Source organism: Nilaparvata lugens, chromosome 11, assembly GCF_014356525.2.
Source record: "Nilaparvata lugens isolate BPH chromosome 11, ASM1435652v1, whole genome shotgun sequence".
In the NCBI taxonomy this organism is placed as follows: Eukaryota; Metazoa; Arthropoda; class Insecta; order Hemiptera; family Delphacidae; genus Nilaparvata; species Nilaparvata lugens.
Window position 1 is genome coordinate 10,831,613 of NC_052514.1, and position 144,179 is coordinate 10,975,791.

General features: G+C 34.2%; 1 protein-coding gene across 2 annotated transcripts; it reads left to right on the forward strand.

Moving 5' to 3' along the window:
* Nucleotides 1-1,604: 1,604 nt before the first annotated feature.
* LOC111044987 lies at nucleotides 1,605-99,270 on the forward strand. Of its 2 annotated transcripts, none has more exons than XM_039437582.1 (8): nucleotides 1,605-1,836; nucleotides 5,287-5,562; nucleotides 43,622-43,678; nucleotides 67,694-67,768; nucleotides 74,737-75,180; nucleotides 86,288-86,491; nucleotides 95,712-95,952; nucleotides 97,736-99,270. In XM_039437582.1, exons 2-8 carry the CDS (start codon nucleotides 5,407-5,409, stop codon nucleotides 97,831-97,833), a joined length of 1,275 nt encoding a protein of 424 aa, XP_039293516.1. In that variant the 5' UTR covers nucleotides 1,605-1,836; nucleotides 5,287-5,406; the 3' UTR covers nucleotides 97,834-99,270. The 2 variants fall into 2 exon arrangements, with proteins under 2 accessions (XP_039293516.1, XP_039293517.1); XM_039437583.1 differs by lacking the exon at nucleotides 86,288-86,491 and adding an exon at nucleotides 82,379-82,582 and having other exon boundaries at nucleotides 97,736-99,258.
* The last annotated feature ends 44,909 nt before the right edge of the window (nucleotides 99,271-144,179 follow it).

A 144,179-nucleotide genomic window follows, 5' to 3' on the forward strand; every position in this document is an offset into this window, starting at 1 on the left:
TATATTGAAAATTCAGTTTTAAGTGGATTTTGCCGCTTTGTTCTCTCATTGTTCATTTATTCGTAGATATGATCACAAATCATATAAATATCATCAGGAAGGAGCAACAGGCTTGGCCCAAAACTATTATAGATGTGGTATATCTTGATAATATTGTTATCTATCGAAGGATAAATTTCCAATGTGATACACATACAATGAATTTCTTACATTGAAGAACAAGTTCAAATTTGAAAATCTTTGATCAATTCTGAGAAAAATTATCGAAGTTTTAGTAGCAACCCACATGAATAATCTTGATTTCAGAATATCCTAAAATTTATCAAAATAATAGGTTGGTTCAATAAAAGCTAGCGATTGCTAATTCTAGGTAATTTTCAAGACTTGGTTCAGCTAGGCTGACTAGGCCTTGTTGGAACTACAGTAACTATATAACTTGGTATTGTTTATAGTAGTATGATAACAATACCTGGTATCAATAACCTGGTTATATAAGTTACTGTAGGTGGAACTACGAATATTCCGGTCACCTCAGCTAGATTCGTCTAGATTAAAATTATTAACGTATCAACAGTAGCCAAACCATTAGCTTACGAATTTCCCACGTGATTACCCTCAGTATATCTAGAATACATTCTAGAATGTATTCTAGGTACATTAATTAACCCTAGTTGCATCTACCTCGAACTAGAACATTCTTATTCGAAGAATATATACTTTTAATATATAAAATATATATTATGATGATGGTAACATATATGAACATTCAGTGTTAATAACCATAGATTGAATAAATAATAAAAAATATATACTTACTTCATGGAATAACCAAAATCCTTCTCATATAGCATGTACCCATATAGCATATAGTAATGGTGTAATGCACCTCTTCCTCACTCTCATCCTTTTGTTTTCTTTTCTTGCTTCAATACTTTCCATAGTTTTGATACTTCCATTTATACTTCTATATTCAGTCTCAAAATTAATTAATTTAGTGAAATTTTTAGAAATTTAAGTTCAACTTTAAAAGAAAACTGTAAAGAGATATAGTAAGATATATTCTTTTCCTCTCTCATAATTAATTCCATGGTAGAAGTATTTAATATTAATTTCCTCATTTTTCTCATCTTGCTTATAAGGTTTGTAGCCATATTGTTCTTTTTTCTTTGCTTCTTTGATAGGACAGATCTTTGTCATTTTATATATTATTAAGAATGCTCTACTTTCAAGTTTATTCAACTAATCCACTTATTATTATTATTATTATTTTTTCATAAAAAATATTGTTTTGTTTCATTTTTATTTTACTGAGTATCGTTGTTAAATTATAATTCAGTATTGAACTGGAGGGTTAAGTGTAAGAGAGGGCCGACTGCGCCCTAACTTCGCCCTCCTAGGTCAAAATAAAGGCAGTCATTCAATTCAATCCTTGTAAATAACATCTCAACAAAAGCAGACCCTTTTGTCGAGAGAATTACTTAGCACCCCAATTGCGCACACTCGTCCCTACTCATCCCATCACCTGGTGCACTCTGGTGGCAGAACGTGGAACTACCCTTCCCGCTCAACACTTTTCTCCTGATGGACGCCGGTAGATTTGGCTCAGTCTTCATCTGACTCACCTTCGGGTAAGTCGCGCCGAGCTCCAGCAATCTCTGCCGCGTGTGTTTCGTCTACTGATAACGCTTATCAGTCGTGCGTGTTTCTTATCTGGCGTATGGAGTGATCGCGTTTGAATTTGTGTTTACTTGTAGCTATGACAACTTGCAGACATTGAAACACTGTGAGCAATCAGTGAGTGAAGGAATATTGTTGGAAAGTTTGTGAGCACAACAGGTGGGTTCCATATCACGCCTAATTCTCTTATCAATAGACGCATTACTGGAATATAATTTCTGACAGAATCTAATCAATGTTATGAATTGGTTTTTAATCCTGTAATAAGCACTGTGAGTGTTGGAAAATGACTTACAGCTACTCATACAATCGGTTGTCTAAGATAAGAATGATTTCGGTGAAACTTGAATCCACGTGTCTTCTCTAGCTCTGGTTCTATAGATTCAATTTGCGAGAAGTTTGATTTGACGCGTAATCATTATAATTCTATAACATTATTGTGAACTTCAATATTCTGGAACTTCAAGTCCATCTGAATATCCGACAACTTGAAAAACTTTGTGAATTCTGTTGCCGGTGATTAATCACAACATAATCTGCTAAGTAGAGACATATCATTCATTTCTGTGGTGAATTATTGATTTCATTGCTCAAATTATTGATTTTTTTATAATTAAGACTCTTATTGGAGACTGCTATATGAAAAATCATGACAAAGCATATTATATTTATGGATGTCTTATTCTAATCAATATAAGTCTTGTTCGACTAATAAAGAAGTGTAGCTACATGTCACAAGCATGTTGATTTGATAGATGTTCTCAAGATTCTCTGATTGTAATGGATGGAAATCATATTCACAGTATAAGCATTTTCCATTTAATGTGAGGTATACATTCATTGGAAATCCGATTGCATCAAACTTCTTGAATTTATAAGTTAGTCGTCAGTCAATCTTCAGTATTTGGAATTGATTTTTATGAGCATCAGAGCCGGCTACGCTGATCAACAAATGGATGAATAATTTGGGAAAATCTTTGTGTATTCTCTTTGTCGAGGTTGTAATGATTCTTGTGTAGTCGAAAAGATTTCATGAACTGAATTTCGAAATAAAATGAATTACTCAAATAGTAGACAAGTTATCAAAAATCGGAAAGGATGATAATTGTGTGGATAATTGTTGATAGGATAAGAAAATCATGAAACAAAATGATTCCATAAATGATTTTCAGAAATGATTTCATTACTGTATTCAATGAGTGTTCTCAGAGTAAATACAATTCATTCGATCTCACAAAGCATGATTCCATGTAGGGTTTCATTTGCAATATTATTGAAAACTCCCTCTGAATTCATTTCGTATCATTTGGCAAGTTTGCGCGTCTAGACATTTTTGATTAACGGTGTAATGGCTAGTGCTGTAATCTCCAACTTGCTAAAAATATGTATATAATTCAATAGCAGTTAGATAGTTGGTAATTGGTAACAAGAACGAACTCAAAATCTTAAGAAATATCATCCTGTTTGCGAAAAAAAATGTTTTGCTCTATCAGTGGATTAATTCAAGCATTTGAAATTGAATCCTGGGAAATTATATGTTCAATGTTTACATGTTTTATATGTTTCAATGTTTTATATGTTTAATTATATGTTTATATGTAAATTAAATTATATATGGGAATCCATCGAATGTAATGTAGAGAATAACTATCAGCTATCAATAATTCTAATGATGACCTTATGAATATTAGATTATCAGTACACTTTTTCTTGAATTCCTGTTTAATGTCCAATGTTTAATTTTCCAGTTCAATTTTTTTGAATTAATGTCCAAGATTGTCAGGTCAGTAATTCAGTTTTTCAGCCAGTGAGAATAAGAACTAGAAATGGCCTGAATTGAATATAATACAATTGAAAATATAGTAGAAGGAATAGCCACACTTTTTAGGATATTCCAACTTCTTACATAGTTCTCCCCATAAAAAATAAGCAAATGTGATGAAATTCTTGAAAATGAACTCCAATATACAAATTAAATATTGTTAAGTCAACAATTGTACAACAAACTTCTCCCATATTATTAACATTTTCAAGGTACTTGCTGAGCTGAAAGTCTGTGAACTTGTATGAGTTGAATACTGAGTAAGTCTTATAAGATTGCGGAGCTTGAGATCTCGTAAACAAAACTTAGCAAGCATCAACTCTGTTAGAGGATTGATAAGCTTACATTACTTCAATAATGCTTAGACACTCAAGCTGCATTAGAATCTAGTTCACCACCATATTATTACATTATTACCTTGTAGTCTCCAGTCCTAGAAGACATTAAGTACGGTATAAAACTTTTCACAAACGGCTAAGCTCACCTTATAATAATGCACTTACCGGTTAACAGTTACCTACTAACTATATTGAGAATCATTAAATTGCAAATTATTAGTCCAATGAAAATAATCAATTTCCTTCTTTCAAGATTCCCCAACGTTTACGATGATTCTCTCTTCTCGTGGTTAAGTGATAAAGTTAGCGATACTGTCCGAATTTCGTCACGTCAACACACAAAAGTCATTCTTCTCTCATTTGGATTGGTCTTTTGGCAATACGTTTCTCTTTTTTCATCATGACTCCGAACTTTGAACCGTAATAAACTTATTGAGAAGATTTGAAATTATTTGAATATCAATAGAGACTTCAATATTTGATTCATGAGTACCAGAGTTTATCTCTGAGGCTCGGAACAGCATAATCATTACTCTCGTAATCTTTTGTTACTGGTTAATTTCCCTCTATTAGCCGACTATTGAGACTTCAATAGATCAACCAATTTCGAAAATACTGTATCACCCAATAAAGCATCTCTTGATTCAAATCTGAACTAACCAGAGATAATATTTGAAAATTTATTAACATCCTGAAATAACTACTGCAAAATATCGAGTTACATTCATAGAGCAGTCAACTGACTAGTATTCTGCATAATGATGAAAATATCTAACAGCATTGAAATCCATAGTGATAATGATTTATTGAATAATTGATTGAAAATACACAATTATCGATTGACATGATAGGAGGAGGATCAACAGACGCAGCCCAAAACTGTTCCTACCCGAATTTTTGTTCTTCATATTGTATTTTATTATTCATTATTCATTTATTTATTTAATCATTCAGAATTACACAACTTACAGAAAAGTACCACAGGCTTATAAGCCCAAAACGGTTCCAATTCTAATTTATACAACAGTCCAAATGTAGCTAGGTTATGTGTCACTTAAAATTCTTCAACTATACACTCAATTTACAATTCAAAACGCACAAAAATCATTTTTAAATTAAAAAAAAATACTTCCAAATTAAATTTAAATTATTCACAATTAATAAGAAAATTCCAAACTTTGAAAAAGTTTTGCAGGATATACTAAAATATGAATTATGATTAATATAAGTCCAGAAAGAAGGTTATGAAATTCTTGTCCAATCTTCTGACCAAATACTTAGCCTACATTGAAGAAGTTTTTGATTTAGAAAGATCGAAAATCAAATTGAAAATATTTCACCAAAGGACTGTTTCAAGGACCGTGAACTATTGACTAATTTCAAAATATCATTTCATCCTATAAAACTAGAATAAAAATCCAATTACTAACTGATACAGTTTCATTTCAGATATTCCTTCCTGCTTCCTGACAAAATGAACCGGTACCAAAATCATGGCAACCTTATCAGCGACTGGAAGTTGCGCAACTGTTTGATCGCTGGCTGACTGGTTGCCTGTCAGTCGCCGCGATGTTGCCAAACTTCTCTGGCAACTTTTTCCTGAGACTGGTCGTAGTGGCATTGGCACTGGCCATCGAGTCGCTTGTCCAGGCAACGCGATCATTGGCTGACGAGCTGGCAACACCGTTGAAGGTAGCCCAATGCAGGTCGCATTGTGTTCACACGGTGAGTTTTTGAATGAATCAGAAATCAATAATTTTCCAGCTTCAATTCATCAGGGCAGTAAATTTATTCAATAAGATATCACTACATAGCTATCATAAGCTGCAAAATTCAAGATTTCTACTCGTCATATCCAAATATCTTTCCTATCATGAAGTAGGCCACAACTTCATGAATCCTATAAGTTTTCATTATCGTTCCATGCAGTCTGAGAATTTGGGGTACCAGTTTTGAAACAATAGTTGACAAGATTTATAGCTATAGCCACAGAGAAGAAGTAAGAGTTATCTTCAAAGTAATCTTCTACTTTATGCTATAGCTTACTTAGAAGAGAAAATCAAGATTTGCAGCACTAGAAACCCTTTACATTTGCTGGATCAATTTTCAATTCCTATACTGAGGAAAAAGATTACTAGTTTGGAAATAATATTGTTCATGAGATTTGTGGCTATATCTTAATTAGGAAGAGAATATCAAGATTTAAACTACTTGTAACCTTTTACATTTGCTAGAAAATGGTTTATTTCTATACGGTATATTATAATATTGTCTTCATGAACCTTGTCCAAGCCTTTCTTCGGAGCTTGTATGATTATTGACATGAAGCTATCTCGTTCAAATCAAGTTAAAACCTGATTATGATATTTATCAGCGATAATCAAATAGTTAGACTTGATCCACAATACAGTGAAATGTAACCAACATTGCTTGTTTATATGCATGAAATAACTATTCTAGCATTCTTTACAATAATATATTATTTCTATTATTTATACTGTAATCATTATATAACTCATTAAGCGAATTGAAAAGTCTCAGAACTCTTATTTTGAAAATGTAATTCAATACTTTCGGAGAAGACGATAAGCCGTCGGTCCCGATTACCTAAAAAGTAGTCGTCATCTCTCAGTAATCCCGAGATTTACTCGATACATAACTTACAATAATTTATTGTCTTATGCTAGATCAGCTACATGTATTTGGTGACCCAGTAAAATATAATGTCGATAATCAATTTAGTATTGGTTTCTTGAAACCAATATCATTCAAAGGACAGCGGAAACTGACAAAAAGTCGTTTGAAAATACCGCGTTCTGAAGGAATTCTTACAATATTCCAAATGAACGTCTTAAGCTTGAAAATTCGAAAAATGTCTAGCAGAGTCAATATTGCCGATAATGAATTCAAAGCCAACCATGTTCTTTTTCTCCGTTCAGGAGTACATCTCATTTATATGCATTCTCAATTGACTATCAAACAGTGAGGTCTTCAACTTGAATATCCTGCGCATTAATTTTTTCATCATTTCCTCATCCTCCCCTCCCTTTTCATCGCATCCTATTTTCATTCGTTTCGCTGATTGCAAGTCTCTAATCCTTTTTTCTGTTCCATTATCGGTGTTTATTTTCCTTGTTTACCAGAACTGGGAGTCAAAGGAGTTTTCTTCATCGTTCATTCTGGTCTCAATTTTCCTCAGAATCCTGCTTAGCATATTTTTATAAAACCGAAAAAGAAATGTCCGCTCCTTTCAAATAGACGACGAGTATTTTCGCTGAATTTGAAATCCGTCTTTCATCTCTAGAGTAAATGTTGATTTAGGAAAAACTTCTCCCGATTTTTTTCTTTTCTACGTTCCATAGTGAATTGCAATCGCCCCTCCCCCCTAGCCACTCACCCCGTTTCGTCCGTGTCAAATTGAAAAGTCCGGAAAACAGATTCTGATTTTCATCTTCTGATAAGACTTCACTCTTGAGAATCTTTTTCTTCGTTAAGACTCTCCGGTGAAAAAAGTCGGATGAACATTGAGGAAGAGAAAATTTATGAATGTAGAGATCAGATAAGATCTGTGTGCCACATTGAGAAAAAGATTAATCCTCCTAGGGCGTTATCTACTACCAGTTAACTTGTTCCAGAATATAATCATAAAGTCAGCACTAATATTAGACCAATTATTAGTCTATCACTTCGACTACAGTACTATTATACCATTATAGTAACTTGGTAAAATATTACACTTTCCATATCATCTTACTTGGTTAAGCATCACTTTTTTGAGATACTCTTTTGTTTGGGAAATTTTGCAGTACTCAACATGATGCGAATCAATATAGCAACTTCGTAGCGAGTTGTACATATATGAATCACGTGATGGAAAAATATAAATTGGAATTATCTTTTATTCCCTTGAGAATTCTTTCCTGCTATTTCCAATACAGGGGTTTAAATCAAATTATATCTCATGTTATTATTCATTCTTGTTATATAGTATATCTTATATAGCAAATCACTCCTATAGTGAGGTCCACGTTACAATGACAGTATTTGATCAACTTTGGTTTTGCTATCCTTTTCTATCATTTGACAAAGCCGGTGGTACTATCCTTTTCTAGGTCCACAAGGATGCCAATTATGTTTTTGACAGTGTAGAAATATAATTAATTAATGCAGAGAATCGGTATCGATATTTTTCTATCTTTATCCACTGTCATTATAACGTGGACCTCACTATATCAGGATTGTCTTGAAGAACATTTTTCCGTGAAATTTTCATCACAAATAGTAATTTCTAGACAAAGAACCAAATTTTTAATGGGAGATAATGGAAGTTCAGTAGATTTGAACTAGGAAGAGCAAAACTTGATGACCCAAATTGGTGATTTTGAACCAATTTCATTCTTTCAATTCTGGAGCAACCTTCATTACAGCGAAATGCATAATCAACGCGTTTTTAAACGGCTGCAGAGATTGTGGAGATAAATTAAAATCCGTTGTAACACTTTTCTCCATGCAATTTATCTCGCTGCTAACAGGTAATTAAGCGCGCAACATTTTCTGCACTGTAAAACTGTAGTACACCAACTGTTTATAGAGATGCAAAAACTTGAAAAGCGCATTTATTTTCTGCGTACAACTCGACGCTAGTACAGAGCAGGGCAAAAATAGACGGCAAAAAATAGTTTTTCTCCCCATCAGAATGTCGAGCATCTGACCAATGGGAGAGGTCGAAATAACATTAGACGCGTTCAAAGTGAACAGTGGAGCGTGGATAAAATAAAAAGAGATGAAAAACCCAACTAGAAAGAAGCGCAGGAGAGAATAGAAGGAGCGGGAAAATGAGATTCAAACCCGGCACAAAGCAGCTGACCGTGTTGAAGACGAGCCGGATGAAAATTCATCAAAGCCGTTCCGAAAGAATTTTCCACACCTGTAGCTGGGGGTTTTTCCAACGATTTTCCATCTCCGCAAGTCGGATGACGACGCTACAAGCCCGCCGGGCCCTTTTCCACAAATTTTCATAACCGTTCTTTTTGCACATGCAATTTTCATACGCTCATCCACCAACGTGGCAGTGGATTGTCTAATAAAAAAAGCTATTTCATATCTTCCTGGAGATACTTTGAGATACATTTTTGATGCATAAAATAATGGAGAAGCAGTCAATAAACAAAGTGTTATTGATGTTGCACGGAAAGGATTAGAGTGTTTTGACCACAAGATAATTCCCAATTAATTTTTTCCTGCTTATGGTTAAGAAGAATAAATTCTATCAGGTTGAAAATATTTTGGATGAATTTCCTTAGATTGGAAAATACTTTGATCATTATTTTCGAGCCTAGCTATTATTAATTAATTTTAAAAAAATTAGTTTTTCTTCCAATCAACACACCCTAGTAATTATTTTTCACCAAATCTTGATAAGAAAATCAATGTTGGAACAATTCAACTTTTTAGAAGTACAATGTTAGAAAAATAACTTTTGTGTAAATTAAAAGTCGCGTACTCTAGAAATATGATATTCTGAGGAAATACTGAAGTAATCGTTGTTTGTAGATATCATATTCAAATTCCAGGTTCAAAATAAAGACTCTAATTGAGTGAAAATCATTGATTTGAAGTCACATAAAAATTAAATTTTATTCATACAATTTGATTAAGAACCTAATATTTACTGTGCTAATTCTCTTTTTTTTCTACAATTTTTGTAGTCTCAGACAAAATTAGAGTTGAGTATTCCATCCAAGAGTATTCCATCCATCCAAGTTGAAATAGCAATAGCTTCATCTCTGATTGTGAGAGATTGATGATGGAATAAAAGGTATTTATAATTGGGATTGGAAATCAATTATCAATCTATTATTCAAATAACACGGGGTTTTGTTTTGTATCCCTGTTGTGGGATCTTGTGCCAGTATTTCGAAAAATCTCATATCATCTTACTTATATAAAAGTGGTATCTTATATCCTATAATATTAAGCGAGTAATTTCTTTAAAAATTTATCTTTTATCATCTAAAATGTCGTATCCCGTATCATGATCTTGTTACTCGTATCATCTATAACTTGTTTCTCGTATCATCTAATAACTCGTATCTCGTATCATATCTTGTATCTTCTAACTCGTATTTTACGATATCACCTAATATCTGGCATATTGTATTTCTTAGCTCGTATCATCTCTTATCATGTTGTATCAGAGTTGACAGTTCTGTATCATCGCTGCACGGCTATCCATGAATAATTCGCATCTCTGCTTCAGGTAATCGAATATAATGAAGGTCTCCAACAATAACTTCTCCAACTGGGTTAATGCATTCGGGGTCCATTCTTCAGAAATTTTTCGCAAATAATTGTTCTCAGAGTCTGAGCCCGGGGCAACAGCCATCATAGAATAGGAACACATAACCGTTGGCCCGCTTAATAATTAAAAGGCGAAGATTCAAAGACTCCATTATACGCTATTCAAAGGCCGTCTGCCGTCTGCAAAGGCGCCGTCTGCTCTGATATTCCTTTGACGATGCTTTGTTGCTCAAGTGCTTGCTTGCTTGCTGCGAAGTACGGACTTCGCTACTAGACTTGGACGGACTTAGCCTAGACTTCGTCACGGTGCCCTCTTTTGTTGAAAGTTGGAAGCTCTCCGCAGCTCCAGCTCCGTTATTGGCTGGTGATGGACCAATGAGAGATCGCGGAAGAAAATAATTGTTCTTATCATTTTTCGTGTAGTTAAGAAGATGATATTGTGGTAATTATTCATATTAAATGAAAAAGACTAAGAAATTGTCAAAAACCACAGATTTATTGATACTTAGAAAGACCGGTTTCGGTTATTACACCATTGTCAATCTCTGATAAACTGATGAATGAATGATGAATAATTTCATCCCCATTTTATCTGGACAATACATACTCGTATAATATTATGTTACATTCCAAACCAGCCCCTTTCAAATACTACTAATCTTTTTTCCCCCTTTTTGTGTAGTTGAGAAGTTGATATTGTGGTAATTATTCACATATTGAATGAAAAAGACTACTAATTTGACAATTTCTTAGTCTTTTTCATTCAATACTACTAATCTCGTAACATCGGTATACATAATTGTTTCCAACCATGAAGATTTGAGTACTCGTAGATATGGAGTTGAATATCAATCGGTAGTCTTCTAAAAACTGAAAAATTCATTATTGTTTGATAAGAAATAAATCATTCTCAATTTGAAAATCTCACTCGAAAATATCGTTCCAGAAGTTTGATTGTCGAAGCATTCATGAATGAGGCTTCAAAAAGTTTATCAATGTAGCCAAACATATATTCAATCACACGTTGTGTCACGCAAGAAATTCAAACAATTCATTCCGAATTGACATCAATTCATTCCATCTCAATGTGAAATTTTTAATTAAAAGTTCGACAAGTATTTGTTCTGAAAAAGTTCCGAAGTAGAAATATTAATCAATCGAATTCCACATTTTTTCATAGCCTTCAATCTGTCAGCAAGTTTTCATGGATGTCAATGAATCTGAAATGTAAAAATCGGTCTCCAACTTCTGAGACAAACTTCTTTGTCTTTTTTCTTCTCCATTCTTCGCCGTTCTCTTTTTGATTCTGTGACAGCATTCTTCCAAACTCTTTTCGAAACGGTTCAATCGTGCATAACAGTTATATTCACTGACAAAAACTTGATGGAGCGACGTTTTTGAAAAAGTCGTTTCAGACACGGAGATTTATTGCACTTGTGCAGATTTCCGTTAACTTGATTTGAATTTAAGTTTTGTAGGGCTACGCACTTTTCAAGATTCTATGGCATTTTTACTGCAGATGCTACTGCTTCGTTACTTGGCCTACAATATCGATTAGTATTTTCTCTAGGAATAAAGTCTTTCTCTATTAATTTGCTAAGATAAGTATTTGCTCTGGAAATAAAGTCTTCCAATATCCCCAGAGCAAATACTTATCGATATTGTATGAAAAATGAGGTTAGAGATCTTGCCCTCAGATATAATAATTGGATTTCAATTCGGATTTTTTTGTGATATGATATGAGTATATCATGCCATCGATCAATCCCTCACTCTACATCATTTTATTCGTCCAACAAGTAATCAAAATTGAAAAGAATTCAAAAACTAGTATCAAAATTCATTATATCAAAATGCATTATCTGTCATCACCAATTCACTACACCAATCTATCTCACACTATGAATAGTGGAAAAAGATACTAGCCTATCTATCTTCATATTTAATGGATAAAATAGAAATATTCCATGATAAACATCATTATATTATTAGAATATGATAGTATTCTATAAATGACGAATGAATTGGGATATTCATTCATTACTAACAGGTAACCCGTGCTCCACAAGGGTCTAATTAATAAATAAATTGATAAATTGATTAATTAATAAATTAACAGAATAAAAACTTGATCTACTGAAATCTTGAGAGTTTAAAATAGGCCTATAACCACCCTCGCTAGATTAAGAATCTCTGAACAAATTTCCAAGTAGTTCAGACGTGATGATACGTTATTCGTGAATCTCCTATCGCAGGTTACTAGTGCTCCACAAAGATCTAATTAAAAACTCGACCTACTGAAATATTGAAGAATTTAAAATAGGTCTAAGACTTTCCTCGGTGAATAAGGACTCTATATACAAATTTTCAAGTTAATAAGTCTAGTAGTTCAGACGTTATGATGCGTCATTCGTGAATTCCCTATCCCGTACGTGTATAAGACAGTTCTTTTCTTTATTGTAATGAGAGTTTCTACTTGATTATATTCTTACTGAGCGGAAAAGAAGGGATATTCCGGTTAGTGAATGAATTGATCGTGTTTGGAGCTTTCATCTCCATTAAGAGATTGGTTCCAGAAAGGTATTGGTCTCACGAATTAATGTCAAGGTATTGCAATCCTGAACAAATATCCTCACGAATTCAAACTCCGAATCGGAACTTGAATTCAAGAACATTATATCCACTTTTGCACCAAAATCTATTAATTGAGTAGAACCACTGGGGGATGGAATGCTGTGTTCAGTATAAGCTCACCAGCCAATATCCTTATAGAAATTACGAAGTACAGAAACTCCGAAGTCGTAATGAATTCAAGTTAGATTTCTCGGTGATACTCAGAGGTGAACTAACTGAAATTCGCGGAGCTCTCCGGTTCTCCGATCCATTTTGGAGACTTTCAAGCTCAGAGACAGACAAAGTTCTAAGTTTGTAAGGGACTTTGAGAACGGATCGAACATTCTTTTGCCCTTTCAAAGTTTTACAAGGGTCGACCGGCGAATTCGACCTTGTTCCGGTAATCGAATCCTCTACTTTATTTCGTTGGCGACCTTTTTTCATGCAATGTTTAAGCTTCGCATCGTAAATTCTTCACTGACAGAATCTTCAGTACTCTCCTCTTTTTCCATTCAGATTCCAGCTTGTGGGGGAAAAAGAGATGGTAAACAGGAAAGGTGAACGGAAGATTGTGAAGATGAATGGAGGTTGAGAAAAACAAAGATAAAAAAGATTGTATGATCATCAAAAAGGATTGACCTGTTGCAAGGTATAGTAACAAAAGTATAACATAAAATAACTACCTGGTGATACAGTGATCCTTTATAGGATTGATACAAATATGGACTCTTGAAAAAGGATTGCCAGAGAAGTGAGGCATAATTATGAAAATGGAGTAGCAAAGGTACATTTCTGATATAGACTAGTACTTTGTAGTGATATTGTATCATCAGAGGGTAAGAAGCTTAAAGATTGGAGCCTTGAGTTTATTGGATCTTAAAATTTTCTGTGGCATCACGGAATCGAAAATCATCGTTGAAATGTAATTTACAGTTCATGTTCACATTATAATATGTTAACAGATTTCGAACATGATAAATTCAAACATACATAAATGTGCTCAAAATATTCAAAAGACTGGAGTTCTCTCTGGAATGTATTCACAATATACAAATAGATCAAATCCAGAATCATGAATTACCCTCTTTGAAATATTACTTGGTTCCAATCAAGGAATGAAGAAATTTCAAAAGAGCAAACTTGTTTGAAGTTAACTCTGCTACGCTATAATTGTTCCCGTTCTCTTACATGTATGAAATCAAACCATTGAATTAAATAAATGAAGACCTAATGAGTGAATTCTGGGATTCAACTCTGAGTAATGAATAATGAAGAACGCTGTGTTTTGAATGGAAGAGACTAAGAAATTGTCAAAAAACACTGATTTATTGATAATTTGAAAGACCGGTTTCGGTTATTACACCATTGTCAATCTCTGATAAACTAAAACTAAATACAAGAGCAGCAGAATTTATACTAGTAGGCGAGTACTGCTATTGGTCGAGGGCATGAACACCTGCCATTGGCCTAGCTAGACAGTCTCCTCCCCCTCAACGGTTTGACAAAATGGCGGCTTAAGCAACAGAATCGCCATGATAATAAAATTTACTTTTAGTACAAAATAAGAATCAAGAAAACAAGTGTGAAAGATAATAAAAACAAATTGTAAATGGAAAAACTATTGACTAATGTATGCTTACAATTTATGATAAAACTAAATTCGTAGTGTTGTATTGGTTGAAATGAATCTGGTCATTTAAACTATACTGGGAATTTTCCTTAATTACTCTTGTTATTTCTAAAGCCTCTAGAATATTCAAAGATCTGCCTTTGTAATTAACATTTAGAAACTCAACATTCTCCTTAACTGTGAACTTGTGATTATTTGTTATCAAATGTTCTAAAAAAGAAGAAAAAAAACCCTGTGTTTGTTATTCCTGGGATCACAAAGATAGCGATAGATTGATGTGAGTAAGAGAATCAGGAGCAGTGAATTATTCTCAATGAGATGCGGTAGGATACTGATTTCCTATCCAGAGTGAATATTGTGAATTCCAGGATGAAACAATGTATCGTGCATATTCATTAAACGTAAGGAATCATTGGAGTTGCCTCAATGAATTTCGTTCTGATTGTGAATGACTTTCTTTTACATAATAATAGCATGAATAGCATGAAAAGAATAGCATGAGCTAGCTCTCATCAAAGATAGCTCTTATAAGTTTTGGGCATAAGCCTGTTGTGCCTTCTCGCATAAGTGTAATAATTGTACATGACTAAATTGATAAATAAATAGCTTATGCTTTCATCATCATAGCTCATGCTATTTTATCTCCATGATAAGATACTCTTCGATGAGTCCTATTATCGTATTACTATTGATTATTGTTGTGTTATTTCGTAACGATTATGTCCATTGTATCATTGTCTTATTTCGATTTTCTGTACAAATTAATCAGCATCAAGAAAAATTGACATGAAACATTAAAATGAGATTTTGACATGAAGTCCATTAATCTTAAATAGTGATACAAACCATAATTTTCAAACATACCCCTCTCTTAGCACATTTGAATTAAGTTTGTAGCGTGAATATTGATGTAGTGGAACTTTCCATAATTGAAGATACTTGAAATGTTGTCAAAAATCCACCTCATCTAAATAAAAATTGACATTTTACAGGAGCATGCTTTTGTTTGTGCTAATTCATGTTAATTTTCATTCAAATAAAGTGGATTTTTGACAACATTTCAAGTCTCTTCAATCATTTGAATTCAATTCAATCCAATTCAACACATCTGAATCCTTCTCCAATAACTATTTGGAACAAACACTCACATGAAGTTAAGTACGCCACGTTTATTTCAGTGTCATTGCAACATTATTACTCGTCCGTAGCAAGTGATGAATGAAATTACTGGAGCAATTTGATGGCTAATTGAATGTTATTTTATCACTTCACGCTGAGTTGTAGTTGAAAGTTTGGAGTGCAAACCAGGACAGAAATCACTGGCATGAATGCCATAGAGATTTCAATTAACTAGAACATAGTGTACAATTTACGTTAACTCTGCTACTGAATTGTATGGTGTAGAGCTAGGTCAGATTCTAAAAGCTGGTGTAATATTTGCGGGGGAACATGGAATTGGCGGGGGATAAAAACTGAACTCGTATCCATTAAAATTTGCATCAAGTTAAATTCAAACTCGAATCAATATCAATCATTTTTGAAACAGATTATTTCTACAACTGTCAATTTAGGTCCAATAGAATGATCAACCATATAACAAAAAGTAAAGACTTCCTGAAAGAAAATCTTTTTAGATCGTCATCAATAAGTCCCTGTCTACATCCTCTCCTTCTATCATAATAACTCCTTATCTAGTTTCAGAATTTCATCAATTTTCCTTTTCCGCGGAATTCTCTAATGTTTTTCTTTAATTTTCTCCTCATTGATCATCAGCACTACCATACCTATTTTCTTGGAATTTGATTTGGATCTTCTATGTTTTTCAAATCACTTTATACTGTATATTTCTATCACTCCTCCAGTACTTTTTGTTCGAATATTATCTGATTCTTTATTATCATTTACTGTCTCATGTACATGTTCTTCCTCTGATGCAGAACTCCCACCTCTATTGCCCCAATAGACTATACTCCCACTTCGTTTTTGTAGAATTATTCATATTTTCGATGTCTGATGTTTCTTAGAATATCTCAATAATCACTTCTATTGTTATGGAAAACAACATGTAATATGAGCCTATTTTTCTTCGAGATTTGATGAAGACATCCCTTCTCAATCGCCTCAAAAGACACTACTACTTTGTTTTTGTAGATAGATTCTTGTGATGTTTCCTGGGAATAATATCATTGTAATTACGTCTATTTCTATAGGAGGGAACATTTATTTTTCTCATATTCAACCCTCCATCTTCAATTCCCACTTCTTCCACATCAACTACAACCCAATCAATTCGTCTTCCTACCATAAAAATAGCCTAAATTATTGCTGGCTCAGACTTTCATGCCTATCTGCTAAGTCAAAAGCGCCGGTCCACGGTTAGATATAAGATTAATTTCTGAGGGGTGAAGCAGTTTTTTCATCCTTCAAATTGCGGAACTTCATGGTAGTGAGTCTCCCCTACCCAAGCATGTTCGCCCTGCCATGAAATTAAAAAACATTGAATCACGCGTTACCCTTGTCTTGAAACCGTGGGCCAAACTCCCTATATGATTCTCATGTACGGTAAATGGTTAATTTTCTCATTAATACATATTGAATGAGTACATTCAGCATAACATAAATTTTTACTACAATAAGTGAAGTCTCTGAGTTTATTCTCAGTAAATAAGCTGTAATGCTGATCGAGTGGATAAAATCTCTGAATTCAATGTCACATGCTTTATTAATCTTTCCACGGAAGTCTAAATTGAGAACTATTACTTTGGTATTTGAAAGAAAATCTACATTAAAGGGAATTGTAACAATCAAAAACAGTATTAGAAAAATACAATCATTTATAGATTTTTGCAAGATTAAAGTTCTGTAAACGGAGGGGGTGTTTCTACTCTTCTATACTATTTGCTGATATTATAATACTAAACTTATGTTTGAATCCTTGATTGGTTGGAAGCTTTTAGTGGACTCGTTCATTCAAATGCACAGATTATCATCATTATCTAATGGTCACCTATTTTAGCAACTAGCAACTACGAGCCAGGAACTTCAATGAAAAATACTAATAAATTCAACTTCAGGTTTATTGAACTCTAAATAGGTAGAACGAATTAATAAAAGTCAGGCAACATGTCAAATTTTCAAACAGAACAAAGTGATTCAGCAATTGATTCACAAAAAAATATATTCAATACCAATCTACACATTTTGGAAACCTGCTAACTTGCTGAATTTAAATTTGGGCCTCGGTCATTCTATGAAATTAAATTCTGAGCTCAATAAGAAAAACAACAAAACTTTGGCACTCACCATTTCAACAATATTCAAACTTGGACTCTTCAGAAACACTCACATACACTTTAATAAAACTCACTATACTTAAACTCACACGCACATATAATTTCCTAATTCTACTCCTACTAACTCCATAAAATTTGGTTTTCTATTCAACTAGATAAAAATTACTGATAACTGAAAGTTTAACAATTTGTCCCTCTGAATGGGAAATGAGCCCATTCAGAGGACCGAGGCTCGCACACCGTTACATTTTTCTCCGTTCACGTCTCAATACCATCTGTGGCCTTTTCACTGAAAATTATTCCCCCTCCGCGAGCGTTGAGAATAACTTCCAGTGGAAAAGCTGCAAAAAGGTCAATGCTCGTACAATTTTCAAATATAGTGGCTTTTACTGTATTTGAAAAATGTACGAAAATTGCTTTAATTTTGACAACTAAGCAACAAGTTAACAAATTCGAACAAGACAGAGTCAATTCTCACACTAAAAACACAGGGTTCAACATACAGTTAGAATCAAAGTTCATTTCAGTTCAAAAACCTGAAAAGTAATAATTATAAGATACACAAAAACAACTACAATACTACCCTCTCAATATCACACTATTACAGTTCCTTGTTCATCGGGATATTTATCGCAATAAATATCTCACCAACCAAGATATCAAGGACTGGCTTTACTTCATTCCCTTCAATAGCATGTGCAAATATTGTAATTTCTGACTGATGGAAGAAACAAGTGGAAGCATATGACATGTAGGTTTAGGAGCGAATCGTGAATATAACATCCGATGGAAAACCAAAGTCTAGCAAAGACTGTGAAATAAAGGAATCCTTCACCTGCAGAGATGATAACATATTAGATGAATATTGTGAAAAAATGCTTCAGATCTTCCCTCGAAGCACACAATGAGATCTTTACATCTTCCTCATGATTCTCGGAACTACAGTCTGTTTCCACAATCTTCCAACATTTCTTGTTCCAAAATAGGAGAAACATACACTCGAAATGTTAGTTGGAAAACAATGCTAACCGTTAAATCCTCATCTGTAAAAAACAACTAACTGTATAGGCTACGTATCTTAGATGACACAGACCTATATAGATATATCATCATCTAAGATAAACTCGGGAAGATATCAGACAATGCAGACATGCTCTACTCATTACATTGTTGTGCCTTGGGGCTTCTCATAGCATCTGCCAACCCAGCAATGAAATGACAAGGAAGAGAAAAATCAGGATGTAGGGAAAAAGATGAGTAAGTGGGTGAGATTGGGAAGCTGCAGGGAATAAGGAGGGATTACAAGGAGAAAAGGAAGAAAGAGAGTAGGATAAATTTATAGAGTTTCAGATTGATAAACAATACTTACAATAGTTAGTAACTGATGGGATGGATTATAAATATTCAGCGATACTCTTTAATGAAGTAGGCTATTCCTTTTTAATATAGAACCACTTCTGCTTGGGAAGACATGTAAATTAAATTTTCTGATTGAATTAATGCATGGATGATTCTTCTCACATTTTCCAGAAGAGTAGGGCTATGATAATATATGAGATACAATGTTGGAAAGACAAGATAAAGATAGGGAGAATAAATGAAGTACTAAATATTAGAAGCAATTACTTTTCTTAATAATTTATAAAAAAGAGATCATGAATGGGATATAAAAGTCCAATCAATATAGCTTGGAGACAAGATGGAAGGGTTAACCGATAGAAATATCGATAATTCGAAAATTATCGATAGAGATTAGCAGTTCAAAAACATCAACGAAGGAAGTGATGAGGTGAGAAACAAAGAAAGTATCTGATATAGAGAAGATGACCACATAATGTTCAACAAATCAATTCAAATTTCGAATCCGAAAATATCAAATCAAATTTATTCACCCGTCAACAACAGTGTGTTAGGCCAGTTTCACACGGCAGAGACCTCGCTCCTGGAATATCATATTATGGAAGATCATATTTCATATTTTGCAGCTCTCCTGTACTTTCACATGGGGATCTTACGAATAAGCCGACAGATCCAACAACTATGCCGACGTTTGCTCAAACCTATGACTCATCACTTTTTCTCAAAGTCTAACTTCCTTAAAAATATAGATAGAAGATTTCTGATTTCGGATTTGGATTCAGCGACCTCAAATTCTTTAAAGCGTAAGTCCCATTTTCAAAAATACCCGAAAACAAGGGAGTTATAGCTGTTTTTAATATAGCTTTCCATTATCATATGATATATAGTACATACTAAGATAATAATACTCCTGCCTCACAAAGGGACAGGCAAAGGTTTTAAGAAGTTTTTGAACACCTGAGAAGTTTAGCCTATACATAAACATTTTTAATTTTTAAAAATTCTAGTTTTCCAAAAAAATATTGAACTATGAAAAGATGAATCCAAATATGAAATCATAAATCATCTCCACTCATCACCCAATAAAATAGGAGGAAAAGGAATGTTGTACAGTAAAATTCACTGAATTTCAATTGTCATTCAACAATCCAATTTATCAGGTTCAAATCGTTGAATATCACTTTAAATTCCCAGCAATTATTGACTATTTCTTTTTACAATCAGAAAAATCTATTATGAACATACAGTATAAACATTGTGCTGATCTGAATCGATCTATGGTAATAATAGGAATTGAGAGAATAGAAAATGTCATTGCATTCCAAGTGATGTCTGTGTATTAGAACTGCTGAGTTGATAATGCATACTGAAAAAAAGTCATGAATAGCTTAGACCAGCCTGGCGACTTTGATGCTTTTGAAACCAGAATCTTGTTTTATTTTTATTAAAGAATGATACGGAATGAAAACCATGTATCATAGTACAAAGCTTTGTATCATGAGTAAGATTGACAATCATGGCTTGTCGATTTTAGTTGCTGACCTAAATCCTCATTCCTCAGTCGTAGAACTATGGACCAAGCGCGAGCATTTGCCTTTTATGTCATATACCGTCGACACAAACTTTATGAAAAGCTTGATAGCTTGAATAGTGATCTGATATTTGTTACACGTTTTTATTCTAAGACATAATATGTCTTAGACTAATTTTTAATGTTTCTTCAATCGGCAGGAAAACTTTGGTTTTTCAAAGTTATCTTACTCCCTTATTTTGGGGTATTTTCAGAAATCAAGATAAATAACCTACCAAATTTCCTACACGAATACAGTGTAAGTTGTATTATAATAGCTAGAGTACTTACGTACTGTATAGTACAGTACCTGTTCGTTTTACCGTATAATTATATGATAATAGAAAGCTTTATTAAAAACAGCCATAACTTCCTTGTTTTCGGATATTTTCGAAAACGGGACTTACGCTTTAAAGAATTTGGGGTCGCTGAATCCAAATCCGAAATCAGAAATCTTCTATCTATATTTTTAAGGAAGTTAGACTTTGAGAAAAAAGTGATGAGTCATACTTTGTGGAAACGTCGGCACAGTTGTTAGATCTTGCCTCTGCTTGCCTCGAGGGGAAAAGACGTGACAAAACGAGGTTCCTGGATAGGAGTCACCATGTGAAAGACACGATTTGACTCAATGTACTTCGACAAAAAAACGAGAACACTGTTCAGTGTTCAAGTTGCACGTCTCCTATCGTGTGAAAGAGGCCTTACAAGAGAATAAATGAATCATTTTTTGTTGAAAATAAAATTTTATAACGGAAATAGATGTGATGATTGATTGTGTGGGAACAGAAAGGAATATATAGCTGAGTAGGAAGAAAGCAGACAGGCTATAGTAATCCGAGACATTGCCAAAGGGTTGATGAAAATAGAGATGATCAAGAAGAAGAAGAAGGAGAAGAAGAAGAAGAAGGAGAAGAAGGAGAAGAAGAAGAAGAAAAAGAAGAAGAAGAAGGAGAAGAAGAAGAAGAAGAAGAAGAAGAGAAGAAGAAGAAGGAAGAAGGAGAAGAAGAAGAAGAAGAAGAAGAAGAAGAAAGAAGAAGAAGAAGAAGGAGAAGAAGAAGAAGAAGAAGAAAAGAAGAAGAAGAAGAAGAGAAACAGGGAGACTGAGTAAAGGGAGAAGATCGAGATGAACCACTTCAAAAGGATGCTTTGTTTTCGAATGCACATTGCGTTCCATTGTGGTAATACAGCAGCATCAGTGCAAGTAAGTAAGCCTACATCTCCCATAACAATGATTAGCCCAAAGCTATGCATGCCTCAAGAGGGAGGCATTGGATCGAGTCCCCCTTGGTACAGTTACTGAGACGCAGATTGAGTGAGCAAATCCGTCAATTGAATTGTTCAGATTAAATGGTTCACTATTACTTTCTACTCCGAGCCTCCGAATGTACTACCCTTTGGTAGTTGGATTTCTCTTTGAATTCGATCACTTATTGGGATCTCTACCAGCTAGAGATCCCTCTCATTGTCAGATTAAACTCAAAATTTGATCATTTGGGAAATTATACAAGTTCATAAATTTCCTTTTTCAACCACGATGCGGCTGTTCATCATTGCGGTTTCTACGATGTGTTGTAACCAGTTCAATTAATAACTAGTTTAATAATCAGTTTGACCGTGTTTCGGATGAACACATTAAGTCGTCAGTCCAGGCTGCCTGAAAGCAGTCGTTAAATTAATCATGTTATGTTGGCTCTGAAATCGATCAGTTGCGACCTGAAAACTCTGACACAAAACCTGAGCCAGTCAGGTCTCTCGACATTATTATTATTTATAACAGTTCAATTCAAGATATTCTATTGTTGGGGTATATCGTTCAGATTGATTGGAATTCGAATGCAGTTCCAAAAATCTAATATGTTCAAAATAATAGATTGTGTTTAAACTCAAATTATCAATATTACGTTTCTTACAATATTCTTAGATCTTAGCATCTATTCTTCCTTACATCTAAGCATTGATTTATACTCACATTATTGATTTATCAGTCTACATTACGCCTGATCAATTATCAATCTATGAAGCTCATGAACTTAGATGAGCCCTTCAATTTAAGTCCAGTCTAACGCAGAATTTCATCAAGAAAATCCAACATTTCAGTTGGACATTTTTAATTAGTGAAGTTCTAGATCAATTCAACTCGCTGGAACAAGATTAGAACTTCAATTATTGAAGATAGGTATAAGTTTGCCGTGAAAAACGCCGTCACATTTCGGTTTCATTCGTAATGGAACTAATTGTCTGCTGGTGAAAGTAGGTACTTGGCAGTGGCAATGAAATTAGACAGCGTGCAAAATTGGAGCTGGTTGGGATAAGCTGGTAACTTTTGGGTCTGAATTTATATGACGGTTGGAGGTTGGAGCAAAATGAAGCGGGAGAGAGACAAAGAGCGGAAATAGGAGAGAAAGAGGGCGAAAGGAGAGAGATTACGACAAATGGATTATTTCGAACTTCGCGCATATATTGTCCCCGCTTCCTCCCGGGCGAAAACAGTATCTCCACTGAAAAGGGAAGAAAGTAATTCAAACTTTTGAATGACCCCTTAAATTAGCAAAGGGAAACCGCCTGTTTCTGGAATGAGGCTAATTTCATTGTAATAGGCTCTATGCAGAAGTTCAGTCGTGGGGAGGAGGACTCTGGGGGTGAAAATGGAAAAGAAAATTAGGTAGAAAAGTAGTCACAATTATGATTGTAGGAAACGGGGCCTATAGAAGATAACATCCAATTATCCCCATGAAAATTTGAGAAAGACTGGTGATTTCATGTCAGAACGAGTACAGTAGTTTTCCCCAAAGGAGGAATAAAAAAACTAATAATCATTACCATTTTGGGAAATGAAGAAATCAGCCAACAAAGAGAGAAATATGATATGAAGAGAATGAGAGAAACTTAAACCGTTACAAAGGTCTAGTAATTGGAATAGAACAAGGACGGAAAACTTGATGATTCCGTTTGAATAGCTTACTAGAATAGATAGAGAACATGACAATGAATGGATTTTATCCATTCAGAGATATAAAATGATATAGAAAAATCTTCTACCCTGGTTGTAAATGAATTAGTTATTATTGTGGATCTACAACAGAATATCATAAAACAATTCTAGTCACAGTCGATATTGTAGAAACGTTCCATAATGAAATAAAAACACACATTTGACCAGTGTGGTCACGAGACCATGGTCCTGTACCAAATAAAACTGTAGAATTTGACGAGATATGTGTGTTTTTTTCCAGAATATCTTATCTCAGACAACCTATCGATTGATTGGTGAGATTTTTCTATTAGTTCCCAATAAAATAATTTACAGCAATTGAGTATGATAGATGGGTAAAAGAAATTGGATTAAATAAAAAAATGATATTTCTATAGCACTCTTCAGGGCAATTTAACGGGATTGATAGAGTTGCTGAAATAGTAGTCAACACCTCCAAAACCAAGGAGCTGATTGGTTAATGGGTTGATTAGTCGCCATTTTACGATCACATTTCAATAACAATAGTAAGCTTGAGAATGTCATATGCAAGCGGTTGTCCAATGGGACTGCTCGTTGGATTTGGGGCATGGCTTACATTAGCAAAGCGACTCCCATATTTTTTGGTGTCTTAAGTTAGCTCTGCGTTTCTCCGCTAGAATTAATTTTTTCTTAAACTCGGAGTGAACAAATCAGTATTTTCTTCAAATAATAATTAAATAAAAATAAAAATCTCAGTACTTTTTTTTGAATTTTTTCATCACAACATGTTTCAAAATTCATGCCATTTCCAAGCAACAATAATATCCACTTGAAAATAGCATGAATATTGAAACATGTTGTGATTAAATAATTCAAAAAAGGGTACTGCGATTTTTATTTCTATTACAAGTAGCCCTAAACAGAAAAGAGACAATAATTACTAAGTTGGATCAAGATAATAGTGTTTGGGGAATAATAGCTTGCTTCAGATTTTTAAAATATGTTCTGTGTGAATAGCTTCAACTATAGTCGGGTTGAAAATTGCTAGATCCGTCTTTGAATTTCATTTCAATGCATGAATGCCATAACTTCCAAAAAGTCTTGATCTATGAGTGAATGACAAATAAGTAATTCACTGATACCAAACCAAGCTTGGAAAATAGCCTACATGTTTCCAATTGCACATAAGAACAATATCAGAGTTCTCTCAATTTTCCTGATCAATCCCATTACTCATACAAAAGCATGTGGGCATCGTTCAGCAAAAAACGTGCCTTCTTTCACCTTCTATGTGAGTAATGAGAAATCACTCAACCGAGAATCTTCCTTGCATTTTTCCATACTAACCCCTATTCAACATACACAACATAACATGGTCACAAAGAATTTCCAATTCCACGTTTCCTATTAGCATCACCATCAATATCTGGACATATGATAAGGGTACTCTGTTTCTTCCATCAAAGGGTTGAGCAATTTTTTTCCGCCTTCATTCTGCAAACCATGATCCATGTTCTTCCCGGTCCTTACCTCAGTGGTTGATAGCCTGTTGATCCGACCTCATGTCAAATTTAAATGCAAATTCGTTAATTAAACTTTGGTCACCTGCCCTCGCCAAGCTCCTGAACTGTGAGGGACGATCTCACTCTCTATCCTACTCGCCCTCTCACACTCATTCCCTATCATAATCCATCTCTTCCTCTCTCGATCTCTAGCCAGTCTCCAGGTTCGAATTGCAATTGCAAAGTCTATTCCAGACATTTCCACCCCAACTAGTGGTTTGTCTGTGATCCCTATCACCAACCCTTCTGATCCCTGATCTTTGGTCTCTCTCTCCTTTTGGAGATAAACTTTGGAACGTGCTCAATTAGTCGAAGCTCAAACGTGAGAAGAACTCGCTCCTCATACCGACGCTGTACTAGTCTGACGAATTTCCATAAAATGCACACCAAGCTAGATGCTAGACGGCAGATGATAAGATTCAGTGGTGGATAACAGAGAGTTCGGCAAACACTCGTGTTTCGCTCCACAAACTTTGAATAGCACTCGGTGACGCAGCCATCGATACTATCCGAACTGTTCAGTTCAGAGAATAATTTTCTCAACCATGCAATGAGTTGTGTATTTTTCAATGTGTAAATGAATAAATATAGGGTTTTTCATACTGTAGAATTATTACTGTTCCATTGGGTACTAGCATAAAATAAATAATCAGTATATTTTTCTCTATGGAACTACAATTCTTCCAAAAGTAGCAAGTAGCTCTGTCGAAATGAATAAAATGTATTGGGATATTCGAAGCTAAAGTTTTCAATAAAAATCCATACCGGAAATTAATGAGGAATCTAGTAATGTAAAATGTACTTAGATATTGAGAATATACTTTCTTGACATGCTTAGAAAAGTCAATTCACCCGAGAATCTAAGTAAACACTGTATAAAATTATCATGTTATAACATTGATTGAATATTATTTCATTACTTCGATTGGTTGTTATATCATTCATTTTTTCACTTCAGCTCTTGATAAGCAATATTGATCTTGTAGTTATCATGATTGGTTCGAGTATTGCAGTAGAGAGTGTCTAAAAAAAAATTCAATTCAGTTTATGGAAATGGTCAGTTTCATGCTCTGATATTTGAACATCTGAGTGAGCCAAACAGTTTAAAAGGATGTTGACCGTTGAGAGATGATATTATCTTGTTAACGTCATTTCGATGGGAGAAGTGATTATGGAGAATCAATGCTAATTAGAGTTTCAAGGAGAGATTAGATATTTTTCTGACTGATCATGATATTATTTGCATTAATTCTACAATGATGGAAGAAATATGGGATCTTAGGGAGAGAGAAGAACTTTCATAGTTGACTTTGAATTCGAGAAACATCTTGAAGTATGAGTCTCTTTCAAGAATTTTCATTATTTAGAGTAGCTCTGTTACATCAATTATTTGCAGTGGATCTATTGATGAATCAGATTTGTATTTCCTCAAATCTTTATTTTCCCATATCCAAGACTCCTGTTCTTGAGCTGAGAAAAAACTGTATCAAATTCATTAACCTCGATATCACAAAAATAGACATTCAAAGACGTCACATAATTCAATTTCAACCACACACGAGTCTGTGTGTCAACACATGACAATTAAGCCGCCTTATTATGAAGGGAACAATGCAAGAAATGGCAACTCAGAAGCTGCAAGGGTTGATAGATTGCCACCAGTGCACAGAACATAGTGATTCGACTCCCAAATGATGCATCACCAAAGATCCCAACGATGATACATGGTAATCAGAGAGCTATCCGGCACTACATGCGCACCAGCTAATAATTAAGACTTACTGCGCATATATTACGACAGCATGTGTCTGAGAAGACAGACGACTGTCTCACATTAACCTTTGCATATAAATCTTGTTCTCTCGCCTACAATCCATACATATACACAACTATAGATATACATGTGTGCCTGTTTTGAGGGGAAATGAACTTGTACATGTCAACCCATTAATCTCCAGTCTAATGCCTCTGACAACTCCAGGATATTGGCTTGCCGTACTAGATTACAGATATAGACAATATCCAAATAGATATTGATGCTGGGGAACTAGTCTATATGCATGAACTGCAGCCATACAATGCTTTCTTGGAGCTGTGTAGATTGAACGTTCTGTGGCAAGTCTTGTCATTGACACATCAAATTTGATAATGGTAGATACAAATCTGTCGAGTCGATGATTAAAACCAAAGCCAAAACCAAATTAATATGTTATTAGACTATGATAATTTACAAATATAATGCTCTATCCGTATTAGAACTTATCAGCTTCATAATCAGAGTTCAAGATTGATCCTTTGATATTTCCAGATTGTGAGTTTTTTAGTAATTTGAGGGTTTAGGATTGAGCTATTGAGAACAAAAGGTGAAGAATCATAGAGTGAGGATACCGTTCAATTTCTTGCCTAGATTATTTGTCTCTGATGGGATTTTTTTTATTCTATACTAATTTCTGGTTGGGAATTCTATTCTATTCTGATTGAGAAGTTAATTTTATTCGGACATAGTTTTTGAGAATCACTATAGAATTCACTGATGATCGAAGATGAGATGGATTCAGAATACAGAATGAATAATGTGATGATCACCAAATTTTTCGCTGTTCAATTTGACTGAAGCTAAAAAATATCTTTTTCCTCCACCTACTGTCTAAAGTGCTTACTTTACTCCCTGGAACATAATACTGAAGTGTAATTTTTAATTTTTTTGCTTTCGGGACGAAAAAAGAGAAAAACTCCCTAGAGCGTAAAAGTAGCTCTATTTGAATAACATGGGGAGCATCTTTCCTTCAATTACTTACAGTTGAAATATGTTAGAAGGTCTAAGCTCAGATGAGGGAACATAATAGAGGTGTCTGTCATCGAGTCAACTGAATTCAATACCACAACCAGAAATTTGATCAACTCATGGAATATATGTTTATATGATACTTGATATCATATATGAATATTATACTTGATATCAGTAGACGATAAAAATTTGTACAAATTTTATTCTATTCAAAATACCTGCCAACAAATATATTTCATTTGCAATTCAAATCTGAAACGCGTGATCTGGAGTCAGCCATTTTTGATAGCTGCCCAGCTGATAATTGTTACAACTTTCGCCGATAGGTAGCGCAATCAGCAGTGCCAATCAGACGACCGGTTTTTTGATTTTAGATTTTAGGTTATGTTGTTAAAGAAAACATCGTCACCAATAACGTGAGCTATTAGAATTATTTGGTTTGCAGTTTCTATAAAAAAATGTAGATTGAGGAAAAATGTGTACAACACAAGCGAAAAATACTTTTTCTCCCTCAGGAAAAGTATTGCCCTCGGCTTCGCTTCTGGCTTCAAACGTTTTCCCTCAGGGAGAAAAGTGGTACTTTTCACTCTAGATATACAAATAACTATTCTGGAAATCTGTTTCCTATTTCCTACTGATAGAGTGGAAAAGTTTAACCAACAGGGAACCCCTGCACGAGAATATCTAGTTAAGCTTCCACCGGCCATTTTTTTTCACAGTTGTGAATGCAACTTAGGGCAGTTTAACATTTGGAGATAGTCTATGGCTAATTTACATAATGAGAGTTTCCGTCCGGGTAATGCGATCCTATGGGGGAGTTTCAGTGGATTTTGGTGTTGTGGATTAGACATTTTCCATCAAATAAGTAATTTTAATGAGTGGAGTGCAATTATATACAGCGTGGGTGTGAGTGAAATCTAATTCCTATTTGATAAATATGTATGGAGAATAATTATGATAATTGAAAAACCTACTTTGATAAGATACTGAAAAGAAATAAAATACTATTATCAGCTTGGTTCTAGATTAGTATGGTTGTTTTTGAAACATTGACCAAAAACAAAGCATTATAAACAACTAACAATATCCATCCATTATTAGGTTGTTAGAATATCTTACAACATTCTTCTCCATTCTCTACATTATCATCTAAGTTATATTTATTCATTTATTTATACATTGATAGATACAATATCATTCTCAACTATGAATGATTGGGAAAGGAACAACAGGCTTGAATTATTTTACTTTCCCAAATTTGGATAGAAATTGTAGGCTACAATAATATAAGAGTTCGCTAAAACGTCGAGTTTGTTTTTAATTTATTATTGTCTACAGGAACTCTATGAGTATAGTCATAATGTTGTATGGGAACGACTTGATAGTGTCAAAACCACTGATTTATTGAAACAAATTAAGATACTAGTTTCGGCTCTTACACCATTATCAATCGTTAGTAAACTGAAACCTCAAATATTTAGCAGGCTGCAGAAAATTTAGTGTGGGTGAAACCCTAAGATTGGCCATTAGCTGTGAACCAATGGGGGTTGAGCTCTACTGTCATTGGCCGAGATTAGACACGCCCAAGTATTCCAAATAAGGTCATGAGAACCGTTCAACCCACAGAACCGTTCACAACCTCACAGAAAAAGACAGAATGCTTTGAAGTAGTCTTGATAATGTGAATTACCGATCAAATGTATTCAAATAGACTGATCATTGAGGAATTGGGAGGAAAATGTTCAAAAATTGAATACACTCAGTCTACACCAGAGACAAATTTATACGTCGGTTATCTTTTGAGTGGTATCTTTAAAATTATATAAACGGTATCTTTACCCTACATTCTATATTCTCTAACCTTACATAACTTGAAAGATTTTCAAATAAATAGAAATGAGAACACATTAAATGATACATTTTGAATATTATCAATTATTCATCATTTCAAATTATATTTTTTCCATTCATAAATTGATTGGTTGAAAAATTATACATAAATTAATATTCATTCAAAATTATTCAAATTTTCAAATTAATTGGATTAATTCAATTTTTAATTTGAATAAATGATCGATTATTAATTTTCAATTGGATTATCAAGTTAAAAATAAATGAAAGTTGTTATTGATAACAAAATTATACAGACAAACATTTGATGGATTTCAGACATCATTTTACCCATAATCAACCACTTTTCATATTCAATGGTAACTGTAGGAAAAATTTAATGTGAAATACGTGCGCAAAGTTCCTCTGCTGCACTCAAGAAACCATTCCGCCCTCGCCTATGGCTCGTGCGTAAACGTTTCTTTCGGTGCAGCAAACTGTCACTTTGCGCACTAGTTGCACAAATAACTATTCTATCATCATGCTGAATAAAGAATTGTTTCAGGTACGTAGATTGGATACAACAATTCATTTGAATTCAGACCTTGATTGAATAGCTGTTTATTATTTATTTATCACACAATTTCCACATGAAATCACTTGATAGAGCAAAGCTCTAGTGATGTATGAAACGTCAACTTATGAATGGAAACAATGAAGAATGAATGAATAGATGATAATACATATTACATGATACATATTAGGATATGTATAGCATTAAGCTCCAGTGGAGTTTTTTCCAAAAAATTCCTCAATTTTATATGAGCAAATATTAAAAGACTACATTCAAGGCTTTCTTTAAAACAATCATTTGTTAGCACTGTCTTGAATTCTATGTTGCAAAGCATTGAAAATTTTATTCCCCATGTGAAAATGTGAAAATCATAAACTCTAGAATAAAGTGAATACGATATGAGGGTATACTAATCTCCAACTTTCATTCCTATATTAGGTGGGAGAGAAGTCGTGGATTCATATTTATTATCCCTGTAAAAAGTGTAGATATTAAGGTTCAAAGTCCCCAGTTGCTGAAGAATAGAAAAACAAGTGACTTGATAATGATGTAGATAAAGTAGTTCAGTAGTTCGCATTGGAGATGAAGTCTCTATTCTCCTAGGATAGTTGTTTTCATTGCGAGCCACAATAAAGTTTATAATCTTTTTGGATGTTGTAACGGAAACAAACATCCCGTTTGCGTAGTATGGACTACTATAAAACGACATCAACTCATAAGATAAAATCTTTCATAACTGGATAAGGTTGTAAAGACATAAGGTCACATCATCGAAATTCTTGTGTCTTATATGGCAGGCGGCCCCATGTAGTATGTTATAAAGTGACACAGGAATTATGAAAGCCACATACCATAATTATCTGGCTGAATATCTCCACTGAAACAACAAAAATGCTGAGCAAACTCATCTTCTATGAGATAACACAGGTAACGGAGTGTAACCTGAGGCATTACAGAAATAATAAAGGTGGCAATAGATGTTACAATATGTGAATAATCTGAGTTATATGCGCGATTAGTGTCATATTAGGAATTGGCGTCGCATATAAATTTGAGTGGAACTCGTTTCTGCGCATGCGTCCAGTGATCCGATAAGCAGATATTAAAGCATTGCTGAATTCGAGCCTGGAGATCGCCGTCATCTTTTGCACGAATCTTATTTGCCAGCCTTGTATTCGCCTTCAACCAGCACGCCCAGTTTGATCATCAGATGGAGATCTGTAGAATTATTTCATCTGTTTCCTCATCATCTTTGAGATAACAGTTTTTTATTGTTACTGCACTAATCTGTGATTATTCAAGATGATTTTTGTTAGGATTTTTTGTGTTGATCAACTAACTAATAGTGAAGAAGTGACACTGAGACCCGTATGCATATACTTGGTTTGTACTAATGTACCTAGAATATCAATGTATGAACCAATATTCTAGGTACCTTGGTTTGAACAGAGAAATGCCAGCTGTTCGTTTAAACTCCGTATAAAACACATTATGATGTATGCAACCATATCTACAAGTGAACCTGGTTTAGCGTTGAAAATAATGCTAGCATATGGCCCCTTAACATTGAGCATGAGTTCAACAATCACTTCGTCCAACTATCTTGTTTGAACGTATCAGAATAGAAGTTATAATGTTTACCAAGAGTTTGAAGATGGATAATACCTTAATATGACACCAAAGATTTCAAATTACTGTTTCCAACGAGATCCAGTAAGACCATTGTATGCAATGAATTGATTTATTATTGCAATTAATTGTATTGCAATAAATATGCAAAAAAGGGGTGTATCTTATGGAAGTTCAATTACACCTTTCCGCAATATATCTACTAATAAAAGATTCACAATACATCATACATCAAAGCACATCACAATAGCCTGAAAAGTGAAACACCCACTCCAATAGAAGATTATATCCGATCTCTTCTTTGACATGTGTATTATTGTAAACTGTACCTCGGAAATAATGTAAAAGTTGATCAATTCACTTCCCAATTTGAAAATCACTACACTATTTTGTCATTTCAACACCGACATGCAGTCGTTCATTATCAGAATACTATCATTTCATTCATGTTTTCAATCTATTTCTATCAATTCTAGCTGTATTGCTTGTTAATTATTGTGCAACTCTCCGAGTATAAGTACTGGAAGCAATTGAAATGTAATAGAATACAAAAGAAGGATTGGAAGAAATAAATTCATTATAATAATTCATGGCCATCTTTCATGTAGCTCTACAATACTATAGCTCTTCAGTGTAGCTCTATGTAACCACTACTCATCATGACATAATTTCAATCAACTGAAAACTTGGAATAATATTGTACAGGCTTATAGCTGTTCCGAAATCAATATTTATCCCAGAATTGCCTAGTATTATAGAATATCACTTAATCACTTAAACTAATCACTAAACACAGTTCATTCAACTCTCATCGGTTCGAAACTTCTCAATAAAATCAGAACAAAACGTTTCATTCAATCAAGCTCTCGGTGATAAAATTTAACTCTCAGCCTCCAAATTGATTCAATGAGAAACTGATAGCGATTAGGCTTCCCTGTTTACATCGGCCGCTTCATTAGTGCAGCTAAATTAATTGACCAATCAGTTGTTCTTGGATCTTGACTCGTTTCTTATGCACAGTTAGTCAGTGATTGGGCTGGTTCATCTCCGCTCTTCAATCTAGAATAATAGATTGGAATGTATGAATCGAGCGTAATAATGCTTATTCAATCTGCAGCGTTCAATTGGTGAGACGTTGATCCTATTAACGAATAATTGACTGATCTGTGATTATGGTGGCACTGGGTTCCCAAATCGTAACTCGGTCAAATTGGACGGTCAAATCGTAGCTCGGTCAAATTGGACGGTCAAATCGTAGCTCGGTCAAATGGACGGTCAAATAGTCCGATCCGTAGTTGGAGAAGGTCAATGTTCTTCTACATCTAGCCAACAATAACCTTTCGTACTTTATGATTGCCTCTCATAGAACAATGGGGAACTTAGTTGAAGGTTTGGTCATGTCACCAGTAGCCTATTTGAATTTATAGCTTGCCCGATTTCGTTTTGGTCCTGCTTTCTCACTTAGCTATCTCCTTCATTTCTTCTTCTCAGATCAAACTGCTTCTTGATGTCAAGCTGCTTCATTATGATTATGTGGAATGCAGCTACATAAGATGAAAAACTATTTCAAGAAACTATCATTTTTAATTTTTTATCACTTTTTGCTCATAATAGTACTTTTCAGTCTAAATTGATTCGATCAACTCTCAAATTATGAACTACATCATTTGCATTTCATAGATTATGAATATCATAGAATGTATACCTCCATTACTTCAAACTTCACCTACTTTTTATTCAATTCAACAAAAATATTTATATATTTCTTGATCGTATCGTACCAATCACACATGTTCAATCCTTCTCAAACTGAACTTTTGTAGGTTCCTCTTGAGATATCCGTGCTCGGAAACTATCTATGTAACAACTATCAACTATCACTTGAATTATTGATAGCTTACCAAATTTTGTGAATTGAAGAACTTCAAGACTTAATCTATTTCGGACTATGTGTTATCTAAATTTGGGAGAGGAATAGCACAAGGTCAACTTATTTTTCCTCTCCCTATCATTTTGATAATGTACTTATTGTATGAAGAATTCCCCCACCAAGTTGTTTCACAGCCGTCTTTACTATTGACATTTCTATTCACCAATCATTCACAAATTATATTATATATCGTTAGGTCATGTCAGAGGCCCAGAAATTGATCGGTTGCGACCCGAAAACTCTGACACCAGACCTGAGCCAGCCAGGTCACTCGATATTATCATCATTATTTTAAATTGTTTTAATAAAAGGTTACTACAAGTTTTTATTATATTGTTTTATTAATTTCAATAAAGTTGCCCATATAAGTGAAGTGATTTTATTATATTATTATTGTATCTATTGACCACTTTGCATCAACTCATTCACTATTATTATTTTAAAACTATATTTTGTTCCAATAAATTTTCCATAATAATCATTGTATAGACAAATATTGTAACCAAATAGATCAATAATTCCACAATGATAATTCAGTAACTCAACGTACTGTGAGACTGAGCATACTATAACAAATAACTGTGACATATAGAGCAGTTAGTAGTATAGTATATCGGGGGACCGAGCTTCGCTCTGGAGTACAAAAGCATAAAAAATTTTCAACGAAAGGGAAATTATCTATTTATAGATTTACTATATCTATACTAACTGCATATATCTATATATCCACACTAATAGAATCTAGTTACTTACTATTTTGGACTTTTTAGAGTAATCATGTAACACTGGAAATGGTTATCACTGATACTATATCTCATCACTTTATACAAAAAATACTGAACATGCAAAGGCTAAACAAAATTCCCCCATTAGCTGAGTGCATTTGCTGAATGAAAGTTTTACGTTTGAATGATTAGAATGGAATTTAACTTTTTTGATGAATTTGGAAACAAAAAAGTTTTTCTTTTGAATGTAATTATTATTTTTGATTAATTACTCACCTTTCAAACCCTTAAGGTTTCTTCATCTTTCAGGTCGTGTTTATATTTTACAGTTTGGCTGTACGTCAGCTTGTAAATTTCGGGATGATATTTTGATTTTCCACACATGCACTCCCTCACTCACTTCCATTATGGACAGACGATGATAGTCTCAGCTGTTTTTCCAAGAATGAATAATTATCCTTTTTATGTCCTTCAGCGAGTTTTCCCAGGGATGATATCTAGTGCAATCGAATTTTTGTATTATAAACCTACTATGCTCCTAATCGTTAGGAGAGCCGTTTTCGAGATCCGGTGATATACAAACATATAAACAAAGATAAAAACAAAAATATGAACAAAGATATAAACATATAAACAGAAATTGCTCGTTCAATAGTATAGGATATAAAATATCACAGATTTACTCCCTGATATTGAAAATCGAGAGCAATTATTTCTGAGTTATCAAAATCCAGTTATAATCTCACCCTCGATTGCCTTAACAAAAACCTTACCTAGATTATCGAAGTGACATTGTTTTTCCTCAATAATCAGAAACCAAAGTGAGAGAAAAACTCAGATTGAATTCAGAGCTAAGCCACCTCTCAATATTTACTGCCAAATCAACTTACGACCTGCACTAATTAACTGGATACTTGGAGGAGGGGCAAGATTTTGGACGCATTCCAGATCCACTCCACTACCAGCCAAACATTCATTACTTATGGGCCTAATCCCTACCGACCAAGTCAGACTCACTTCAATCTGTCAGTATCCATCGTAAACACAATCAATGCTGTCCATTCAACCAATGTTGACAGTCTAACTCCAACAGCTGCAAACCTATACGAGTTGCGAATGTATCAGAGTCTGCAAATTAGCGCTGGATGACTCAAATGCTAATGTTGTAGCGGAGATTGACTTAAGTTGGTTTTTCCAATTTATTTCGCGCTAATTGGGAAGGAAATAGAATAATATAACAACAAACTCTCGATCTATGTCGATCAATCATCTTATAGAACCGGTAATTGATACTTACAAGTGCACCAGTCAGCAAACTGGAAAAAAATATTCAAATCACTCACCTGAAAGCTCATAACACCTGCAGTTTATATGATTCATTTTAACAATATTTCTGTGATCGCACATGTCTTTTTTAATATTTCGGTGTTTATCGGACTATACAATAGACCTAGTACTTTCATCAATATTGGAGAAAGTTAATGAAATATAACAACTGCTCAACCAATCATATATGCTGAGAATTGTTGGAAGAGGTTGATCTCGTTGACTCAGTGATCTTTTATCCTTTAAATCTTAGAAGAAGTGTAAGATAAATTAATGAAATACAAAAAATTCTCATCCAATCGTATATGCTGAGAATTGTTGGAAGAGGTTGATCTCGTTGACTCAGTGATCTTTTATCCTTTTGATCTTTGAAGAAGTATAAGATAAATATTGATGAAATACAAAAAATTCTCATCCAATCATATAATTATGCTGAGAATTGTTGGAGGGGGTTGATCTCGTTGACTCAGTGATCTTTAATCATTTTGATCTTTGAAGAAGTATAAGATAAATTGATGAAATACAAAAAATTCTCATCCAATCATATAATTATGCTGAGAATTGTTGGAGGAGGTTGATCTCGTTGACTCAGTGATCTTTTATCCTTTTGATCTTTGAAGAAGTATAAGATAAATTAATGAAATACAAAAAATTCTCATCCAATCATATAATTATGCTGAGAATTGTTGGAGGAGGTTGATCTCGTTGACTCAGTGATCTTTTATCCTTTTGATCTTAGAAGAAGTGTAAGATAAATTAATGAAATACAAAAAAATTCTCATCCAATCGTATATGCTGAGAATTGTTGGAAGAGGTTGATCTCGTTGACTCAGTGATCTTTTATCCTTTTGATCTTTGAAGAAGTATAAGATAAATTAATGAAATACAAAAAATTCTCATCCAATCATATAATTATGCTGAGAATGTTGGAGGAGGTTGATCTCGTTGACTCAGTGATCTTTTATCCTTTTGATCTTTGAAGAAGTATAAGATAAATTAATGAAATACAAAAAATTCTCATCCAATCATATAATTATGCTGAGAATTGTTGGAGGAGGTGATCTCGTTGACTCAGTGATCTTTTATCCTTTTGATCTTAGAAGAAGTGTAAGATAAATTAATGAAATACAAAAAAATTCTCATCCAATCGTATATGCTGAGAATTGTTGGAAGAGGTTGATCTCGTTGACTCAGTGATCTTTTATCCTTTTGATCTTTGAAGAAGTATAAGATAAATTAATGAAATACAAAAAATTCTCATCCAATCATATAATTATGCTGAGAATTGTTGGAGGAGGTTGATCTCGTTGACTCAGTGATCTTTTATCCTTTTGATCTTAGAAGAAGTATAAGATAAATAATGAAATACAAAAAATACTCATCCAATCATATATGCTGAGAATTGTGGAAGAGGTTGATCTCGTTTACTCAGTGATCTTTTATTTTTTGATCTTAGAAGAAGTATAAGATAAATTAATGAAATACAACAAATTCTCATCCAATCATATATGCTGAGAATTGTTGGAGGAGGTTGATCTCGTTGACTCAGTGATCTTAATCCTTTTGATCTTCGAGGAAGAAAAAGATAAATTAATGAAATACAAAAAATTCTCATCCAATTATATATGCTGAGAATTGTTGGAAGAGGTTGATCTCGTTGACTCAGTGATCTTTTATCCTTTTGATCTTTGAAGAAGTATAAGATAAATTAATGAAATACAAAAAATTCTCATCCACTCATATAATTATGCTGAGAATTGTGGAGGAGGTTGATCTCGTTGACTCAGTGATCTTTAATCCTTTTGATCTTAGAAGAAGTATAAGATAAATTAATGAAATACAAAAAATTCCCATCCAATCATATAATTATGCTGAGAATTGTTGGAGGGGGTTGATCTCGTTGACTCAGTGATCTTAAATCATTTTGATCTTTGAAGAAGTATAAGATAAATTGATGAAATACAAAAAATTCTCATCCAATCATATAATTATGCTGAGAATTGTTGGAGGAGGTTGATCTCCATGACTCAGTGATCTTTTATCCTTTTGATCTTAGAAGAAGTATAAGATAAATTGATGAAATACAAAAAATTCTCATCCAATCATATAATTATGCTGAGAATTGTTGGAGGAGGTTGATCTCGTTGACTCAGTGATCTTTTATCCTTTTGATCTTAGAAGAAGTATAAGATAAATAATGAAATACAAAAAATTCTCATCCAATCATATATGCTGAGAATTGTTGGAAGAGGTTGATCTCGTTAACTCAGTGATCTTTTATCCTTTTGATCTTAGAAGAAGTATAAGATAAATTAATAAAATACAACAAATTCTCATCCAATCATATATGCTGAGAATTGTTGGAGGAGGTTGATCTCGTTGACTTAGTGATCTTTAATCCTTTTGATCTTCGAGGAAGAATAAGATAAATTAATGAAATACAAAAAATTCTCATCCAATTATATATGCTGAGAATTGTTGGAAGAGGTTGATCTCGTTGACTCAGTGATCTTTTATCCTTTTGATCTTTGAAGAAGTATAAGATAAATTAATGAAATACAAAAAATTCTCATCCAATCATATAATTATGCTGAGAATTGTTGGAGGAGGTTGATCTCGTTGACTCAGTGATCTTTTATCCTTTTGATCTTAGAAGAAGTATAAGATAAATTAATGAAATACAAAAAATACTCATCCAATCATATATGCTGAGAATTGTTGGAAGAGGTTGATCTCGTTTACTCAGTGATCTTTTATTTTTTGATCTTAGAAGAAGTATAAGATAAATTAATGAAATACAACAAATTCTCATCCAATCATATATGCTGAGAATTGTTGGAGGAGGTTGATCTCGTTGACTCAGTGATCTTTAATCCTTTTGATCTTCGAGGAAGAAAAAGATAAATTAATGAAATACAAAAAATTCTCATCCAATTATATATGCTGAGAATTGTTGGAAGAGGTTGATCTCGTTGACTCAGTGATCTTTTATCCTTTTGATCTTTGAAGAAGTATAAGATAAATTAATGAAATACAAAAAATTCTCATCCACTCATATAATTATGCTGAGAATTGTTGGAGGAGGTTGATCTCGTTGACTCAGTGATCTTTAATCCTTTTGATCTTAGAAGAAGTATAAGATAAATTAATGAAATACAAAAAATTCCCATCCAATCATATAATTATGCTGAGAATTGTTGGAGGGGGTTGATCTCGTTGACTCAGTGATCTTAAATCATTTTGATCTTTGAAGAAGTATAAGATAAATTGATGAAATACAAAAAATTCTCATCCAATCATATAATTATGCTGAGAATTGTTGGAGGAGGTTGATCTCGTTGACTCAGTGATCTTTTATCCTTTTGATCTTAGAAGAAGTATAAGATAAATTGATGAAATACAAAAAATTCTCATCCAATCATATAATTATGCTGAGAATTGTTGGAGGAGGTTGATCTCGTTGACTCAGTGATCTTTTATCCTTTTGATCTTAGAAGAAGTATAAGATAAATTAATGAAATGCAAAAAATTCTCATCCAATCATATATGCTGAGAATTGTTGGAAGAGGTTGATCTCGTTAACTCAGTGATCTTTTATCCTTTTGATCTTAGAAGAAGTATAAGATAAATTAATAAAATACAACAAATTCTCATCCAATCATATATGCTGAGAATTGTTGGAGGAGGTTGATCTCGTTGACTTAGTGATCTTTAATCCTTTTGATCTTCGAGGAAGAATAAGATAAATTAATGAAATACAAAAAATTCTCATCCAATTATATATGCTGAGAATTGTTGGAAGAGGTTGATCTCGTTGACTCAGTGATCTTTTATCCTTTTGATCTTTGAAGAAGTATAAGATAATTAATGAAATACAAAAAATTCTCATCCAATCATATATGCTGAGAATTGTTGGAGGAGGTTGATCTCGTTGACTTAGTGATCTTTAATCCTTTTGATCTTCGAGGAAGAATAAGATAAATTAATGAAATACAAAAAATTCTCATCCAATTATATATGCTGAGAATTGTTGGAAGAGGTTGATCTCGTTGACTCAGTGATCTTTTATCCTTTTGATCTTTGAAGAAGTATAGATAATTAATGAAATACAAAAAATTCTCATCCAATCATATAATTATGCTGAGAATTGTTGGAGGAGGTTGATCTCGTTGACTCAGTGATCTTTAATCCTTTTGATCTTAGAAGAAGTATAAGATAAATTAATGAAATACGAAAAATTCCCATCCAATCATATATGCTGAGAATTGTTGAAAGAGGTTGATCTCGTTAACTCAGTGATCTTTTATCCTTTTGATCTTAGAAGAAGTATAAGATAAATTAATGAAATACAAAAAATTCTCATCCAATCATATATGCTGAGAATTGTTGGAGGAGGTTGATCTCGTTGACTCAGTGATCTTTTATCCTTTTGATCTTTGAAGAAGTATAAGATAAATTAATGAAATACAAAAAATTCTCATCCAATCATATATGCTGAGAATTGTTGGAGGAGGTTGATCTCGTTGACTCAGTGATCTTCATCCTTTTGATCTTTGAAGAAGTATAAGATAAATTAATGAAATACAAAAAATTCTCATCCAATCATATATGCTGAGAATTGTTGGAGGAGGTTGATCTCGTTGACTCAGTGATCTTTCATCCTTTTGATCTTTGAAGAAGTATAAGATAAATTAATGAAATACAAAAAATTCTCATGCAATCATATATGCTGAGAATTGTTGGAAGAGGTTGATCTCGTTGACTCAGTGATCTTTTATCCTTTTGATCTTTGAAGAAGTATAAGATAAATTAATGAAATACAAAAAATTCTCATCCAATCATATATGCTGAGAATTGTTGGAGGAGGTTGATCTCGTTGACTCAGTGATCTTTCATCCTTTTGATCTTTGAAGAAGTATAAGATAATTAATGAAATACAAAAAATTCTCATCCAATCATATATGCTGAGAATTGTTGGAGGAGGTTGATCTCGTTGACTCAGTGATCTTTCATCCTTTTGATCTTTGAAGAAGTATAAGATAATTAATGAAATACAAAAAATTCTCATGCAATCATATATGCTGAGAATTGTTGGAAGAGGTTGATCTCGTTGACTCAGTGATCTTTTATCCTTTTGATCTTAGAAGAAGTATAAGATAAATTAGAGTTGGTCAATGATAGATGGAATCAGAGGTCAATGCTAGTTCTACTTGAATATTTTATTTATATATTTTATTCATTTAATCATCCAGAACTACACAACTTAAAGAAAAGTACGACAGGCTTACGCCCAAAAAGGTTCCAATTCTAATTTTTACAATAGTCCAAATGTAGCTTGGTTATTTGTCACTTCAACGTTCTTCAATTACATTCTCAATTATTCACAATTATTCAAGACACACATTATTTTACTCATATTTGTTGTAATTCCATCAATTTATTGTTTTCGATCGATTCAAAATAAACTCGCTTTCTATTTTGTTCCGGGGTGATCATAATTCTTTTAGACGTTTGTGGAATGAATCGTGAATGCACCTATATTCTACATGTATTGGAGAATTATAATACATTCTCTAAGGCTGGTCACAAACCGATTAGTCGAGGCAGGACTAGTCACGATTAGTCACAATACTACACATAGTTGCTTATGGAGTCATGTCTAATTGCAATGACTAACCAGTGTGTGTTGGGTCATGAGCAGCAATGTGACGTATTGTGACTAAACGTGACTATAGTGAGGTCCACGTTATAAAGGCAGTGGATGAAGATAGAAGAATAGCGATGCCGATTCTCTGTATTAATTTATTATATTTCTACACTGTAAAAAACATAATTGGCATCGTTGTGGAACTAGAAAAGGATAGTACCACCGGCTTTGTCGAATAATAGACAAGGATAGCAAAACCAAAGTTGATCAAATACTGTCATTATAACATGGACCTCACTATAGTCTTGTTTTGACTAATCGGTGAGTGACCAGCCTTAGAAGGCGAATGATTTATAAAATTTATTTATTTATGTATTCAATCATTCAGAGTTACACAACTTACAGAAAAGTAACACAGGCTTATAAGCCAAAAACGGTTCCAATTTTGACTAATGATCACTAAAAACAAGATTGAATATGAACAATAACAATATGTGAATTATTATTCCAATGACCTCCTCTGTTCAAAAAATACTAATATATAATACAATGATACTATCATAATAGTATTATACGAGACATGAATGAACAAGCCCTAGTTGATGAAGATTTCCTCCGGAATGCGAAAGTAAATTTCTAGTTAGTTTTGTGACAGAACCGTGCCACACTTGATCACAAGTTATTTCTGGCCAACCATTGAGTCCCCAACCACCATGGGAATTCTTCGTTGCCATAAATCTACTTCCCCGAAAATAGGTGCTTGGCCTTTCCACTTTCTCCATTGACAACTTTTTCTTGGCGGATTTAAACAACTCCAAACCCACTGATGCACCGAACTTCAACTGGGACTTATTCCCCAGTGAGTGCTTTGTTAAGACTTTATCTGAATGGAGCTCCTTGAATCAATCACTGCATTTGGAACTCTACCAATTGGAGTTGTCGTTGAGGAACATTGGAAATGTCGCAACTGAATTCCTTAAACAGATGGGAATGAGATGAATGCGTAGTGCAACGGTGAAGTAGTATTCTGTCATTGTTTAAACAGCTTCTTCCCTTCCTTGCAGGTAGTTTGTTGGACTCTAAATATATTCAAACTATTTTGAGCAATACTGTGAATAGCAAACATCGAGTATCTTGAACAATCAAATCATAAAATGACCTTATTTTGTGCTAATACTCTCAAGTTAAGCTCTCAAAACAAAGACAAGCTTGAGCTCCATACAAAAAAAAAGTTGAAACTCATGTCCATGACACGTTTGGTTGTAATTCAACGTTTTTGCATAAGATTCAGTTGAATGCAAAAATTCAGAGCTATAATAATATTATGATTCAGAGCATTTAGCTTATGCAAAAACGTTGAATTACAACTGAACGTTTATTATGGACATGAGTTTCAACTTTTTTTTGTATGGAACTCAAGCTTGTCTTTGCTTTGAGAGCTTTACTTGAGATTATTAACAGATTATGGACACGAGTTTCAACTTTTCCTTTTGTGGAGCTCAAGCTTGTTTTTGTTTTGGGAGCTTTACTTGAGATTAGTAGCACAAATAATAAGGAAACTCCATGATTTGATTGTTCATAGCAGCATTCAAGACTCTGTTTATTATGGACAAGAGTTTGAACTTTTCCTTGTGTGGAATTCAACCTTGTCTTTTCTCTGAGAGCTTTACTTGAGATTATTAGCACAAATAAGAAAATCCCATGATTTGATTGTTCATAGTAGCATTCAAGACTCAAGTCTGGAGTTATTCATAGCTGTTTTAATTTCTAGTGTGAATATCAAATCAAATCAAGTTTTTATTCAATGATATCACTTACATGAAAAATTCCATTATACAAATGATATTACGATCATTGAATACAATACTGTTTGCTTAAGAAAAATCTTGTCTGCAAACAAGAGTGAAATACATTCAGAACTCAACTGAAGATGTTTATCTATAAACTCAAATGAAAATACTTATCTTAATTTTATTAAATTTATATTCGAATTGAATGCTTCTGAGAACTGATTCAATATGTGCTGATGAAAATGTTTCATTTTGTTTGTTACAGTTCATCCCGAAAAATCACTCCAAAACCAGTTGTCACCAACATAGGGATTGTTCTATGGTGAGTGTTATTGGATTTTTTATTGTTATTAGATTTTTTATTGTCATTCAATTCATTTGAGGGAGTAATCATATTTCATTGACTAGAGAAGAGATATTGTTCACTTTCCAATCAACTAACAAAGCGAAATTATTCATCAATCTTGTGGATATTGCTGGTTTCCAGGTATGCTTATTTTTAAATAATTAAGTAACATTAATATTCTCCATTATAAGTTTCATGATTTATATTTATTTCTGGATGAAAAATTTTTGATTATGGTAGGTAATTCTCCATCTGAGAAATTTGATCAAATGGAAATATTGTAAATATATTTAACAACTGTTTATTATTTTTTCAAAGTCATTCAATTTCAGCTGTTTTCCATGCATGAAATCAATCTGGTAAACAGCTATTTGCAGAACAAATAAATATATTATGATTCTCATTACTGTAATTAAACCGAATGTTTTCTTTACAGTCGAGTATGTTTCCCAGTTCCGAAATGGGAATAGCAAAACTGCTAAAAAAAAAACACCTTCAGAGCTCAAGTTCCGTCAATTTCTACAAGATTCCCGATTCATAATTAGGTTATGTTTATAGAATGCATGTAGTAATGTCAGTACAAGCAGGTAATGTTTTCTATTTCTCAATTATTCTTACGAGCAAACGTTTTTAGCCTGGTCACTTCCGTGTTATAGGATGGCTTTAGATTACTATGACAAAAAATAGTGTACGTTACTTAGACGTGAATGTCTTTTGCAGTGCTCGAGTAAAATACAAGTATCGGCTAACGCCTCGACTAGAAACATCATTCTCGCCTGCAAAAGGCCCCCTTCCCGTCATTGTGACGTGAGATTCTATTTCATCAAAGTTGAATAATCGCGGAACCATTTTTGTGATCAAGTCTAAAAATACTCGTCAGTAATGTTAGAAGGTGGATAACGTTATTTATGAGAGCATAAAGAGCTTTCTAAATCCTCAAGAGGAAGTTTCCAAATTGAAAAACGGGTGTTATTTGGAGACGTATAGGTGGAACTAACACTCGATTCGGAAAGCATGAACTTGTCGTTCAATTCTTCACGAAACAAATCACTTGTCAGTCGACTGACATCAGCGGGGACAATTTTTCCTGCTTCGTCACCCTAAATCCAGAGTCGAGACACAATAAGCACGACAAGACTAATATCATTCACAGCCGGCCCACATAATCACGCAGTTCAACTAAATAAGACGTTGAAAGATTACGACACTGTGACAAAGTACAGGCCTCATAAATCCGGGGATCTATTTTTGTTTAGGAATTCTACGGCAGGCACACTGCATGCAGGGAAAGAGTAGAAGAAATCCTGACTGCCCTAAATCCCCCGCTATATAACCGGAAGGCTTTGGGGGAAGTATTCTCTCCTCCAAAAAAGGGTGGATGGAAGAAAGGATAGTGGAAGGATAGTAACAGGGAAGAAATAGGAATATAGGGGAGAATTGTGGAAGAGAGGAGATGGAGAAAAGGAGAGATATTGTGAAAGGGTTACAGAGATACACTCATATATGATGGGAAGAAGTATAGAAGTAAAAGGGAAGAAATAAATAAGAATAGTAACAGGGATGGAATAGGAAGAAGAATGGGAGGAGAGGAGATAAAGAGAGAGAGATACATAGATAGAGTTGTAGAAGAGTTACAGGACTAATCTCATGTGTAGAGGAAGTATATGAATGGGAGCAAAGAAGATTGAACAGGGAAAACATATGAAAGAGGCAACACGGAATGTTGAAAAGGAGGAAGAATGGAGGGGAAGTATTGGGAGTCGGGAGATTGAGGAAATAGGACAGAGTAAATGAAAAAAGAAAAACTGAAATGGAAGCTATATGTTGATTGAAAGAGAGAGAAATGATGGAGGGAAGAAAAAGAAGATTGTAGGGATATGGAAAATGAAAGAGACAAAATGGGAATGAATTAAGAGAAGTGGAATGAAAATGAAAGAGAGGGGAGACAGAAAGACTGAAAGTGGGAATGAGATCGAAGGGGAATTTTCATCCATATTCTATTTCAAAAATTCTGGGAGGGAGGGAGAGGATGAATATTCAATTAAAGTGGACATTCTAACATATTAATAAGGATAGAGATAGGCACGATTGAAAAGACACAGGATATAGAAGTTATAGAGGAAAGAAAGATAAAGGATAAGGATAAAAGGATGAAGAAATTGAGTGATATTATTAAAATAGGGGAATAAAATAAGAAAAAGCAATGATACTATTATTCTCACATGAGAAAAGAGATGAAGGAAGAATGAAACTGGATAACTAATACCCACAGAATAAGTAAGAGGAATGAATGAATAATCGAGTTATGGGATTTTTGATGAAGAAAATTAATAAAATAAGGGAATATTAGAAAAAGGAGAATGAATTATTATAATCATGAAGAGGTTGTAGGAAGATGAAGGATGAAGAGTACAAGAGAATGGAAGCCTAAAGGATAATCAAGAAGTTGTAATTTGGATATTGGTATCGCTCAGTGGACTACTTTGTCCCTGATCGCTCATTGGAAATCGCTCATCGGACGACACCTTATTGGTGGAAGGGATCAAGGAAACAGAGAATGATAGAAGTAACATGAAGTTTTTGGGAATATAAAGTTATTGAGAGAAAGCAGTGGGATGGAAATAACAGATAAATGAATGACCAAAGATGAAATTTTTAAGGAAAAATAGATCTATTAGATTGAAAATAGTGATACATGATAATGCAGAAGAGTGGTAGGACCCACACGAGAGGAAGATGGAAAGACCAAGTCGTGAAAAATAGGACCGCTGGTAGAAAGACAAGCAAGCACCCTATATGCCACCCCAGAGCCTGTGATTTGGACAAAGCTCTGAACTCTGTGCTACTGTTATTTGAAAAACAAAGTTATTTATCGCCGTCTGTATATCATGGGACTTCAGTATCTCGTTTCGGAAATTGCCTTCTAGATCCTTTTTCACAGCCTAGATAGCAACGAGGTCGTGGCTCACTGTGATCTAGTCTCTGAATAGTAACAAGCTATAGTGCTTTCGATTATTGCTTATGTTAGCATAGAGACTTTCTCTGTTTTTTCCTCCAAAGTGAGCATGTCTGCATAGTAGCTTAGTTAAGTTGGCATACTACTCAAAAACTTTTCTCTCAAACAATCACTTTTAACTTTTTTCACTAAAGATTGGAATCAAATTCAAAAGTGTATGACACTCAACCTACGATTTGAATCGGAATTTTGTATCGAAATCGGAAGGAACAGTTTTGGGCTGTACCTGTTAGTCCTTCCACAATCATTTCAATAAATTGTTCTCCATGAATTATTGAATAAAAAAATGATTGAATAAATAAAAATAACTGGGAACTGAATTCAATTAAAACTAGTGAAACTTAAATCATAATTGATTCTCAGTCATAGAATTGAGATTAGAAGCTTGAACTACTTCTGGATTAGACTTTGAGCTGGAAAAGTCATCAATTTGTTAATTACTTTCAAACTCAAAATGAGAAATCTTTGTAAAGCTTCACAATTAGTTCTTAGAAGAGTTGTTTTTATCGAATATCAAAGTACATTCAAACTTGTAACAGAAGAATCATGAACTATCAGAAACTTCAATTTCTCCGTCCGTTCTTTAGGATTGGAAAACTGATACAAATTTTCATGGTAATAACAGTGAATTTATCATTGTCAGAAGATTCAAGACAATGTCAGTCACGTCCAATTATGAAGATTGATGAAACTTGAGACTTGTTTGAATTATCTCTAAAATTTTCTAAGCTTGTAGAGCTGTCGGTTGAAAAGTTGGAAGAGTTTGAAGTTTTACAAGATTCCAATTAGATTTCGCTGATAGTTTATAAGAATGGAACAGTCATTCTTCAAGCTCAAGAATTAGAAGACTTTCGTCAAAATTATATTCAAGTGAATTGGTCTTGATTTTTTCAATTGAATGAATGAGTGTCAAAAATTCATTGATAGTTGAGCCTCAAAGCCCTCAATATTGATAGCATATGTATTTTCAACTTCCTTAGATAAATTCTTCAACTGTATTGATAGAATAATATTCGAGCTAATAGAATATTCAATTATTTTATTTCATTTATTCCTTTCATTGCGGATGAACTTCGTTCACATAAGCTTTTCGCCTGTGGTGCTAGCAAGCGAAATTAACGCTTCTTACTGCTATACCAGCCCGGTTAACAATTATTTTTTATTTATTCATACATTGAAACACAATAAGTAGTAATGTAGGCATTTCTTCCAAATATTGTCATTCCTCTTATTTATTCATACATTGAAACACAATAATCAGTAATGTAGGCATTTCTTCCAAATATTGCCATTCCTCTCTAATGAATGCTACCTCAAAATTGACTCCGGTCAACTCCAATAATCCTGACCATTCATAGAACATAGTTTTTCTCCAATCTTCATGAACAAAATTCACCCCGACATATTTCATCTCAAATTGCGGCCAATACACTATTTGGCAGTGAGTGCTTGCCATTTTCAGTATAAAAATCACGTATCAAGAAAAAAGCCGGCAGAACAGCAATGGTAGTACCAGCAATAGTCAAAGTCAGTATTGGTCAAATGGGAAGCAATGATGTTATGAATGAGGAATCTATGACAGATCATAGTGAATCTCACTACATCAACTGCTATCCTATCGCTGTCAGCATTGAGTAAATGGGAGGTATTGGTGTTATAAGTTACAAATGCTGACAGTATGAGATGAATTTCATTGTAGATCCACTTAGTGAACAGTAGCAGCAGCAGGTTCACAGCATCCACATGTGGCAACAAGCTTTTAAAGAAAATCGATGCCCGATGGGATGAGAGACCACTCTGGATTCAATCACTTGTAAGACAACCAATGAAAAGCTCCGACAAGTGACTTAGCTCCAATCCAATACTTTCGGCTTTTTGGACTAATCCACACGAAGTTCTACTGAAGATAAACCAAGAATCCAGGGAAATAGGATACAAAATACTAGTAGAAATGGTTTTCGAAACCTAAGTGGGAATTGGTAGTGTTGTTTCAACCATACAACTATCCCTCAAACGGCTAAAAGCTAGAGGGATTGAAATAAAATTTGTGAATTGTATCATTTATTGAGATTTGTGTATTGAAACAAATAAATTGAAATAAATTGGAACACATAGTATACATTCAAGATTCAAGATTCGTTTTATTAACCATCAGGCTAGAATTATAGCATTAGGCAAGTCATAATATATACATTTTAAAAGTGGGCTACACACAATTGAACAGAAAATCATACCTGATAAAGCATATCTATATTAAATTCAATTCAGGTATTCAGGTATTCCTCAAGTGAGTAAAAGGCGTTATTTTTCAGATAACTGTATACAATTTTCTTGAATTTTGTTTGGAGGCAGATTCCTGGTTGTTTGAGGCAGTTTATTATACAATATACACTGTTGGAAAGTATGGCTTCTCATAGTTTTAGTGAGTCTTATTTGTGGTGCTACAATGTTAGTGTAGGGTAGTTAAATTAGGTGTAGTCAAATTAAGGTGACTCCTCAATCCTTCCCAACTTCTCAATGGTTTCAGGAACCATAATCAAATTATTTCGCTTTATTTCATATTATGAGCATATTGACTCAATCAGCATAAGACGACATTCATAAGTCCTAACCATAGAGAAAAGAATCTTGTGTTATCTTTTCTTTATGTCCCTATCAAGTACCTTCATCATTAGTGTTGATATTCTATGAATATCAATTTTTTAATGAAAAAAAAAAATGCTTCGAGTTTAGCCTTTCATAGTTGAAGAATTATTTCATCATGTTTGTTATTTATTCATTTATTTATTAATACATTGATAGATACAATATAATTCTCAACTATGAATGATTGGAAAAGGAACAACAGGCTTAAAGCCCAAAACTGTACCTTTCCCAAATTTAGATAGGAATTGTCCAAAAATAGGTTATGTTTACATTTCACGATTTTTGTCCAATTTTGAGTCCAAAATATTTATAAACTAGGAATTTAGAATTTAAGAAAGTTAAAAACCAAATTTAATAAGAATACTTCACTAAATCATCAACTGAAAAATACTGTATCACTAATTATCAGGTATGATGAGGAGAATTGATCTGAAAAATTGACCGCTTGTATCATAAATACAGTAACAAATAACCGACTACCTGGGAAATAATATTTCCCAACATATTATGTTGTAAGATATTATTCGTTGATAGGATGACACACTCAATTCCATGTTATTCATGGAATTCACGTACGTCTTTCCTTCTAATTCCAAAGGATAATATTTTCATCCCCAATCTAGCTGTTTACCCTGTTGTAAATATTTGTAGTAGCAGAAGTCTTCGGGGTGATTCACAGCCTTCAATTTGTAATTCATTTCAATAATCATTTTTTATAATATTTTAGTTCATGATGACATTTTATTATTTGTATAAAATTAATGATTATTGAAAAAAAGCTGTAGAATATTTCAAGTATGTTCAATTCATTGTACTCAGAAAAAATGCATAATTAGAAACAACGAACTTCATTCCACCCAGATGTTACTGAATTCCACTGAAGCCGGTAACTTGATAACTTAATTACCCCGGTAATCAATTTCTTGCATACACTTTTCGTGCATTTCCTTCACGTTCTCCTTCTCCGATAAGACCAGTTTGCATCCACTTTCGGGTGGTCTCAAAGGCTGAAAGAATTACGATGTCTCTATCGGTGACGATGACGCTTGTCTCTCCAAAAAGCAAGCAGTAGTAGAAAAGTAAAAAGTAGCGGCTCGTTTCATTATTATCTCCTCCAAAGTTTCTGTTTTTGTGAGTGGATTTCCTCATTTTTATAGTTTATCAGCCGCTCTTTAATTGTGGCCCGCCTTCTTGTTTATTGTCTCATCCTAATGAGTGCTTAAAGCGACGGTGTTTTTATCTGATATGTAGACCTTTCTCCCGAAACATAGATATACAGTTCTCAGTGGCCGCTACAACCGTTTTCGGTAAACAGGTGCCCATATAAACACTGAGCCCCCGTTTTCTATTCGTCCATGATTTACGTAAATGCATTCAGGAAGTCGGCTAGCCGTTTTTTCTAATAATGACACAAATTGATCTCAAACTCGTCGCTTTGGAATTCGGTCGGTGGTTTTACTGAAAGGGTTTATGATAGTCATTCTAATTTTTATTCCTGCCGAAAGTATTCCCACGATAAAGAGGAAGCTTTTTTATCATATAAATATTTATAATTCCTTGTTATCAACTATAAACATGGTACAGTGGAAGAGCTGGAAACAGTGGAGACGGATATGAAGTATTTCCATGATATTATTCATCTCAAATTTACTAGTTTTGTCGATAATTTCTTGAGAATACTCGTAATTATTTAAAAAACACTTATTGACATGAGCTACTTTCAAATTAATAAAACAAAATAAATATCTTATACCACCCTTTATTCTTTAGAAAACTTTAAAATAGTTGAACTATTTATTTATTTTAAAGTTTTTTAAAGAATAAAGGGTGCTATAAGATTTATTTTGTTTTATTCGTAATTATTTCTATGACCTGTACTGTAATTCAGTAAATGAAATATTTATTGAAGTTTTACACCAATTTGAATTGGAATACTAATCACATTCCAATGAATCTCCTAGTAATTTTATTACTGATGTCATATTATATTATTTATTTATCTTTTTATCACATTCCTCAATCATAATATCAAATTAATGATTGGGAGAGAATCAACAGGATAAACCCAAAACTGTTTATCTTCCTAATTTTGATAAAAATAGTCATGAAAACACATTTTTGATACAGAAATATACTGATGTATATATTCAATTAGTAATAATTATTGTATATTACAATAAATATTACATTATTTAAACATAAAATAATCCGTTGGTGTTGTACCGTTCACAGTTGAATGAATAAATACTGTATTTCATGAATCACTAACAATTCTTAAAAAAAACAACTGAATAGGTCCAATATAAATCATTTTTCGCCACACTCCACAGAAAGCAGCTGTTTTACAGTCTGTACTTAGATCTGAAAGACATTGTTTGCAGACAACTCTCGTCTGACATCAGAACAGGTTTCTTTCCGGCCGCTACATTTCAAGTGTGCAAAAACAGCTGATCAAAAAACTTTTCATTATTTGAGTTTATTATTCAATAATTATTAGAACATTTATAATAATATCATCTTATTGTCATGTGAAAACATAAAAAAGTATAGACTCAACCTCCCACATAATTGAACATAATCTTTTAGGTTATTTAGACAAATCAGAATAAAATATAAAAATACTTGGACAAATTCCTGATATTCAGATTACCTCAGATTTGCTAGAGCTATGACCTTCCACTTTTGCTTTCGAACGTGTTTAATAAACAATTATTCTCAAATATACAAAAATATTGTTTATTTTTCTGTGTGGCGAAAAATAGCGTTCGCACCACGGGCAAAAATGTTTTTCCGGCTCTCAATATTTTCTAGTCCTCGGCCTACGGCCTCGGACTCGAAAACCGATTTTGAGCCGGAAAAGTCTAATTTTCGGCCCTAGGTGCGAAATATACTATTACAGCTTATGAACTATAATAAAAAAATTCTGATAAATCAAGTAATAACATTATTTATATCAAATTATACAACTACGATTCGCAGCTTCCCAGGCCGAATTTCCCACAATAATCTCTTGTTAAAATAGTGAATAAATTACCTCTATAGACTGTGAACTTAGAGGCTTTTGAGTAAATTATTCGAAACTGTTCAAGTTAATCGTTAAAATGTCCATTAACAGAGATTAAATTCTCGTCTCTCCTGTGAAAGGTGTTTGAGTTTCTTAGTTTCCTGTACAAACTGTCAGACTGGGTTACGCCAGTAATGACAGGAGGAGGAAGGTTTGAGGTAGACGAAGAAGAAGAAGAAGAAGAAGGAGGAGGCGAAGATGAGAAGGAGGCAGAGAATAAGGAGGAGTATACAGGAGGAAGAGGACAGGAGTGATGAAGAAGAGACTTGAGAGAGAAGGTGAAAGATGTGGGAGAGAAGAAGAAGAAGAAAAAAAGGAGAAGGAGAAGAAGGATGAGGAGGAGGAGGAGGAGGAGGAGGAGGAGGATGAGGAGGAGGACAGAGGTGAGTAGAAAGAGATTTGAGGAGTTCAAGGCTGGCTTGTGGCGTTTACTTAGGGTGGAAAAGTTAAACACAAATTTCAGGTAGCGAACTACTTTGTCACAGTGCAAAGAGAAGGAAATATCCCGGTTGATATTTATTTTGCGCAAATATACGGACAAATGGTACACAAAGTTCCTTGTTCTCAAGTTATCTGCTCTGTTATACTGTACTATCAAATACTACAATTCCAGTACTTTCGTCTTACTTGTTTACCCTGACATGACTAACTTGACTTTTTTCTCATGACATTTAAGAAATATGTGTATCTCACCTTTTAAATTATCATTCTAATGACGCATTTGTTGAATATGAGTTCTCTAATAATTTGTTGAACATTGTTCACTTGAGTGAACACTGAGTTGCCTAAAGAGAATAAACAGATATATCAGAGTTATCAAGGCAAGATCCCATTTAACGTACAATATACAGCATAGATTTTCAGTGACCTGAAATGTTAAACCAATAAGGTGATATCAATTTAATACATCTTTTTTCTTCCTATATCTCACCGCAGATCCAACCTGTTTACTTGAAGCACAGATTAAATAAGTAATCTCCCTTTATGCTTCCTATGTATACTTATTTACTCTCCTCAGTATACTTTATACTTCCTAAGTATTTACCTCCTTTATGCTCATAGATATAATTAGTTTACTTTCTCTATGGCTATGTGATTCTAATACACAATTTACAAACATTTTAATAATTTCTCATTCCTGTTACTCTCATCTACTAAGTAATCAAAACATCGTTACAAATATTATTCTCAGTTACTGTAACTTAACCTCATGAACATTCCAAGTCCGCTAAGCTATCAATGTTCGAATAATATTTGTTCCAAATGATTAATCAAGCTTCCAGAGTTATTCTCCGCCATACCCATTGCGATTGAAATGAATTTAATGGAAGCCATCTATTTAATAACCGATCAAATGATTTCGGCGCACTCGATTCCACAATCCACCTCATTAACGAGCAATTTCCTTGTACACTTTCCTGCTGTCGATTCGTTCCAATAGCAATTACCAAAGTAAACACACGAAATTGATTACTATTTACATGTACACCTTACCACAAACAGCTACTGCTGGTCCAAGTATATCATTAGCGGTAGCTAAATAGGCAGTAACTAATGTGAATAATGATTGGGAGGTAGAGAAAGAATAGTCCCATGATTTTTCCAGCTTGATTACCTGGTCCACTTTGTGATTACCCGTTGCATGCATTGCGAATCATTATTATTATCAATGTCTGTGGGCTTATAAAGCTCAGGTAACCTTATACTGTATGGATGACAAATCACCCAAGAAAGACATGTAATTACATGTCCAGCCATTTCTCAGCGATGTTCTGCTCATATATCCTCCGTTTTAATGATAATCTAAGTGAACGCGTAGATCATTTGGGGCCTTGAGATAGACGGACAATGTTGCTACCCCACGGTTCTCGACAGACTCTAAATCTGTGACAACTGCTATTACGGCCGTAATTGTATCATGGCAGGGTTGAGGATAGGGTCATCAACATCAACTATGCAGTCGGCCTACCTGAGGTCTATCAATTTTGTGGTTTTGTTTGTAGGCGGCTTGTAAGTCCAGACAACAATATTATATTTCAAAATATCTGCAGTCTACTGATAATTCATTAATATACAGCTTGATCCAGTTCGTGGATGTGAATGAAGATTTGGGCATTGTCAGTAGTTTCCGAAACCCTCTACGAAATTATAGGCGAATAATATATGAATTCATTTCAACGGAGTTTTAGGATGAGATATTTATTTCTTACCATTCATATAATAATATAATAATAATATCAATAAAATAAAAATAAATAAATATAACAATATTTGTAACAAATTCTAACAATATGAATGGTTAATCACCACACCATATAATGGTATATTTACTACATTATGAATGTTTATAAACATTCATAAACTGTTCGTGGTAGAAAACTAGAAAACTTTTCATGGGATTGCCAGAGGATCATAATAATAATATAATAATTCGATTATTTTATAATATGGTTATATAATGATATCAATTCATATAATAATATTTCTTACCATTCATATAATGATATTCTATCTTCGAGTGTATTGAGATTAAAATTGTACTGATAAATTGGTGAAGAGAATTTTTTCAAATGATCCTCTGGCAATTCCATGAAAAGTTTTCTAGTTTTCTACTACGAACGGTTTATGAATGGAACATTCATGATGTGGTGACTATACCATCATATAATTATGGTGTAGTGACTAACCATTTATATGGTTAGAATTTGTTGACTGTTACAAATATTGTGATATTTATTTATTATTTTACAAATGCGACTTTCTGGAAGTATTTTAAGCCTAGGTGATGATGATAGGATGAATGATAATACAATGAAGGTAGAGTTATGAATGAATAAAAATTATAGGTTTTGTTATCCACTCAAATTGATTTGAGTCTACTTCTCAGTCCAGAAATAAATAAACTAGAAATTTTGAATTAGATTGGATTGAAAACCGAGTATAATAGAATGATTACATTCAATTGTATTCCTCCTAAAGGTATAAGTGTAGTTTCTATAAGTTCTTTGTACCTGTTAAAATTCATCAATTTATTCATGCTAAGGGAATAAAATTCTCGAACCATCATCATTTTTGAGGGTGAGTAGCCTATTGAGCCGATGGGATGGTTGTCAAATTGACTTGAAAAAACTTACATGAAAAGTTAGAATACTAACATGGAAAGTTGGAAATACTAACGTTTTTAGGTTGAGTAGCATATATGATTGTGTTGGGTTGGATTATATTATTTGAAATCAATATCCCTTGTTGATTCACTGTTTACGAATGATTTTCAATTCTTGAAATTCCCACTAGTCTTTCATAGCATTCAAATGAACTTAGAAACATTTTCTCTGTTGAAGTGTGAGTGATGTAAAACTCTGTCAATTCCTATACATAGATAGATTATTACTCAAAATAGATTAATACGCATAGATAAAAGTTTCACGCAATTTTTAAATACAAATCCATTCAAGAGATAAGAATTGTTGGAGGTTGAATCTTACTAGCACACATCATAATAGACCTTCAAGTGAAAAATAAGATAGAACCTACTAAAACTATTCTATATTGGCATGGAAAACAGCTCGGTGTATGTGCTCAAAACCTATAAAATGTTCAGTGTTTGTTGAAGAAGGCGAGTAAGACTCTAACCATGTTTGAACGCCTCTAATACATGGATAATGCAGAATAAATTTCCCTTCTTTCCACTGGATGGATCACCTGCTACATTTTCAATACGTTGGGTGATGATTGATACACTTTAAAAGGCGTTCGAATGTATCAGGCACACACATCCCTTGTTTTGCATGTGTAAACCCCATTTTTATGCACCGCTGTAATGCCTGCCTATGAATATGGTAACGTGATCCTGAATAATACAGAAATTCCAACCCTTTCTCTGAGGGTGCATTGAAAAGGTTTTCAACTAGTTGAATGCACATAGACTATTCACCATCATAAGCAAACTCTTCATTATAGGTAAAGTAGTTTAAATGAAGAAAATCTTTATTAGGCGGAGTAAGGACTTTAGTTTATCGTATTATGATTGAACAGAAAATGAATATTTTCAAGAAAAGAATTGTTTGGTGGATTGCTTGATATAAAAATGCTCATATGGCTGATTCGACTCTAAAAACATCAATTTTATTGTCCAAAACGAATGATAAGTGAGCAGTTAATGAAATTCCTGTCATTAAAACAATATTTTTCCAATAAGCAATGATCTACAATATTATAATACGTAGATAATTCTATGATGTACATAAACATTATTATGTACATCACTCTTATATCTCTCTCTAACAATGTCTTCTCGAATCAAATACCTCTGGTTCGATAGAAGAATAATGTCATAATTGTGCAAAATTCAGGTATGATATAGCCTATTTTAACTAAGTCAAATAGAGTCAAATAGAGCATATAAGTAAAATATATTAAATCAATATGAATCAAATCAATTAGATTTCATAATACGATAAGCAACCTAGGAAAGTTTCTCAACACATATCACTATATCACATTGATGAAATACTGTAATTAATTGTTATACAATAGTCATAATAAAAAGGTGAAACTAAAAAAAAGTTTTTATTGAAGTGTATAATGCGATAGAAAATCAATAATTAGAATCTATCATTTTCCATTCGCCTACTTTTTACTAGCTTGAACACTGTCTGTATACTCGAAAGTTGGTTTTCGAGATACAAAAAATCGATCTATTCTCAGTTCTAGGTTTCTTTTTCTAACACTTCAAACTATATCATTCTACTTTGATAAAAATTGTCACCAATAATACGAGTGTCTTTCCTTATTTTGTGTTCCCTCATCATATTTTTGACAGCGCTTTCAACTTCTTTGTCAATAAAATTATTGTTTTCCATTCTCTTTTCTGTTTAGGGCTACGTGTAATATAAATAGAAATACGAATCTCGGACATTCATGCCATTTTCAAGTGATTTGAAAAATCACCGAAACATGTTGTGATTAAATAATTCAATAAGGGTGCTGAGATTTGTATTTCTATTCATCTTCTCCAATTCCTTGCATTCATCATACACATTGTTTCTTCTCTACTCCCGCACTCACCCACACTCCCACTCACTCAAACTTCCTTTTCTCATTTTCTTCTCCTCTCTCTGAGCAGTATATCTCGCCATCATTCTTCATCAGTTAAATTTGCCTGAGGTTGGTAATAAATCTCAGTTAGTCACTTTGCCATTGTAGCAGAGGGATCTGACACTTATAATGCAGCAGGAACATGATCAGCTGATCATATGGGATTCGTTCACCCTTTAGCACTGTGCTGCTAGCCAACTACTTAATCTTGTATTATTAACTTTCTTGAGACTTCCTCACTTGGAACCTCTCGCTAATAAACACGAAAAGACCACATTCTTAGTAGAGTTGAATTTGGTTGAAACTTACCAAAAACGTCTTGAGGAAGTGGAAGAAATGTCTTCAGAGAGACGAATGAAGATTATAATTTTATAATATAATGTTCTATGTTGTTCAATATTTCTTAGTAGGCTAGTGATTGAGTATGAATCTCTGTATACTGTGGAATACAATCAATATTCCATGATTTGACTTGCATAATATCCGTGTATATTCCGTGAATCACATCAGAGTGAAATTTATTTTATTTCATTCATCTCATATTGGATAATTATAACTTTTGAAATGGCCAATATACAATAGTCTTATTGCAAAACTGTTCTCATTCCAATTCATACAACATTTCAAATCTAGGTTATGTACCATGTGTCACATGTACAAAGATTTACAGTCCAGAACGAACCAGAAAAACAATTTTGATTTGAAAAATTATTACCATGAATTTAGTGGATCAGTCAAATGAATTAGGAGGAAATACTCATCATTATCATCGTCATGGATTAGGCTTTTCAAGCCTGTTCCGGCGTCCATCTCTTCCTCGGTCTACCAATACTAACTTCTTCTGCCTATTGGCTTGTGGAGTAGGGCATTCAATGGGAAACGGTCTTCAGGCATTCTAAGGACATGATATGACCACTTATTTCTATATGTTTTCATCAAACTCAACACTGGTTGGACATCACATTCTCTTCTTATATTTTCATTCCGAATCCGATCCTCTCTTGTGCATCCTTTGACTTGTCTAAGGAATCGCATCTCTGCTGACTGTATTCTTGATTCAAGCTTTCTTGTCAGCACCCATGCTTCACTTCCGTAAGTCAAAGTGGGTATCGCCATGGCTCTATAAAATTTGATCAAGGTAGTATTGATCTAATTTGATCAATAGAAAAATATTTTTGATTTCTTGCTAGGAAAGTACCTGATACTTTTAAAAAAACAAAAGTCGAAGATCGAAATAATTTGATCAAATTTATAGTTTTCATCACAATTATTTGCTTTCTGTTCTGAGAAAGGCTATACTGTACTTTGGATAATCGTTACACTAGTTTTGATAGTAATTCTGTGAATTATTAAGAGTTTGTATATTTTTGGACATGCCTGATTATTCCTATAATCAATCATAGAGGTGGAGAAATTCCAAGATTAGCAAATCTTCCTAGATTCCAATCAGAATAATCGAAAATCATAAATTAGTAACAATAACGATTATCGTTAAGCCTTCAAGACAGAATTGGAAGAAAATCCGATCAACAAAATCCACTCTCCCAAATAAGCAATATCACCTACTAACGTAACTTGAACTGTTTTGAAATGTTTACCATGTACCCGTTTACTCAACACTAGACCAGCTTCACAGTCTTCCAGTATTCATCGTTATGACAAACACGATTTCGAAGACGAAGATAAGCCTGCAGTGAGAAGGCTGGCTCAAGGCTCAGGATATCCTGTCAAACGTTACAATATTCTTATCAGCTTATCAATCTACTTCTCACCAAGTTTCTTGTTGAACTGTCATGTTGTTGATCCCAGATCGAGAGCATGACTTGCACAATTCGGTTCGACGCGTATAATGAAACAAGACAACTACATCAAGGCACCTATCAAAGCGGGACAAATTTAGTGAACAATGCGTGTTGAAGCTGGTGTCAAGAGGAAATATTGATTGATGGTTGTAATGTCAGGAACCAGATCAATGAAACCAGTTCTCCAATAGTTGAAGACTTTATCGTGTTTCTAAAGTATGAAGTAATGCTCGAAAAATGAAGTAATACGTTCATGAAAAATTGAAGTCTATTATTTGACTTGATTTATTCTAGGCTTTCAATTCGTGAAACATAGAATAGAAACCCTGACATTTCAAGCTATCAAGATTGTGTTGGACCACATTTTCCATGGGAAAAAGTTGTCCAATTGATCTACCGTGGAAATAAAATGGTAACTTTCATTTCAAAGTTATTTTATGACAGTATTTCACGAATCGATTTGGAGCTAAGTCATATGGATGTGCCTCTCAGTTTATCATTCACTGAAAAATCATACAATTGAGTTTCAGAAATATCTTACAGAGTAAGAGAAGTAAGTTGAACTACGATAAAAATATACGGTTCTTTTGAAATGATTCTTCAATACAAAACAAATCCAATTCTTGTACAAACAATCAATTTGACCCTCGAACATGAAAAATAATGCAATTTTCACATTGAGTTCAATAACATAACAAGAATTCAGCATGTAAGAGGACTACAAACTTCCAAAGCTCAATGTTTGATACTTTTTCTTCTTCATCAATCATTATTGAACTATATGAAGATTAAATGTAGGTATTAAATTTAAATTTACTCATATACCCATCTCTCGCTACATACTTCCCATCACTAAATCATAGTATGTTGTTGCCAACGATCTTTATCCGTTCTCTATCCGGTCTCTATCGGTTCTCTATTAGAGAACTAACCAGAAACCTCATAGCAATCATGCTGGCATGTGATTGGCTGGGGGCGTGGTTAGTTGGTGGAGGAGACCAATCACATTGCGTGAAGAGTTCTGAGAGCATCTGACTATATTCTCTTCTGATTGGCTAGAATATTTCAATGACTGTTCTGTATTTGATGTAACTTCCAACATAGATACAGGGAATACAGGCATACAGGCAACATAGATACCTCCAACATACAATTGCAGGGAAGACAATGTATTTTTATGTATTTCTGGAGATTGAGAATTGAAAATTCCACAGAGAAGAAGAATGAATGGAGTTTTTGATATGTATTAATTCAAACTTCTCTCCCTAGTGATGACCAGATATCTGAATTGACTATGTCAGAAAGTGGACTCGACTTTGTCCTTGTCATAGGATTCACATATGAATTATTTACAATAATAAACACTTATTTACGTTTGTAAACTTGGTCAAACATATAAATACAAAACATTAAGAATAGTAATTACCTTTCTTTATTGAATAAAATGGATTCACTTAAAAAATTTCTCACTTTGTGACACATATGGATTGTAATTTTCCTACAATATGGATTTACTCCATAAAGAATATTCGGATTTACTCCATAATGGATATGGATCCACATTCTTTCTCAATTATTTATATTTGTATTTCAAATCATTCAGCACTAATCATCCTTTACATGCATCCATCAAATTCATAATACCGTTACATCCGTTTATCACATCCGATCTCATCTACGGAATTAAAACCAGCCGCCGATTATCACTTGGTTATATTTGTTCGTCACATTTGAATTCATGGATGAGTGAAAGAGAAGAGATTGATGCGCAAGCGAGCACACAAGTCGAGTTAAGCCGCTTGTCAAACGCGTGTTTCAAAACCTGTCAACGTCGGAATTAAGTCGCAGCGGAGACCCGACAATAAATTCCGATCGAACGGATGAACGAGAGAATGAATGGATGAATCATCGTCATTAAACAGCCGTCAAAAGTGTCGATGCCGAATCGCAGGCGTCCCGTTGAAAACCTCTTAATCCTGCAGGACACACGAGATTTATTCAGGACTCGGGACGACAATGAAGTTGTTCTCGTCATAACGCTAAGCGGTTTTAACTCGGACAACGACAAACTGAATATTGTTGGAAGAGCCCATGTCAGGCCCACTTTCTATATCCATAGATATAGTGAATATTGTTGGAAGAACCCATGTCATACTCACTTCTAAGTCTATAGATAAAGTGATTATTGTTAGAAGAGCTCTTGTCATACCCACTTTCTATATCCATAGATATGGAAACTCCATGTAGATACTAGCACTTTATAGCGACGTTCCCAAGTTGTGGAGCTTTATATGGTTGTTATCCCCTCATTGGTGGAAAAAGGAGAAAAGTGTTTTTAAATTCGCTTTTCCACAGAAAACAAGAAAAAGAACAGCTGAAAAAAGGCTGTACACTTCTTTCCAAAGTACAGTGATTCGCATCCTTCTCCATACAATGTATCTTATTGCTTGGTGGTGAGCCTCTTCATTTTTATCTTTCAAAAGAGTGCATAGTCCAACTGTAAGGGTTCCAATGATTTAGGGTAATATCGAATGAAATCACTCATGAAAGTGAAGTATCATTGTCATTCGATTGTTGGAGATTCTGTATATCATTAGAAAACATGAACAATTTACAATGCAATGCAAAGATGAATTACAACAATTCTACAGTATGAATGAGTTATTTAGAGGAAGGAATACAAGAGTTACAATCAACTTGAAACGTACAAAATACTTCAAAATGGGTAATATATAACAAATAAATAAATAATGATTTACTGTAGCTTTGAAATAGCATGAAAAGCGGAAGATAGGGAGAATGCATTGCAGAATGAGTATGTAAATGAAAAATTGAATGGAAAAGACTAAGACTATTGTCTTAGAATAGTCTTATAAAGACTATCAGTCTTATAAGACAATAGTCTTAAAAAGACTATTGTCAAAAAACACAGATTATTGATACTTAGATTGACAATGGTGTAATAACCGAAACCGGTCCTACTAAGTATCAATGAATCTGTGTTTTTTTGACAATTTCTTAGTCTTTTACATTCAATATGAATAATTACCACAATATCAACTTCTCAACTACACAAAAAAATCTGGTGTGGTACACTCACACAACTTCCCTTGCTCATATTCGAAACTACGATCAGACTTTTGTATATGTGTATATATAATTGTTTTCAGAGTACTTTTTCCTTTGTATAAATTTTGAAATTCAATGATTTTTTTAGTCGTCATTTTTTTAAAGTCGTCAAAACAGCTGTTCTACAGATGAAATATGTCGACTATGTGTTCTTTTTATGAACTGCTCTACCTACCTACCTCATGCACGAGAAGGAGGTTACAAAGTCCATTTCTCAAGGATGGGGTGGACCCCCCATTAGTTTCCCAGAAAGGAGACTCATGCCAGTTAATAGAGCTGATAAATAACTATACAGAGTATGAATTTGAAAAAAATCGGTCAAGTTATTTTGAAAAAATCGTGAAAAACATGGTTTTTTAGTAATTATACGCCATTTTTCTCAAGAATATTACGGAGCTCCTGCAATTTTCCAAGGAAAAAACTCATGTCATTTGATAGGACTTATGAATAGCTACCCATGGCTTGAATTTGAAGAAAATCGTTAGAGCCGTTTTCGAGAAAACCGTGAAAAACCTGGTTTTTGGTCATTATCCGCCATTTTTCTCAAGAATATTACGGAGCTCCTGAAATTTTCCCGGGAATGAAACTTATGCCAGTTGATAGGGCTTAAAAAAAGCTCTCTATGGTATAAATTTGAAGAAACTCGTTGGAGCCGTTTTCGAGAAAACCGTGAAAAACATGGTTTTTTAGTCATTTTCCGCCATTTTTCTCAAGGATATTACGGAGCTCCTGAAATTTTCCCAGAAATGAGACTTATGCTAGTTGATAGGGCTTATAAATAGCTATCCATGATAAAAATTTGAAGAAAATCGTTAGAGCCATTTTCGAGAAAAACGTGAAAAACATGGTTTTTTAGTAATTATCCGCCATTTTTTCCGCCATCTTGGATTGAATACTATTGAATTTCTTATTGTCGGGTCCTCATGGTATAGGGACCTTAAGTTTAAAATTTCAAGTCGATCGGTTAATTAGGAATGGAGTTATCGTGTTCACAGACATACACACACACACACATACACACATACACACATACACACATACACACATACACACACACAGACCAATACCCAAAAATCATGTTTTTGGACTCAGGGGACCTTGAAACGTATAGAAAACTTGAAATTGGGTTACCTTAATTTTTTTTGGAAAGCAATACTTTCCTTACCTATGGTAGTAGGGCAAGGAAAGTAAAAAGATTGAGTATTTATTCAATATTCTGAAAATATCCAGAACATAAACCTCTTTGGTGATCTTACTCAATCGACTAGATTTGAAACATCAAAATGGTGAATTTCGTGATAGTCATTCAAAACTATCAATTACCATTCTTTGGTTTTGATTAATATATCATACCATGGGCCACTGTATTCTAGGTTCATTGCGAGGAGCTAATCTCCCAGTTGGCTTGCGAATCTTTGATCATCTTGTGAGAGAACACGTTGATAGTTCATTGTTTTTCTAACAAATATCACTTATCATCGAAAATTATACATCTATAATGAATCAGTAATGTAGCAGTAAAAAGATCATCCACTATAACAGTAAACAAATTACATCAAACAAATTGTATTCTCCTTCTTAATTTTTTTAGGAGGTTTATCTGCTGTTTTTTTAGGAGGTTCATCTGCTGAGCTCTCAACAAGTTTTGGTTCGTTGAACATTAAATCCAATCCTATCCATATGACATTCTTCAGATATCTCGACAAAGAATATCTCAATGCTGATACTTTAAAACCTATAATTCAAATCAATTTCATCTACTTACGCACTCTACAGTACATACAATTCAGGTGAAAACATCAGGCTTTTATTGCATATTTCTTCAAATTTGGTTTGCTAATCATATATTCCAGTCCATATGACATTCTTCAAACCTCTCGACAGACAACACCTGAATGCATATATTAGACACACATAATAATATTCTACCATTTCCCATCCAAAGTGGACACCGTGCAGCGGACGGTTGAGATGATCACCTGGGACAAATAATAAAAAGGAGATGCCATGGTCGCAGTGCATGAACGTCATGCTTCAACTACGTCACGACCATTAGTCGGAGCCGACTCGGGTCGTATCTGCACCCTCAGGCCACTCGATGCAACGGGACAACGTTCAATGGCCTTCAAGTTTATACTGCAAATCCATTACCCACTCTGTATTTGCGTCCCAGTTATGCTGAATTACGGCAGCCTTATCTTCGCAAAAATTATTGGTTCATAGCTGGCTGAGCTGGGAACCTGAGGAGTTATGATGGAAGAGCTTCCACACTTTCACAACTCCCTTTGATACGGGTTTGATGCGATTTGAGATTCACAGAGACTATTCCAATTTGATAGAAGTTGAGTATGATTTTTTAAAAATTACGTCTGGTAGGCCAGAATGGCGTCAAACAAGTCAAGGTGCTTTCAAAATGCAAGAAACCAACGATGATACTTGAAACTCCACCAAACATTGAACAAATGCTTACTTTGAAATAGCTAGTTTATTGACCGAGCGAAGTGAGGTCTAAGATTCAAGTCGACGGTTTTGCATTTCTCTTTGTTTATATTTATGTTCCGCATTTACAGCGAAACGCGGCAATAGATTTTTATGAAATTTGACAGGTATGTTCCTTTTTGAATTTCACGTCGACGTATGTATATAAGGTTTTTTTTAAATTTTGCATTTTAAGGATAATACAAGAGAAAAAGGAGTCTTCTTCCTACTCCAATATTACCGTTAAAATCAGATTGAATTGCATTATTTATAGAGTTTATCAGAGATTGACAATGGTGTAATAACCGAAACCGGTCTCTCTAAGTATCAATAAATCTGTGGTTTTTGACAATTTCTTAGTCTTTTTCATTCAATATGAATAATTACCACAATATCAACCTCTCAACTACACAAAAATTAAAAATCAGACTATAGAACCATTTATCATAAATCAGCTGTCGAGTGGATAATTAATTGCATGCGTCAATGCATGCGATTAATATCTCAATGTAACTTGGTAAAAAATCAAGTGTTGTGTGGAGTATTTATTGCATGCAATTTTTATGCACTACTGATTCCATGCAATCAATAACTAAAAAAACATAGTATTGTCTCTCGACCTTTCTCTGCTTTCAACTCAGGTCAGTATGTCTTGTAGAAGATTAGCTTTTGATGTTAGCATTTCTGATACACCAACCCCAATAGCCATTAGCCGTTTTCACACCGATATCTCGCCGACACCACATACAGATATAATTCACTCTGATGGACCTTATGAAAAAAACTTCCAAGTAGTATTCTACTACAAACATCATGCAGAGTGTGTAGGTGGTATAAGAGGAAGCTGTGGTTTATAACTGCGCGAGGTCTACTGTTCACAGAACCACTAGTCTATAGATGAGAAGGTTCTCCAAAAACTGAATCTATGAGGAAGAATCACAAATGTATTTTTAACGAATATTTCAAATGATTCACCTCGACGAGTCCATTTCAGAACATATTTTTTGTGGATTTATCATGTCCTTCCAATTGTGTACCGTATGATGATTATTGTTTCAAACAGTATGATACATACACAAGCACAAGTAGTGTGGTTGATTATTTATTTATTCACATAGTAGAAGGTTTCTCCTCATAGACGCTAAGATTTATCCAGGTGTTAACTTAGGCTACCGTATATAAATGGCGACTACTTTCGAAAATATTGTAAAAATGTCACAGATCAAAACTATATTCAAAATTTCCTTTACATTGACCACATTAACAATGTGAAATTGTTTTCCACAATTGTGTTGTTATTTATTTTACTGGGATTTCTCCCAGTTTTCAGAAATCTAAGAATAGATATTACCCACAGTACATCAAATGCTGTACATTTCCATTTCGAGATTCGCTATTAAATATGAATGATTCCATAAACAGTGGGAGGAAATTGCAAGCATTATGACTATAAATTGCATTTTGTAGTTCATAGTTGAGTTTGAGGTCAAATTGTGAACGTCGAATACATTGAACCAAACCACAACCCAACATCAATTTATCGCTTAGAGCTTAGTCAACCCACTGAACTTAAATGCAATTAATTCCGTTGCCTCCAGGTAATCTACAGATTTCAATTTGATGACAATGATAATACCAGTAGTAATAACAGTGTAATAATGACAGACTTTGTGGCGGTAAACGTTGCTTATGCGAGACTGAATCAACGTTTGATCTTCAATCTGAACTGTGAACTGGAAACTGAACTATATTCCTTCAGTGGATCCGTATCGCTATCCAATTCCATTCTCAATATTACGTATTGGATGTGGAGTGATTCAGAATAATGGATTGTCAACTGGATGACTTTTAAAGGGAATATTATTTATGTGGTGAGATTAATATCCCACCATATAGGAAGGATTGAGAGATGTTAGTAACGTGCATTGTCATTCAATAATATTATGGTTCCATTCAGCAGAGAACATTATTCCTCGTGGGATAAACCTTTGTGGTAATTCATGATTCAATTAAGGAGTAGCAAAGCGTTAAAGTGAGAAGATCAATATATTTTTTTAAATATTGAAATATTTATTGAAATTAAATGAAAATATCTGTATTGGGCGGAGTTAGAAGTTTAAAGACCTCTCCACCACTCCTCAACTTCAATTTTTCTTGTACTATTAAATTTTGTCATTTTTATTCTTAATCAATAGTCAATCCAGCATCCAAGACCAAGCAGGTCTGTCAAGAAACATTTCATTACTTGGAATTTGTTATTTGATCCACTCAATTGAATACAATTCATTGTATCTGAAATCAATGCAACGATTTTTTTCCAAAACACGAATAAAACCTGCTTGATTAGGGCCGCTAACATTTGTTTTTTTAAAAACCGCATGTATTTCGATATTGTTCAGACGTTTAGTTTGAATGAAGGACATATATATTTGTGCCATACATCGTCCAAAAGTGGATAAATAGAGTAACAGACTTTTGATATTCATCTATTTATTCGTGAATACGGTACTCATCTTTTGTAAATACGTATATCATATTTGTGAATATTGTTGTATTTCCATTCTGTTGTATCTTTAGGTAGTATTGTAATGAATCTTCTCTAAACAGTGACTTATACAGTGTACTTCTTCCATCAACATGATAGTACAGTACGAATATTCTCACAATGAATTGTTTGTTCAATTGGAAATAATCTTATAAATAATCTTAAACAAATAATTGTTTGTTTGGAAATAATCACAAACTTCTGTTTTTTTCAGTGCTGGGAGACTTGCCAGGACATCCAGTCCAATGCCCAAGATAGGGATTATATTTGCTCGCTGAAAGACACTTGTGTAAGTATACAGTTTATCTTATTCTACAAAATGCATTCTCTCCGAATAAAGTTTATCTAATTTCAATATTTTATAGTAATAATAAGTTATTGTTAGGCTAGTTAGACACACATCGATTTTTGGACGTACGATGTTTTGCTGTTCTAATGAATTCTATTGGATTAAACAGATGGTGTGTGTCAAGCTCCGTTCAATCTGATAGAATTCATAAGGACGGCAAACAATTGAACGTCCAAAAATATATGTGTGTGTAACTGGCTCTAGTAGAAGGGAAAACAAGAAACTTCATGACAATATTCTTCGGAACAATTCATCAGATATAATTCAGTGGAAATAAGTTAAATATTGGTTAGAGAATAGGATAAAATCACTTTTCAACTTGCTGACGAGGCGAATTTCGTACAGTAATGTCCACTGTCCACTCTACCACTTCTTCAAGAAAGAAGAATTTCAATTTTCTCCAATTTCAATTCATCTATTTCAATAAAAATTCCAATAAAAACAGTATACAAGAAACTACAAAGCATACTAGTAAAATCCTTAGGAACAAAGATTCAAATTGAGGTAGATGTATCAAGGTGATAAGAGCTAGGAATAAAGCCACTTTTAATCAGCCTTCCATCACAAGTTTCATACTCTACTCTACTCATGCTGCGTTTACACCAAAGCTATTAACAAAAGGTTCATTTTTCCGTCCATATGGATTCCATTCTATTCCATTCCGTTCCATTCCATTCTATTAGATTGAACGGAATTTGACAAACACATAATTATGTTCATCATGTGTATGATAAGTTATGTTCAATCTACTAGAATCTATAAGGACGAAGAAATAAACATTTTTTTTAATAACTTTGATGTAAACGCAGCTTAAGTGTACGGTATTATAGAAACTGTTATAACGTCGTTTGAAATATTTGATAAAAACAAATAAATACTGAATTTATTCATAAATATGTGCATGTATATTAGATTGAATTCCACATTGTAAAAAAACATATTTATCATTCATAAACCTAAAATTATAAAATGTTGCATAAATGAGCATCAATCTTCAGATTATTCACAATTTTTTTGTTCATGATCCAGTGCATCAAACATTTTGATGAGATTGAGTTTGGGAGAAGAATATAAAAAGTTCTAAAATCGAATTTATCCTGTTTGGAGAATATATTTCTGAAAATGAGGAGAAGACAACTCCAAATATTTACAGATATTACCAACGCAACATGGTCCAATCTGCTTTGATTTGCCATAAAAATTTTATGCGATTCTCAAAAAATAATGATTACAAGTGATGACGGATGAAGCTTGAAGAACCAGCAGACGAATGCCAGTTTTTTATATCACGGCATAAAAGAGCATGTGATGAAATTGAGTTTTCATCGTAAATTTTGATAAATGGTTATAGTGTCTACATGATAACATAAGACTGCAAGGGACAAGAAAAATACAATGTTATAGTGTCCCATCAACATTTTATTTGTTCTCGAAGATATTAGAGTCAATATAACCAGATATGAGTTGGAGGATGAAATTCAATCAGGAAAACAACTCACATACAATTTTCAGAGGAAAATTAAATAAAAAGCAATGAAATTCTATGAACACCCGATTCTGTAATGAACAGCAATTCCAGTTCATGCCAATCAATATACATACACATAAAAACTGATGTCAAATTACCAATTTGAAGTGGAATAATCAGGTTTCAGGCTGTGGTCACAGGGAAAGGACATGATGAATCAGTTTAATTTAGCGACTCCATTTTCTTAAAATTTATATGGAAGAAATATCGTTGAGAATATGTGGCATGCATTCTCTTACGGTCAAATTGGAACTTAAGGGTTAAAAGTTCAGGAATCAACGAGATTTATCACTAAACATTTGTGATGAGTATAGTTTCAAGTTTTCATAAGGTTGGGATAACAAGCTAGTAACTGATTGATCAAAGTGTGGTTTTGCGTTATTTTGGTAAAGGGTGAGCAACACTCAGTTTAAATTCAAGATAATATAAAAACTGAATAAGTATATGAATATGAAGAGTATGTGAGTGATTCATAGGATATTCCAAAAAAACATTATTTCAATGATTTGTATTCAATCTTATCAATATAATATGACTAGCCGTCAGGCTCGCTTCGCTCGCCATATCCGCTTATCCACATCTCGCTTCGCTCGCCTGCATTTTTCATTTGAGCATTTTTATCGTATATTAGGACGATCCAGTCGGGGGTCCAGACTAAACGTCTGGCTAAACGGATATGGCGAGCGAAGCGAGCCTGACGGCTAGTAATATAATGTTCCCAGGAATAGCTCTGATTGAAGGAGTAGTGCCCAATCAATTTTTCCGCGATAAATGTATTCCAATGTTCAACTTGGTGCCAACCTAACAAAGTCAACTCAACTTAATGCCAACCTGAAAAAATTATAATTTAGTTAACAATTAACAACTGTTTCGAAGAGGTACTCTCTCTAGATTATAGTTTTATATTAACATATGGTATGGACATTTTTCAATTATAATTAAGAGAATAAGAAGAATATACATGCTAAAAGACGAACTTTGAACCATTAAAAACCACCCTTAGAGTTAAAATATTGCCAAAAGAAATTCTTAGTGCGCCTCTAAAGGGCCAACTGAACACACCTACCAAATTTGAACGTTTTTGGTCCGGTAGATTTTTAGTTATGCGAGTGAGTGAGTGAGTCAGTCAGTCAGTCAGGCAGTGAGTGAGTGCCATTATATATATATATATATATAGATTACATTATGTTCATGTCTTCAATGAATGCATAAATGAATAGGAAAATCCAATAATTATAGAAAATAACCAGTATCCTTTAATTGAACATCCAATTGGCCCTATACGTCATCCAAAAATGGAAAAGTATAAACCGAAGTGATGAAAAACAAATCAATTGAAAGTCAATATCAATTAAACGGGGGTAAAAAGATCAAGGATGAATAACTCAGTTATTTTTGTATGAATTCAGTAAGTTTGAATATTTGCTCTCTTGCTTGGAAATGATTATTCAAACCTGACCCATATCCTGAAATCCTCCCCAGGTTTCAAAATCTACCAGACACCAGACCATCATATTGAACGCAACGTGGAACGAAGGTAGCGAAACTCCACATTTTAAAACTTTTCTCGTCAATAAGTACGAGTGAAAGGGCTCAGAGCTATTGCAATTTACGAAGATTTAATAGTGAATTCATGTTTACTTTTCAGTGGGTTGAGATGTATATCCTTGGGCGTTTTAATAACAGCGATGAATAAACCCCAGATAGCTTGCGAGGCTGGAAAGGGACGGAGATAGGGATTAGAAGGGGTGGGAGAGAGATAGAAGAGGGAGTGAGTAATAAAAAGAGAAGATCATCACCAACCAGTATGAAGCCACTCGAAAAACTTCAGCTCTGGAAAATTCACATAGACTACAATAGCTGGTGTGGAAATTATTTCCCAGCGGCTTGAAATGGCCTGCTTATCGGTTCAGACTGTTCTTATTACACTCACATTAGAAGAATATTCCATTCTACTCTGTGCACGAGAGAGAGTTGGAGAACTGGGATTATGAAGCAAGGAAGAAAGATGCAGATATTAAAATGTGAGCGAAGTACATTGTGAATAGAAAGGATTCCCATCCCCTGTGTTAAACTCCATGTAATCTATGAGAAAAGAAGTGCATTTTTGTGGATATTGTAGTTTCATATTGCTTTCAGTTTGGGCTCAGTTTGAAAGAGGGAAATGATATTCACTATAGTAGGCTATGGAGTTTCAACGAGGTTTGATGTAGCTCAGCTTTAATGACCCTTTTATTGTCGTAGGATTGAGTTTTATTGATACGAAAATTGGTTTGAAATTGAGAATCATGAATACCTTAAAGTATATCCATTACAGTGTCAGGATCATTGATATATATAGTTAGATGACTAAGCTATACCTTCAAGCGTTTGGAAGCATGATGCCTCCTTCATTTCTCGTCGCCATTGAATATCGGGCAAGAAGTCAGGCGCCCAGACAGACTTATATGGGAAAACATCGACTTTCATTGCGTTATATCTTTCGACATACTTGATGGATTTCAATATAATTTTTTTCAACTTTTCGTCATTTCCATTACCATATGATACAATGATTTGTTCATTGAACATTATTTTTACTCGACCAAACATCTAATTTAGTGAACCTACCTCACTACAGATTTTGATCCATTCTATTAGAAAATGAATCTCATTTTTACAATATTTTCCTATTACCATGTATTCAGAATATGGAAAATAAAACATTTATTATAGATCGCTAATATTACCATATATTTTATTAGATGGCAAATAATAATAAATTAACTATTATCACAATATTTCGTGAAACTGTTTCCATTCGTTTTGCAACTTAAGTAGGCTATAGGTAGGCCTACCTAACTATACTCTATACTCCTATATTTAATATAAGATAATAAATAACTACATATTATAAGAACGGGAAAAATAAAACAAAAATTATAGATCGCTAATATTACCGTACCTATATTCTATTAGATGGCAAATAATAATAAATTAATCATTATCAAATATTTCGTGAAACTGTTTCTCATTCGTTTTGCAACTAAGTATAATTAATATATATTAAGTAGGTACCTAACTATACTCTATACTCCTATATTTAATATAAGATAATAAATAACTACATATTATAAGAACGGGAAAAATAAAACAATAGCAATGATGAAGAATTTATAGACAATTTTAGCAAATAATATTTTTTATGATTCAAATTTAGCATACAATATTTTCATATTTCACAAATATTACAATATAAGACAAATTAATGGAATGGAATATGGATACCTATATTGGATCTATGGAATAAAATATTTATTATAATATTACCGAAACTTATATTTATTACTTGGCAAATAATGATAATGAATCAACTTAAGCACAATATTCCTTGAAACGATCATTTGGCACTAGGCTTAGCCTGCATGAAACATGACAGATGAAAATATAAAAATACTTATGTATGAAGAGAAATATTTTTATCTGGCGCATGCAGATTCGTACATCCATAAGCACTGCATGAAACTACCATACTTTGAATATTTTTTATTGCTTCAATAAAAAAATATTATCATTTAAAAAAGGCTCTTTTTCTACACAGCGAATACAAATACCCGACTTCTTGCCCGAAATTTCTGGTAGCTACACTAGCGCAGTGGCATCATAGCGGACTTCGCTCTTCTTAATCTTATTCTCTATATCAATGGTCAGGATATTCTCTTTCACCAATAAGAGTTGATGATGATAATCTGTGGACCACATATTGTATATCACTACACAAGTGAAGAGAAATCAAGCAAAGAGGGTTTTTAGTTATTCTAGGATATAATTCTTCATCTTTATTCCAATTGGCATTATAATATTATATTGAGAGACAATCATCAAAAGGTTTTGATCAGCACATATGAAAAGTGATGAAATCAATAAAAATACTCGGATTTCACTCACTGTTAACGTTCTATTCACAGTGTTTCAGTGCATTGATTTCTCTCAAAATCAATCTCTAATCAATCGTTCTCTGGGAAACTCAAATTTAACTTCCTTCATGATATTATATCATAATATTTCATGTTGGTTTAAAATCTCCCTCTATTACTGCCACTATCTAGAGAACAAGCTATCCACAAAATACATCTCAAATCTCAATTATAATTATCATTTTGGTGAAGTTTTTTTTTGTATTTTGTTTTTAGCAGATGAATAAGACCATTCATTAATTAACTAGATTAAAAAACATAACTGACACTCCTATTTCTTCAAAATGTTGTGATTAGCACTAGATCTATTAAAAATAAAAATTTAATCATTAGGAAATGAATACATTTAATGAAAATATCATGATATCACTATGTTGACTTCTGTCAAAAATGTCGGCATGCTCTGAAATCGGTTTTGAAAGACCAGAACAATGTGGGGAACATGATCTGGACAAAGGATGAATGTTCTCAAAGAAACCGTCATGTCGTGTATGAAAAAGACCCCTCAATAACATATTCAGCTGGAAGCTGTGTATACCGGTAGTTCCGTCTTATGACAGCTTTTCAAACTATACAAGTTCCCCCTCATTATTCGGCTTTGCTCTTTTCAACAGCTTGTCTACTTTCAAAACATACTTTAGTTTGCGCGAGCCTTGAAGGATTCTGGAGTGATTGAGAAATTTTACAACTTTATTGAGTCTTGAAAAAAGAATGTCATGATAATTATAGTAATGGAGAATAAATATGATACGGATTCAGAATTCATTGATCCTCATGCAAAACGCGTAGTTCATCAAGAAAGTGTGCAATTTGATTAAAATTTGAATATTACATACTAATTGTATACCGTACTCATTTGAGTCAGATTTTCCTAGCCAACACTATATTATAATTATAATAGTTGAATAGTTCAGTCACTATATACATTGGTGCATGCAATTTATATTGTAGTTCTGATTTTTTAATATATTATTTGGGTATATAAGAGAAGTCCAGAACCAATTTCTTCATGCAAAATTCCCTTGTGCTAGATACATTATGGCCCAAAAACCTAGTATTTTCGGCTCATTTTCCAGTTTTCAGCTATTTCTGTCAAATCTCGTAATCGGGCAGAAAGTTTGCTCCTGTCTTTTTTTAAATTATGAAATTCTGAATAAAATGAGATCATTCCGAACTCTCTATCTCCAATAAGTACTGAGTTATGATTTTTCGAAAATTATTGAAATTTGAAGGAAAAATAAATTTTTATGAATTTTAGTTTTTGATCAACAATATATTCCGATATGACATAGACGTTTGAACCTTTCTTCAGTTGATCAACGTACGTCCATAACGAATTAGGCCTCTAGTTGAATGTATGAATCCGCTACGCTCTTCAATGAGAAATATTGATAATTATTAATTTGTGTTTCTCATTGTCTCAGTTTCCAGGTTGCAAAGCCGCTTGCCAGCTATCAATGCAGCTGCCAAACCAGAGACTGCCACTTCTAGTCTACGACAGCGGGGAGAAAGTACTGAGGATAGAAGGATCACAAGCGCACTGGCCTGAACCCTCCGAGGATGACTCTCCCTGGGTCTACCTGGTGCTAACGAGGGTTCCCAGCCCTGGTCAAAGCGTTTCTGCCCTTCAAACCCTGGAGCTATCGTTGCAGCTACCAGAAGAGACCAGTGGGGATGCAACAGAGACAATGAGGGTGTTGGTGATAGGGAGGAATGGCCTGCATACGGTGTACAGTCCTCGTCATTCTACAGAGTTACCATCCGCAAGGGAGACTGCCCAGGAAGTGATACGTAGCCTGGGTGGGGGATCGTTACAGGGTTTGCAGATACCGGGTGAGGAGGCACAGACGCTTTTTCGACCGTTCTCGGTGAGTTATTCTAAAATATATCCAGCATTTAACTCGTATTTCTCATTATGATTAAAAGTTACCTTATCGTTTCAAAACATTGTAACCAATAGTTAGTTTTTTCAAAGATCAGGAAGATTTTCTATAAGGTCATGCAGTTCTATAGTGAGGTCCACGTTATAATGGCAGTGTTTGATTAGCGATGGTATTGCTATCCTTGTCTTTCATTCAACAAAGCGGATAGTGCTATATCTTTCTCGCTTTGTTCTGTTGCCAGATCGTCTTTTAACATTGTATAATTAATAAATAATTTACAGAATATTTCATCTTTATTATGTAAATTCAATATGGAATTACTAAAACATTTTTTGTAGTTGAGAAGTTGATATTGTGGTAACTATTCATATTGAATGAAAAAGACTAAGAAATTGCCAAAAAAACACAGATTTACTGTGGTTTTTTGACAATTTCTTAGTCTTTTTCATTCAAAATTACTAAAAAATAGGCCTATAATTCATTGCTTGATAAGATATAATTGATTACTTTAAACGAGAATGAACAGTTAATATTACATAAATAAACCTGTATCTACTACCGTCTATAGAAGGCATTGACAAGGCAGAGGTTCGGCAACGTTTTTCTCCTACCTTTCTCCACTACCATTATAACGTAGAGCTCACTCTAGAACGTTGTTCCAATATCGTTGTTTCTGGAGAAATGGATAAATTAATATGTCAACTGTGAACTCTCATAGTTATAAACTACACTGTTAGTCCAGTCAAATGATTGTTTTTCAGGAAACAGCCCCGAAAGGATTTTTCTCCAAGGTTCTATATGAATTCAGGGGCGCTGAGTTCGAATCTGAAATTTGCTGACACGCTAGAGGGCGGCTTCACCCTCAAAACCCCCTAAAATTTCGGATTTTTTTAAATTTTTCCATTTAATCTAGAAAACTTCGAGTTTTTGGGAAAAAATGATTTCCTAAAAAAATAAAGATAATAAAAATTTCCAATAAATTGAGTGGTCGCGACATATTCTACCATTTTTGGTTCCGGAGCTACGAATTTTCAAAAAAGGGGTATTTTTTAAGGGGTTTTCAAAACTATGCAAACCTACCACTTCTACCCTATACATCTTGGATATTTTTCTAATGTAGATGAAAAACCATGAATCACGTGGAAGAACAATTAATTCTGAACAGGATCCTTAGGAATTTTCGAATTAAGTAAATGAATTTTGTAAAAATAAAATCGTCAGATTCGAATTCAGCGCCCCAAAATACATGTAGAACCGTCGAGAAAAATTCTTTCGGGGCTGTTTCCTGAAAAACGACCATTTGACTGGACTATGTGGTCTTACCTCTTTATAGAGAGTTTCACGTTATAATGGCAGTGGAGAAAGATAGGAGAAAGAACAGCGTTGCCGATTTTCTGCCTTACCACTGCCTTCTATAGGAGGTAGCTGATACCAGTATATCTCAAATATTATTAACCTCAGAATAATCAATATATAAGATATATAATAAATATATAATAAATAATAAGATATTTCATTCGCAGAGAAATATCATTTCGATTTGATAATAAATTGACTTAATTGAGATTTATTAATCTTATCAAATTTTATGCTCACGTAGAACCTACACGATACACCATAGATAACAATCTCTCAACATCATCATCATAATCATAATCATTATCATTGTCATCCTGCCATCAGCCACGCTCAAGTCTAAGTTAGTCTTATATGAGCATCATACTCAAAAAAGTATGATAATCTTCAGAAGATAAGGAGGCTGTTACTGTATAGTTTTATTGCCTATTGTTGAAGAAGCTCTCTTATCATTAATATATCACCATTATTTATTTATTAATAGAGGATACACTTGTACCTATCGATGAAATCATGGAATTGAATTATCCGGTCTGCAGGTTAATGTCATTTAATTAGACCCATTCTGTGCAAGGGTCTATTTAAAACTTAACGTATAGTAATGAAATATCGAAGAATTGAATATAAGCATAGGCCTATAACCATCCTTGGTTGATTAAGAATCTAATATCGGGGACCAAGCTTCGCTCTGGAGTACAAAAGCATAAACAATTTATTACGAAAGAAGAAATTTTAATAACATTCATAAAGAAATGTTCTATCTAATCACAGTTAATGAGATTAATTCCCAGAGGAATCATCCAAAAATTTACCCCACAAAGGCCCAGTTGCACAAAAGCCGGTTATATTTTAATCCTGATTAACTTCACGTGAACCAAATCAGAGAAGACCATTTCAAAAAAATGGATCTACTGGAATTACTCAGGATTGAAAATAACCAGTCTTTTTTGCAACCGGCACTAAGTACCTTGATACAGTCCCACACACATGAGCTCGCTCACTCACTTCCATCACCAACAGACGACGAAATAATTATTATCAGCTGTTTTTCTTAGGATGAATAGTAATTATCCTTTTAATGGCCTTCAGCGAGTATTTCCAGGGATGAGACCTAGTGCAATCGAATATTTATATTATAAACTTACTATGTTCTGAATTCCGTGAGAATCGTTAGAGCCGTTTTCGAGATCCGGTGAAATACAAACATATGAACATATAAAAATCTAAACATATAAACAGAAGTTGCTCGTTTAATAGAATAGGATTGGCTTTCATGTTATAATCGTGATCACATAAGCAACTCACTGAGAAAGTTCACAAACCATCATGGTTATCAAGTAGGCTAGCTATATCATCCCTGTTATATTATTTTTCAAACAATATTCGATTTTCTTGTATCTCCAAACAAAAATATCTGATCGAATTATCAGGTCTCCAGGTCAAAGTCCAATCTAATTTGATATTATGATCTTGATCAAATATGAGCAACTCACTGAGGAAGCTCTCTGACAAACTAGGGTAATCAAGTAAATCATCCCCGACAAAGAGCGCCCCAGGTTAAAGCCTATTCAATGCTCACCACAAACACAAACCCCGTACTAGCTCATTCCGCTTTAGCATAGCAAACAAATAAATTGAACAACAAATATTACAACGGCACAATAACAACAGCGGTTAGAGAGAGCACGGAAGCGGGAAGTACGTACAATGCCCCAGGACAAACGTCACTATTGTTTATTTATTCATGTTTTCTCGACTTAATGGACTCGAATTTTTCCCGCAGGTCACATAGAGTCTCAGTGCTGTACCGATGGTACTTCATTGAAGTCACCGTGTCATTGGCTCTGTAATGTAAGAACGGCACCAATAATACCCCGGCACCGTTATGTGAAGTCTTCTCTTAATTCACGACAATGGTGAATGATGTAGTAGGATATGGTGGAATTGGGAGAAGGCGGAAGAGTAGAAGGAGGAAAATGGGAAGAGAGAATTATTGGATATTGTGAGAGGGTGAGGATGTGATGGGAGGATGAGCATAAGGAAACTAATGGGAAGAAGGCGGAAGAGGAGAAGGAAAACGAAAAGAGAGAATTTGAGGATGTGGAGGAAAGGATAAAGATAGGGAAACTAATGGGAAGAAGGCGGAAGAGGAGAAGGAGGAAAATGAAAAGAGAGAATTATTGGAAATTGTAGGAGGACAAAGATGTGAAGGAAAGGAAAAAGATAAGGAAACTATCTAATAATTTGGTATCCGAAAAATAGGAGTGTGAGAGAAATATCTAAATAGACAATGATAGTGTGATTGATTGATTGAATTCTGTATTTATGTAGATTACAATATATACCAACTTATACAATTATATACAATAGCTTACAATACGGCAAAATTTTAGATGAATTTACATAATACAGACTAAGAAAATAATCATTGTATATGATATGAGGAAATCAATTTGGAATAACTATAGATAATATTGTTATGTATCTACTGTGATGAGAGAATGATATGAAGGAGAAGGGAAAAAGCAGGATAGGGTAGGATAAGATGTATGAGGAAAAGAAGAGAAGGAGCGAAAAGAGAAAGAGGGAAAAGGAATAAAAAAATTCTTATAAGTAGAATATGGAACGCAAGTTAACTGGAGAAAGAAGAATTATTGTAGAAACAGTAGAAAAGACTACCGTGAAAGAAAGAGAAACTGAATCCAGATTAATCTAGAATGTTAGGAGAAACTATTGATTGATAGATTTCAAATTTCCACCAAAAAATTATCTCTACATCTATTTGCCATAGAGTAAAGATACTGTTTAATAATTATTTACACCTTGATTATTTGTCTCAGTATTTACTTGTGAGAAGGTCAATAGCAATCATGCTGGCGTGAAGTGATCATGCAATTGTGGACAAAACCTGGATAGAGAAAGGAAGACAATAATACAATTATACTATAATAATAAATCATAGTATAATATAATATATACTATAATATATAATAATACAATAATAAACCAGGAAGGGGATAGGTGAATCATACTGGAGACGAGATGAAAAACTTAAATAGAAATATTATTGTAGATGGATGAGTTGAAGAAGTGGTAATGCAATAGGAATAATGTCAGGAAGGTAAAGAATAATATAAATGATGGATAGGAAATGAGAAATCAGGTAAAAGCGGGATTGGAAAAAGAGAAAGAAAATTGAACCTGAATTCAAGTGTATGGAAGATAACCTACTTTTTGGAGTATTTATAGTGTATGAATCAAAATTCGGAAGAGGTAAAAAAAAATATATATAAATAGCAATTGGAAAATTGCGGCGGAAAACCGCTAAACAGGAATATAAGGAATAGAGATGAAGATAGAACAAAGAAGAGGGAGGAATATGGGAAGTGAAGAGTGAGAGAAGTAGCTTAAGCCAAAGGAACAAATAATAAAGATAAGAAGATTGTGAAGGAGAGGAGAAGAAGAGGAGGAGTCATGAGTGGTAGAGTATTGGTAATGCTCGGGTAATAGCTTCCACGACCTTTCCCATCAAAATGCAAAGAAGACTCTAACTCAAATAAAAGCAACGGTTTGCAATTTCCGTAGTTGTGAACCTACCGCCGACAAGTCTACTACACATGGATTGATTGATTGATTGATTGATTGAGTACTTTATTTATGTAGATTACAATATATACTGGCTTATACACTTATATACAATAGCTTACAATACAGCAAAATTATAGATGAATTTACATAATATAGACTAGGAAAATAACTATAGAACTGTATATGATATGAAAAAGCAATTTGTAATATAATAACTATAGATAATAATCATATTGTTATACATCTACATAAATTGGCGGAGCTTTGGACATATCAATGTCCATTCTTTGGGAAGAATAATAAAAATATCCTCCCCACTAACTCTCTACCAAAACGTTAATTTCGTTATTAAACTAAGATTTATTTATTAATGGAAATATTGTAAAAGTTTCAATCAATATGAATATTGAAGAGAAAAAAAACAGAAAATTGATAAAGTAAAATAATTATATAGGTAGATAAGATCAAATAATTGATTAATAAAATGAAGTAGGCTGAAAGTAGATCAGGGTTATCAAATTTCAGTAATATACAGCAGTATGCAGTGGATAATTGAAATAACATGAGTTTATATAATATATATATATATATATATATATATATATATATACAATTCGTTCTATAACATGGTTTAAAGGTTTATATTGGTGGAATGGGTGAGGGATGGTTGTCATGTGATCGTTCTAGGGCCGGACAGTTTCAGCCATTTGCTCCAAAATATGCTTCCTTAAAGTCAGGTTGAAGCTCGCTCGGCTCTCGATAGACCTGATAGAAACAGGAAGTGTATTCCATGCACGACAGGCACTGACTAAGAAGGATTTTGTGAAAATAGTAGTTCGATGATTGGGTATCCTTAAAGTACTTTCTCCGGTTCTAGTATGTGAAGCATCTATCCTCCTACCTTCAGAGACAAATTTGAAATCATCTTTAAAATAGTTCGGATTACCGTATTTCAAGATATCTCTAACAAGCTTGACTATTCGAAAAAGCCTCTGATCGGGAAGCTTTTGAATAGAAACTGAAGGGGTAAATATTGTTATTGTGGCTGAAAAACCATCTTGGTTTCAATACTTGTAGTAACGACCTTAGGCCGCACACACATATTGATTTTCGCTTTTAGGGTATTTTGCCGTCCTTATAAAATTATTCCATACTAGCCGTCAGGCTCGCTTCGCTCGCCATATCCGTCTGACCAGGGGGCTCCGCCCCCTGGACCCCCGGCTGGATCGTCCAAGAATGAGATCAGCAGGCTCGCTTCGCTCGCTTGCATTTTTCATTTAAGCATTTTTATCATATGTTAGGACGATCCAGTCGGAGGTACAGACTTACAGTCTGGCTAAACGGATATTGCGAGCGAAGCGAGCCTGACGGCTAGTAGTATAATATTACCAGGAATAGCTCTGATTAAAGTAGCAGTGCCCAATCAATTTTTCCGCGATAAATGCATTTCAATCTTCAACTTGGTGCCAACCTAACAAAGTCAACTCAACTTAATGCCAACCTGACAAAATTATTAATTTAGTTACCAGTCAACAACTGTTTCGAAGAGGTACTCTCTCTAGATTATAGTTCTATATTAGCATATGGTATGGACATTTTTCAATTATAAATTAAGAGAATAAGAAGAACATACATGCTAAAAGACGAACTTTAAACCCTTGAAAACCATCCTTAGAGTTGGAATATTGCCAAAGATTTCTTAGTGCGCCTCTAAAGCGCCAACTGAACATACCTACCAAATTTGGAACGTTTTTGGTCCGGTAGATTTTTAGTTCTGCGAGTGAGTGAGTGAGTGAGTGAGTGAGTGAGTCAGTCAGTCAGTCAGTGAGTGAGTGCCATTTCGCTTTTATATAATATATAGACATAGATATAGAATATAGAAGATTGAACAGATGATTTCAAACAGATGATGTTTGTCAAGCTCCGTTTAATCTAATAGAATTCATAAGGACGGCAAAAAATAGTACGATCAAAAATCAATGTGTATCTGCGGGGCCTCACTGATCAACATTGTAACTGACAGAACATTGTTCTTACCCACGCTATTTAGATAAAAAATGTTCTTCTTCTATATACCGTGTTCTTACCTTCCGATTGTGTAAATTTTAATTATTATTCTGTTATTATCTACAGAGTTTCATCAATCGCTTCAGTGAAGTATGAAATCAATCTATGTTCATCGATATTGAATTTATATTGAGATTTCTATCAATTGATTCAACTCTGTTTTCCCCTCCAGGGAGAGAAATGGAATCTACGAGAGATCTCGCGGGTACGTCAGGAGTCGATAGTCTCGACTCACATCACGTGGGACCCCCGTCGATCGAAGGCTCTCTACCTCGTCACGTGGGAAATTGACGGAGGAGGTCTGCAAGGCAACCTCTTCACAGAGTCATCCACTGTCAATCTGTCGCTCTGGTCCGACACTGTATTTCACATTCAGGTCAGTTATCTTATCCCATTCTTATTTATTTACTTGATCATTCATTTTTATTTAACTTCTATACATTTACATAAGAATTCGTTCATAAGTGAGTAATTATCATTGGAATGATTGGGAGAGGAGAAACTGGCGATCCCTTTACTATTACTCTTACAAGTTGAACTAATAATAACAGTTTGATAGGTGTTGGTTCACTATTCGATACTTAGTCAGTTCCTCATAAATACAAGAAGATATGAACCATTTGTCATTGAAAAATTGGGAAGATTTATTAGAAATTCCAGTTCAAAAACTGCTGAAATATTATTACATAATAATAATTATCTTAAATATCTAATGAAAGCTATATAAATTTGCAGTAGCACAAGTCCTTGGTTTCATCTATATAAAACATTACATACTTGAAATAAATATTATACAGTAATTGGAAAATATTTGAATTAGCTATGCATGAGAAATACGAGGTTCTTACAAGTCCATATATATAAGTGTATATACATTCACTTTTCTTTGTCCATTCCACTATCGAATTGATATCCTGATTCATTATTCCAACTGTTTCATTAATTTTTGTTATGGGACAGCTTAAATAGATTTGAAGGTCGTCTGCATAAGTATGGAAACTGGAGAATTTGATAACGGAAGAAAGGTCATTAGCATACAAAGTGAAGAGGAGAGGGCCTAAAATTGAACCTTGTGGTACTCCATGCATAACGTTTTTGGATGAGAGAGTGAGAGAGTGGGTTAAAGAGATAGGAGAGTGAGGGATATGGAATGGAAATGGGATATGAAGAAGAGGAAACTAGTGTGTTTTATAGAAAATTTTTATTCTACCATCTAGAGAATAGTAAGGTGATCTCGAAATTGTGTTTTTGTAAGATGAATGTGTGTAGAAATTAATGGCAGAATTGAAACGGATCCAGTACGTTGAGTGCAGTTTTTGAATAGAAACTGTAGGGGTAAATATTGTTATTGTGTTTGAAAAACCATCTTGGTTTTGATACTTGTAGTAACGACCTTAGGCCGCACACACATATTGATTATCGCTCGCCATATCCGTCTAGCCAGGAGGCTCCGCCCCCTGGACCCCCGGCTGGATCGTCCAAGAATGAGATCAGCAGGCTCGCTTCGCTCGCCTGCATTTTTCGTTTGAGCATTTTTATCATATGTTAGGACGATCCAGTCGGGGGTCCAGACTAAACGTCTGGCTAAACGGATATGGCGAGCGAAGCGAGCCTGACGGCTAGTAATATAATATTCCCAGGAATAGCTCTGATTAAAGTAGCAGTGCCCAATCAATTTTTCCGCGATAATTGCATTTCAATCTTCAACTTGGTGCCAACCTAACAAAGTCAACTCAACTTAATGCCAACCTGAAAAAATTATTAATTTAGTTACCAGTCAACAACTGTTTCGAAGAGGTACTCTCTCTAGATTATAGTTCTATATTAGCATATGGTATGGACATTTTTCAATTATAAATTAAGAGAATAAGAAGAACATACATGCTAAAAGACGAACTTTAAACCCTTGAAAACCATCCTTAGAGTTGAAATATTGCCAAAAGATTTCTTAGTGCGCCTCTAAAGCGCCAACTGAACATACCTACAAAATTTGAACGTTTTTGGTCCGGTAGATTTTTAGTTATGCGAGTGAGTGAGTGAGTGAGTGAGTGAGTCAGTCAGTCAGTGAGTGAGTGCCATTTCGCTTTTATATATATATAAAACTCACTCACTCACTCACTCGCATAACTAAAAATCTACCGGACCAAAAACGTTCAAATTTTGTAGGTATGTTCAGTTGGCCCTTTAGAGGCGCACTAAGAAATCTTTTGGCAATATTCCAACTCTTAGGGTTGTTATTAAGGGTTTAAAGTTCGTCTTCTAGCATGTATATTCTTCTTCTCCCAATCTCTTAATTATAATTGAAATTTCCATATCATATGTTACTATAGAACTATAATCTAGATAGAGTACCTCTACGAAACAGTAGAAGAGACTACCGTGAAAGAAAGAGAAACTGAATCCAGATTAATCTAGAATGTTAGGAGAGACTATTGAATGTTAAATTTCAAATTCTCACCCAAAATTATCTCTACATCTATTTGCCATAGATGTAATTACCTGCCTGTAATTTGCCTGTTCAATAATTATTTGTCTCTGTATTTACTTGAGAGAAAAAAGTCAATAGCAATCATGCTGGCCTAAAGTGGTGATCATTCATTGGTGGACAAAACCTGGATGAATAAAGAAAGGAACATAGAGTGAACAATAGTTAAATTGAGAAGGAGATACGTGAAGCGTACTGGAGACAAGAGGAACGAAATGAAAAATATAAATAGCAATTATTGTAGATGGATGAGTTGAAGAAGTGGTATTGCAATAGGAATAATGTCAGGAAGGAAGATAAATAATGTCAGGAAGAATAATATAAATGATGAATAGGAAATGAGAAATCAGGTTAAAGCGGGATTGGAGAAAGAGAAAGCAAATTGAACCTGAATTCAAGTGTATGGAACATAACCTACTTTTTGGAGTATTTATAGTGAATAAATCAAAATTCGGAAGAGGTACAAAATAAAAAATTTAAATAGCAATTAGAAAATTGCGGCGGAAAACCGCTCAACAGGAATATAAAGAATAGAGAAGAGGATAGAACAGTGAAGAGAGAGAAATAGAGAAACTGATGAGTGAGAGAAGTAGCTTAAGGCAAAGGAACAAATAATAAAGATAAGAAGATTGTGAAGGAGAGGAGAAGAAAAGGAGGAGTCATGAGTTGTAGAGTATTGGTAATGCTCGGGTAATAGCTTCCACGACCTTTCCCATCAAAATGCAAAGAAGACTCTAACTCAAATAAAAGCAACGGTTTGCAATTTCCGTAGTTGTGAACCTACCGCCGACAAGTCCACTACACATGGATGAGAGAGTGAGAGAGTGAGTTATAGAGATAGGAGAGTGAGGGATATGAAATTAATAGAAGAGGAAACTAGTGTGTTTTATAGAAAATTTCTATTCTACCATCTAGAAAATAGCAAGGTGATCTCGAAATTGTAAGTTGTAAATTGTAAGATGAATGTGTGTAGAAATTAATGGCAGAATTGAAACGGTTAGGTGAAGCTTTTGAATGAAAACTGTAGGGAAAAATTATTGTTATTGTGGTTAAAAAAACATCTTGGTTTTGATACTATTGTAGTCACTACCTTACTGATCGAAACATTTTATATACCATCCGATGGTGTGAATTATTATTCTGTCACTTTCTACAAAGTTTCATCAATCGATTCAATGAAGTAGGAAATCAATTGAATTTATATTCAAATTTCTATCAATTGATTTCAATTGAAAAACTCAACTGTTTTCAACTTGACCGCACTCACATATCGATTTTTGCTCGTACGATATTTTGCCGTCCTTATTAATTCTATTAGATTAAACAGATGATTTCAAACAGATGATGTTTGACAAGTTCCGTTTAATCTGAAAGAATTCATAAGGACGGCAAAATATCGTACGAGCAAAAATCGATGTGTATCTGCAGGGCCTTACTTATCAAAACATTGTACTTACCTTCCGATGGTGTAAATTTAAATTATTATTCTGTCATTATCTACAGAGTTTCATCAATCGCTTCAGTGAAATATGAAATCAATATTGAATTCATATTAAGATTTCTATCATTGATTCAACTCTGTTTTTTCCCCTGCAGGGAGAAAAATGGAATCTACGAGAGATTTCGCGAGTACGTCAGGAGTCGATAGTCTCGACTCACATCACGTGGGACCCCCGTCGATCGAAGGCTCTCTACCTCGTCACGTGGGAAATTGACGGAGGAGGCCTCCAAGGCAATCTCTTCACAGAGTCATCCACTGTCAATCTGTCGCTCTGGTCCGACACTGTATTTCACATTCAGGTCAGTTATCTTATCTTATTCTTATTTATTTACTTGATCATTCATTTTTATTTGACTTCTATACATTTACATAAGAATTCGTTCATAAGTGAGTAATTATCATTGGAATGATTGGGAGAGGAAAAACTGGCGATGCCTCCACTATTACTCTCAGAAATTGAACTAATAATAACAGTTCAATATAAACAGGGGAGTTGTTTCACTTTTCAATACTTAGTCAGTTCCTCATAAATACATTTATCAGAGACTTAGGGATTCAAGAAGATATGAACAATCTGAAATTGAAGAATTGGGGAGATTTATTAGGAATTCCTTTTAATCAACTGCTGGAATATTATTACTGAATAATAATCATCTTAAATATCTTACGAAACCTATATAAATTTGCAGTTGCAGAAGGGCTTGGTTTTAACTATATAAAACATTGGATACTTGAAATAAATATTATACAGTAATTGGAGAACATTCCAATTAGCTATGCATGAGGAATACGAGGTTCTTAAGAAGTCCATAAATATACATCAACTTTTCTCTTGTGATGATCTAAATCAGTATTTTCTAGGGTACAAAAATGTTCATATACTTCTGCAATCCAATAGTCCACAATGAAATTGAATTCACAATCAAATATATTTTTAGATTAGAGAATTTGAGAATTTGAATTTCAGATTAGAGAATAATACAAATTTGAGAATTGGGTTATCAATAATTCTCTTGATAGGATAAAATTGATGATAATAATTATTTTCCACATTATGAACATCTCAATTACGCAAGAAATCTTTTGTTGGAAATGCGAAAGAATTAATTAATTGTAATCACGTTCTACTGTCTTTTCGTATCATAAACTCTAGAAATTTTACTGTACAACAATTTATATTTTTGTACTTTTACGACAATAAATCTCATCTAATTTAACTCAAATAACCATACAGGGTTGTGAAATTGATAAATATCTAACATTGGACTAGAATGCAATGATTTAAGCTTTTGTTTATTTTACGTTATTAAAAAACGGTCACTGTCTTATTGGAGAATCCAGAAGCATACAATATTATCAACTGAGGATATCTCAATAGACTTTGTGAGAAGAAATAGATCAGTTCTTGAGTTGGATTCTTGAACAAATAAGAAGCTCTTGATCTTCCATCAACATAACCTATAGGCTACTGTAGTACTATATTTTAAACTTTGTCAATTTTATTGAGCTAGAATACAAAAATTGCTCGCTTGATATAAAAGGATTTCTAGTGTTGAAATCTACCTATCTCATAGCAAAAAGTATAACAAAATTTGAAATGTACATTTTAATGAGAGCAGTGGAACTCTTTTTGATCATCAAGAATTTTCTTGATGTTTGGAGTGAACGTTGTAGCCGCCATTCTGATGCAGTTGTCCAAATGTTCATTAGTCAGTCTTTTCCTATATCGATTTTTCATGAATTTCATACTTGAAAAAGATGCTTCACACAAGTAAGTAGAGCTGAACATGGCTTCCAACCTCAATGCAATTTGAATAATATTTGGATATCTTTCTTTGGGGACTTGAGGCCAAATATTTCCAGTTGTAGAAAGTGATCTGAGAGTCAGATCATTTTGAAAAACCACAAATTCCATTTGAACTAAAGCCTGATCTCCACCAAAATGTTTTACAACACAAGCTGCAAAAGGAAGTTGATGAATTGTACCATATTTGATATGCTTTTAAATTCTTGAAATCGTTGATCAAACTGTTGTCTCAAGTCTGAGAGAATTTCAACGTAGGTATTCTTTGTTATTGCTGCGATGCTGTGGAGGATTTTTCTCGTCATTGATGTTCTTTAGACTGGGAAAGTGTTTTTATATTCAAACTGGACGACATTCTTTTGCACGAGCATTTCTGTGAGCGACCAAAAACTACCCCACGAGCTACCGGTAGATATTCGAGCTACCACTGATATAGGAAAACTGAATTATCTCAATTTGAAAGAAAAAGAGTTGTGGAATTTGAATTGATTTTATTGTTTCTTTCGCAATCATTGGTATGTTTCTGTGGATGTGTGGATGTAATAAGTAAACTAAAAATTAGAAAATCCTTAATCTTTTTTTTGTCTGATGAAGCTAATGTCTCAATCCTGGAGATTCTTCTCCTCTCAACTAAATCCTAGAGAGCCGATACCTCAATCTTCAGCCTAGAACAAAACAGGCCGGACAAAAAATGATCTCGGCTGTCTGTGAAAGGCAACAACCTCACAGCATATTGACACCGGGTGCCTATTCCGTTTGACGTTGGAAATTAATAGTTGCCTGTTATCAATCTTAGTTCGGAGCTGCTTTCGGGCGTCCTAAAGCCAGAATAAACACATTCTCATGCTCCAAGCATCCCAGCACACTCGTGCAGTTGTCTCCATGTCAGCAGGATGAGCAATGATGCGCATAATGCCAACTAACAATGCACACACTACACCGCCGAGCGATCGTCAGATATTTTATGTTGAGAGGATATTATGGGGAGAGGGAGAGAGAGTGGCGATCGTCTAATATGTTATGTTTGGAAGAAATGAGAAATAGAGAGAGAGTGTGAGTGAGAATAAGATAGATTAGTAGGATGAGAGAACAGTAATGAGCAAATGGGAGTGAAAGATAGATAGATTGAAAAAGTAGCATAGAGAAACAGATACTTTCAGATTTCCATATGATTTCTCTATGGAAAAATAGAAAGAGAGATAGAGTGAATAGTGGGAATAAGATAGAGGGAGAAAAGAATAGCCATGAGCAAATGGGAGTGAAAGATAGATGGATTGAAAAAGTAGCATAGAGAAACAGTTAGTTACAGATTTCTATATGATTTCTCTATAGAAAAATATAAAGAGAGATAGAGTAAATAGTGGGAATAAGATAGGTTAGAAGGAGAAAAGAATAACCATGAACAAGTGAGAGAGGAAGATTAGTGAATTAGGGAAGTAGCATAGAGAAGCATTTAACTTTCAATTGCTATATGATAGGTAGGCTAATTGGGTATTACCACAGAATACAGCAGACTGATTAAAGCAGTTTTCTCTGGTATTACTATGTGATAGTATTCTATTTCAATCCATCTATATCTCTATTAATCGAGGTTTATGATGTGTGAGAGGGTGAAATAGGAGGTACGGTTGAACGAGAAGGACAATTGAAGAGAAAAAAGAGAACAGAAGATAAGAGAGAGAGAGAAGATGAAGGAGAGCGGTGGGGAGAGAAAAGCGAGGAAAGTGGAGGAAGGAGTGATGGGATGAGAGATGGGTGCGGAAAGAGAAGAGATGAGAGGAATAGAGAACAGAAGAAAGAAGAGAGGGAAGAGAAGAGAGAATAAAGTAGAGGAAGAATTGAGATGTTAGAAGAAATAGGAGAGAAGAGTGAAGAAATTGGAGAGTGAAGAGGAGAGAAAATAGAGGAGGAAAAATAATGAAAGAGAGGTTTCTTGAGAGTTCTTTACTATAGAGTATTCTCTACTATATTGCTGGTGGAAAATTCATCAAATCTAGCATCGAGGATACAACTTTTTCAAAAAATTTGATGGCTCTAGTGTGTGTAATCACTCCTTTCAGAATGTTAACCTATAGTTGGATCAATTAACAAAATCTAGACTATTCTTCTGATCTCAGTGTGAAAACATTGATGTGCTCCACGAGTAGGCTATATTAATATCGTGAAATAATAAACTTCCAATATCTGACAAGAAGCAAAGCTCAAGAACGACTCAAAATATTATGTGGAATAATGATAGTGATACAGGGTTCCCTGAGACAAACAAACTGGAAGAGAGTGAGAAATAAGAGAAATTTTAGAATAGGTTAGAATAGAGAAATTTAAACAAAGAGAAGAAGAATAGAGATTGAGGGAGAGAGAGAGAGATATTGAGATAAAGGAGATATCTCTTTTGTTGCAGTGACTTTCTGACCGTAGGACCGGATCGGTTGCCTGTCTTAATTAATATGTCAGTCGGCATCAGTGCTATGCTGTCCGTTGACTGCTGAGTGACAGAGAGAAGCAATGAGATGCGATGTCTGCCTTTCGATGTGTTGATTGATGATGATGCCAAGAAACAAGAGATGAAGAGAAAGAGAAAGAGCAAAAGAGAGAGAAAGAGAGAGTAAGAGAGAGTGTTAGTGAGACAGTGAGAGAGTTTGAGGAAGATAGAGAAAAAGGAGTGAGTGAGAGAGGCATCATTCCCAAAGACGAACTTGTAGTTAGCTGATGTGTGATCATCCTCAATAAGGGATCACCGTTAGACACATTCTCTTGTGGCCTGATTTAATATAGATCCGAACAGAATCTTATTATGACATGCTGTTGTAAACTAAAGTAGTGGTAAAAGGCAATGAGAATGAGGAGATGGAAGAGGATGTAAGCAGAAGTAGGCAAGCAAGATGGGAATACAGTACTTCCGAAATGGATGTTTGTATGGAATGAATAGATGAAAAATGATGGAATGCTGGAGGATGAACGAATGTTGGAAGGGAATAAGAGAGGAAGATGGACATTGAGAAAAGGAATAATCATGTATCCATAAAAACACTTCACTCTTTTTAACAAATTAATAAAAAAAATATAAAAACCTTGTAGTACCCTTTATTTTTTGAAAACTTTAAAACAGTTCAACAACTGGTTTCGACCCTAACTTAATTATTTATTATTCTAGGAAAAATGACCTAAGTTAGGGTCGAAACCAGTTGTTGAATTATTTTAAAGTTTTAAAAAAATAAAGGGTACCACAAGGTTCTTATATTGTTTTTATCAATTCATGTATTCATATCTTTTTATTGGGTCAAAAACATCACAGTATTAGGAAGAACACCCAGGCCGAGAACCTCTTCTCTTCTCAAATCCAGTCCATTGAATTGTCCAAATTAGGGTTGTGTTCATCTTATTTCAAAACCAGCGAACATGAATATTATATTGGAGAGGACAGTCGAGAAGGATTGAGTCGTGGTTCTACAAATTAATATAGATGAAAATAGGGAAATTCCAATAGAGAAAATAGAATAGGAACAACTTCGTGAATATACTAGTAACTGCAGTTTTTCATGGATTGATTTTATCAGGAGTCAAGTTCGACTACTCATGCAAGCAATGAGGAAGAGCGGGTGGGGAAAGAAGATAAAAGAGAAAATGGAAGGAGTATTCGAATATTTTCGATCAATGATATTTTGAATTAACATGAGTTGAATGTTAATAAAAATCATGAGAAAATACTGGAGTCTGAGCTTAAATTGATTGCAAAATTAATACTGGTGAATTGATTTAATCATGATGATTCAAATAGTTATTGATTGATTGATACAATTAGTACAGCATCAAAATAATAGGGAGAGAAAAAAAAGGTGATCTTGTGCTATTCCTATCCCAGAATTAGATAAGGTTACACATAGTCCGAAATAGGTTAGGTCTCATAGTTCTTCACTTCACAAAATGTTCAGTCCCTATTTATCCAATTATTTAATTTATTATTATAAATTCAAAGAGATAGTGACCAAAGAAGAAATAGTGAGAGAAAAGAATTGTATGAAAAAATAGGCTAAAATGATAAAAAATAATAAAGAACAGTAAAATCCGCAGAAGCGAAAGGGAATGATAGGATGTGGAAGAAAGGATGAAAACTGGTCACATAGAAATGGTGGAAGGAAAAAAAATGAATTTCCAAAATACAAAACAACTACGTGAATACAAAGCGTAGAAGAAATATTCTAGATTTATAAACGAAAAAATGTTCAACATAATATCGAGAGCAGAGAAAATATTATTTCAGATACATAACGAGGAGATACTATTATTGTTCATGAACAATAATGTTGTTGGACCATGATTTTTCCAATCATTTCAACCTGATAAATATAGTTCCAGAACAATCAATTCCAAAAAATGAACACTGCAGAAATTATGAGAAAAGCGGGAAATATGGTCACTCTCGTTATTGAAAAAAATAAGTACGGTACTGCTATGATATCGGTAGAAAAACAATCTGAAAACTCACTCACTACGTACAAGGAAAAATTTCATTTTCAAAACTTCATCAGCAAATTTTTTGTACAATGATGTCGATAAACAATGATGTCGATACACAATTATGTCGATATACAATCATGTCGATAAACAATGATGACGATATACAATGATATTTTGACTTTTAGTATCACATAGTACATGGTAGTAGATACATTGTGTAGTACCCAGTTTATTTCAGTGAATAGAAGAATAAAACATACCTTCAGCTTTCAACAACTTTTTCAATAATTTCTGGACGTGTATGTATGAGATAGATGTCATTGTATATATGAGCCTTTATTCATTGTAATCAACAGAGAAACACGGGTAAAACAAGAATAAATAGCTGTTCAATATAGAACAGTTTCCGGTCAGCGATTGGATTATTTCACATGATTTCAAGAGTCCCTCGTCATCAATTTATAAATTTGACAACTTCGCTCCACTAAAATAGAACCGTTATTTGTGACTCGTGTTGAAGCTTCCGAGAGAGATTCTATCAACTAGTAACATCACGATACCCGGATTATTGATGAATATTAACAGCTTTTTTCACATCAGTTGTATTGATTAATAGTATGTTGTCATGTCAATACAAACTCGAAAATCATTGGGGCCAAAACGATAAACGGGGGCAGAGATGATAGATAATTTATTTTTACGCTCGTAATATTTGAAGCTGTGAGATCGAGTGGACAAAACATGTATGTAAATTGTTGGAGTTATCAGCTACTAGAGGTAGCAATAGGCAAGAGAGCGTAGTGAAGATGAAATTTTTGAATCAGAAAAATAATTCCAGGAGTATAATATGAAGGGTGATAAAGTATTCATTAGATGGTAGATGAGAGAGCTCGATATTCTCCTGGATCTGATAATACTGTGATTGTAGAATACAATGAATAAATAAATGAATAATCAAATGAATGAATAAATAGATAAAATATATGAATGAATAATAATATGATCTGTTGTGTGGGGCACTGGTAACACTAAATTTCTTATTGTGCATAACCTCAATATAGATCTTTGAACGTATCGAGAACATGAATGATCAATAATCAAACAGTAGAATAATGTTGATTTAAGAATGAAAAAATTACATGAACTAATAATTTACCATTGAGGAACTACGAAATAGTTGGTTCTTCTATATCATTGTACAAGTGCAGTGACGTATTCGACTTAATGAATGAAACTCCATTCGGTGGGGTATAAATTTCATGAATGAAGGAAATGTCTAATAGTATATTTCGCACCTAGGGCCGAAAATGAGACTTTTCCGGCTCGAAATCGGTTTTCAAGTCCGAGGCCGTAGGCCGAGGACTAGAAAAGATTGAGAGCCGGAAAAAACATTTTTGCCCATGGTGAGAACGTTATTTTTCGCCACACGGAAAAATAAACAATATAAATATGAGAATAATTGTTTATTAGGCACTTTCGAAAGCAAAACAGGAAGGTCATATCTCTAGCAAATCTGAGGTAATCTGAATATAAGGAAATTGTCCAAGTATTTTTATTTTTTATTCTGATTTGTCTAAATAACCTAAAAGATTATGTTCAATTATGTAAGAGGTTGAGTTTATACTTTTTATTCTTCCAAATGACAATAAGATGATATTATTATAAATGTTTTGATTCTTGAATAATAAACACAAATAATGGAAAGATTTTGATCAGCTGTTTTAGCACACTTGAAATTTGGCCAATCTGAATGTCAACGTCAACAATCTTCAATATTATGTAAGAGGTTGAGTTTATACTTTTTATTCTTCCAAATGACAATAAGATGATATTATTATAAATGTTTTGATTCTTGAATGATAAACACAAAAAATGAAAAGATTTTGATCAGCTGTTTTAGCACACTTGAAATTTGGCCAATCTGAATGTCAACGTCAACAATGCTTGTTGTCGTTGACTTCGGAAGTTTAGATTAGAAGTTTTATCCTACTCTGAAAATCGAATTTGAATAGTTTATAATATTTATATCTTATCTGTATTTCATTCATCCAAATAAAATGATAGTATATTATTGCAGAATACTTAATTCAATTCTAAAAGCATAAACTTATTCTGTTACATAAACTATTTGTAAAAACGTTCAGCACCATGGATATTGCCCAAGTAGTTCCAAAATTATCCACCAGGCTTCGTGATGAACGATTAAACGCAGGTTTGAGGTTAGATTCTATTATACTCTTGAAAATCGAATTTGAATAGTTTATAATATATATCTTCTGTATTTTATTCATCCAAATAAAATGATAGTATCTTATTGCAGAATACTTATTCAATTCTAGAAGCATAAACTGATTCCGTTTCATAACTTATTTTGTAAACACGTTCACATCGAATCAGAATCAGCTGACTTCAAGGTTATTTTACAGCCCTAGGGCCGTAAAAATTTTACCGGCCTGGTCAGAAAACAATCATTTTCGGCCTCCATATGACGCACGAAAACCAGCTCATTACATCCAAGTGGGGCGAAAAAGTATTTTTAATTTCACTGGATGGGATAGCTTAGATAACGATAGTCTACATAGTGTTTATCTAAACTTGATAACCTTCAAACAACTGAAAGGACAGGATAATCATTACAAACTTTTATTTTACAGAGTTTATCAAGATTTCTCCAAGAATGCCAACTTCCTATTCAATCTCAGGTCAATAGGTCAATCTTCCTATTGAATCTCAATTTTTTCATGATGATCTTATGTGAAATAGTCTTCTGTGATTCCTACATTGTCCTTAAAAACTCAAATATGTCAATAATATGGAGTTAGAATTTTCCATCCTATCTACTTCATCAGCTTGATTGAATCATTTTGAAGACAATCTCCAAATTCAACTTATTAGAATAGTCATTTTTTCATTTATGTTGAAAATCACTCCTAGTAAGTAGTAAGAAGTCACTTCTAGTTAGTGGTACAGGTTCGTCTTGAGATGCAAATCACTGTTGTCGATAGTAGGATCTGAGGTTCAAAATTGAGATAGAAAGCTAGAACAAAAAAGCGTAAAGATACAAACACACCAGCCGTAAAAATCGATTAATTCAAAAGATGTAGAAGCTACATCCCAATTGTGTTCTCTGAAACCAAAATGTCTTGTTAACACGTGAAGGTACTTGATCATTTTTCGAGACGCTGTCAAAGTATTCAAGAGCAAACTATTTTTTGTTAACTTGTTCAAGAGCAAACTATTTATTTTTTTGTTAACAGGTCGGAATAGTGGGGGGTCAAAGGAGTGAGAAGATTACAGTGAACACAAGTTTGAGGGTGAGAGTGGCCTCCAACCCCCTACTGATCGGGATTGCTCCCTCAGGCATGTACATGAGCCCCAACGCTGCATGTATGGCGCTTCTGCTGGCGACTCTTGTCCTGACGCTGACTGTGACTGTGTGGCGTGTCAGAATGTCCAACAGCGTTTCCGATAGATGCTACCCTGACCACTCTATAAAAAGTAAGAAAAATCATCACTATAGTCGTATCACGATAGACTACCGTACCATAATTCATATAATTTCATATTTATTAACTTTCTGGTTAGGGTATTTACTCTCTATAGTCGTATCACAATAGACTACCGTACAAACATAATTCATAATCAAACTCATACTGGTACTATAGTTCATATTCATATAATTTCATATTTATTAACTTTCTGGTTAGGGTATTTACTCTATATAGTCGTATCACAATAGACTACCGTACAAACATAATTCATAATCAAACTCATACTGGTACTATAGTTCATATTCATATAATTTCATATTTATTAACTTTCTGGTTAGGGTATTTACTCTATATAGTCGTATCACAATAGACTACCGTACAATAATTCATATAATATTATATTCATAAACTTTTTGGTTAGAGCCAATCTAAACTATCAACGAATAAAAAATACAAGTACCCACTTTGAAAATTTTTACACACAACATTTTTCTGTCATTTTCAAGTCTTTGAATGACATTAATGTTGGACCATGTTTTGAGTAGACTTTTCAAAAAGGTACTTGAATTTTTTATATTTTCAAACTTTATGTATTTAATCATACTATAATAATATTATGACCTGGTTGCACAAGAGTCTGTTGAATTTCATTCATGATTCAATTATTTCAAGAGAACCAATGAATAGTTTTTTAAAGAAGTCTTCTCTCATTGGTTCTCGTGGCATTCAATCCATTCAATTATTTATTTATTTTTTGTTTATGAATGATGAATTTGTTGCCAAATACAAGAACTATTCTCGAAATATATTTATCCAACAATTATCATAATAATCAAGTTTTATTTCAAACACTCATGTGTATAAAATATGTTAAGAATACTCAAGTACTATACTCATATACTAAGGATAATTCAATAATCAAATCACTATGAATTCAGTCACTGAAACTTGTCGTGTTAGTTATAAAATATGTTAAGGATACTCAAGTACTATACTCATATACTAAGGATAATTCAATAATCAAATCACTATAAATTTAGTCATATCATAATCATTGTTTCTTGGAAGTAGACAGAAAAAGTTTGCCAATTTGGTGTTAGATTGTGAAATTAAAATAATATTAATGAGAAAATAATCAACATAAAACGCAATTGAAAACCTTCTATCTTATTTGATTGAAAAAACAAATATTTCTTTTTCTCATTTTATCTTCATCTTACTTGAACTGTTGATATAAATCCTAATGAATTGTGTTGTTAGCTCAAACTTTTATAACAGTATTCATGATTTATTCGCTAGACGGACGCGTTTCGTGGCACTGAGCCACATCTTCAGCGTACTCCGAGTATCTAGCTACTCCTTGTACGCTGAGGATGTGGCTCAGTGCCACGAAACGCGTCCGTCAAACAAGAAAACCGTGAGTTTTCTGAGTACTACGTGAGTACTATTTGAGTACTACGTGAGTACTATTTGAGTACTACGTGAGTACGTGATGATATTCTTTTGAGTACTACGTGTGTACATGATGATACTCATTTGCGTATTACCGTATTACATGACTACGTAATGATACTTATTCAAGTATCTAGCTATTCCTTGTACATTGAGGATGTGGCTCAGTGAAAGTGTAAAAATGTAAGATAACAACACATTTTATTAAGAAAAATATTTTCTCTATTCTTCCTCACATCATAACAATTGAGAAAAATATTTCCTTGATTCTTCCTCACATCAAAACAATCTCACCTCCACTATTTGCCTTTGAAAACATACCTGTATTTCTGTTACAGATTTACCACGTTTCTCAAGAAAACCAAACTGTGACACCGATCTACTGATTAAATCTGCGGTTAACCGATCAGATTCTCCGCTGAAACTAGTGACATGATCTCAAAACCGAAAAGACAGCAAAAATGTGAAGACTTAAAAGTTTATGGTTTTCTCTTCAATGGTTCCTCAGGCAACTCATGGATCATCCTAATTCCATGAATTGAAGATTGCAGGCAATGAATAAATTTTGGATTCAATTAGTGTACTCAGTGAATAATATGAATAATATTTTGTATATTGTTCCATGTTAAAGTAAGTCTACTTACAGTAAGTGGATATTCATGTGATTTTAGTTTTATGACTGTTCTCATTGTGACACTTCGAGCTCCTTCTGCAATTCTTGTAAAGTTGCAATATTATGTATTTTTTATCCTTTCATCAATGATTGTACGGTGAAATCTCTATCTATTGATGGTGTCATATTTTGGAATTAGTATCTTTACCAACGTGATTTCGATGAATTTCATTCACCCTTCAATAACATTTCGCATCGTTATTTGTCTTCATACTATTCCGAATCCTATGTAATTTGTATGAATTTCAAAACTGAACGATTCCAAGGATGCTATCTGAACAATTTCTACAAATAATAAATGAGTGAGAGAGACATTTTACTGTTTATACATTACCTATTTACTGGTAGTTTTATCCTCTGACTCCTGATCTGAGAATACTTGTTTTAATAAACAAATCATGACCCAAGACTATTTCAAATGTATATTAAGGAATGTGTAAAGTTATATTTTCAATAATCATCAAAATAATACTGTGTAATCATTATAATGTCTAGTCTTAGATTTAGATTAATCTTAAGTAATCGTACGAGAGGAATAATGATTGTGATCTATTTTCGAGATACTTTCCCCAGTGTGAATGATTGATCAGCAATAATATTATAGGAATAATGTTCGACTTTTTTCAATCTGAATAGTGGAGATCTGTGAAGGATTCCATGAGTATTGCAAATTTCTATCACTTAAATTCAAGTCAGATAATTGATCTTTGTTCAATTCCTATCCTCTGTATATACAACCTTTATTCAGTGAGAATATTGAAACTTTTAATAAGTTCATCCATGTTCAGAACATGTTTGGAACTCTGATATGTGTCGAAACCTTCTGGATTTTATAGAGCTGTTCAGAATACACAGGAAAGTAATGAAATTCATTAATTTGTTAGAATTCTTAGGCTATGAATGAGGAGGTTGGAGCGAAAAAGTTTATGAAATTTTCCTTCTCCTGATGATTTTCATGATATTCAAATCATCTAGAGATTGACTGATGAACTTTCAGAGCTTATAACAAGTGTTGAATGAATGTGTATGGTTACAGAAGCATCACATTGAATATAAGTTGATAGAAATACACGTAATTACTATTATCTCAATGAATATTTTCCCCGGCATGATACTATTGTACGCGAAGCATAATCATAATACTTGCGGAGAGAGAATTGTATCAATAAATTGAACATTTGTTACATTTTTGTACAGTGAGTTTTCTAATGTTTTCTCATTGAAACCTTCCTTCCCAATCCTTAAACATAAATATTTCAATATTTTACATTTCCAGTTCAAAAAGTTTATCGCTGGTTTAAACGTTCATCACAGCTTGTGCCACTGAAATACTCCCACTATTGAATCATTTATATTTATTTATTTATTATTTTCACAAGAGAAGACTGAAGATACTCCTTGTATTTATATCTCTCTCTAATTTAGATTACATTTTTTAAGTTCGAAATAGGGTTATGATTACTTTTTCTCTGAAATTTAAATCAAATAAAACTTATTCTCCATCGGCAAAAATACGCAGTGGAGATGCATGTGATTGAGGAAAAAAATGTTACACAAGAATAATTTGGCGATACTTGAATACTATATAATCTATATGAATTGAAATTGAAGACTTAGTTTAACATTTATTCAACTGAATGTTGGATCTTTGCTAATATTTTAGCAAATACTTCCATTAGTATTCCCGTAAATACATAAAAAGTTATCATAAAAGAATGGTGCGGTTTCGAACATTGTTTAAAGAAAAACCAAATTACTTACAGTTAATGTTTTTTATTCACCTAATTTGTCGTCTGAAACAGTTTTTTTACATGATTAATAACTTTCAATAAGTTCGCCCTTAGTCGCTCGACAAATGTCCAAACGATAATAAATTTCTCTCTTAACATTTGATAACATTTCTTCGATTATGGTTGTCATTGGTTCCTTAATCCTGTTTTAAAGTGGTTCAGTTCGTGATTTCTTGTGAATAAACAATGCTTTTGATGTAAATTTACAATAAAAAAATCTACCTGAACCACTTAAAAACAGGATTAATGAAGCAATGACAACCATAACCAATAAAATGTTAGCGAATTTTTGGAGAGAAATTGATTATCGTTTGGATATTTTGTCGAACGATTAAAGGCGCACATATTTAAATTTATCAATTATGTAAAAAACTGCCTGAGACGACAAATTAGATGAATAAACAACATCAACTGTAAGTAATTTGGTTTTTCTTTAAACCATGTTCGAAACCGCACCATTCTTTTATGATAGCTCTGTATATAATTCCATTGTTGAGGTTGTCATTTCACTATTATCATTCTGAAGGGAAATGTAATGTTTCCCAAAAAAATGCTGTAATTTAATGAATGAATTATAATAAATAAGCATGAGCCTCAAGCAGCGAAATATAAAGTGTGGATGATGCGCTACGATTGGCCATTAGCTGTTGACCAATGGAGGTTAAGATCGACTTGCATTGGCTTGCTTGCGTGTCTAGTCTACACGACAACAGTGACCCAAATATGGGCATGAGAACGGTTGAACAGCAACAAATATCGAAATACTCAGTAACTAACAAAACCAAATAGGAAATATCAGTGAAAATGGAAGAATAGACAATATTCATTAAAACTAGTAAACAGAAAAATACAAAAAGCACAAAGGTAGAAAATGCATAAATGAAGATAAGGTCGAATTTAAAAGTATGATTCAAATGAGATAGAATTAATAACCCAACTATTTTGTAGTTAATATTGTTGATTTTTCTCTTTCATATTCTCTGGTTTTAAACCTGTAACTGTCTTGCTGTAAATGTTGATAATAGAAGCATTGCTTGAAGTTTCATTCAGGAGAAATACTACAGTATTATATCAAAAACCACATCACTCACAATACCAAAATGTATATTGTTCTCAGGCTTGTTGGTCACTCTTTATTCCTATTCTTATCACAGTTTAACGATTCTCACGTCTATACTTGGAGAACTGATGGCGTCTTGTCTCGGCCAATGAGAGAGCTTAACTTTCATTGGTCAACAACCAACAGCCAATTGCACGGCTCCATCTATGCTTTTAAAATATACTCACCGCTCAATGTGGAAGCTTCCAGGTTTACTGGAGATTTATGATGATGTAGCAACAAAAACTAGTACCTTTAAATAGTTTCAAGTCAGTGATTTTGACTATAGCCGATATCAACTTGAATACAGTGATTCTACTAATTAACCCAAAAATGAAGTATGAGTGACGTTGTCAACTAATTATAGTCCGTACTTGTTTGAAATGCAAAACCCTGATATCTATGAACAAGAATAGATGATTGAATATCTCCACAACCGTCCCAAAAATGAAGTATGAGTGACATTGTCAGCCAATTATAGTCTGCACTTGTTTGAAATGCAAACCCCTGATATCTATGAACAAAAATATATGATTGAATACCTTCACAACCGGGCAATGTAGGTTCAAAAATGGTGACTAATCCAGAAAATGCAATGATAACACACTGATGCACTCAAATGCTTGACATAAACGCATAGTTACGCTGCATGTTACACATTCAGAGCTTCCCAAAGAACATGGCATGCCAACCAACCGGTGCGTAATAGAAGATACGTACAACGCTAAAACGCTCACGGCATAACACATGAATTCCATTTTGATGCTTGTTTGGCGCGCGGAACAAGGCACAAGTAGCGAAGGAGGAAATTGGCAAACCTAACTTCGCTCCTGCCTTCTGAATCATCGCTCTAAATATGCCAACCTATGAGACTATTTATAACATCATGATAGGAACTGGTATCGCAAAATGTTGTATGCTGGATTGCATCAATGTCAATCTCGGATCAGCATTATGCTAAAAAGGCATGATGAAAATTTGAAGAGTTGCTGGGCAGTGCTACCAATGTTGGTGTATCAACCAACACGATTGATATTAATTAACCATGAGTAGTGATATTATGTTACTTATTGCTAAGAGGGAATATATTATTCTCAAATAACCTGACCAAATTGAATACGTATATAATTAAACTTTCAGATAAGTATCACTAATTGTAGTTCAGTTTAAGGAATAGGAGGATACAGATGGAGATTACTGAGCTATCACAATTATTCAAATGCTAATGATTTAATAATTTTTGTTAAACGAAAATCCAAATTAAATGCTGTAATTTACCCCGAAGACTTCTGCAACTGAAAAAATTGACAACAGGGTAAACAGGTAGATGGAAATTCGATGATTGCTACTATTCTAAAATTATTTGCCGGGCTGACATAGTTATTTGTGCAGCTAGTGCGCAAAGTGACAGTTCGCTGCACCGAAGTTTACGCCCGAGCCGTAGGCGAGGGCGGAATGGTTTCTTGAGTGCAGCAGAGGAACTTTGCGCACGTATTTCACATTAAATTTTTCCTACAGTTACCATGTATGTAAAAAGTATGTACAGTTTGTAACATATTAAATCTGGGTAGACAAAAAGCCCTAACAGAAACAGTAATAGGTCTGAAATAAAGTAACTGGCTAATATCGCCAAATAGATAATAACTAAGATTAGATAGCATCAGCTTATTCTGGCTAAATGGTACAAGAACCTAAAAAGGATTTGAAGGAAGTTTATTGCTCATAAATAGATTATTATATAAAATATTTGAAGATTGAGGTTATGTACATGTATTCACGGATCGGTGACCTAGAGATCGATCAAACCGAGGAACGTAGAATCTGACCAAAACCCCTTGGCAGAGCTTTATTGCAATCAGATGGTGTGCAATATGAAAAAACACCCGTCCACGTGGCTAATTATTAGGTAGCATGGAATTAATATTAATGTATAGAATATTAACTAGCATGCAAAGAGCATAAATAAAAAACCAAATAAAAATAATTTAATGTATTCAGGAAATAAGAGTTACCAGGCGCATGAATACCGAATAAAATTTGCATGCACCAATAGTAAAACGGCAGTTAATAGGCGGCAACTGTAGGCCAGTTCAAAAATATTTCTATATATTTATATAAATGTACTAGATTTTGTGTTAAAATTTGTGTAATCTATGTTATCGATATGGCTCGAATGCAAAGAAATTATTAATCATATAATCTAAGCAATATTTTGGTATTTTTTGTAAGATCTATTTGAACCTAAATGGCGGAGGACTAAGATATTTAAATTTTATGCTAATTTGAAAGTCGGAAAGAGGATCTGTAAAACTTGAGAAGGAAGAACCAGCACTCGCCAGCCAGATGCCACCATAAGAGGACCCCAAATATTTTAGAGCGTATTACCTTACTAATGATTTTGTAAAAGTTAAAGTTAAAGTAAATTATTAAATTTCTTAAAAGACTTCGTGATGCTATTGTGAAGCAGAAGTCATTTTTCATTTTTAATTAAATTTATAACCCCTTGGAGGAGATGATTCCGGCTACCATATTCCCGGACCACATGGAGTTGGATCGACATCGGCGGCTTACAAGAAGATTTTCGACACGTGAGTGATTAAATTTGAATTAGTGATGGGCGCCCTAGTGCTTCGAATTAATCTGATGATCAAAGCTAGCTCGCCGAAAGGGTTTTATTATAAATTGAGAAATTAATAAGAGTAATACTTGCGCAAGTAAAATTAGTATTAAAGGTATTTATTTGAAAGCAAAATATAGATCAATATTTTAGAAATTCTATTAAATCAAAGAAGTACGAAATCTAGGCTATTAAAACATATGCATATAATATTTAATTTTTGCAATACAATTTGCGATAATTTATTATAGTTCTAATTCACTAGATGAATGGCTCTACCTATTCCGTCAGGTGCCGAATCTTGCACCCTGAGATAAAAATATATATTCGATACAAATAAATCTACTAAATACTAGAGATTTTAATATATATATATATATATATATATATTTGGATTATTAGTGGCTAATTTATCAAGCTGATCTTAGAGCACACATTTTTAATTGAATTGTCCAAGTCGACAAGTATTAGCAAGCGCATATCGCAGCTACATGCAACAGAATGCATATGATTTTAAGATAAAGGCACATGGTAATGATTCGTGCCATAAATCTAGAATATAAAGTTTAGCCTGTGATATTTTTATTGATTTCAATTATTGTTCTATTTTTATATTATATTTTTTTTATCGCTCTATATATATTTTTTGCCTCGACTGATCTTTGCATTATTTATGTAATATATGTATGAAACTTTCATGGTGTGCAATTTATTTTTTATTCCTCAACTCTATAGTATAAGTATCATTTATATATATATATATTTATTATTTATTGAATTACAAGAGTTATTGGAGAAGCCCATATCTAGGCCTATCAAGATTTTTTAAGACTGAATACTATTAGAAAACCACGACCTAATTATATCAAATCTCATGCTTTACCGACTGATGCCAAGCAGGAGGCTAATCGTTATTTAAATATAAATAATAACGTGACACAAAGACATGTCGTACCAACGTGGGACTGATGATGAGAGCCAAGCTCATTGAATAATTATTTGAAATTAAGTCAATAACCATATTGAAAATTATAGATAACTTATACGAGTTGTGAGGAAAACTGGCGAAGGGAAATTTGTATTACTTTTTGGGGAAACAAGAGCTTTAAATAGAGAGAAATTATATGTTTTAAAGAAAATTTTATATTATTAGTACTGTGAAAAATTACATGTTTATAAAGAGAGATTATATTTTATAAGCCTAAACTGCTATTACTTTCTAGTCAAAAATATATTAGGTGTTTAAGCCGTTGGAAAATAAGTCGCAGCCTGTAAACTAGCCAAGAATAAATCAACAAAACATTGGGGGCGCTAGAGCATTGTAAAAAACTTAAGTATAAATACCTTGTTGTAAGAGTATCCAAACACTTTACACATCACTGTTCACTGTAAGTCCCGGTTTGTGTCTCTTTTTTAAGCATCTTCGCTTATCATTTTTGTCACTGTTTAATTAGCATTTATCATATTTGACATAATGAATCACACTCCCGCAAACTCTGAAGTTTCATATATGTACGGCGGTTGCACAGATCCCACTTTGTCGACTCCAAGCACATCAAACCCCACCACGGTAGATGCCAATACGCCACGAGAAAGGGAACCAGGAAGCGTCGGGTCGATAGTCTTCGATCCACCAGGTCTGCAACCTCTATCATCCACTCGAATCGACGCCGCTGACACACCATTGAATCAACGGATAGTAGAGATCAACTTTGAAGGGGGCGAGGAGCAGCCTGCCGAACCCGCATCTCCAGAGGCCGAGTCACATCTGAGCAAACAAAGTCTATTTTCAGTCACAGAGCTAGATCCTTTTCAAAAGGTAATGATGGAACAAACTAGCAGTATGTTCAATATTATGCTACAAAACACAATGGACAAAATGATGCAGGAGATTAAAAAAGAGAATGTGGAAATGAAAGAGGCAAATAAGCAAACAATGGAACAGGGCATGAAAGAGACAGCGGGCGCTATAAAATCAGTAGAACGACGGTTGGATACTATTGAGGCTAAAGTAGAGAATCATAGGGAAGAATTAAAAGCAATGATAAATCTACAGAAAGAAAGTCAGGATAAAGTTACGGCAGGATTATCGGAAAGGTTGGATACGGTTACATGTGAGCTCAACGAAAGGATAGATAACCTAACCATACAAATCACTACACCCATTCAGGATATAACCAATAACATTAAGGCCGATTGCCACCAAGAAATCCACAAACAAATTACCGTTGCCAATCAAACATTAACAACTACAGTTGACAAAAATATTAACAGTATTAAAGAAATACAAAATAAACAGATTAATATGTCCACAAAAATGAACCAACTGCAAGGTAGCATCAATCAAAATACTGAAACCTGTAAAGCTTTAAACGGAACTCTACTAATTCAAAAATCCACTCTGACTCAATTAAATCAAGAAGTAAACGCAAATAAAATTACACATAATAGTCAATGGCAGATAACACAGGAAAAAATAACAGCATTAGAAAATCATATTCAACAACGACCTCAAGGGATTCAAACAGACAACCTCAACGTACATAGTATATTACAAGGACTAGGAAAATTTGATAATACTGATCGCCATTTGCAACCTCAACCATTCATTGATCAGATAAAATTAGTACAAACTCTTGCACCTACCTCTTGGAATTTTTGGCGTCTTCGTTTGACTAATTTATTGATTGGCGAACCCCTGATGTTCTTTCGGAGTAGAGCCCATGAATTTACATCATTGGATGAGTTTGTAGCTGTCTTCCTGGAACAGTATTGGAGCAGAAGTAAACAGTTGGACGTGCTAGCGGACATCATATCATGCGATTTCAACCCTAACTTAGACGGTGCATGTACCACTTTCGTCACTGCCCTACAGTTTAAAAATTCTCAATTGAGCGAGCCCATTAATGAATCGGCATTAGCAAGTATTATTTTAAAGAAGCTACCGTATCAAGTTAGAATGGCACTCGCCACACAACCCATTACTGATTGTAAGCAGCTGATAAATCAACAAAAAACCCGGAACCCAGCACCCAACGACCCGCCACCAGATATACAGAAAACTACACCTAAACAATTATGTCTATATGATACCCCCGATATAACAAGCACAAGCCCAAATGAAACAAACAAAGAAAATCAAGATATTTCAACATCATACACCACCTTTAGAAATGATTTACCGAAAATAGTATTAGAAGAACCGAAGCCAATACAAGATATACCACCACCAAAAACCACCCGCAAGCAACAACCTCTATTAAGTATCCTGTTCCCCACCGAAGAGCAACCCGCCGAAGAGTCACTAATAAATAATATAAAAAGTTACCAGGAGGAGACCACCACTATACTACCTGTTTTGACCGCCACCATACTACCTGTTTCGACCACCACCATGCATCCGCACACAGAGCCTACACCCGCGCATCATATCACCACACGGCAAACCAAGGACCCCATGGAAGAACGAGAGGACGGCATCCAGGACAAGAGGAGCGACCACCGCAAGGCCCGGAGACGGAGGCGCCCGAGGACACCCGACCGGCATCAGGACGAGGAGGACGGACTAGCGGACACAAGAAGCATGCATCGCAAGGCCCGGAGAAAGAAGCGGAAGAAACGGAGGAACCACGCGCGCGCATACCGGCCGCATGCACGATTTAAACGCCCGAGGAGGATACCGGACCGGGACCAGGTTGGAGAACAGACCACCGACGTCATGCATCCGCGGCACATACGTTTTAAAGGCTATGATCAGCGATGTGACCGGAAAAATAGGCCAAAGGAGTATGACAGAAACGGAACTGATAGGAATAACATTATGGATTCATGCCGGGAAAATAATGGAGTGGACTACTTATTGAGACTGATGAAGGATAAACGGTGTCTAGGAAGAGTGAAAGAATTAAAAAATAATATTAAGAAAGTGAAAGTACCTGGATATTATGCTATTGAAAAGATGATAAATGTTTGGATTTGGTGTTTAATATTTGTTATGATGGCTGTGATATTAATAAAAGACTGTGTTGTAGATATGATGGAAATATTGTATTGTTATTATTAAAAGAATCTAGTATTGATGAGTGGAAAGTTAATATTATAAAAATGTTTATTGTTGTGAGCCTACTAATTTATAATGAACCGAGATCGAGAATTTTAAACGAAAATGAAAGGAAGGATGAGTTAAGAGTGCAGGATATTTGGAAAAAGAATGGATTAAAAGAAATTACCATTAAGGAAGCTAGGATTTGTTTAGAAAAGTATACCAGATACAAGGGCTTTAAATTCATGAAGATAAATTATCAATTAGGACAGCCTCACCAACAGATAGCAGATAACCTAGCCAGCCTACAACATCTACAAACAGAATGCAAGAAGATGCAAGTAAACCACGGGATTTTTACATGCAATATCGTCAAATTTGAAATAATATGATAAGAAATCAAGGAAAACATTATTATCAAACCGATTACTAACCTTCCTTAATAAATTTAATATTGGTATAGGACCTCGTGGCAACAATCCAGTGTTTTAATTCCTTCCAGCCGTTAGAAGCCTGCAATAAGAAAAAGAACAATTTTTAAATATGTAATTAAATTATATACATCAGATAAAAAAGGACACAAGCGGGGATAATAAAATTAAAATTTGTTAATTACCTTTTTAAGAGAAAAAATTGAGCAGTTAGGTTAGTTATGAAAGTCGACAGCAAATTCTGATGTAACATGTAGCAGTATGAAATGTAGAACAGCGACCAGCTGAGCAAAGCCACCTAAATCAAATATGTGACGTCTGTTGAACATATGTTTATAAAAAGAAGTACTGTACCCAAAAAGTTATTTATTATTGTTATTTATTATATTTATTAATGTCGGTATATTTATTTATATGTTTTATATTTATTACTTTTAATTATGCCACGTTTGTTACCTGAAAAGACTTAAAGTGAATACAAGCTACCAAAAAACCAAAGAGCCATTAGCAAAAGAAAAGTATTGTACCTGATGTATAGAAAATTATTTATATTAAGACCTAAGGAATACTATAAGATATAAGCCCAGAAGTTTTGTGAATCGAAATTATTGTCTAAAAGGAATCATTTGTGAGAATTATGAAATGTGTGTAGTTAGGTTGGCGGCCCTGCAAGCGGCGAATTTAAAAATTACTATATGTTAAGTGTTGTCAGGAGGAGTACGTTTAGAAGTTTATATTTATGATATTTTATGTGTGTTGAGGAGGAGAATTTGTTATTGTATTTGATAAAGGTATAAAGGAGATGCAGCAAATATGTCTGCGAACTGTGATAGAAGTATGAGAGTATAATTTATAAATAAAGTATAGTGTATATCGATGTATTGAAGGGTGGGTTTTCATTAAAAACATTGTGATTCTCAAATATTTTGAATTCAAACCCAGGGGCGCGTGTAACATATTAAATCTGGGTAGACAAAAAGCCCTAACAGAAACAGTAATAGGTCTGAAATAAAGTAACTGGCTAATATCGCCAAATAGATAATAACTAAGATTAGATAGCATCAGCTTATTCTGGCTAAATGGTACAAGAACCTAAAAAGTTATTTATTATTGTTATTTATTATATTTATTAATGTCGGTATATTTATTTATATGTTTTATATTTATTACTTTTAATTATGCCACGTTTGTTACCTGAAAAGACTTAAAGTGAATACCAGCTACCAAAACCAAAGAGCCATTAGCAAAAGAAAAGTATTGTACCTGATGTATAGAAAATTATTTATATTAAGACCTAAGAAATACTATAAGATATAAGCCCAGAAGTTTTGTGAATCGAAATTATTGTCTAAAAGGAATCATTTGTGAGAATTATGAAATGTGTGTAGTTAGGTTGGCGGCCCTGCAAGCGGCGAATTTAAAAATTACTATATGTTAAGTGTTGTCAGGAGGAGTACGTTTAGAAGTTTATATTTATGATATTTTATGTGTGTTGAGGAGGAGAATTTGTTATTGTATTTGATAAAGGTATAAAGGAGATGCAGCAAATATGTCTGCGAACTGTGATAGAAGTATGAGAGTATAATTTATAAATAAAGTATAGTGTATATCGATGTATTGAAGGGTGGGTTTTCATTAAAAACATTGTGATTCTCAAATATTTTGAATTCAAACCCAGGGGCGCGTGTAACATATTAAATCTGGGTAGATAAAAAGCCCTAACAGAAACAGTAATAGGTCTGAAATAAAGTAACTGGCTAATATCGCCAAATAGATAATAACTAAGATTAGATAGCATCAGCTTGTTCTGGCTAAATGGTACAAGAACCTAAAAAGGATTTGAAGGAAGTTTATTGCTCATAAATAGATTATTATATAAAATATTTGAAGATTGAGGTTATGTACATGTATTCACGGATCGGTGACCTAGAGATCGATCAAACCGAGGAACGTAGAATCTGACCAAAACCCCTTGGCAGAGCTTTATTGCAATCAGATGGTGTGCAATATGAAAAAACACCCGTCCACGTGGCTAATTATTAGGTAGCATGGAATTAATATTAATGTATAGAATATTAACTAGCATGCAAAGAGCATAAATAAAAAACCAAATAAAAATAATTTAATGTATTCAGGAAATAAGAGTTACCAGGCGCATGAATACCGAATAAAATTTGCATGCACCAATAGTAAAACGGCAGTTAATAGGCGGCAACTGTAGGCCAGTTCAAAAATATTTCTATATATTTATATAAATGTACTAGATTTTGTGTTAAAATTTGTGTAATCTATGTTATCGATATGGCTCGAATGCAAAGAAATTATTAATCATATAATCTAAGCAATATTTTGGTATTTTTTGTAAGATCTATTTGAACCTAAATGGCGGAGGACTAAGATATTTAAATTTTATGCTAATTTGAAAGTCGGAAAGAGGATCTGTAAAACTTGAGAAGGAAGAACCAGCACTCGCCAGCCAAATGCCACCATAAGAGGACCCCAAATATTTTAGAGCGAAGTACCTTACTAATGATTTTGTAAAAGTTAAAGTTAAAGTAAATTATTAAATTTCTTAAAAGACTTCGTGATGCTATTGTGAAGCAGAAGTCATTTTCATTTTTAATTAAATTTATAACCCCTTGGAGGAGACGATTCCGGCTACCATATTCCCGGACCACATGGAGTTGGATCGACATCGGCGGCTTACAAGAAGATTTTCGACACGTGAGTGATTAAATTTGAATTAGTGATGGGCGCCCTAGTGCTTCGAATTAATCTGATGATCAAAGCTAGCTCGCCGAAAGGGTTTTATTATAAATTGAGAAATTAATAAGAGTAATACTTGCGCAAGTAAAATTAGTATTAAAGGTATTTATTTGAAAGCAAAATATAGATCAATATTTTAGAAATTCTATTAAATCAAAGAAGTACGAAATCTAGGCTATTAAAACATATGCATGAGGCCTCTGATATAGATCCATTCCACATCTTTCTACCACAAACTGGACTCCATATTTTCCACACTATTCTATTATGATTCTAAGAAGGAGGCCTCTGATATAGCAAGATCCATTCCACATCTTTTTCACCACAAACTGGACTCTGTTAATATTAGATATATGCTATGAAAAACAATCAAAAATAAGAATTTATGAGTTTCAACAAGTAAATGTACTCCATTGAAATGATCGCCGACTTTATTGGAAAAAGAGATGATCATTATAATAGTGAGAGAGACTAGTATAATTTCAATTATCATTGATATAAAAATATAACCCACATGGAACTAGCTCACATGAATGAATTTCAGTCTATCAACACCATTATTTCGATAAGAAACTACCAAGCTATTCTAATCAATATAATTTCAGAGATCTTCCTGTAATATGATTCAAATTTCAATATCAATAATTTGAAGCATCAAATCCTATTATATTGAGCGAACAATTTCTGTATTAATATATCTGGTTATTTATGTTTAACGGATCTCGAAAACGACTCTAACGATTTTCACGGAATTTGGAACATAGTAGGTTTATGACATAAAGATTCGATTGCACTAGGTCTCATCCTTAGGAAAACTCGCTGAACGACATTAAAAGGATAATTCATCCTTGGCTGAAACAGCTGTGGATAGTAAAAAAGTGAGTGAGCGAGTGAGTATGTGAAAAATCAAAATATCACAATCCCGAAATTCATAAGATAACATAAATAGCCAGCTGTGAAATATGAACACGATCATTTTAGAGAATTGTGTTCTGTTTATCAATAAATAAGAAGATCGGTGCCCCGATATTATCAATAAGGTGAGTATGGATCGCCAAGAGAGAGATCTTGACATGAATAGAAATACAAGAAATGCCATTCTGAATTGAACGTTTATAATTCGATTCACCCATGAATATTAATTTTTTTACAACATTCTTTTCTTAAATTTTACTTCAGTCATCAAACTAAAGAATGAAAAAGATAATCCAAATGCCTCATCACTTTGCAATAATAGAACTGAAAATTACCAGAATAACAATAGTCCAAAACTATTAGAGCGTCTCAGTCCTGAGAATTATTAAAGAAAAGGATCTAAGATCGTTTAAACTAACTCAATATTCACTTCACCACATACCCTCTAATTTCCATTCCCGTGGATTTACACAGCATCTGGCCACATTCTTGTGACAAGAACAATCCCACATACATAATACAACATTCTATACAGACCAATCAAACTAATTCAATTCATGCCTACTAATTTTCATTCCAAGTTAGTTCCTGCTTTGAACAGTGGTAGGCTCTCTGAACTGGATAACTTTTTCAGACAGCATGAGACCAATTAAAAAGATGATCCCAGCTGTATAACAAGCCGACTGTTCAACAACAGAGAGACTGACTGTATCTCAGATATCGGTGAGATATCAATATCATTATCATTATCATTCTTGTTTTCCGATCGAGAGCTTACCTATAGTATCTGCAGTTCAACAACAGAGACCGATAATGGTGAGATATCATTATCATACTTGTTTCCGATCGGGAGCTTACAATAAGTGAGTGAGTTTTTTAGTCGAGTTTTATTTTGAGGCAACGAGTGTAGAATGCAGCAAGGGTAGGTAAGCAGTCGCCGACAAAGGAGTTTGTTTCCCATACAATACGGTAGCAGCATAGAATAAAACAAACTCAGTTTTATCTGGAAGCAGGTTACAATCATAATGATTACTCTGGTTGTCACCAAGGATTACCAGGGCTCACAACATGGTATAATGTTGCAGCCCAAGCCGCAACTAGATCATGTGTGACTGCTGGCTTGACCAACATGATGCATTTCTTTTGCGTGCTTTCCGAACCGACATCATAAATCACCACGACATCATGCCAGAGCTCGTTGCTGCTTGGAGACAGAAATTGCAACCGTCCGGTAAATTATTGCCTCAAAATCATCAGCATCATCATCGTCAACGTCATCATGATCATCATCATCATCATCAACAAAATCATTAACATCATTGGACACTCACTGTGTTCTACTACCCCGATGAAACTACTAAAGTGGTATTTGTTTTTATCGCTGATCCTTTTATTCCTCTTCAACTCAATTCCTATATATTTTGTACGGTTTGCCGCAATTTACTGGAATTAATGAAAAAGTAGAGATAATAAATGAGGTAGGTACTGTTTACCTGCATTGCATAGTAATTGATTGCTATCCGAGTGTTGTTTGAGCGATTGGACTTGAAAATGATTTTTTTGTAGGAATTAGTTGTCATCATGAGAAGAGATCAATCTCGATCAATATGGGAATCAGTGGGAGGGCTTTGATCGATTGGATTTCAGGAATTGATTATTGACTTATGTTGCAGTAGATCATCGTAATTCATTAACTCAACTAATTAGCAATTAACGTCAAATGAATCACGTTCTTTCCGATTGGTGTTGGTTGTTTCATATTGATCACACGATATAGCAAAAATATAATTGATTATATAATATTTCATTATCTTTATCTATATATATATATATAAAAGCGAAATGGCTCACTCACTGACTGACTGACTCTCTCACTCACTCACTCACTCACTCACTCACTCACTCACTCGCTAAACTAAAAATCTACCGGACCAAAACGTTCAAATTTGGTAGGTATGTTCAGTTGGCCCTTTTAGAGGCGCACTAAGAAATCTTTTGGCGATATTTTAACTCTAAGGGTGGTTTTTAAGGGTTTAAAGTTCATCTTTTAGCATGTAAATTCTTCTTATTCGAATATCTTGAATTATAATTGAAATGTCCATACCATAATTATGTTGATATAGAACTATAATCTAGAGAGAGCACCTCTTTGAGACAGTTGTTCTGGTAACTAAATTAAAAATTTTGTTAGGTTGGCATTGAGTTGAGTTGACTTTAATAGGTTTGCACCAAGTTGAAGATTGAAATGCATTTATCCAGGACATCCTAAATACCAATTTATCCAGTAAATAGGTATTTAGAAGGTCCTGATTTATCGCGGAAAAATTTATTGGGTACTGCTACTCCAATCAGAGCTATTCCTGGGAATATTATATTACTAGCCGTCAGGCTCGCTTCGCACCCCATATCCGTTTTGCCAGACGTTTAGTCTGGACCCCCGACTGGATCGTCCTAACATATGATAAAAATATGACATAACATTTCAAATTTGGTAGGTGTGTTCAGTTGGCCCTTTAGAGGCGCAATAAGAACGGATTTGGAAAAATTTCCAAAGACACGCCCAAAATCTGCGTTTTTTAGCGTTATCTCAGCTTCTTCGAGAAAAAATAAACAGAAAATTTTCAAATTTACTACAAAAGCTCAGCTGGGGTGCAATAATGTTGTGTTAGAAGGAATTTGAAATAACGCCAAAGATACGCCCAAAATTAGCGTTTTCTCAGCTTTTCTGCGTTTCCTCACCTGTTTCAATAATTGATGGAGATATTATATTAAAAAAAAATCAGTACACAGGTTTAGCTGAGGTGGAAGAATTTTGTTCGCCAAAGATACGCCGATATAGTAACAGGTGTTTTTCGAGATCAAATTGACATAAAGCGTTCAAATTCGGTACAGAGGTTCCGCTGAGGTCTACATGCAGGCGAGCGAAGCGATCCCGCTGATCTCATTTTTGGACAATCCAGTCGGGGGTCCAGAAATCGGTGCTGAGGTCTACATGCAGGCGAGCGAAGCGAGCCCGCTGATCTCATTTTTGGACGATCCAGTCGGGGGTCCGGTCGTGGGCGGAGCCCCCTGACTAGACGGATATGACGAGCGAAGCGAGCCTGACGGCTGAGTCCTACTAAATTAAACAGGTTTTCCTTGTTTTCCATGAGGATGAATATTTACAGTATTTCACTCGTATCCAATATCCATTTTCCCAAACTCTTATTGTGTTCTCAATTATGTATTAATTCCATGAATAAATATTGATTCTTGAATCATCCCGTTATATCTTCTGTGGAATCTAGAAGTTCAGGCATATTAGACAATGAATCATGAGCTGGCATTAATTGACAATTTTTCTCCTTGTATACAAAAGATTATCTGTGTCCAGTAACTGATTTGTGTTTAAAATCATTGAAAAAATACATATATCTATAAGAAGATTGATAAATTGTTGAAAAATTAGAGAAATTCGAAACCCATAAGGGATGATTTTTTTCACAGTATGGCTTATTTTGCAATATTAATCACACACAATATTTGCATATTAATTTTTACCAACCATTCACATTCAAGGGCTCTAACTTCGATCATTTGTCAATAATTCAAATCAAGGTTATCTTGAAAAGAGGAAGAAGCGCTGCTTGAATTTGAATAATATTCACAGCATCTATAATGAATTCCTTGAGTATGACTAAGAATTCCAATATCAGCTGACGCAAAAGTGATGCAAATGGAGTTCAGACAAGCAGCGCTGAAAAATGTAGGCCAATAGATTTACCACACTTCAATTTTCTATCCAATTTGAGTCAATATGTCTACCGACTCTTTCCTATTTTCTCGGTTAGGATGAAATGAGACCGTCAAGAAAAGCAGCCAGCCATGATGAGGGGCACCACAATTGCATCCAAACCATCAGACAAAACCGATTTTAGTTGCAAATATATAGGACTTGGAGATATATAGCCATAGTTGAATATATTATATAGAGCGAACAGGGTCACACGTGACTGTCTGGTATGGCGAGGATCACGTGACTGAAGTTTGTAGGAAACCACAAACCACTACAGCCAGCCTTGCCTTGTCATCTAGTTTCTGAAACAATTACTGCGAAATCCGGTACTCTAGATTCGTATTCAGTTCAGTTGAAGTAGTACGGCTTCTTCTGTCATGAGGAATTTAGTAAAAATTTGCAGATTAACTTTAAAATTTCTTATTGAATTCCTATAGATAACTGCAGGAGAAGTTTTTCGCAATTACTACGGAATTCAGTATCATGGATTTGTATTCAGTTCAGTTTAAGCAATAAGGCCTCTTCAATTAAAATTAGCAGATGAACTATAGAAGCTCTGTCAGATCAACTCTATAGAATTTTTCATCGAATTATAGATAGCTGCAACAGGAGGGCTCAGAGGAATTTTTTCGCAGCCACTACGAAATCCGGTATTCTAGATTTGTATTCAGTTCAGTTGAAACAATAAGGCAGTAGAAATTGGCAGATCAACTATGGAAGTTTTAGATAATTCCCATTGAATATTGATAACCACAATGCAATAATGGTGCTTCAAAAGGTGTTTGACATGAATAAAATTATGGAGGGGAAATAAGAACTTCAATGAGATGATGTGATGGTATTAATGAGGGAAGAGGAAATTGAAACAATGAGGATACATGGTAGGGAGATGAGGATACGTTTTGAGAACTTGAACGTTAACATTCAGGACCTTATTTCTTGACAATTTATAACAATTCCTGGCTCCGGTTTCATAGATAGGTATTTTGTTTCAATTTATAGCATTACTATAGAACAGCCATAACATTCAAAGGATAGATTCAACGAAATAGAGGAAGAGAGACCCAAACCAATACAATTATATCATTCTAATTCCAGTTCTTGTAGTCTAAATTCCACTTTAAGGGCCGTTTGCACAGTCAAAGCTTAGACTCAAAATGAAACACAATATAACAAACTAGACTTGATACGGATTTAATCCAGTTTAAAATAAAATTTAGTTTAAACTGTCACTGTGCGAACGGCCCTTAGAATTCCAAATTCATCAATTCAGAATTAAGAAGTTCAGTAGATTAATAGAATGTTCCATCCCTCTTCCATCCAAAAGAACGTTTATCTCAATAATAAGAGCTATTATGGAAAATTGTGAATAATTGACTTATCACTACTCTAGATTCTCAAAAGAAGTTTGGATTCTTGAGGATCTTAAGAAAATTAGATTCCTAAGGAGATTCTCAGGCTCAAGAAACAATTTCTTATTATAAATAAAATAATAAGAGATTGAGATTCCCTCGTATGAGATTATTATCCCAACTAAAAATTTTTTTTTGTACATTTTATATTATTTGCTAATTATATATTGTTGATTATTGTTGATGACAACAATGAATCAATATTGTCCTCTTCACCACAAGCCACATTAAAACTCCATGCATTACAAGTAGAGATTCCCCTACTCAACGGTATACTCGAGTCGAGTGTCCCATACAAATGTAATTATCCGCTTCGAAATGCAGTAGGCCTTTGAATTGTTGAAGGTATTGAAGCCTTTTTGAGTTCATTTCCTACCACTGGAGAACTGAATAACCCTATTTTCCCAATACATCAAGTGATGTTGATGTATGCTTCTTCAGAGTGAAATGTAGCTGAGTCTATGATGGAATTATGCATGCTGTTCAGATATAGGGTAATTCAGATACAGATATATGTAAGCTTCATGCGTAACTGTAGGTGGAGGTTGGATATCGTGATGTAGAATAGAAGCTGCTTTACAGATATATAACTGCATGCTCAAGTGTAGGTTTGAGTTGCGGTAGTGATGTATGTATAGTAGGTGTAGTCAATCAAAATACAGATATCTAAACTACATGCGCTGCTATAGGTGACGGCTGGATATAGTGATGTAGAGATAGATATAAGTCACGGTTGCAGTAGTGATGGTTGTGTAGTTAAAGTAATGTAGAGTACGGTAGTAGCCAATTCCAACACAAGTATGTAAACTAAATGCAAAACTGTAGATGACGGCTTAGATATGATGATGGAGAAACATAATTATATACAGGGTGTTTCAGAAGTTTCATAAGTAGTGTCGAACATTTTAGGGCAGAGTTTTTAGTTTTTTCAACTTTTCTTAATAACTCACTATTTTCAAGTTATGATAGTTTATTGAATGTAATCATTCTATTATATTCGGTTTTTAATCAAATCAAATTCAAATTTCTTCTTCTTCTGCTAGTGCCTATTCGTTCCGAATATTGGCGATCAGCCTGACTATGGATATCTTATTTACAGCCATCCTGAAAAGTTCTGTTGTAGTTTTGGAGAACCAGGTACGCAGGTTTTTCAGCCATGATATTCTCCTTCTTCCTGGTCCTCTTCTGCCATATATCTTTCCTTGGAGAACGGATTTCAGCAGGCCGTATTTTTCTTCATTACGCATTATATGGCCAAAATATGCAAGCTTCCTGCTCTTGATGATGTTCATCACTTCCAAATCCTTATCCATTCGCTCCAATACAGCTTTGTTGATCACTCTGTCCATCCATGAAATTCTCTACACTCAAATTTCTAGTTTTTTTATTTCTGGACTGAAAAGTGGACTCAAATCAATTCAAGTGGAAGACATAACCCATCATCTTTATTCATTCATAACTCTACCTTCATTGTATTATCATTCATCCCATCATCATCACCTAGGCTTAAAATACTTCTAGGAAGTCGCCTTTGTAAAATAATGAATGAATGAATGATGATAGGAGACTACAAATGTCGTATTTCAAGTGTCCAGAACTCAGCGATAATCCTTATGACTGTAATTTTGTTTTTTTAACTTGAGCATTTTTATCTCAAGAACGAAATAATGTATTTATCTGAAATTTGGCATGAATATTTATGCTGAAAAGACTCAACTTCAAAAAATAAAATAAAAAAATTTTACATATTCAAAATGACGGCCATTTTTAGTTTTTGATTGCCAATTTCACGAAAACCGTTCACTTCACAAAAACTTTACAGGAGATGAAAAAGTTAGCAAATTTTATCAAGAATTTATTGAATAAAATCTTTTATAAAGATTTTATTCGAGGATACCTCATTTATCAAGATTGGTCGGTGAATAACAGAGGAATTGATTTATTCTCGAACAGCATACATGATCTTGAACAAAAACGAAAATCATCTGGAAGATTTTCATCTGGAAAACATTGTTAAATCAGCTGGATGGCCATATCAAGCAATACCGAGTTTCAAAGCTTCATCTTCAATACAATTGAAATTAAAAATGTAATATTGATGTTTAAATTGTGCATTTCGTATGCATACAATACGAAAATAATAAATTTCTCTTTCATTCTTCGTCCAATCCTGATAAATGTTGTTTCTTTGAAATCTTGATAAAATTTGCTAACTTTTTTGTATCTTGTAGATTTTCTTTGAAGTGAACGGGTTTTGTGAAATTAGCAATCAAAAATTCAAACTGGCCGCCATTTTGAAAAATTCTCAAGTTAAAAAAACAAAATGGCAGCTATAAGAGTAACCGCTGAGTTTTGGACACTTCAAATACGACATTTGTAGTCTCCTATCATCCAGGAACAATACCCTAAAATTTTCGACACTACTTCTGAAACACTCTGTATAAGTTACAAGCGAAACTATAGGTGACGGTTAGAGATGGTGATGTACAGAAGTAACCAATTCTACAGATATGTAAGCTCCATGATCAACTATACATGACGGTTGGATATAGTCATGTAGAGATAGATATAGGTGACGGTTGTAGAAGTGATGGTTTTGTACGGAATACACGATAATGATGATAGGAATTCACTCCTCGACTCCGAATAGGAAATTGGATTGATGCGATTGCATGAATGAAAGTGGAAGTGGATGGATCAATTGACAGAAGTAGGTTTTGTCCCCTTCAACGGCGGCCATGTTGGATTGTGGAGGCATGCAGACACTTCATATCGGATTCAGGATGTCGATATTGCTGCTACACATTGATGAAGGGGATATCTATATCCATCTATCATTGGTGAACGCGATATCTATATCTATCATTGATGAACGCGATATCCATATCTATCATTATTGAAGAACGCGATATCTATATCTATCTGGAGGCACTTGATAGCATCGTTTGATTCATTTTCGATCATCGATAAATCACTGTCCGATGTATTGCTGTTAAAATCCGATCGCTGCACAATGATATTCCGCTCTGACAAATTGGTACTTGAGATTGCTGCCGTTATATATGAGGAAGAATGGGAGACTATTGTGGTGCGTGGATCTTGTTCAGATTGTCCGAAATTGAGTTAAGTGATTCTCACATTTATGAGTGAAGGTATGTAGTTGGTAATTCTATTCTAAAATAGAATGAAAGTCAGAGGTTATAGTAGGATTGCATGCAATGTCAGTAAATTGTTGGAGTATGTGTGTTTTCATGAGATACAAAATACATGAACATGATTGTTATATGAGGAAAAATTGGGAATCTATTCTTGTGAGTGGGTCTTGTTCATGTTGTTCAAAATATGATTCATACAATACAAAATACAGTATATTATAATACTGGGAGTAACCTCAGTCTCCAGATGACCCACAGCAGATTAAACCGTCGTCCCTTCTAAAAGTGAGTGTTTCTACTTTTTAAATTCCAAGTTTGAATATTGATGGTAGATAAGAATGGATATACAACATCGAATAAAATGTTTGTAAGAATAATTCTTCACTAAGATTTTGGATTGATTGGGAATTGTCTGGTATTTATTCTCTCATATCCCAAAAGAAGAAGAATGGTTTCTTAGAAACCCATTTATTGATCCTCCGCTGATTAACTTTCTTTAACATGGCATTAGAGTCTAGTATCTCGACATAATATCAAACAATGAAACTTCAGAGTTTCTTGTATAACATTCATGGTTTCTAATCATTTCATAGAATTTAAGTTTCAATCAGAATAAGTTCAGAGACAAAAGCGGAAAGAAGATTTGGTGTATTTTGAGAAGTAGATTTTTATCTCACGTGTAGCCTAAAGTGATATCTAGGAGGAAATTTGTAAAAGAAGTATTTTAATGAAACAATAAAATTATAGAACTTTTGAGAATCCCTCATCACAGTACAGGAGATGATGTCGAAATCATATAAAAGGGAAGTGTGACACTAAAAAGTATATTCTGTATTGAACTGGGAGGATTTCAAGGGTTATCATCCATCCACAAACTGATTCCTAAAAGCTATTGAATCAATTTGATTTCGATTTGATGAGCAGAATTTTAGCAACATATTATCACAATCAGTACCACCCAGAATTATGATAACTATTACACAACACATCCAATTCAGTACAGTGTTTCAAGAGTAATCTTCAATATGTGAGTACCCTCAGTACAAATGAAACTATTTGCGATCGATTCTCTACTCAACTGAAGTTATGATAATGGAGAATGGCATAGCCACCTCTTATACAGGTATTAGAGGTGGCTATGAGAATGGTCATATGGATTCAGCAGTACTTATTACGATGAACCACCTTATTAATTTGAAAATACAGTTTGAAAAGCAGTTCCTATCAACGAATATCTACAAAATACGAAACATTTGTACATAGTTACTAGGCTCAATAATAAGTGATATGAGCTTGAAAGATTGACATAATAAATCCAGCAGTAGGCTATTTGTTTGAATAGGTGTACTGTATTCAAATTGATATTTTCCACCAGCCAATAATCCTATCCACGTCTACAAAGCTGTTTTAATAATCTCGAAATACATTTTGAACTCTTCTATCTACAAAATACGAAACATTTGGAAATAGTTTGTGGGCTCAATAATAAGTGATATGAGCTTGAAAGATTGACATAATAATCTAGCAATAGCATATTCATTTTAATAGGTGTACTGAATTTTAATTGATATTTTCCACCAGCCAATAATCCTATCCACGTCTACAAAGCTGTTTTAATAATCTCGAAATACATTTTGAACTCTTCTATCAACAAATATCTACAAAATACGAAACATTTTGACATTGTTTCAAGCCTCAATAATAAGTTATATGAGCTTGGAAGATTGACATAATAAATCCAGCAGTAGGCTATTCGTTTGAACAGGCGTACTGTATTCAAATTGATATTTTCCACCAGCCAATAATTCTATCCAAGTCTACAAAGCTGTTTTTATCATCTCGAGATATATTAAGAACTCGAATAATCCAGTGCTCCCACATGATATGAAACTACAAACAATTTCAAAATATGTATTGAAGTAATCGAGTCTAGTTCAATGAACGACAGAGGAATGATGCAGGCACTAATAGAGAGAATCGAGCAACCGACCGACCGGCCATTTAGGTTCAAACAATTCGCAGCACTCTGCCGATAATTCCTACAAGGCATATGAAACCACATGATTGCAATGCTTTTAGCCTTAACCGTTAGTAAACGGCCAGAAGCTCTAGCCTAACGCTTTCAAATTTTATCCCTGCCATACCACTCACACTCTCTCTCTCTCTTACACAACCTATCCCTCCTGTAACACCTACTCTCTCTTACACTACCTACCCCCTGACCATCTCTCTCCCACAACCCCTGAAACCATTGGCAGCTATCGTTCAGAGGAGGTGGTGGAGAGGGGTAAGCTTCAATCTACTCAGATTGAAGTGCCATTCAAACACAAATGCCGAAGCCCAGTGGTTTCTATTAACCGGGATTAATTAGTTTAACGCCCCTTAACTGAACGGGTGAAGCTGAGCCGTTCATTCCATTACCATCAACCAGAGCGATTGCTGCCCACACCTCTCTCTCCTCTTATCAGACATCCTTCAGCAATGTAGCCTACCAGAAAGTGTCACTTCGTTTCGTTCGTTCTTTTTCATTCAATAGAGGTCAACATCACAGCTGGATGAACTTCTGCATGTAATAGAACATGAGACTTCTAAGTAGGAAGCAGTATTTGTTATTTGACCAATTCATTCCTGTTTCCAAAAAGAGAGAGAAAGTTTCTCTGTTTAATTGTTGTATTATAACCAAGACTCCAGAAGTGAGGATTCATGAATTTAGAATTTCTTTAAATGTATGAAATAATACAGTGAATCATGAATATAATAGGGATTGAAATAGAATAGATAATAATATGTGATTCGTTGCAGATAGAACTTGTTATCAGTGAATATATATATGAGAGGACATGGATTTCAGCTCAGATTTGAACCAAAACATCATCATAGATATAAGTAATATTATATTACATATTATGTACAGAGAAGAGAATACAACTATGCCTCACTAGCTAAGTTTGTCAATATCAAAGGCGGATAGATGGTGAAAACAGTTTGGAGTGCAAGGTTCGTGAAACAGTGAGAAGCATGGAGGAGAGAGAAGAGGTGTGAGAGAAAAAATTATAGTGAGTCCACTTATATCTACTTATAGGCTTACGGTGTAGACTGATGAATTGAAAAATCGATTCATACGATGACAATAAGTATCAGGTCTAAATGAGTCTCCTGTGACTCATTTTGGAAAAAAATGCAGTATTCACTCTTCCCCTTTTTCTCTATTTCCCTTTTAAATTCATGATGGCAAAGTAACTGAGTGAGGTCTTTAGGGGGCCAAAATTCAACAGGGGTTTCTTCCAAAATCCTGGCTATGCTACTATGAAGAAATTATAGCAAACCGTAATCAAACCTCCATTATCCGTAGTGGCAACCAGGGCCTAATTGTAATTTGTAATTGAAAATATTATCCATGAAGAAGCAATATTATCTTGAATGAATTGCAGTGAGAGCATTCTTACCTATGAAGGCTCTAATAATCTTGATGTGTCCAACCTCTTGCTGATATATTTTTATGAGAAAGAAGATTTTGCACGTTAAGGCTGTGCGAAGGCTGAAAATAAACTTTTCCTACAGATACCTTGAAAAGTGACCATTTCTGCACTGATTGCAGGTTGCAAAGAATCACTTTTCCGCGCTAGTGCGCAAAGTGAGTACTTTGCGTACTCCAGATTTGCAGCATGACAACGCAAAATAGTAAGTAGGTTATATGGAGCACCAGTGCAGCAAAATCAAAATTAAGTTGATAATACTCATAGTGAGGCCCACGTTTTGATGGCTGTGGAGAACAGCGTTGCCTTGCCATTATGTGCCTTGATTATAGTCATTTCAATGCTTACATAACAGAAACCTCCCTCAAGCAGTCACATAAATTTTCAATTGAATTACTAATCATTATAATTCCATTATTATTATTCAATTTTAAATTAAGGTTCTTATTAATAATAAAATTGCACAGAAAATCATTTTATGGATTTCAGGGAATTTTACCATAATTACCTACTTTTCATATTCAATGGTAACTGTAGGAAAAATTTAATGTGAAATACGTGTGCAAAGTTCGTTTGCTGCACTCAAGAAACCATTCCGCCCTCGCCTACGGCTCGGGCGTAAACGTTTCTTTCGGTGCAGCAAACTGTCACTTTGCGCACTAGTTGCACAAATAACTATTCTACTCGTGATATTTTTCCAAGTTTCTCGATTTGTATATCATGAAGCTATTAAAATAAAAAGTTTTCTCAGGAAAACATTTTTTTCGATTATTACTTTTTGAGATATAAGCGACTGAAGTTTGAATTTCTGGGACAGAACACTTCAAATTCGGTACGACATAAACTCGTGAGATTCAGAGGATAGATTCTTCATGGTATTGTTGACCTAGTAAAACAAAAATTCTCTGAAAATAAAATTTTTTGGAAAAGTTATTCAATTTACCAAAAATAACTCAACTGAAAGTTTTTTTTGGTTATTTTTAGTAAATTGAATAACTATCTTAAAAATTGATATTTTCAGTAAATTTTTGTTTTACTAGATCAACAATACAGTACCTAGCATGAAGTATCTATCCTCTAAATCTCATGGATTTATCTCCTACCGTATTTGAAATGTTCTGTCGCAAAAATTTTAACTTTCGGCGCACATATCTCAAAAAGTAATGATCAGAAAAAAAATGTTTTACTGAGAAAACTTTTTCATTTCGATAGCTTGATGATATACAAATCAGAAAAAGTTAGAGAAATATCACGAGTAAAAAGTTTACTTTTACCCTTTGCACAGCCTTGAACAGTAAACAATGGTAAAATGGAGAGCATCAACGTCAGATTTATGAGAAATGCATACACTTGAAATAAAATTCCACTATATATCATGTCATAAGGTCTCCACGACTTTACACCCCACACACCCCTCCCCACCAGCAAAAACCGTCCTGTATCAATAACCATCAATCGATTCAGTTCAGTACGCTTTAATGATCGAAAAATGAGAAGAAATCACTAATGACGAACGATCTGAATTGGAGTAGCGACTCTTTAGCATAATACGGTCGCCGGTTGTTTTGCCTGTTAAGTATATGAGCGTTGGAATATGAATAAGCCAGCAACACATTACATGACTGCGCGCTGAGGAGTCGGTTAATGCATAAGCAATGCAATGGAAGGTTGGTAGATGGTGGTGTCCCATGCAGGCACCAGGCATCCATTCCGTGTGTCACCAACTGGATTCTACAGTCCCAATTCAGTCTGAGTGCTTCTGTCGTTGAGAGCGTTCGTTATTTCAACCAACTAGTTGGTATCAACGAAGTAGTTTCTTCAACGGTTGATCATGAACTGCTTAACTGTTTCCTGAGTTTAGTAAAGAACAGCAGAAATTTCTACTATGTTTTTATTATGTGAGTTGTGGGAGATGTTTATATGGTGTAAGAGCATTGAATCTTTGTTCAATTGTAGTGAAACAAATTCACAAATCAACTGTATTATAAATTTTATTGTTTTGAAACAACATTTCAACTATTTGGAAATAAATTAATGAATTATATACAGGTTTTCTGTACCCAGATGTAAGCAAAATTGTCAGCTATCATTTCAACTATCCACTTCCTATGTTGGAACTCAATAATCATTTCATCAACATTGTGTCTCTAATCATGATATGTTTAACTATGCAGTTGATGGTTAAAGCGTCGGTTATAGCTAATAAACGCTTACGCAGGCTAAGGTACTTCTACGACAGTACACCAGACTTTTTCTATTAAGGATGATGCCTACATGAACTGTTCCTCGTGGGTATTGAAAAGTGCGTTGGTGAATTGATGAGATTATCAAACGTCCATGCGATCGGCGGGATTCGAACCCACAAGCCAGGTGGTGCTAGCAGACCGAAATTTGTAACGCACCGTATCACTAGACAGCCTGGCTTGTTAATTATTCGCAGTATGTAGAAAAAGCAATAAGATTACAAGTTACGAGAGGTAGAATTAATTGAGTACTTTATTTATGTAGATTACAATATATACTGGCTTATACACTTCTACAATAGCTTACAATACAGCAAAGTTTCATATGAATTTACATAACATGAACTAAGAAAATAATAATTGAACTGTGCAATGAAAAAAAATCAATTTGGAATAACTATACAAGATAATTTTGTGATGCATCTACATAAATTGGCGGAGCAATGGACATATTAATGAGAGAATAACAAAGATTAATGTTTGTAGAGATCGTAATATTGTTTGATTATTGCTTGAATTTCAATGGAATGTCTTCTTTCATTTCATGAACGTTTTAAAGTTTCAACTGATTCAATATTAGTTAACGTTTCTCGAATAACCGTTTCGTTCCGTTTTACTCTGACTGTCAACTACTTCTCATCACCATTCCCTTGGTATATATCTGCATTTTGCCTATAAATGAGCCTGACATACTTGCCTGCACACTCGTCCCCGGCTAGGCAATCGAATCAGTATGCTAAGTGTGATACGGCTTGTATTTGTACTTGTACAAGTGGCGAGCGAGCTGCACTGATCTACTCCACGAGTCCAACTGAATTTTGTACATGATCTACTAAAACGTTTAGAGTGTTTCGAGGATATCGCATCGAGCATGGGAACGAGGATGGAAATCAGCAAGACAAGCAAAATATTCACTCAGTGTTATGAGTAAGCCCAAGGTATATTATACTGGAAAGTAATGATACATAGTTCAATAGTGATGAAGTGATACCAGAATAACTAAACATAATTGACCGAAGCGAAGCTGAGGTCCAAGTTTCGACTTGATCGGCTTCTGCCTGTCTGTTTATTTGTTTGTTTGTACCGCAGTTACAGTCGCAGTTGTCCGATTTGGATGAAATTTGGTATGCAAGTTCTTTGAGACGAGGCGCAGAAACGTATGTGTAACGATTTTTGATAAGAACTCCGGTTTTTTGTAATTTAAAAAACCGCACACCAGCCTCTATCCTAAAAGTTACTTTTTCGTAGCGCCGTTATCTTTGAAGATTCATGCTCCCACTTTTTCGCCTTCACTGTCACCAGCCCATGGTGACTGAGAGAGCTGGAGCTTTGTATCTCTCACTGTGGGACCCAGGTTCAAATCTCCTTCCAACCAGATTATTTTTGCAGATGATACTAATTGTTATATACTATTTCAATAATATATCATTATAAAATAAACTATTATGATTGGATAGAATAATTAAATTAAATCATCGTATTATTATCAAATTGATTGGATAAATTATTTTAAAAAAACTCTTTATTGTATTGGAGTCCAATACTGCAGTTATGGAAAAAAATGTATGTCATTCCAGCGATAAAGTCAATGTCGAGTTTTACACTCTCAATACATAAATAACTATTATTGTCTATGTTACAGATAAGTCAACTATTTTAGTTGTGGATTATTTTTATCATCATAAAAATCAAATAATAAATCAACAACTATTTTAGTTGAACTGTAGACAATATTTAAGATCATAAACATTTCTTTAATCTTCAACTTCTTTTATTCATAACTATCAGTTATTTTTGAACTGAATTTTCAGTTCATCAGGTACAATAATTATTGTATTGTATGCATTTTTTGTGCATTTTTTTTGGCGCTCTACAGTGTCAAGTCTTTTGTTCTCCTTTTGGTATGAGATCGGAAACCGATTTGTGAGACGATATTATAAAGTTACGATTTGTGAGATGATAAACCTGCTTGATAAGTTCGGTGTCCCTGCAAACAGTGTCTCTAGCACTTTCAATGGAGAAAATAATAGATGATAATCATGGCTAAATCTTCACAATTTACTGTAATTACTGTACTGGCCCTTCTCATTAGATTTAAAGTTGTATTCATGAGCGAGGTCTACTGTTCTCAGAACTACTAGTTTAATAGTTAGATCATAGATCAGTTATTCTATGACTGACATAATAAAAAGAATGTACTCTTGTTAATGTAAACAATCGAATCAAGAATGCTATTCTCTCCTCCAATAGAATAATAATTTCCAATACCAATATACCAATGTTATTTCCAGTTTCTATTATATAATAATTATATAAATTAAAAAATCAAAATTGGTTATATTATTATTGGAAATAATATAATTATTATATTTTTTCCAATAATAATATAACCAATTTTGATTTTGGATACTTCGTCTCACATACAAAACAGTAATAATAGACAGTAGTAGGCTTCAGTTAACAAAAAATCAGCTTGAAATCTGGGCTCTCGAGAATGCTCTATCCACTCTGGTCTTCATCATGAGACAAACGTTAAGCTATCTAAATTAAGAGGGTTACCGAAACACAGATTTTCCAACTTCTGCGTGATGAGTTATCGACTGAGGAGTTAAATGATGAGTCCAAAGTTATTGAATTTCATTCCATGGATTTTCCAGTACTTGGAAGATTTTTAAGCTGATTTCTGCAGAATGTGATTGACAGTATCACTGTTTTCCGAGAAAAATAAGATTCAGGGTGAGCATCAAATTCCTCCTAGATAACTGTACTGTATAGTAGGAGGGGCATGAAAAATATGATAATCATTCTTGAAATTATTAAACTCCAAGAGATTGTAGAACAAAAAATTGAAGAGATTTTGAAATTGAAATCTAGCAACGTTGATCAACTAGAAATACGAGCCTCGAAGCCCGGCTTTCTAGTCCATTCAGTTGTGACTACAGTGATAATTAAATATTGTGAAAATTACTTTTTCATTAACTTCCAATTACTGGAACTCATGTTGAATTCAATTAATTTTTAAATAGGTATACTCCACGTAAACTTCAACCATACCAACTTCATTTTGAAACAGTGGGCTACGTCATAAAAATGCTTCTTTAAATGTCTCTATAACTCTAAGGCTCACCTCACACTTACGCGACTCAGGTCGAGAAGAGACTCGACTCTAATCGAGAGCATGTGTTTCCAAATGGTGACACTCAGACCAATCGACTCTTGTCTCCGCGACTGTCACCATTTGAAAACACATGCTCTCGACTAGAGTCGAGTCTCTGCTCGATCTGAGTCGCGTAAGTGTGAGTTGAGCCTGATACTCATCAATCAATCAATATTTTGGTTGAATAGAATGCATTACAAAATGCACTTCAAGCATCTAAATGAATAAAGCACTCACTCAATCAATTCAAACAGTCCCGAATCATCATATTCATTTTCTTTACATACAAAGGCTCACAGAGATCCATAAAGATCCTTATTTTCACAATTAAATGAGACAACAATTTAACTTATATACAATTGTTATATAAATTCATGAGCTGAATTTATGAAAGAGTTCAAATCATCACAATAATCTCATAAACAATATTCAACATTTCAGATTTCGAGACCGTTGCTACTGATTAAGCTCCTCATACAACCATCACTTCGACAATCGACAGTTACGTTGATGTTCCGCGCTTGTTATAGATGTGTACGAAGACACCCAAAATACAGGCAAATGAAGTCAACACCAGTCAGTTGTGTCATTAGCGCAGACGTGATTTACGATGTCGGGCGAGACTTGAAGGAGTTGAAGCGATTTGAGCCGAGAGAGGTCTTCAAACCGAATGGCAGTTTGCAGTACCAGCAGTTTCCCAAGCGATAACCGTCCACTAAACTGTTCTTGATTCAATTTACAAACAGCAGTGTCACTTAGGAAGTTCTCCCTCTCACTTCCTCTCACAAACTGCAATGACATTCCCTCTCACTCTCTCTTACAGAGAAGGGCGACGGACCACATGCTCTTGTGTTGTTCTTGGTGTAAGTTAGGCCAAAGTTTGCTGAGAGGGCTTTCTGACCAGTGAACCGTTCGGTCATCTGAAGGGGACACAGTCCATAATGGAAGGAGAGTTACCTAGGTCAATAGAGGGACTGTTAATCAGCTCTGGAAGCTGTTTGACTTTCTAATTTGTCATCAATCATCTACAATAAACGTTCCACAAGAATGATCAAAGCGAAAAATCCAGAGTTCCAATATTGATGTGGCTAAAACTGCAAGACAAGCAAATTTCTTCTATTTATTTCGTTGAGATATTTCCATAGTAAGATCTACTTTATCAATTCAGTGAAAATGATATGATGACATAATTGCCAATTTTCTTCCTCAATAGCAGTGGTTCAAATTGTCATCGCGGTATACCTGAAAATATTGAATGTTATTTTTTGATTATAATCATCAACTATATACAATATTATCATAAAAGTCGGAGCGCAGTTCTCCCTGCTCAGTTCAACCCAGAGAAATTAGCACTTTAAAAGAGAGAAGTCTCATCTCTGGTTCAAACTATGAACTATTTTGTTGATATTATTGATTTCACTCAGATAAACTCTATTGTTCAGAATAGAGTCTTATTTCTAAAATATTGTAAGTAAAAATTACGTTCACGATTAAGAACACGATATCTGTTTATAATACTTGTAAGATTAATCCAATTCTAGCTTTTCATTCACAAGTCACATGGACTAATCAATATAGCAATGATAAACATGAGAAATTGGTAATTAATGAATTTTATCTCCGGTAATCAATGTTATCAGCAACGGAATTCTCCCCGATACTTACCTTTTTTCAAATAGCTGCGAATCACAAATTATTGCAATACGATTCAAATTCAAAATACTGAAAGACATCTCAATGATGGAACATCCTTTATTACTTTCGTAAGGTATTAAACACGATAAGTGAACAGTGAATTTGACAGGAAGGGAGTTGGAATGGCATTATAGTAATCGTTGCTTAGAATCACCAAGAGGCGCAGAGGAAGTTATTACAACACTTAGCTATTCCTAATGGTTTTTCTCCTACACCTCTCTTTCTCTCACTCGGTCTCTCACTCTCTCTCACTCTCACTCCCTCACACTCGCAATCTCTCTCACTCACGCACTCTATGCTCACTCCCCATTCCCTATAACTCCCTTCTAAGTTCTAACTCTCCTCTTTCAACTCTCTTCTCAAACTTCCATTTGTTTTCATACTTCTCCACCTGATATCTAGTCTCTTGCCTTCCTTCCAATTCTCTCATCCTATCTACCAATGTCTCTTCTTGGCAGTCATAATCCTTTCTGTTTTTCTGTTTTTCTTCATGCTCACTCATCTCTCCATCTTCCTATTCGTATCTAACCTTCTCCTTCCAATTTCTCTTTGTCTCCACCTTACTCATGACTTTATTCATCTTGTCTGTTCCACCAATTATTGAGAGCCCTTTTCATTTACTCCTTCTCAGGGGTTTTCCTTACCACATCATTTTCTTCTCTATTGAATCAACCGTTCATCAATTCTCTCAATCTTTTCTCTCTTACCTTTCTCACTTTGATCTTTTAATATCAATCTTTTCTCTCTTTCCTCTTTACCTTAGTATATGCTTCTTCTCTGCATGCTTGCCTGCATTATCCTTCAGTTGAATGATAAAGACTAAGATATTTTCAAAAAACCACAGATTTATTGATACTTAAGACGACCGGTTTCGGTTATTACACCATTGTCAATCTCTGATAAACTAGATTTATTCTAAGTATCAATAAATCTGTGGTTTTTTGACAATTTCCTAGTTTTTTTCATTCAATATGAATAATTACCACAATATCAACTTCTCAACTACACAAAAAGTATCTTTCAGTTCTTATCCTCTCATTTTTGTCTATTGCCTTATAGTTCTTCTGATTTCCTATCGTCTTATTGTATCTTCAACTTTTCACCTTCTCTTAACTCTTTCCTGACCTCCAATTCTCATCATCTTTCCTTTTTCAAAGACTTTCTATCCTTTTTCTCTCTCCTCATACCCATTCTTCCGTATTTCCCAGTTTCATCACTATTATATTCATTCACATCAACCTCTTCTCCCATCTAACTCTTCATCTCTCTTAGACCACTCTCTCCCTACTTCAACGTCATCTTTCCGCTTTTTTTGTGGTAGTTGAGAAGTTGATATTGTGGTAATTATTCATATTAAATAAAAAAACTAAGAAATTGTCAAAAACCACAGATTTTATTCATAGTTAGAAAGACCGGTTTCGGTTGTTACACCATTTTCAATCTCTGATAAACGCTCTTTTCTCCAATTTTCTCTTATTCATCACATTTTTCTGTTATTCATCATGTCTAGTTTTACAATCCATATTCTTCTTTCATCGATTCCTCATACTTCATAATCTCCACTCATTCTTATATTCCCCCTACAATTCTTCATAACAATCCTTTTGTTTCTACAATTCTCCATACTTTTTTCCACATTTTTATATTCCTCCTCCTACAAATTCTTCCTAACAATCCTTTGGTTTCTACAATTATCCATACTTTTTCCCACATTCTATATTCCTCCTCCTACGAATTCTTCCTAACAATCTTTTTTTTCTACAATTCTCCATACTTATTTCTTCTTTTCCATTCTCTTTCCTTCTCTTCCTTCCCTTTCTCCTTCTCCTTCTTTCTTGCCATCTTTCTCACACCTTACTCCGTTTTCCATCCTCCTTCTTCCACTATTTCCCTTTTCCCCTACTACTTCCCTTTTCTCCCACTACCTCCTACCACCTTCTCTCTTCCTCTGATATAGGCCTGCCGCCTCCACGTTATTAGCGGCGATATAATGCAGAATGGTGCCTAATGGAGGAATGCAATTAACAGGAAGACGTCGGAAAATTAATCCCTGCCTTTCTTTCTGTTTTCTTTTAGCGTGCTCCATCCCACTTGTTTTTCCCTTTGAAGCTGCCGCTGCTTGTGTTTGGAAAGTATTTTCTTCGGAATTAATTCCGCCAGAAAAGCTTTTCCTAAACTTTCTAATTACGGCTCTTCCAGCCACTTGGCATAACGAATTTTCCCATTCGGAAAATTGTCATCCTGGATGTAGGTAGGGAGGGGGGAGACATGCGATCACGGTAATATCAGGATGTAGCTACTGGAATCTAATAACTACTTTCTTCTTTCTAACAAGAAAACTTTGGTTATTCTCTCTCCTTGGTGAAAATGGCTTCTGTACACTTTTTCAATGATTACAACGGTTGTATGAGCATCCACAATCAATTTCTTCATTCTGTCTACAACAAACCACCCTTCTCACCCAGAAAATAGTTTCTTGTTCATTAATTCAGTTAATTCATCGATTAGCAGAGAGAGTAACAGAGTTATAATAATTAATAATATTATATCTCTTCTTCTTCTTCTTCTTCTTCTTCTTTTCCTTCTTCTTCTTCTTCTTCTTCTTGCTTCTTTCTCCTTCTCTTCCTTCTTTCCTCTTCTTCTTCTTCTTCTTTTCTCTTCGTCTTCTCTTCTTCTTCTTCTTATTCTTCTGAAAATGCCGGCTCCGCGACGGAGATTAGCGATCATCAATACAATGCAATGCATGTAATATTAAGTTATTATACATCAGATAATTAGTACTATAACAGTTGATTAAATGGTTATCCAATTACAAATTGATTATCTAAAAATAAATTTCAATAACAATGTGTGATAACAATATTTATTTTTCCCAGAATGAATGGGAAAAATATTTCCAAGGTAATCATTTCCAATAATAATTTATCGAATCCAATCAATTCATGACTCTCTGGATCAAAGATTCCCGAAAAACTGCATTATAAACTTTATCAGATCTACCTTGTCCATGATTATCATTGAATGAGTTCAGTACGAACAGTTTTATTCAATGACATTCAAATCAATTTCACACGTCGCAAGCTACAAATTTTAAATGATATATTCAGGCTAGGAGTTTTAACTGTTTATTGGATCAATACATTCTGCAATCGAGTGGAGTGGTGAGTAATTTTACAATGCGAATGACACTAATGCAATAACATTATAGAAGATGAAATAATAAGGTAGTCCTTGTGTAATTTTTCTTCCAAATTTATAAGTGACAAAGTCCAATATAAGGTTAGAATTTCACGTGTACAATTTTCATAAAATTCTAGTCCAAAGTAAACATGGAAACTATAAATTTTGAATCTAGATGACTTGAATTAATAAATTGATAAGTAATATTTTACTCAATTACCACTTGAAACTGATACTATTGAGTTATTTAAAAAAAAATTGGAACCATTGAAGAAACATAAACTTGTAAACACTAAAGCTCAGCTGACTGATCAATATCTGGAATGGAGATCCAGCATTGGGTTTTGGAACAAGCATTGATTCCACATTAAATCGATGTGACATTTGAAGAATGAAATTCCAAGTGTGGCAGGAAAAAGTCATTTTAGCTTGAACTCGTCACTCCAACTCAACAGTGTAGAGTGGATACACATTAAGGAACATCACTTCAATTAGGAGACTCTACTGGATATGAGTTTCAAAACTTTATAGTGTTATTATTGATGAATTGAGTCAGAAAAAAATGAATAACTGAGAAAAACATTGAACGATACCTAAAAATTTTATTTGTGAAAGATATTGGTTCTATGAATTTTATCAATAAATGAATGAATGAAAATATCAATGGGAAAATTCATTGAACAATCATTGGGATAAAGAAACACAGTTCTTATTGGTTATTGATTGATTCATACAATAAGTACATCATAGGAATGATAGGGAAAGAAAATATAAGGTAACCTTGTGCTATCCCTCTCCCAAATTCAGATAAGGTAACATATAGTCCGAAATACGTTAAGTCTTGTAGTTGTTCACTTCAAAGATATATAGTTTTTACTTTCCTTGCCCTATTACCATAGGTAAGGAAAGTATCGCTTTCCGAAAATAATTAAGGTACCCCAATTTATAAATTTCTATACGTTTCAAGGTCCCCTGAGTCCAAAAAATAATGGTTTTTGGGTATTGGTCTGTATATATATATATATATATATATATATGTGTGGGTGTGTGTGTGTGTGGTGTGTGTGTGTGTGTGTGTGTGTGGTGTGTGTGTATGAGTGTATGTGCGTCTCCTCCCATGAATGTAATGACTTGAAATTTGGAACGTGAGGTCCTTACAATATAAGGATCCGACACGAACAATTTCGATCAAATGCGATTCAAGATGGCGGCAAGAATGGCGAAAATGTTGTCAAAAACAGGGTATTTCGCGATTTTATCGAAAACGGCTCCAACGATTTTTATTAAAGTTATAACTAAAATAGTTATCGATAAGCTCTATCAACTGCCACAAGTCACATATCTGTAAAAATTTCAGGAGCTCCGCCCCATCTGTGCAAAGTTCGATTTTAGATTCTCAATTATCAGGCTACAGATTTAATTTAAACGAAAAATTTTGAGTGGAAAAGATTGAGCATGAGAATCTCTACAATCAATGTTCAGCAACATTTCCACCTAAAATTAAAAATAAGCTCGAAATTCGAGAAAATGTGACTATCCAATTGCAAACTGTTAGCAACTGTTGATTCTATTAAATGATTCACTATGAAGAGAAATCAGACCTCGTGTGTCTCCAGTGTTATTGCCCTGTCACCAGCTGGATCAAATCGTTGAAATCGAGGACTTGAGATGCGCGGGAACACTAGCGTCAGGTGATCAACTTTCATAACGGCAAGGAAAGTTGTGTGAGTGTGCCACACCAGATTTTTCTATCTCCACTCATTGAAAAGTTTTTAAATTACAATGAATGAATCAATATTAATAGGGTATATAATAGTTTATTCATTTATTTCTTCGAATATTACAATAGTGATATAGTATCTCTCTAGCTGTGAGTTTTTTGAGGGATTTATAAGAGTTATTAAGATTCACAGAGGATTTCATAGATGTATGGAATCCCGTCAAATTGATAAGTACCTATCAATGATTATCCTCCATCTCGTATTATTACCCATTATTTATATTAACACATTTCATTAGGGGTACTTGTCTTGTTAGTTGAAAAATAATTTCATAGTACCATTTAAAAAAAAAACAAAAAAAAAAAAAAACTTAATAATAATAATAATATCGTGTGACCTGGCTGGCTCAGGTCTGGTTTCAGAGTTTTCAGGTCGCAACTGATCAATTTCAGGGCCTCTGACATGACCTAACGACTGCTTTTTAGGCAGCCGGGACCTAAAAAAACTTTATAATATGGAATACAATTAAAACTAGTTTGGTATGTTCAATCCATTTTCAATTTTTTTTCATGCGTGTATATCACGCAACTAATATTGATAAAGTCATATAAATTACTACAACAAGAGTAGCTTATATAATTTTGGAAAATACGTCATTCCAAAACGACAATAGACTTCATAAGTTGAAGCTCTCATATCCAGAAACACAATATTACATAACTCATCTCATTCACAAAAGTTGTAATTTCTCCAAGTTTCAGCAAAGTGGATGGATTCAATCTTCATTATTGAATTCGAACTACTCTCCTCAAAGCTCATAGTCAGATACCAAGTACTTCTCTTAATTCAATAACGCTTTCGTACTTAGTTTATAGCGAATGAGGACCGACTCTGAACTTCACGTTAGTAAACTTCGTGAAGCTGAAGAAATTCTCGACTCAATTGGTATGTTACAACTTGGAAGTTGGTCGATGACATTTATGCTCGTCTCTCCATCTAATTTTAGCATTCAATTTGATCGAGCCATGTGAATGGAGTCTGCGAAGTTATTTCATAGCAGTTAAAGTTTGTTTTCGTGAGTCAGTCTGTATCATCAAGTTTCAACTACAAGTATTGAATTTGTAGAATGAGAGTTTGAAAGATTGAATTGGTGGAGGAGTTGTCTTCATATTTGAATCAACTATATTGTATATCGTCGATTGAGATTAGTTTGAATATCAATTTATTAGATAGTAATAATACTATACTCTTCATCAGAGTGAAACTCTGTATAATTGGAGTAATTAGACAAAACAGACGTAACTGGTACAGTCATTTGAATAGAATGTCACCTGGAAGAAGACAACAGCTATAGACCTACTGGAAATACATGTAGGAAGGCAAAGAAAGAGAAGGGTACCGGAACAGGTTAATTGATGAACCTAATCCCTGAAGTGAAGATGATGATGAGTGATAATAACACACCAATAATGTGAGATTCTAAAATCTGATTCAATGCTTTCCTAAATATCAAAGTATATTATTCAATTTAATTCAATTTTCTATCAATTTACAAGAAGTGGATCGTTTCTTGTTTGCTCTGTCATCAAAATTTAGAAATGTGAACTGTGTGAATTCGTATTTCACTTATTACTTGTGAAAATGACATATTTATTGTAGATGTTTGAACAATTACTTACAGTCTACTCAATGAAACAGCAAAACAACCAACAGGCTAGCAGAGATAGCTTGTATTATGTATCATTATATCAAGATATGATATGCATCATGATTCAATACATAGAAAATGATATAGTTTGTATAATCCTATACTATTAAACGAGCAATTTCTGTTTAGATGTTTGTATTTCACCGGATCTCAAAAAATGCTCTAATGATTCTCAAGGAATTCAGAACATAGTAGGTTTATAATATGAAAATTCGATTACACATTTTCTCATCCCTGGGAAAACTCTCTGAAGGACTATAAAAGGATAATTATCATTCATCCTTGGAAAAACAGCTGATAATAATTATTTCGTCGTCTGTTGATGATGGAGGTGAGTGAGCGAGTTCGTGTGTGTGGGACTGTGTCAAAATTATGACTCAGCTGTTGAACTTTTGTAATCATTCAATCAGGTACTTAGTGCCGATTGCAAAAAAGCTGGGTTATTTTCAATCCTGATCAATTGCAGTAGATCCATCTTTTTGAAATGGTCTTTCCTGATTTGGTTCATGAGAAATTAATCAGGATTAAAATTCAACCGGCTTTTGTGCAACCGGGCCTTTGCGGGGGAAATTTTTGCCTTCCTCTGCGAATTGATTCCATTGAACTGTGATTAGATAGAACATTTCTGTATGAACTATGAATGTTATTTTAATTTCTTCTCTCGTAGTACATTTTTTGTGCTTTTGTACTCCAGAGCGAAGCTCGGTCCCCGATATTGTATGATGATGTTGCAATTACATGTGATATTTAATGATTGCTAAACTAGCATTTGAGACTCTATGATTCATATATAAGAATATCATCGGGGTGAATAAGAGTGAGAATAAGGAATAGAAATCTGAGTACCCTTTTAAAAATTATTTTGAACAACATGTTTCGGCTATTTGATGTCATTTTAAACAAGTTGTGACTAAATAATTTTAAAAGTGTGCTCAGATTTCTATTTTTATTCATATTCAAAAGTAGCCCTGAAGAAAAAATACAATAATATCGATGTTATCTATAATCATACCTTTTCTGACTGCAGCAAAAATAAATTTGAAAAATGTTTGGCTCACCATCCATTGCGGGAGGTTGGCTTAAGGACACAACCATCTCTCATTTTATGGTTTGGTGGAGTGGGTGGAGAGAATGTAGGAAATTAAAGAAATGTGAAGTGTGGGAAAACTAGCGAAGTTTTATTACCGAAGTGGGGATTTGTGCAAGTTTTGTAGACTTTTTCGAGCAGCGAGACCGTCTTGTTGGCTTTGAGCAATGCGGCGCAGCCACCACAACTCAATACGAAACAACTTCTGCTCAGCCAGAACGGAAACTCAACTAAGTCTATTCTCAACATCGCAGTTCCACTAACAAGAGGCGAGAAGTTTCGCTGCTTCATCAATTGACCAAAAACAGACGAAGTCCAAGTAGGTGCTGGATGTATGTGATGGACAAGAAAAAGGAGAAGAAGAAGAATATGCGAGGGAGAAGAGAACTAAGGAGTGGAGGAGAAGAAGAAGAAGAAGAAGAAGAAGGAGAAGAAGGAAAATATGAAGAAAGAGATAAAGAAGGAAAATATGAAGAAAGACAGAAAGAAGAAGGAGCAGGAGAAGGAGGATAGAGATAAGAAGAATGAGAAGGGGGAAATGGAGGAGAAGAATGATGAGGAGGTGGAAGACGAGAAGGAGGAGAAGAAGAAGAGAAAGAATGAGAAGAAGGAGAGAAGAAGGAGAGAAGGAGGAGAAAAATATAAAGGAAGTGACAAAGAAGAAGGAGAAGTAGGATGAGGAGGAGGAGGAGGAGGAGGAGGAGGAGGAGGAGGAGGAGAAGGAGGAGTAGGAGGAGGAGGATGATTGTGAGGAGGAGGAGAAGGATGATGGGGAGAAGGATGAGGAGAAGAAGAAGAAAAATATGAAGAAAAATAGAATGACGAAGGAGGAGAAGAAGGAGGAGAAGGAGGAGGAGGAGGAGGGGAGGAGTGGGAGGAGGAGGAGGGGGAGGAGTGGGAGGAGGAGGAGGAGGAGGAGGAGGAGGAGAAGAAGGAGAAGGAAGAGAAGGAGAAGGAAGAGAAGGAAAGAAGGAGGAAATGGAGGAGATGGAGAAGAAAAAGGAGAAGGAGGAGAAGGGGGAAGGAGAAGGAGAAGAAGAAGAAGAAGAAGAAGAAGAAGAAGAAGAAAGAGCTGATGATATGGGAAAAATAGTGGGAGAAGCGCAATAAAAGAGAGAACGTGAACACGTATGATGGAGCATTTGAGACAGAAAATTTTAATGGTTAAAAGGTGAGAAATTACCAAATTCGTGCTAGTTCTAGTGCTAGTTTAATTGCAAGTCTTGATAATCATTCATTGTTGAATATAGCTGCTAAAAACTTATCATGAGGAGGGTAATGCCCACTCATCTAAACTCATTTGGAATATTGATACAGGAGTATTTGATGAAGACGACGATATTTGCACAAATCTACAAATGAACTGAGTTACATCTATCAAATGAAAAGGATACTAGCAGTTGTAGATTATATCGATAGGAGTACGTTTTTGATCAAAAATAGGAATCCAAGCTGCTCCAATATAATTATTCATAGAGATGAGCCTTTATGCCATTTTTTAAGCTATTTATTCCAATTTAATAATCGTACTGGATTTCAACAGATAATTTTCGGGTAAAACTATCAGTTCTCTCCATCAACATGGATTACAGGAATATCAATTATAGTTTAGTCATATTATCATACTTGAGTAGCAGATGCTTCACCGATAAACCAACACCGTACATAATACAATACCCTACGTGAACCAAGAAGTTTTTGGAAAATCGTGGTCATCGGATCACTCGTATAAAAAACTACACTGATTGCTGTCCAAGAGATCTAAATAGTTCAGAGGTAGACAATACTTGGAACAGAAAAATCTGATATTAAAACTTGAAACAGAAATAGTACAGATCTCATAAATGAAAGACATGAAGATTTCATGAATGAAAGACATGAAGATTTCATAAATGAAAGACATGAAGATTTCATAAATGAAAGACATGAAGATTTCATAAATGTGATGAGAAGCAAGTTATGTAAATCGGCGTGGGGTTAACTGTCAACTTCTCCAAGAAAAGAACAAGCAAACAAGAAAACGGTAGGAAAATAAATTATTCAGCGATAATAACGAACCAAGCTTGCTGAAAATGCGGAGAACAGAGGAAATAATACGAAAACTGCTGAAAATGCATGTAGAAGAAAGTTGTATATTGGTTGAGACCAACCAAGAACAAAGGATATTTCCCTCACCTCCTGCATGGAAATGCAGGTGAACGCAAAGATAATAGCTGAAGACTTGTTGAGAATGCATTTACACAGGGATGAAAGCCAGACGAAAGTGCAATGCAAAGCAGAGAAAGAGAGAGAGGGAGTGAGTGCGAGAGGGTGAAGTGGTAACTAAAGTCGAGGTGCTAACAGCGATGTATATGATTCCGAAATACTGATTTATGTGGACAGGCATTATCAGAGAAGCACGCCTTTCTCCAAGGGGCGAGTTTCAGCGAAAAGCTCTCACAATTCTAATCTATCCTCGCCATACCCCGGGTTTCCTTCCAGGGTACGTGGGGCTTCCTACAAGGACCTCCAACCCCCAACCACCCTTTGGTGAAGTTTGACTTCCCTCTTCGTCACTCTCCTACATTGCTCTTTCACCAACACCCGCCTTGTAACTGCTTTCAAAGGTTATCTCTTCCTCCGGAGAAGGACGTCTCAACACTATAGACTTTTCTTATCACAAAACCCACTCCCCCTTTCTTTCTCACTCCTGATTCCACCTTTATGTCATCCTTCTCACCTGTATTATTTTCCTCCTTTGCTTCCTATCTCGTTTTCATATTTCGCTGTCCAAAGGTATCAATTCATTCACAATTTGAATGAACCTCTAGCACTATTATATCAACACCTTGTTCGAAATTAATCTTCAAAGTAGTTTACCTCAGTTTTTGTGCATTCTCATTTTATTATCTGGTCTCAATTATTCTCATTCTGAGGTATAAATGTGGCATGGAGACTTGAACCTCTTCCTCCACACTCCTTCAGAATTTAATGTCACTTTCCTCTTTCTTCACCATTATTACTTTCAATAATTATTATTAAACGAGAATCCAAATCAAATGCTGTTATCCACCCTGAAGACTTCTGCTACTGCAAATATTGACAACAGGGAGAACAGCTAGATGGAAATTCGATGAGCGCTACTATCCAATGTTATAATAATTATTGCAATATTTCAGTAATTTCCATCTGTATTATTATTTTTATTTTTGAGCTTGTTTAGTTCCTCCTATCTTCTCTGTTTTGATTATTCTCCATCCTCTCATACTGCTTCTCGTTCAGTGTCCATCATTCTCTTGTACCTGATTCTCCTCATTTTCTTATACTCCATCACATTGTTATTGTCTCTCATTTTTCTACGCAGTAACGTTTTATTACTATTTGTTCTTCTAAATTCAATCTCTATTACTTATCATCGAGCTAATCATCATAAATAACATTTTGAATATTGCTCTTCTTTCCCTCCAATTGCATCTGCTTCCACTGTTATCAATAATCATAGATTTCGAATTTAAATTCTTTCACTTTAATATTTTCTACTGCACATTCTCCTAATATTCACCTTATTCATTCATCGTCTACGCGCCTTCCTTCCATCCAATTCTCTTCTCCTTCTCTTTCTTCTTCTTCTTGTTCTTGTTCTTCTTGTTCTTCTTCTTCTTCTTCTTCTTCTTCTTCTTCTTCTTCTTCTTCTTCTTCTTTCTATCTTCTTCTTCTATCAAGCTTTTATTATTATTGTCATTTTCATCCGAATTCTTTCTCTTCCACGCTTCCATCTTTCTTCTCCTACTTCTTATTTCACTCCTTCTTCTCATTCCTCTATCACTCACATTCCCTTATCTTCTCATTCCCCTCCATACTTTTCCTACTCCTATCTACCCCCTTTTTTCCGCTCTTTCGCTCCCGGCCTATCACTTTATCTCTATCCGTTTCACTCGCTCTTTCCCCAACACAGAAGTCTCTCATGAGGTCTCTCATGAATGTGTGTAGACAGAGTGATTCAGATTGAATGGAGCTAACCTGTCCATACAATCAATCCTTGCTCTTGCAATCCATTCACTTCGCCTGCGTTCAGCTCCTGTTGAATGTAGAATTATCACTTTCCACGATATTTAATCCACTTTGAATTGGAAAGGGATCGTAAAACAGGTATCAACACTGGAATAACTCTTCAAGTCCTCACATTCGCTCTTTTTATCCAATTTATCACCACACAACTCCACTTTGGCAGTTTTACAATGTATGTGAGGAATACTGAGTACTAAAGACTGTTGTGGAGAAGATTCTCACAATTCTCTCATGATAATCAATGAAATAGAGATAACACATTATTTTCAAGAACAGAAAAGTTAATACAAGAGAACTATAATTATATAGCAATTATCAGAATAGAGTTGACACTGTTAATAAAGTAGTAGAGTAGTAGAGTGACATTGTTAGTAGAGTAGGATACTGTAGCCTGTATTTTATGTTATGTTATGGCAACGTTAGTAGACTAACTCTGTACACTAACTTTGATGTAATGGTACTGATCAATTTACACTCCGATGGAAATAGTATCTCACGTAACAAGGACGGGAAGGGGCCTTCTGCAGGCGAGAATGATTAGTTTGCATTAGAACGATGCATTAGCCGAGACTAGAATTACATTCGAGCACTGCAAAAGACATTCACATCCAAGTAACGTATACTATTTTTTGTCATAATAATCTAAAGAAGAATAAATTGAGAAATAGAAAACATTAATTACCTACTTGTGCTGACGTTACTACATGTATTCTATAAACATAACTTAGTTTACAAATTCCGAATCAAGAATTTTGTGGAAGTTGACAAAACTTTCACCTGGAGCGCTGAAGGTGGTTTTTTTTAGCAGTATTGCTGTTTATATTTCGCAACTAAGAAACATATTCGACTGTAAATAAAACTTATGGTTTCATTACAGTGGAGTATGCTGTAATGAGAATCATATGTTCATTTGTTCTGCAAACAGCTGTTTACCGGATTGATTTCATGCATGGAAAACAGCTGAAATTGGATGACTATGACAAAAAAAAAAAAACATTTGAATCCATAAATACGTCATGATACAAAGTATTGAATATATCTAAATTCTATTTTAAATTAGAAAACTGGTGATAACACTGATATATATTCATTCTTTCCCAATAAAAGCTATTTCCATCCATAAATATCATTGTTAAGTTTATTGGGAATAGCCTCCTAATATTCCTCAGTATCTATCCATATACAACATCCAGTACCGCTCTATCCTTATTAATTTATATCCTAAATCCAGTACCGTACTGATATTCTATTTACTGGAATCCAAAATCCAGTACCGTTCTAATCGTATTTATATTTGTATTCTACATTCAGTACCGTACTAATTTCATCCATTTGTATTCGTAATTCAGTACCGTACTAATCCTATTTATTAGTGTCCAAAGTACAGTATCTTGTGGTCAATATGCATCTGCAACTTGACATGGCTTCATCAAACAGTGACGAGGAAATGCGAGTCTGCAATGTTTAAACACTCCTCCCACATCAAACTATTCGCTGGACTGTTTTCCTCATGTTTTGGAGTCGTGATCAGCCGAATCACGAGTCAGGAATGTTGATTCATATTTTAATCAGTCAAAAGACAGGATGCTCCGTGGTTTCCGTGTTCATAAACTGCTGTCCGAAGGGCGAGATTGCTTTTGTAATCCCAGTAATTAATGAAATTCAATTTGGCTAAACAAACCGGGCCCGATTGGCTGAGGGACGGGATCATCGCCATCTTGAAGACCGACCCGATTTATGGGCCTCTCTCCAGTCCATAACTCAATTTTATGAAGTTGTTGCCGGACTCGAAG

Excerpts from the sequence above, each read along its gene's own strand:
- LOC111044987 (XM_039437582.1), top strand. The coding sequence starts at position 5,407 with ATGTTGCCAAACTTCTCTGGCAACTTTTTCCTGAGACTGGTCGTAGTG. Across the intron at positions 5,563-43,621 it reads GGTCGCATTGTGTTCACACG|TTCATCCCGAAAAATCACTC; the intron begins GTGAGTTTTTGA and ends TGTTTGTTACAG. Across the intron at positions 75,181-86,287 it reads CGCTTTTTCGACCGTTCTCG|GGAGAAAAATGGAATCTACG; the intron begins GTGAGTTATTCT and ends TTTCCCCTGCAG.